The 106709-nt window shown below is 39.4% G+C and overlaps 2 protein-coding genes across 6 annotated transcripts; one reads left to right on the top strand and one right to left on the bottom strand.

The window, feature by feature from the left end:
- Nucleotides 1-3672: 3672 nt before the first annotated feature.
- gtf3c4 (general transcription factor IIIC, polypeptide 4) lies at nucleotides 3673-22040 on the bottom strand. 4 transcript variants are annotated; one of them, XM_041193520.1, is made up of 6 exons: nucleotides 21728-22040; nucleotides 17747-19561; nucleotides 8539-8669; nucleotides 5853-5941; nucleotides 4879-4939; nucleotides 3673-3758 (listed from the first exon to the last, which is right to left on the bottom strand). In XM_041193520.1, the coding sequence occupies exons 1-5, from the start codon at nucleotides 22004-22006 to the stop codon at nucleotides 4914-4916; spliced, it is 2340 nt and encodes a 779-aa protein (XP_041049454.1). In that variant the 5' UTR covers nucleotides 22007-22040; the 3' UTR covers nucleotides 3673-3758; nucleotides 4879-4913. The 4 variants fall into 4 exon arrangements, 2 of the variants coding, with proteins under 2 accessions (XP_041049454.1, XP_041049453.1); XM_041193519.1 differs by lacking the exon at nucleotides 4879-4939; XR_005943784.1 differs by lacking the exons at nucleotides 3673-3758; nucleotides 4879-4939; nucleotides 5853-5941 and adding an exon at nucleotides 16148-16227 and having other exon boundaries at nucleotides 8538-8669.
- An 80-nt stretch (nucleotides 22041-22120) lies between these two features.
- On the top strand, nucleotides 22121-104910 carry ddx31 (DEAD (Asp-Glu-Ala-Asp) box polypeptide 31). Of its 2 annotated transcripts, XR_005943835.1 has the most exons (21): nucleotides 22121-22591; nucleotides 26425-26696; nucleotides 27698-27773; nucleotides 28292-28335; nucleotides 28835-28905; nucleotides 29884-29948; nucleotides 32071-32115; nucleotides 32657-32698; nucleotides 38523-38587; nucleotides 40736-40855; nucleotides 41987-42093; nucleotides 42799-43031; nucleotides 43396-43572; nucleotides 45338-45397; nucleotides 50779-50829; nucleotides 56706-56845; nucleotides 65119-65197; nucleotides 77282-77390; nucleotides 86320-86503; nucleotides 101128-101278; nucleotides 103313-103443. XR_005943835.1 is itself a non-coding variant. In XM_041193984.1 (20 exons), the coding sequence occupies exons 1-20, from the start codon at nucleotides 22472-22474 to the stop codon at nucleotides 103461-103463; spliced, it is 2211 nt and encodes a 736-aa protein (XP_041049918.1). In that variant the 5' UTR covers nucleotides 22121-22471; the 3' UTR covers nucleotides 103464-104910. The 2 variants fall into 2 exon arrangements, 1 of the variants encoding a protein (XP_041049918.1); XM_041193984.1 differs by lacking the exon at nucleotides 101128-101278 and having other exon boundaries at nucleotides 103313-104910.
- The last annotated feature ends 1799 nt before the right edge of the window (nucleotides 104911-106709 follow it).

Below are 106709 nucleotides of genomic sequence, written 5' to 3'. Positions count from 1 at the left end.
TTTATCACAGCCTATGACAAGGCAGAGTAATATTAGAGTATTTGATTTAAAAAATGTGAATCTTCTCAAAAAAAGTGATTAACTGCAATGCTATTTTATCATTGTGCTCAGCCATATGTGCATGGGGAGAACTTTTGCAGATAAATTGCTCTTTGTAGAAAGTTGAGGACGTGCTCAAGATAAGCAGAAGCATCTGTCCAGGTCAGAGTTAACCCCCAAAGCAAAACACCCACAAAAATAGCTTGGCCAACCTCAGCTTTTTGGAGGAATCACAAGGGGTCAAAGATTTATCACTCAGATCCAAGGCTCCAGAACACCCAGATGGAACTGGTGATCAGGAGACCTCCTGTTGCTAAAATTGCCAATGGTTTGATCAGATTGATAGGCTATCATCCCAATCAACTTCTTCCAGGTCCTGAAACCAGACCAATTCAGCCCAGAGGAAAGAAGGTTTTTGTACAAGACTGCAATTCTCAATGGATAATTAAAGGGGCTCTTCCACCATTTCAGGACCTAGTGCCACTGATTGTCAGACTCTCCTTATGTCAGTCATCAAATACATGTGGGTCTATATAATCTTAGGCTAAAGTGAGGACACCAAGAATGTATCTCCTCTTTCTACTATTTTGACTGAAAACAGAGTTAAATTCAATCATATTTTTTTCATATATTACCCTATATATTGCAAGTTCAAAAGCTAACTTTTGTTTTAAAACTTTATTTAGTTTTGCATGATGGAGACAGATGTTTCCCGACAACTAGGATCCAGTCCAAAAATATTTTTTCTTCTCAAACAAAACTTGCAGTTTTTGGATGACCTGATACCACTGCTTATTACAGATAAGCAACATTTAGCTGTTGTCTGACATCAGAGCAAGCAGGACTAACGTGGGATATGTCAAGTTATCCAATTCCTGACATTGGCTTTGGAAACCCACAGTTCTTATAGGCATATGAAGAGGGTTAAGAAATAGGAGCAGGAGTAGGCCATTCAGTCCCTCAAGCCTGCCCTGCCATTCAATAAGATCATAGCTGATCTGCCCCAGGCCTCAACTCCACTTTTGTGCCAGCTCATCATAGCACTCAACTCCCTGATATTTCAAAAATCTATCCACCTCTTCTTTAAACACTGTAATATAGCCTCCACAACTCACCGGGGTAGAGAATTCCAGGCATTTACTACCCTCAGAAGAAATTCCTTCACATCTCAGTTTTAAATGAGTGTCCCCGTATTCTGTAACTGTGTTGCCTAGTTCGAGATTCCTCCACTAACAGAAACATCTTCTCAACATCTATCCTGTCAAACTCCCTCAGAATCTTAAGTTTCAGTAAGATCACTCCTCATTCTTCTGAACTCAAATGAATAAAGGCCTAAGCTGTTTAGCCGTTCTTGATAAGACAACCCCTTCATCCCAGAAATCAGCCTAATGAATCTCTCTTGAACTGCCACAAATGCCAGTATATGTTTTCTTAAATACGGGTACCAAAACTATACACAGTACTCCAGGTGTGGCCTCACCAACATCCTATACAGTTGTAACAAGACTTCCCTATTTTTAAACTCCAACTCCTAGCAATACAGGCCAAAATTCCAGTTGCTTTCTTAAATACTTGTTGTACATACATGCTAACTTTTGGTGATTCATGCACAAGAACATCCAGATCCCCCAATTTTTTGGAGTCTCTCTCCATTTAAATAATAGTCTGCCTTTTGATTCTTCCTATCAAAGTGCATGACATCACATTTTCCTACATTGAACTCCATCTGCCAAGTTTTTTGCCCACTCACTCAACCTATCTATATCCCCTTGCAGATTCCTTATGTCCTTATCACAACATGCCCTCCCACCTACTTTTGTATTGTCAGCAAATTTGCATACATTACACTCTCCAAGTCATTAATATAGATAGGTAAATAATTGAGGTCCTAGGACTGATCCTTATGGCACTCCACTAGTTACGTCTTTCCAACTTGAAAACACCCATTAATCCCGACACACTGTCTTCTGTCCGTTAACCAATCCTCAATCCATGCCAATACCGTGAGCTCCTATCTTGAGCAATAACCTTTTATGTGGCATCTTATCAAATGCCTTCTGGAACTCCAAATTCACCACATCTACCAGTTCCCCTCTGTCAACTCTGCTTATTATATTCTCAAAGAGCTCTAGCAAATTTGCCAAACATGATTTCCCTTTCACAAAACCATGGTAACTCTGTTTGATTGTGTTAAGTTTTTCTAAATGTCCCTATTTCTTCAGAAATAGAAAAAAATGAACTATCAATCCTTTGTCTTTCTAAAAAGGAAGGCTATGTGAACAGCATTTTACTATTTGAAATGAATGGCATGAGGTTTTGCTTCATGGAAGTAATCCAAAAACTGGTGTACAATAATGAAACTGCAATTTAACAGCTTCAGCCATACTTAAAAAAAAATCAGAATGCCCAAAACACTTCAATTTATATTTCACAAGATGGTACATTTTATCCAAACTGTAACAGATTTATTGAGAAAACAATTCTTATTGTACAAAAAAAGTAGTTTATCACGTCTTAAGTTGCGTTCACAAATGTACGCAATAGTTGCAGTCGTTAAACAAAATTTAAACAGAAAACTTTAAAAATGTGAAAACATACATTAAATGATGACAGACGATAGAGAAAGTCTAATGGACTGTCCCAACCTAGTGACCAACCAGCCTCTTAATGACTGGTACTGATCCTCTGAAGGCCAATAGTGTGTTACTGAATTTCACTTTGATCAGCCTAGCTTTTAAATACAGGGTGACTTTACGGCTGAATCTTGTCCAACTCTAATAGAATCCTCCTTCGCCCCCCCCACCCCCCACCACCCCGCCCCCACCACCCCCGGCCCCCCACCAATCCTGCCGCACTCCCATCTTTGATTATTCCATAATAGGCCAGATATTTGTGGCATTCATCCGTGGTCAGGAGAAACATATATTGCAAAAGGTATTCTAAATACCTTAGCCGGCTTGGATACACCACAACTTCCAACATATATCATACGTTACTCAAATCCTCTAATGGTGAAGTAATATAAAATCTTCCTTTTTGATTTGTTCCCACAGACAACCTTAGAGTCTAGTATAATTGCCTACTTTTGCATCTGCAAAGCCAGGCAAGTGTTTTTCAGAAAATTGTGACATAGGTTAACTTTTAGATTGTTATTTCCATTCATTAAGCGAAAACTTGACCCGGACAGACATAAACTTCACCTGTTCAAATCTGACTCTATTTTGAACAGTTCCTTCGTTATTCCTGCACTTTCTACACTCAACTGTGCTAGAAATATTCCCAATATCTACTGCACTCTTTTATTCTGAGACTGATGCAATAATTTACATTCATTTCCTACTCCTGAAGAATTAGGAAAGTGGATTAGAAAGATTAACATACTGTCCTCTCCAATGCCCTCAAAATTCATGAACATGTTGTTGGGGGGGGGGGGGAAGAGAAGGTGCTAAGAGCCCTCCAATTTTTCTTTTAGTGTCCCATAGAACACAAAGCTGCATCTTTGAATGTCTCTGGATAGAAGACAATGCCACTATCGAATAAACACAAAACTCCCCTAACCACGGAGTAAATATCTTAAGCATCATCTTTCCAATGCTAAACTTAAGATACAGATGTGCGCTCTGATCCTCTTTCATCCAATGGCTTGAATGCTTATCAGAAGAGAGGAGAGTCACAGTATGTACAAGGACTCTGCAGCAAGCGCTTTATCCAGTCAGGGTCTGGAATGTGAGAAAAACATTTCAACAATAGATCAATTAAAGCAAAGCATCATACCACAAAATAAATATGTTAAAGTAAATTGAAATCAAAAAGCTTTCAGTTTTGAAAAATTGCTTTTGCAAGATTGGTGGTTGTTCAATCTGGGTTATAACATATTTAGTTACCCGAATCTACACAGTCAGACCATCTTCCACTGAAGTAGCACAACTGATAAAATTCAATAGATAATCAATTCGAGTCTTAAGAAAAAATTGATGTGAAACTGCCATCATGATGTGGGGATGCACAAATGCTACAAACCATTGGTTTATTTATAAAATGCATTGCACCAACATTACTTTTTAAAAATAATGCAAAAATTTGTAGAATCTCATCTGTCAGACAAATTCAAGATGGCCTTTCATAGTTTAATTGCAACTGGGGCTTGTAATTCAACAATTGTCTGACTTATTGGAGTCAGCATTAAAGATAACTGTTCTGTAGGCCCTCCCTATCCAGAATACAAACAAGTGTGACCTAACCTTGGTAGCACTGCCAACAAACAATGTTGTCGAGATCCAATTATACTGTTGGAGCTGCGTGCAGCTGCACTAACAACTTCATACATTGAAAAGAATACAATCACATCAAAAGTTGACTTGGTTGTGTGGAGTTAACCAGGTCAATTTTCAGATTTCTGGGCCTCCGCGGACTAGCGTTTTGGCTATAGGCCAGTTTTTAATAAAATGGTTTTCACCTCCAATGTTAATGGCCAGCAAGTAAAAGTCTCATCAATTTACTTTTAAAACTGGGCAGTAAGCAACCCAATTGACCAACCCACTGTAATTACAGTGCTCAGCATGAAACAGTAGTTTTATAAAACCCAGATTGTCAATATGGCCATCTTAAACTCCAATTTTTCTACTGGAAGCATTAAGTGCAAAATTTGTCCTCATTTTGTTTATAAACATTTCTTGTAAATGAACTAAAAAAAAAAGCAGTTGAGGTGTTTTTTTTTCTCAAAAACTCCAGACTTTCAAAAGTTCAGTGAAATTGAAGTTAAAAATTTACAAGATTTTTCTGTCCCTGTTCTCTGTCAAGAATCACATAACATGTGGTTTGCAACTTTGTGAATGGTACCTTTGAACTTGTAGTATCAAGGAACTACATTGTTGCTATGCATTGTTTTTCCTCTGTAATCCTGGAGTAGAAAGAACATCTTACAGATTGCCAGGTGAGGAACAACAGGGGTAAAGTTACATCCTATTTACCAGCCGAGGTCTCAGCTTGGTTGTATTTGTATTTCTCAAAAAAAAGAGTATTCAATAATTATTACATTTTTGAGGGAATTTGCTGTGCATGAATTGGCTGCCATGTTCCTACTTTATAACAGCGACTATGCTTCAAACATGTTTACTTCGCTGTAAAGTGCTTTGGGATGTGAAGGGGGGTGCCGGCTGGGTTGTCAGCAAGGGGGTCAGATGGTCAGTTGTGGGGAGGGGGGTGTTAATGGTGGTGGGGCAAGTGTTGGTGAGAGTAGTTGGAGGGGTGAGGGCATAGTCAGTGTGGTCAGTACTATAGCTACCCCGGAGTTGGAAGTGGTTTTGATTCTTCTAACTTTTCCTGGGTCACTAGCCTGCTAAGACAATCGGAACCATCTGAAGTCTCTGATTTAAATTGGAGTATCAGATGGTTCCCAGAGCAGGGCATTTGTCCAACGGAAGCTTGAACTTCCTGGGAAATAGCCCGTGCAGTCCTTGCTTGGGGACAGGGGGACCCCCAGAAATAATTTGATGATGGTTAATATTGACAGCCATTTTATAAACTTTATTACTGCCAAAGATGTGAAGAATGACACTGCTGTTAATGAACAGTGTCCTATGTTAGAAACATCAACAATGCGGAACACATATGCACTTGCACTTTAAAAAGAAAGGTGCACCACCACCCCTCTGTCTTTCAGCTCATTTAGTATATGGACTCTCTGGTCAAATGGGGAATGACACCCAGCAACAAAATATTCAAACTTGCATACCTACATTTAGGAAATTTCAAAAATGCAGGGCTTTAAAATCAGTTTCTTTGAAGGTTTTGAAACCTTATTAATAGCTTACCTGAGGGTAAGTGCTGTCGAGCGATGCTGTCTTGTAACAGACATCTACGATAGGTCAGACTCTGGCAAGCATGGTATGTCAGAACACACCTGTAAAGTGAGTTAGATTATCAATACCGTACTTTACTAGTATAACATTTACACCTTTAGATCCATTCTTTAACTCTATTCCACCTACTCAAGAAACAGATAAGGTCCCAGTTTAATGTCTTATCTGAAAAAACAGCGCCTCCAACAGCACAGTGTTGCCTCAGCATTGTGCTAAAGCATCAGCCTAGGATACACGTTGAAGTCTCTGGAATAGGACCTCTTATACAGATGGCTGCAGCAGCAACACCACTGAAGATGTTCAACACTATCCAGGACTGATGGGAGCCCCAACACTCCTTTGTGAATAAATGTAATAAATGTAAACCTGAGTAGATTGGCTTCTGGTCTCCACCTTCTTCAACTGGCTCTCAGAAGTTGAAGAATAGCATTTCTAAGACCACTAGTCTGAGCCTGTAAGCTGGTTGGGCTACACTTGTAAACTATAAAGATTGCTTGATTTTTGTTCCCCGGTAATGTTTAATTGTCCCTTTTACCACAATGAATAAACTATTAAAGCGTAGAAAATAATTTTTCCATGTGTAGCTCAGAAATTCTAGGTTGGGTTAGTTGTAACATTCAAATGAACCTAGACCAAGCATAAAATGTTCCTGATTATTTATACATCCATTACTAACCTACAGAATATTTAATCTTTGAGCCCATCAACATTTTTTGGAAGATTATTTATCAGTTTTAAAGTTAATCAATTTGACAATATGATGGAATGGATTACAATCATTTTGATAAGCATTTTACAGAAATCTAGCTCCACACCTACAATTTCTTAGCAATCTAGCTGAACGTTCAAGATTTGACAATAGCTCCACAGTAAACCCAATAGTATTCCAGGCGGGTATTTTTTTAAAACTTCTGTGCTTTTGCTCTGTATATTGGAATTTTTAAAAAAATTCTTTGTCAAGGCTCTGTAGACTGCCATTCAATAGTTGGCTTGAGAAAGTGGTGGTGGAGGACCATCTTTCTGAGCTGCAACACTTGAGCATACGGTACTCCCTTGTTAGATCAGGTGGGAAATTCTAGGATTTTGACCCGGTGACAATGAAGGAATGGTGAAATATACAAGTCGGGTGGCATTACTTGAAGAATTTGATGAGGGTCTAGCTTTGAGAAATATTTTTTTGAAGTAACCTTGATGAGTTGCTACAGCTCAACCTGTGGATGATATATAATGCAGCCACAGTGTTGGAGGAAAATGGATATTGAATCCAGTGGTTGGGGCTCCCAGCAAGTGGGCTGTTCAGTCCTGGATGGTGTTGAACATCTTGAGTGGTGTTGATGCTGCAGCCATCCATGTAAGAGATCCTATTCGAGACACTTCAACATGTAACTTATGCTGGCACTTTGGTACAACGCTGTGCTGTTGGAGGTGCAGTTTTTCAGATGAGACATTAAACTGAGGCCCTGTCTGCTTTCTGAGTAGGTGGAATAGAGTTAAGGAATGGATCTATAGGTATAATTGATGTTACATAATTTACAGCTCCTCACTCCCCAACCCACCACCTGTGACTCTAAGTGGCTCTTTATATGTGCTTAAGTAATTATCCAATGACCCCTACTTGTATACATTTTTTTTTAAGGCTAAGCTATTATCACTTATCTCATTGATGGATATATCCTAAATCCGAATACCAAGACAGTTCCGTATCAGTAACTTCAAAACTAATGAGAATGTAGATTTTGACATTGTGCCCCCCAGCGGGCGAGGTTCCATGACCTGTGTGGCCCATGAAGGCAAAAGTTTGCAAAGCCCTGCTATGAAGTATCCATGTTGAGAAATGGTGAACTTAGAATGGTAGGTGGCTATGCTGCGAGACGAGTAATCCAGAGGACTGAACTAATGACCTGGAGACACGAGTTCAAATCCCAAATGGCAGCTAGGGAATTTATTTCAGTTCATTAAATCAATCTGGAATACAAAGCTAGTCTCAGTAATGGTGACCATCAAATGACTGGATTATTGTACAAACCCATCTGGTTCGTTTAAGTCCTTTAGAGAAGGAAACCTGCTCTCCTTATCCAGTCTGGCCGAGGGGTGACCCCTAGACCCACAGCAACATGGATGACTAAATTAAACCACCCCCCCATCCCCTCCCAATCAAGCCACCCAGTAGTCAAGAAGCTCTCAAGGGCAGTTAGGTATGGGCTTCACACACATCCCATGAATGAATAAAAGGGATGAATCAGAGAACATAAACTAAGCGGTGACCAGCCACATTGACAACATTGGTATGTGAATTCTGTGCTATATTTCTGTTTTCAATATGTATTTAATTTATACCAGTCTGTGCCAATATTCATGCAAGAAAGAAAAGTTCAACTGCCAATTGCTCCAGTCAAAAGCTGCATTTTTTTTTAAAAAATCCCAATGGGAAAACAAAATAGAGTAAAGATTTTAACATCTTTAACAAAGGATGTAGATTGAAGTTCTTACTATAAAACAAAGCTTGAAATCCGGCAGAAAATTTTGCAATGTGGATTTTAACTGTACAAAATGCATGAGTAACATGCATAAAATACAAAAGTTATCAGGTTACCCTTATAGGATACATCCTGTGCCTCTGGCAGCTGACTGTGCTTACCTGTGCCAAATGTGCCCATTGGAGCAGACAGCCTTGCGTCGATCCGTAAATGGTAAAACCTCTTTACAGAGGGAACAGTGCTCAGGAAATGTCTGTTTGGTCAATTTCTTCAAATTATGAGAAATCAGAACCTATAGCAAGAAGGAAGGAAGAAAGGAAGGGAAGGAGAGAGGGAGAGAGAGAAGGTGGGGTGGAGGGGGGGGGGGGGGGGGGGGGGGGGGGGGAAGAAAGAGAGAGATTAACCACTTGTCATACCAAATTTAGAAACCTTTACCAAGCAAGATAATTGATATTTCAGATTTCTTCACATGACTTCAACCAGCTCCAGTAAAGCAATTCCTTTTGCAACATCAGTGAGAACAAATGTCATGATTTTTGTTTTGCTGACCAGGAGTTTCCACTTTGGGAACCATTAGTGATATGGGTGCAAATTATGCTCAAGATTGCACTAGTTTTAAAAAGTGGTTTTCATGCTCAGGTTTCTGCTCGGATTCATTCATTTAATCGCCAAATGTAAAATCTGCCAAGAGCCAGCATAATTGGATAGCATTTTAGAACACATTCCAATATATATTTAAGAGTGGAAACTGGTGCGGTTTTATTTATACATCTGAAAATGGGTTGATCATATAAAAACATTTTAGTGGGGGTTGGGGGGGGGGGGGGGGGGGGGGGGGGGGGGGCTAGTCCACCACCAGTGAATAATCCAAATTTAAGTAAATGAAAACTAGTTAAAATTTTACAGAACCATTCACTGGTTGTATTGGTGTACAGTAGTCAGTTTTATTTTTAGTAAATTAAAACTTTAAAAGCTTTTAAAACGTGCTTAGTAATGTTCTGTGCCAAAAACCTTAATTCTAAGAGCCTCCTCAAAGGCTTGCAAACAGGCACAATTACTGGAAATGCAACTTCAGGATTAATTCGACATGGGTCCATGGCTGACTTCTCGTGCAATTTTTTTTTTTTACATCTAGCATGAAATGATGACTGGAACAATCAATGCTTGAAATCCCTTGGTATTTTGTGCTGGTTTGACCGATTTTAGACAGAAGAAATTGTGCCGAGAAAGCCAAAGCAACCTAGTGGGTATTCCAGGCTGCTGTGTTAGAATAGCAATACTGTACCATAAATTACAAAAAGCTTGTTTTATAGCATTTTATAATGGTATTGGCTTTTGAGAAACAAAGACTGCCTTTCTTTTATTTAAAGGGTCCTAATACACTGATCATGAGAAAATAGATATGTTATACATGGAAGCAACCATAATGATCAACTTGTTATATTAGTTGTGCCACATAAGCAACATAACAAATATATCTTTCTAGTATTGGTAAAACCATGTATCATGTCATCTTTGGCCACAAAAAATAAAATGTTCACCAGTGGCTTACATTAATAGATCAACTAATGGAGATTGCAGTACATAAATTTATGTTATTAATATGGAATTGTACAGGAGCATCAGGAAGGCAAACACCTACAGCAGCCCCACAGACATTCATGAAGAAAATGAGGACTTAAACCAAAACCTTAAGAAATTCAGTAAGTAAACAGGAATATGTCCAAGCAGATTTCAAACCTGAGTTAATCTCTCAGCTGTAAACTCAGAAGTCTGAGATTCAAACTGGAATCATCACAAGCAGTACAGTAGGAGGATCTGTCTAAGTCAAGGCACGTTGGTGGGGATGGTGCATCTAACCCACAATATACCCAGCTGGGAATCCCTGACTCTATTACCAGAAGCAAAAACAAAAGTGCCAGATTTTGTAATTTATATATGTCTCCCTCTAAAAAAACGAGTTTTAAGTAATGTATTTTAAAGTAAGATGAATTCACAGAGGTTTAAAAAGCCAAAGGCTGTAGCTAATAAGTTTGTGGAATGTAGTGACTCACAGTCTACTTACAAAAGACAATGAAAGTCATGCCAGAATGATCCTTGTTCACTGGGAATAACAGGAAATGGCTCAAGACTCACTGACTCAAGAAAAACTGACCAGACTTAAATACCACAAGCTGACAATCATGAAAATATATAAATTTATGCCCTGGCTAACTTGACATTTCTCGTGCTGTTTGTAATCATAACTTTGAGTACACAATATATCATGTTAGACTAGTTGTGGATTTTCAATGGCGTTCACAAGTGAAACAGCTATGCTGTTTTGCAAAGAAAAGGAGCATTATAGGATGTAATGGCCAACTCTAAGGTGAGGCAGTATCACTGAGCCTAAATTTAATTGCTCTTAAGTAAACATTTGGATATTGCATACACTGATAAATTACCTAGCATCAGATATAGTGGCAACAATATCTTTATGGTGGAGAATGTGTTTGTATATCCTAAGTGACTGCCATTGTTTCTTTCCTGCTTCACTACTAAGATGATGCAGAAATCTGTATTAGACAGTGTATGACCTCTGAAGTGTGATGGACAGCAAGCATGCACATGTACAAAGTTCTTACATTTGCACATAAGGGATTTTTATAAACACTCAATATCCAAGAGTTTTAGTGGCTAACACTGACACTAAACTGTCCAATGCAGAGCAACAAAGTCATTAGAATATTGAACTACACACTTCAAACTATAAACCAGGAGAGATAGTGACCAAACTTTATAGCACTCAGGCTAGATTACACCTTGAATGCTGCCTGCCATTCTGGCTTCTTGGAAACAAACTCTAAAACAGTGCAGATAACAGCTAAGAGACTGGTCTCTAGTGTAAGAGGTCTAAGTTGAGGGAAGGTGGAAAATGTTGGCTTTTTCAGGCTAGAAAAGAGGCATTTGAGAGATTATCAGAGTTAAGGGCATGGAAAAAGTAATTATGAAATTTCACTTTAAATCGCGAGTGACACAAAAGGTCACAGGTTCAAACTTATAAAAGATAAATTTAGGACCCTCGCAGAGGGATAAAGGTATGGAACAGACTTCCAGATAGAAGCTAAAATTCTGGAATCATTCAAGAAATAATTAAAAGCTGCAACAGAAACAGTACTGCTAGATTCTTTCACAACTAGATGAATTAAAATGTGCTAAATGCTGCTCGTCTGTAATTACCTTATATATAGATGGAAAAGGTCAGCACATTAATAATAGGGGGCATGATATACCCTTCAATGTATTGGCCCAGATTTTGTAGTCAGCAGCAAATGTGTCATTCATTGTACTCAACATCGGCCCAGACTTTTTGTGGGCTTTTGCATGGAAACTCATCGGGAGTCCGACAGAGTGAGGTGCCACAGGGTATCTGGGACCTTTAGAAAAAGGACAAGCAAAAGCGTCTCTCAAACCAATCAGACTCAACTATCCTGAGAGACACACAGAGTACGAACTAGGAAGTGCAAACAAAAATAATTAATTCAATGTAAAATGTATGGAAAGTGAAATAAAGAGGGGGAAAGAAAGATGGGAATAAGAGATATAGTTAAGACGGGGAAACAGTAAAAACATTTAATTTTAAAATCTTAAACGATGATTAAAATTTTTGAAATTCATTTATGGGATGTGGGCATTGCTGGCTAGGCCCACATTTATTGCACATCCCTAATTGCCCTTGAGAAGGTGCTGGTGAGCTGCCTTCTTGAACTGCTGCAGTCCCTGTGGTATAGGTACACCCATAGCGCTGTTAGGGCGGGAGTTCCAGGATCTTAACCCAAAATTTGAAGGAACAAGACCCCACATTCTTTTAAAAATAAATTTTCAGTAATAGGTTGTTTGATGTTAATTAAAATTTATCATACTGTTAAAAATTCGCTTACAATCGTATGTAAAAATCCTAACTTTTTCCAGTGTATTTAGCACTGCAACTTCACATCCTTCATATATTTTAATGCTGGGTCTCTCGGCGAGATAACAATATAGTGAAGCTTGTGGAGGAACAGGGGGGGTCAAACAGCAATTTCATGATTTGGACATTTAGCCGCACGTGTGAGGACGTCAGAAGTTGCTGTCGGATTCACCCCATAATAACTGTGAGTGCTGACAACCTCACCACTATTCTCACTGCAAAATCCGGATCATTCTCTATAATTCTGGGGGCAAAGTTTTGACAGGTTTATTTAGGGTTAATTATATTCAAATGTGTACTCATTGATTTCCAGATCTCCGGAATTTCATCGTGCGAACAAGAAGTGATCCTCTTTGAAGCTAGTCATTCCTGTAATATCTAAAACAATTTTTAATCTCTCTTTCTGATTTACACAACCAAAGACCATTTTACATCCCACTTTACAATTAAAAGAATGATTTTATCTTGCGGCGCATAATAAATGGCCCATTTTCTAAAACTGGGAAGCATTTGCATACACATTGCTTTCGAAAGTCAGAAGGGTTAGGGCTGATGCTTCCGTTTTAAATGTCACATCTACAGAAACTCTGGGCATGAGTTTTACATGCAAAAAAGTGTTCAACTTAGAAATCCAGGGTTGGTCAAAAAAGGTGAATGAGGACCTTTGCTGCTCCCACCATGACAGAATCACAAAAGTCTTAACAGTGCAGGAGGAGGCCATTCAGCCCATCAAGTCTGCACTGGCTCTCTGAAAGAGCGTTCTACCTAGTCCCATTCCCCTTATCCCTATAACCCAGCACATTCTCTTTTCCGATAGCAATTCCCTCTTGATTACCTCGATCGACACTGCCTCCACCACCCTCTCAGGAAGTTTGTTCCAGACTCCAACCACCCAATGGGTGAAAAACTTTTTCCTCACATCACATTTACTCCTTTTGCCAATTATTTTGAATTTGTGCCCTCTAGTTCCTGATACTCTCTTGAGTGGGAACAGTTTCTCACCATTTACCCTGTCCATACCCCTCAGGATCATGAATACCTCTAACAAGTCTCCTCTCAGCTTTCTTTTTCCAACCTCTCCAGTCTGTCGTCAATCTCTCTCCAATGCCTTCACATCCTTCCTCAAATATGGTGCCCAGAACTGGACACCAGTACTCTAGATGAGGCCTTTTTAAAAATTCATTCATGTGAACTTCACTCAGATGTTCAGAGAGCATTTTTAGAGTCAAATGTGGGAGTCACATGTAGGCCAGACCAGGTAAGGACATAAAGGACATTAGTGAAGTAAACCAGATGGGTTTTTACAACAATCATGGTAATCATCAGGCTTTTAATTCCAGATTTTTATTGATTTCAAATTTCACTATCTGTCGTGGTGGGATTCGAACCTGGGTCCCCAGAGGATTACCTTGGGTCTCTGGAATACCAGTCCAGCGACAATACCACAATGCCACTGCCTCCCCCTGTGCCTTTGTAAAGAGATGCAAGGTGCTCATTTAATACCTCCATTATTTCTCCTGCCTCCACATGCAAGTCCCCTTTTTTATCCCTAATTAGCCCCACTCTTTCTTTTACCTCCCCTTTATTATTTATATGCTTATGGAAGACCTTGGGATTCCCTTTCATGTTAGTTGCCAGTCTCTTTTCATGCTCTCCCCATTGTTTTTTTAATTTTTTTTTTAACTCCCCACTCCTCCATCCTTCTGTATTCAGCCTGATTTGCCATTGTATTTTCTACATGGCATCTGTTGTCTGTGCACTTCTTACTTTTCATCTCTACCTCTATCTTCCTCCAGGGCACTCTGGGTTTATTTGTCCTACCTTTCCCCTTCAAGGGAATATACCTTGACATTACCTGCAATACAGTTTCTTTGAAGGTTCAGCCACCGTCTTTTCTGCCAACATATGATTCCAACTCGCTTGACTCAGATGTATTCTCAACCTACTGAAGTTGGCTTTCCCCCAATTAATTACCCCATGCTCTGGATTGTTCCTTGTCCTTTTCCATGGCCAACCTAAACCTTATGATACAATGGGCACTGTCCCCATAAATGCACTCCCACAGAAACTTGGTCCATTTGGGCCAACTCATTCCCCTGAACCAGGTCCAACAGTGCCTTCCCTCTCAGTGGACCAGAAACATACTGCTGCAAAAAATTATCTTGAACGCATCCCAAGAACTTTTGCCCTCTCATCTCTTTGTCCTATTCCTATCCTAGTCTATGTTTGGATAATTAAAGTCCCCCATTATAATTACTCTATAATTCCTGCACCTCTCTGTAATTTCTCTGCAAATTTGTTCTCTACATCCTTTCCACTAGCTGGTGGTCTATACACTACACCAATCGATGTTATTGCACCTTTCCCATTCTTTACCTTCCTTACCTCCAGCCAGAGATTTTTTGTCCTTGACCCTTCTGGAACATCCTCTCTCTCCAGTACTGTAATTCCATCTTTAATCAATACTGCCACTCCCCCCGCCACCTTTCTGTCTCTCCTAAATATCTTGAACCCAGGAATATTTAACGCCCAGTCCTGCTCTTCTTTGAGCCAGTTCTCTGTAACCGCATTAATATCATAATTCTACTTGTCAACCTATGCCTGTAGTTCACCAAACTTATTAACCATACACCGTGCATTCACATACATGCACATTAACCCTAATTTAGGCTTTTTTGCTTTCTCCCTTACTCTAACCCCATCTAATGACTTACTATTGCCTGCTCTAATTCTATCAAACTCTCCAAGTATTCTATTTACCTTGCTATTACTCTCTGATATATCCTCATCATCAGTTAACGCTTCTCTACTTCCTCCTGCCAGTTTTTCTCCTCTCCACTCTGAATTTCCCCTCAGGTTCCCATTCCTCTCCAATCTAGTTTAAGCCCTTCCCAACAGCACTAGCAAACCTCCCCAAGAGGACATTAGTCCTGTCTTGTTAAAGTGTAACCCGTCCATCTGCCCCAGAACCAGTCTCAATGCCTCAAAAATCTAAAGCCCTCCTTCCTATCCATTTCTCCAGCCACATGTTGAACAGCTCAATCTTCCTATCCTTATGCTCACTAGCATGGCACTGGGGGTACTCCTGAGATTACTGCTCGAGGTCCTGCTTTTTAAGTCCCTAAAATCTGCTTTCAGACCTAACCCCTTTTCCTACTTTGTCATTGGTCCTATTATGGACCACTTCCTCTGGCGGTTCACCCTCCCCCAAAAGAATGTCCTGCAGCTGCGCTGTGACATCCTTGACCCTGGCACCAGGGAGGCAACATACCATCCTGGAGTCATGTCCACAGCTACAGAAACACCTGTCTGCTATGGAATCCCCCACCACTATAGTTCTTCCATTCTTCCTCCTCCTCTTCTGTGCAGCTGAGCCACCCGTGGTGCCACGAACTTGGCCTTTGCTACGGTCTTTTGAGGAACCATCTCGCTCACCAGTGTCCAAAATGGAAAAGCGGTTAGAGAGCGAGATAACCTCAGGATTCTTGCACTACCTACCTGTTTCTCTTAGATACTCCAGCAGTCAACCATTCGCTGTCTTTGTACTACTTAGCTCCTGTGTGACCACCGCTCTAAAATGTGCTATCCATGTAATCCTTAACTCTGCAGATGCACCACAGTGACTGCAGCCTGGCTCGAGTTCCACAACCCAGGGCTCAAGTTTCTGCAGCTGGTGACATTTCCTGTAGATGTCGTCATCGAGGACACTTTGTGCCTGCACGACTTCCCACATCCCATTCCATTTGGCCAAACTGCACTGACATACCTTAAACTTTATATAAAAAGTGTTTACTACAATATGGTATAATATAATAACTCACCTGTCACCCACCAATCGTCTCCTCTGACACTGCTGGGAGTTGAAGCAAGCTCATTAGAAGCAGCGCACACATTCTAAAACCTGCAAGACATTTGTAATAGCGGAGGAGGCATCTTTCTTATTTAAATGAGCGATTTGCAGTTTGGTTTTAATAAAATGTTTTTGCTCAAATGCCTGCCACCCAATAATACCTCTGGTCTCTACATGTCCTTTCTCAGCTGCAAGGCTGGCGATAGCTCATCTTTGCCACAGATGATCCTGCTTCCTAATTCTCTACCTTCCCAATGAGGCTTTGGGTTTTTAGAAGGCACTGTGTCTAGGGACCAAACATATTCATATTATGGAAGAAGGCTTCAAATAAATCCTGGACTGTAAGTTACAAGTATTCTTCACTGCTGACATTACACACAGTTGACATTAGTAATTATGAAGGGACGAAACTGGTTAAGGAGTAACAAAAATATGATCCGAGATTTTAATTGTTTTTCCTTTACTGCCATTACTTGCAGCACTTCCAACACCAGTTTTCTGCATCGCACTTACATTCATCCACTGTGCAGTACTTTTCATTTGTCACTCTTAAATTTCATTTGTCATCTGCCTGCCCTCTTAGCTAAAGAGCTTAGTTTGTGCAAGAGATTGCATACAAGTGACTGGATTAAGACCTGGAAAAATTTAATTCAATACAGTAGCTGTATCCAGCACTAGGATCATGCATATGTTTTAAGGCCTGCATTTTATTAGGAGCCATTTTCAATTGGATAGTTAGGTCAATTATACGTGCTGGTGAGTTGGGATACTTCAAGGGGGACTTCAACAGACTAAATGAGCTTTTCCCATCGCCTAACTCTTGCTAATTTTTTTCTCGGGATGTCAGCAATGCTGGTGAGGCGACATGTATTATCCGTAGATCGTTGCACTAACAAGGTGGTGGTCTTGGTTGTCATTATGTTTCTACTGAACTCGAAGTCACAACTCACCATGGTGAGATTTGAGCTCTCAATTTAGGGGTTGCTGGTTCCATATCATGCTACCGCTCTATTACAAGAAATTTCATTCAAGTTTAAGATTTTTGGGACAAGCGGGCAGCAGTGAAAAAAAACATAAATTTTCTTTTCTTTTTTTCAAAGAAGCCTCATTTCCATTAGTTAATTCAAAAGGCTGGAGAAAGAAAATAACAGAGAGGAAAAAAAAAATGAGCAGAGTTTTGAGTGACCACCAGCACAGGGGGATCCACTCTGAAACTGGTCAAAATTATTTTTAATGTTACCTCAAATGGTTCCAAAACAAAAACTTTAAATGTACAGTCCCAGGAGCTTTCCAATGCAAAGGATACTGGTGGAGGATTAAAAACAGAAAGATTAATGCCTAATTGCAGATATATTCTGGTGATGTTCAGCAACCCTGGTGATCCCTCCCTGTTAGAGGATTAATCTAGCAGCTCTGTTCTTCCCAGTTGGTGAAATACATTGGGAATCATAGGCAGCAGAGCTTTAATGGGCTGAATGATCACCACAAACCATTTAACCACATAACTTTTCATAAACAAGGGACTGGGGTGGTGGAGTGGAGGAAAAATTAAACCAAAACAAAGACCTACCTTGGCTGTCCTATCATCGTAGCTGGGGTCAGAGGTCAAGAAGTCACAAATGCCTCTAGTTGGGACACTGGTGTTCTCAGTAATCCAGGTGTGAAGGTACACTTCACCCAGAACTCGTTTCATATGTTCGCGTGTCAGGTGGAGCTCTACAACTTCAATGTTAGCCTGAATCGCATTCAATTTCCTTGCAATCTTCTCTCGAACCTGGTCTTCAGCGTTGCCGTCTTTTGGGTCAACTGTCAAGTCCTCTGCTTGACTCCCAACCCCTTTGCTTGGTTGACTACCTTTTGCACTTGTCTCTGCCTCATCTGGCTGCCGACTATCCTCACTTAACAATGCAGAGTTGTCACGAAGTAGAATCTTTGACTCATGATGATTTGGTCTCCAAAGTGCTTCAGAGGGTGCCTTCTGTAGGGTCTGAAATAAAATCTTTAAGAGAAAAAGTCTTAACCGCCATAAGTAGTTAGACGGATTTGTCTGGAGTTTATGATCTAGAGCTTCATCGAGCTCTGGAGGAATACGTTTTTCTGTCAACACCCGCCAGCGTACAAGGTCAAGTAAGTCCACCTGTTTGAATAAATTGTGGATGGAAGATTCTAAAATTTTAGAAGCTGCTTCTTCTGGAGTTTTTAACGTGATAAACTGCACCTGGTATGTGCGGCTGGCTGGGTGGAGGCCATTATTTATACCTTCTGCTGTCACAAGAGCGAGGTATGCATTATTTGGGCTGAGACATATCCCATGAAGTCTCACTGTGCCAATTGACTCTGGCAGTTTGATTAATGTATGATCAAACTTTACCGCTACATCTGTGAAGAGAGGAGTCAGCTTTCGGATGGTCCCATCAACAGAGCAGGTGTAGAAACTCGCAGTTTGTTTGTTGGCTGTCAGAGACACAATGGGAAGAGTGTGGAGGCCTGTCACATGAGAATTGTGAACATTCAGTCCAGCTTTGGATATTAATAGCAGGCACCAGAAAACATAGGTTCCTCTGGCTGCCACAACCAAGCTGCAGCTGCACTTCTGATAGGGGTGGTAGAGGGAGATACATCTAATATTGTGCACAGGTAACTGATCCATCTCTTGCCAAAGAACCACTGGTTGTCTGAGTGTGAAGTATCCTTTCACTGCTTTCAAGTTGACTGGCAGAATCTTGACAGGTCCTTTGGAACTGCCAACAATTAACCCACTCATTTTGCGACTACCATGCTCATATTCCCACCATGCCAGAACACTTGGGTCATTAATACCTGATTCAATGGTACTGCACGCAATGATAGAACCTTTACCATGAAATGGGATTTGAAATTGCCAAATAACAACATCACCATTTTCAAGTAGGACGGCCAACAGTACAGTGCCCACGTCTTCACACTCATTGTTGGCTTTCACACGTTGGGTGTTGCAGATACTGGACCATTCCATTCTAACAGGAGTCTGCATATAATGTCTCCTTTGGAATTCAGAGAAATTCTTCAACTCCCCACCCAGATCCGCATCCAAATGCCCGTATTTGTTCTCGTACAGCATCTCACCGTACACCTCTGTAATATCTAAAGCTGGCGTCCACTGCAACCTGTTCACATTCACTTGGATGGACAGTCTATTGTCCAGCGTCAAAGATGCCAATAGACACCTTCCATTGAAGTCACAACCCAAGGGAGACCAGCTGGTAAATTTAAACCCTCGCAATGGTGATAAAGCGCCCCCTTCAGGATTAAAGACCCTGTCCATCATTAGGGAATGACTTAGAGTTGGATCTTTTTTACTCAGGAACTTTTCCTTGCAGCCACTTACTTCTGCCTGAGAGCCAACCTTAAAATACATAAAATATAAAAATTAGCATTTCCTTTCAACATGAAAATTATTCTTGTTAAAACAGAGTTCATGTGAAAATAAACAAAGCTTATGGGAATAAGGTTAAAGGCAAACCTTTACATGGAATAATTAGAAAACTGTAGATTCATTTCAAGATTCAAGTTCCTTTTGGGACTTGTTCACCGAAGTGTTGAAATAGGGATTATTTTTTCCCCTTATAAAAGAAAACCTAGGCAAATTGCAGTTAGAAAATAATAATATTGCTACTACAACAACTTGCAAACCTCAAAAGAGTATTTCGGATGGCTTACAAAGGGAAGAAGCTAATGCCAAACAGGACTCGGGGAAAATAAAAGATGTGTGGAAAAGGGTTAGAAAACAATTAAGGAGTTAGGTTCTTAGAAAGCTTTTGAAAGAAGGTAAAACTGTTATCAACAGCTTTGGAAGAAGTTCCAAACAGCAAGGACGTAGAGTCTGAAAGATGATAACGTTAGATAGTGGGGCAGACAACAAACAGTAATCCACTGTTGGAGACTGAGGGCTGGAGGAGTGAACCCTAAATGCTAGGAGGCAGAAATCTAGATAAGCTTGGCTACTAGGATGGAAATGCTAGAGGAGCTAGTTTCCATTAGGAAATCCAGTCTGGAGTCCTTTCCTTAACTTTCACCACACCTGCACCCAAATCCAGATGGCAAAATTAACCTGGCCACGCTCAACAAGTCAAAGTGAAAGGAATCATGGGTAAAATCTTACATTCTGCATGACTGCATATTGCATCCCAATGTATAGCATCATCATATTATTATAGGAAAAGGAGTAGGCTGTTTAGCCCTTCGAACATATTCCACATTTCAATGAGATCATTGTTGATCTGCATTTTAACTCTATCCACCATCTTAGCTCCACATCCCTTGGCTGGCAAAAATCTATTAGATTTGGATTTAAGATGATTAATTGAAATTGCATCTGGTACTTAGATAAAAGCAAAATACTGTGGATGCTGTAAATCTGAAACAAAAACAGAAAACGTTGGAAAAACTCAGCAGCTCTGGCAGCAGCTGTGAAGAGAGAAACAGAGTTAACGTTTCGAGTCCATATGACCCTTAAGATACTGCTAGATCTGCTGAGTTTTTCCAGCATTTTCTGTTTTTGTTGTGGGAGAGTTCCATGCTTCTACCATCCATTCCCTGAAGAAGTGTTCCACAGGTTGCTGTCTGAATGGCCTGATTCTGATTTTAAGGTTATGTCCCTTTCTCTTAAGATTCCTCTATCAGCAGGAAATGTTTGTCTCCACCTACCTTATCAATCCCTTTCAAAATCCTAAAACTTCAATCAATCACCCCTTTACCTTTTTATATTTCAGGAAATGAGCCCAGCTTGTGTAACTTCATCTCATAATTCAACCCTTGGAGCACTAGTAACATTCTGGAAAACCTGCACTTCACTCCTTCCTAGGCCAATACCTCCTTTCAAAGGTGTGGTGCCCACTTTAGTGCCATGTGAAATCCTAAGGTAAACAACTGTTTGAATTCTTTCAAAATCAGGATTCCTTTCCCCAAACTAATCAACAAATCCATCATAATGAAAAACAATGGTGCTAGGATTCATTCACATTGCTTTTGAAATCTGATTATGTTCAGATAGCCAGAGGGCTCACTATAAAAAGAATAGAATGTCTTTCTTGTCTGCTCAGCAAATCATATACAATAACTTGAAAGTATTCCTGGATTAGTCAAGAACCCCTGCAAAACAACGACATCAAGTTTTGCCAGTGTACTGGGACTGTACCATTAAGTACTCAAACTTGTGAGAGCATTCCGTAAGCCCATGGTTCTTCAAATCTCGACAAAGCTAAATTCAAACCAAAAGCAAGCTCCTGAGGCAAATTGTGAGAATCCACAGCCAGTGCACCACCCTATCTTCTGAATCGCTTTCTTATTCTCCAATGGGAGCTCATCATGTCATTTTAAAATCCAGTCGCTATCAAATTCCGAATTAAATTACAAGTTCATTGAGCTGGAAAATTGCGTTTTTTTTTTAAACAAATGTTTCTCAAGAGCCGAAAGGATAATCAGGTGGTGCATCCGACTAGGGAGATAGTCTAAGAATGCAGAGAGTTTGTGAGGGGCTGCTGGCTGGTTTGCGTGCCAGGGAGGGATTTACCTTGAGAGAGCAGCTCTGGCTGGGTGCAGGGACCGAGGTCCTATGGATCACCATGTCCAGCCCGTTGTTATGGATGTCGCAAATCTGCTCCAGGACATAGATGTTTTTCCCGGTGGTGATGGAGAGCCGGTTGTCCTCGGACCAACTGAGCGGCTCGGGGCCGCTCACCGGGTACTGAAGCTTGACACTGGGCTCCCTCTTGCTCGTCAACACCGCCCGACCACCGGCCGGGCTGCCGCCGCTCTTCCTCTTCGCAGAAGCCGCAGATACTGCCGCCATCTTACACAAGCCCACCTCTGCTCCCGGAAGTGATGCTCAAACATCGCGACCGCCTAACTATAAAAGGACCCCCCCCCCCCCCCCCACCCCGCTCGACCTTTGCTTGGTAACCGGGCTGCCCGACGATATTGCCTGATATCACTAACCAGATCGAATCTTAAACAATTCAGCTCGAACGACCGGCAAACAACATTTGTGAGGCAACAAAGTTATAAATTACTGAAAATAACTGGAAGGAGAGAGCCCCCTTGTCTACTTTTTTTGTTAGAACGAGGTTTATTGCTTTATGGTTAACAAATCTTCTTTATAGTTGTTAGAAACTCTCGGTTTCCAGTCATTTCTAACCTGTCCCTTGATGGCCCATATGGTGGTTTGAATGAGGCCCGGCTTCCTCACGTGTGGCTAAAAGCTCCTGGAGTTGGTGAACAGTCGGCATCAGTTTTAAATTTGATTTAAATTGGAGACATGGCTGCTGATGGTGACGGTTTAATGTTAAATATTACCAGCAACCCCCAGGCGCCCGTTTTCGGTAAAGGAAAGGGGAAGATGTATCAGCGCAAGGCTTTGAGCGATGCGGAAAGTTGGGTAAGGTGCATTTCACGTGGACAGTGCAGAGTATTTCTTGCGTGTTTCGCCAGTGTTAGGAATTAACGTTGCTCGAAGTAAGTGGTGGTAAAGTTAGCTGATGTGACCTGCAGAGCAAAGTTGGAGTGAAGAGGCTTTTAGTTAAATTTTTTTTTTTAAAGTGAGTTCGTTCTACGCAAGGGCCGGCGGTGTTTTGGATGTTCGGCTTTAGAGGGCAGTTTGTTGGCATTTTATCTTTTTCAACACACTCAGGGACGAAGATTGGCCCTTCCACCACGTCCAATACCCAAAATTCCAGCGTTGCTGCAGCGAGTATGAAACCAAAAATCTGCGGATGCTGGAAATCCAAAACAAAAACAAAAATACCTGGAAAAAACTCAGCAGGTCTGGCAGCCTCTGTGGAGGGGAGCACAGTTAACGTTTCGAGTCCGTATGACTCTTCAACAGAACGAAGGAAAAATAGAAAAGGGGTGAAATACAAGCTGGTTTAAGGGGTGGGTGGGATTGGCCCTCTATCCAGCTCTTCTTGTCTCACCCCTCCTTAAATCAGTTTATATTTCACCCCCTTTTCTATTTTTTCTTCGTTCTGTTGAAGAGTCATGCGGACTCGAAACATTAACTGAGCTCCTCTCCACAGACGCTGCCAGACCTGCTGAGTTTTTCCAGGTATTTTTGTTTTTGTTTTGCTACATCTAGTTATTTTCTTAACTGATTTTACAGTTTTTGCTTTGCCTACTCTCTTTGGATTGGCAGTCCCTTCCAATGATTGATCACTTGCTTCATGAAGAATGTTTTGGTATTATTCCTAAAGTTTGCCTTTTATTAGTTTGAACCAAAGGCCCATTGTTCTACTTCCACAATTTAAACTAGTAATAACATTTTTCCATAGCATTATATGATCATGCCTCCTTCCCCAGCTGAATAGCCCAAATTTCTCCAGTTTTTCCTCACATCTCTGCATCTCAGATCCCTGACATGAGAACCAGTCCAGTGATTCTTCACTGCACTGCCTCCAGTGTTTAAATGCCTCCTTTAGAATTTCAACTGCCACATTGGAGCACATTATTCAAGGTGTGGTGTGTCCTAAGCACTTGTATTCTACGGTTTTGGCTCAGTAGTTAAATGTTATGTTGGCATTGCCAATTGCAGTTCTGCATTGTGTGGACTTGTGTTGACTAAGACCCCTCAGTTTCTTTCAATTTCACCACCATTCATGGAGTATACGTGTGGTCTTTTCTCCTTACATTAAATTTCATCTGCTATTGTCTGGCACAATTGCACATTCCAACCCCCCACCTTCCTCTATAGTGTCTGGGCTGTGCTTGCTTCTTGCTGTCCCTCAAAGTGTAGATGTGGAATCATCTGCAAATGCAGCCAGTTTTTTAGGGTTTCAGTATCCAAGTCACTGGTGTAAATTAGAACCTGTTGTGAAAGAACTTGCATTTAAAGAATCACTTTTCATGACCTCAGGATGTCATAAAATTGTTCACAACCAATTAAATATTTTGGAAGTGCAGTAGCTGTTGTAATGTAGGATAACATGGCAACCAATTTGCACACAGTAATGGATAAATCACCAAATAATCTGTTTTACTGATGTTGTTCAGGGGATAAATACTTTGCTGTTTAATCTGTGATCTTATTTGCTTAGCATGGACTACTTAGATGCCCACAAAAGCATATAATGCAGCCTTTTTGTAGATTCCTACATTTAAATATTGGAAGACAGGGGGTAAAGGTTGAGAGAGAAAGATTCTGTTTTATTTTTGGCCATGAGTAATGCCACCTACAAGCTATCAGCTAGATATTTATTTTACTTCAGCCTTTTTTTTTTAATCATCGTTGTTATAATTTACTCTTCATTTTGCACCACTATATTGGCACAAGTTATTGTTAAATAATCAGAAAAAAACTTCCTAACTTATATGAAGGAAAATGGAATAATGAAGGACAAGCTTAACATTTTACATGATTGGGGATCTGACCTAATAATGCAATATTGAAATGCATACCCAAGAGTGACAACCAGCCATGTAGAGCATATTTTGTACCAGCTAAGAAAGTATCAATCACTAATTTGGTAGATATAGTGTCTTTGGAGAGAGAGTGGTAAGCAATCCCTTAATTAGCCTTTGTGAAGTTTGGTTTGGTTGTGTAGTGGTTATGGTACTGAACCCAGGAGCTTAAGAGTTAAAATCCCAACATGGCAAATTGTGAAATTAAATTCAATAAATCTAGTAATTTGTGGGCCACCACCAGAAACCACAACATGAAAGTTGCCAGGTTAACATAAAAACTCTATGTTCCATCAACATCCTTCAATGAAGGGAATCTTCCACCCCTATCCAGTCTGTATATGACTAATCCCCAAAAGCAATTGGCTTTTAATGCCCTCTTAAGTGCACTAACCAACCACCTTTTTCTTGGTCTGAGCAACAGGAAATGAGAATAAATGTGCCCATCACCTTCTTAGGTCAGCTAGGATGAGCATTAAATGCATCTTTGACAGTGTCACTTGTATCACCAGAACAATTATTTTCTTTTGATTAGGAATGGTATTAAAATGGTTGACCTTTCAGGTAAAGATAGTTTTTTTTTTAAAGAATGGCCTTGATAACTGCATTGAGTTCTCCAGGCCAAGTATCACTAATCATACGCAATATAAAGCTGCCTCTGCATTATCATGACATTTGTTATGTCCTTTGTAGAGACTGATAACTTTTAAAAAGATAATTACATTTCCAGTGACTGACTGGAAGGATCACACAAGAAGATTTCAAGTTTTAAGACTTTACTGTGATAAATTAGCAAACTAAAACCAACATTGCATAAACACTATTCAGTGGGCAACTTATACTCTAAGCTACAGAGTAGACCCCCATTTAACTTTTAAAATGACTGAAAATTCTCCTGCATGGTTATGCTTTATTCTGTCACTTAAGTGGATACTTCATTCTCCAGGAACCAATCCAAAGCTATTCTCAGCTCCTGATGGCTTGCTTCATTGTTCGTTTTCCAACTGGATAACTTCTAATCTCCAAACTGACTTTTGCAGTGAGTTTTACCTTGGAGATTCCACCCTCTAGCCCAAGATAGGCAAATCTTCCAGTCTCATTTAAATCCACACAAACTTGGTCTCTTCAATCCGGATGTGAGCTCCCACCTGATTTCTGCATAGTGAACAATAGAGACTTTTCTATTGACTCTTCCTTCCTAAACCCATCCCTTGGCAATGTGAATCACATCGGCCTTGTATCCAGGTAGAAATGCTAATTATCCTGTAAAGCTCCCCAAATCCACTTAATTTTGCAATTAAATGGATAGTTTAAAGCTGAACCATTTAAAAAAAAAACCTGACATTCTTAACACCTCCCTGTGAGACCTGGAGATTAACAGTCTACCCACAGCCATCACAGGTGCTTTTGCCATTTTCTACAGGTGCAAATATCTTGCATCTTCTTCCCAGTAAACCAATGGCAGAATTCAGAAGAGGTCAGATAAATCCCCTTTATTCCTCCGTTTTACCCTAAATTAAAAAGACAGGCCCAGTCCCAAAACATGACAATCTTATAAACTTTGTATTTGTAGCACATCCTTCAATGATTCAGTTGATACAGTTCTTGCTGTCAGAAATATTGATTTTTTTTAAATTTCTAGTCATGTCCTTTTGATATAATGTAATAAAGCAACCCTGTCAATCCAAAAAGGTTCATGATGTCCACAGAGTTGCAGGAGAGGAGTGAGGTGTGCTGAGCATGTGAAAATACAAAACTTTTTCTTTGCTCTCATTGTGTTTTATCTCAAAGCTTTTATGTTTTCGCTACTGCTTTCAGCAACAGGCACAGCCCAATGGAGGGAGTCGTCGATTACAGGGCAGCTCTAGAGGTGACCCTCCCTCTTTAAAGCAACCAAATCAAAAAATTCCTACTACAAAAAGAAAATACAAGAATGCCCAGAAACTGTCTTCAGGTGAACGGTTACCCAGCCTGGCTCCAAAGAGAAGGAAAATCAAGGAAGATCCAGTGGAAAAAGAAGAGAAGGAAGTGGCTCCTGTGAAAACCTCCTCTTTGTTTAGACACAACCCTGAGATCCCAAAAATACCTAGGTAGGAGCTGAACATTAAATAGGGATTTCTTTTTGAAACAGCTCTTCATCTTTGCTTTTTTAAGCTGGAAAGTAGAATAGAACATACCAAAGCATCCATGGCAGAAAATGGCCCGTTGAATACTGAAGCTGGTGGGGTGGAAGGTGAGGACAAGGGGACCCTATTGTGATTCTGGGAGGGAGGGAAAGGGGTGAGAGCAGAAGTGTAGGGAATGTGGCTGACACAGTCGAGGGATCTGTCAACCACAGTGCAGGGTGGTTGGGGGCGTGTTCCTCAATTGTGGGGAAAAAAAGGACATCTCAGAGGCGCTGTTGTGGAAGGTTGCTTCATCAGAACAGATGCAAAGAAGATAAAGGAACTGGGAGAGTAGAACGGAGTCCTTACAGGGTGCAGGGTGTGAAGAAATGTAGTCAAGATAGCTGTGAGAGCCAGTGGGCTTGTAATGAATATTAGTTGATAGACTATCGCCAGAAATGGAGACAGAGAAATCAAGGAAGGAAAGGAAAGAGTCAGAGATGGACCATGTGAAACTGAGAAGGGTGGAAATTGGATTTGTGAGAACAAAGTTGTGCTTGCTTGTGATTTCTGATATTGAATTGTCTACCCCCTATTACCGGAACAGGAGATGTTTATATAGTCCACATGATGAAAGATCATTGGACAGGCACTAGAGGGCTACTGGTACTCATGGAAACACACTCCAATATGAGTAAACACCTTCACAAGAGAAGGGAAGAGTTTATTTTTGCTATTTTCTTTTGGTTTTCTTCTAACCCTGTTAATTCTCCCTGGCAGAGAAGATAATACAGTGAATAAAATGGGAATGTACAATAGTTCCAGTATATAGTTAATCTGAAGGTATATTTGTAATAAAGTAAATTGGATTCATCATTTAAAGCCAGCTACTAGGGAATCATTTACCTTTCACGATTATTGTGTGAAAATTTTTATCTTTACAAGTTTTTTTCTAATTTTCTCATTGTTCTGATTTTTATTCTCAGACAGACTATAAAAACATTGAAGGAAAAGGTTTTTACAACTAACTCTTTTAATGAGCTCAATCTCCATCCACACCTGGTAGGTGGACGGTTTATTTGCCTTTCGTTATTTCACCACGAAACTCAGAAATAATGGGCTAAAGTTGGACTGTTTGTTATCTGTGAGGGTACTTAATGATTTGGTACTGGACATATGCTGACAACTGTAATTCTAATTTTGAGATTTGATTTCTATTTTTTTAGCAGAAAATAGTGGGGGGAAATATATGAATTGAAATGAAATGGACAGGTTACCTGAATATCAGTCTCATCCTAGATCAGATTTGATAAATATTGAGGTAGAAAGTAAGTAACTGGTCTGTTAATATAACTAGCCTGTGGACTGATTTTAAACTGTTGTGTGTATTTCTTCAGGCTTATTGACAAGCAGCTCAGGTACAACTAATTTACGAAAGCTACTGTGTAAGGAGGCTTGCATTTAGTGATGAGTCATAATCGGTTTGTGGACTGCAGGATAGAGGATCATTTTAATTTAGATTCCTTGCAAAATGCATCATCCTGTTTGATCAAAGATTCTTTTTCTGCCTTATTATTCAGGTCTCTACACTCCACAATGTCCTCAAGCTCTCTAGTATGACCAGGTAGGACCCAGAACCCTTAGTTTCTTTGATAACCATGGTTTAAAAAAATGTACCATTTAAAGGTTTTATAGTAATGGGGATTCTTGTCAATGCTCAATTGATGTAACCCATGGACTTCATGTCCTTTTTCAGTTCAACTGAATCAACCTTTGTGTTTGTTTCTGGAGGCTCACCTTAAATAAATAATCCAGTTGTATTCCTTTAGCGAAATCTAATGCTAGCCTAAGAATAACATATGAACAAGGAGAAGGAGTAGGCTGTTTGGCCCCACGAGCCTGTTCCGCCATTTAATAAGATCATGGCTGATCTGATAACAGATTGGTATTGGATAAACTTGCATAGAAGGAGACATAGATTTATACTTGCAGTGCAAAAGATTTTGGTTTCATACAAAAGCATTATAACTATAACTTAAATCTGAAGGAAGAATATTTATTCCATTAGGTTGATTTTAAAAACAATAATCCTTCATAATCAGCTTGTTTTCTTTTCCCTGAAGCATTCAGAAGCAAGCAATTCCAATACTGCTTGATGGGAAGGATGCTCTGGTACAATCACAGACTGGCTCAGGTACTTGATGTAAATTTTTTGTTTAATTATCTTATGTATACAAAAGATAGCTACAAACAGCTGAAGTAAGAAAATAAGTCAATAAGACTAAGATAAAAAGAAGGTTGTCTCTGTGAAGAATTATAAGACTTTAGAAATCCTCTGAAAGAGCTGAGCATTATCCCTTCATTGGCTGTTGCTGTTAGCTATGTTACTGAGATTTTATTAGCATGTAGTAATGTTACTAATGTTTCATTTGTTGTCAAAACTAACATTGAATTCACAAGCTTATTTAAAATTTATTATAAAATTATACCCTTTGTTGTATGCATGTCTTTCATTGAATATCAGGATATTTTGTTACTAGAATAAAAATAAAGACAGCGTTGTAAATAGTAAGCACGCTGAATGTCATCTGGAGTACATTTGTTTAAATATAATGCAGGATTATTGAAAGTCAAAAGTAGAAAGAACCAACATAACATTGCAGACTATTCATATGTTCATTGTGTATCTACTCTTGGTTGATCTTAGGGACTTTAAAATGTGGATGAACAATTTTATATAAATAACAATTTGAGAATCTTGAACAATTTACACTGTGCTACATGATTAAGAAAATCCTGCATTATTAGTGGGATGAAGGCCCCCAGACATGTCATCTGACATTGCCATAGTCTTTTCAGTGACCTATTGCCTAGTTCAACAGGTCACTACAATTTGTTCTTGCTGCTGAGAGGTACTAGCAAATCATAGAAGATTAACAAAAAATGTCAATTAAGCAACTCTAGTATGATTACCCACATATGTATCTCTTTTTAATTTAAAAAAACTCAATAAATCTTGCCTTTAAAAAGATGATTGAACTGCATCGGTTCAACTAAAAAATCTAAATCAATAATTATAGGTTTTGGTTAATTAGTGTGTAACAGCAATTAATTATTACAAAGGGGAAACAGATTGTCACTTGTCCAATCTCACTTTGTTGTTTATATGCAGGCAAAACATTAGCATATGGTGTCCCTCTGGTCCAGTCCTTGCAGTCTGTTCAACCGAAAATCCAGGTAGGTTGTACCTGTCTGGTGATCAGTAAATTTTTGAGTGCTAACTGTTACACGACATCTTCATTTTTATGTGAGGTGTGATAGGGCTCTAATTGGTTACAGAATGTATCTTCTAAAATCCAGGGAAAATTCTGGAAGTTAAACCTGTGACAAACAGGCAAAATACCATGCCGAAAATACTCAGCAGATCAAGCCGTACCTATGGAGAATGAAACGGGCAACATTTCAGCTCTGAGACCATCAGAACTGTAAAGTGTTACAGGTGTGGCAGGTTTCAAGCAAATAAAGGTGCTGGGAAAGGGGGTGGGGAGGAAAGAACAAAAGGGAAGGCAGGAGTGCTTAAATTACAAAACGGATGAAGAGACAAGGCAAAAGGGGATGTTAATGGGATGTTTTTTAAAAAAGATGGATCAAGAAGAGCTGTCAAAGTAGAACCATTACTCGCAACAGTGTCTGAAAAATTAGAAGCAATGGATTATGATCTGAAATTGTTGAGCTCTGAGTCCTGAGGCTCTGGAGTGACTAACTGAAAGATCAGGCATCATCAGAACAGTACAAGAGGTCAAGGCCAGAGTGGAAAGAGGGCGGAGAATTAAAATGGCAAGCAACCAAAATCTTGGTCGTGCTTGCGGACTAAACTGAGGTGTTCAGCAAAGTGATTGCGCAATCTGCATTTGGTATTCCTAATGTTGAAGAATACCAACCATATCGTGAGCAGCGAACTGAAAAAGTACAATAAAGTTGTTGATCAACGAAGGAATGTTTGAGGCCCTCCAGCTAATACTCGGCTCACTGAAGGCATGTTAGTGAGGCCAGGGTCTCAAATGGCATAAGCCTCGTGCCTGTTCAAATCTGGGGGCAAAGCAGCTACTCTTCAACTTTGTGCCCATTTAGGGCTTTAATTGAAAATTGTCACCTCTTGTTCTGTAAAGACAATGAAACGATCTATCCCAAAAGTATGTCTGTGTGATCCTGTCACTGATATGAATCTGCCCTGTGATTGATCCATATGACAGCACTGACCATTCGGATTCAGCTAAATCCCCAGAACACTTCTTGCAGCAGTTTTTTAAATATCCACAGTTTACTTTTATTCTCTTTTGAAATTAATTTTAATGTCTTTCCCTCTTTTTTTCTTCCCAGCGACTATGTCCTGACATGCTCTACGTCTCTATTATTGTCAACAAAATCTCCCCTTTCCTTCCCCTCGAATTATAAACTGAGATCCAAGACAGTTCCGCTTCCGTGTCCATCCTGACCTCTGTGCTCTGGCCACTCTTGCCCTGATCTCCTCCTAATGTGACATCAATCCAATCTTGTGCCTACCTATGTGTTTGACCCAAAGTGACATGTTTTGGATCAGCCAGACTACAATTATCACTTCCCAATCACTAGCCCTGCAGGATGAGCTGAAATCTTGCCTTGTTCATCCTTTGAGGCAAAGGTTATCATGTTCATCTTCTAGAGTATTTAGTAGGATTCCAGTGGGTACGTAGGCGACAGCTAAGGCCAGTCTGCACCTGGAAGGTCCTGCTATAGATAGGACAGGATACCACAGATGATTGACAAGTTTGTGGCTTGGGATTTCCTCTCCTTGCATTTTCTCTGCCTCTGATATGTGCTTACCTTCAAAGGAGGCCACACTGTTTTTGATTTGGTTGCGTTAAGTGCTGTGATCCTGGGCAAGTTTCTGTCCTTGTAGCACTTGCTCTGACTGCTATAAGAGCACACCCCAGACTCAAACTCTCAGATCTGCTTTGGTGAGCATGTAGCCAGAATGCCTGACACATGACCAGCCCAACTCAGTTGTGACTATCACAATATGGTATGGATGCTTGGCCTGCCAGCTCAGGTGAGCATCTCAGTGTCTGTTATTTGGTCCTGCCATTTGATCTTCAGAAGCTTCTGAAGGCAGCTCATGTGAAAAGAGCTGAAATAGCACATGATGATGAATCATGTATTGTATCTTGTAACACTTGATGAGTATAATGGAGCTGGTTGTATGGAAGGAAGTTAACTTGTGTAATTCACCGCCAAAAGATACTACTTGTGGGGAAATTATAATGGGAAAATTATAATACTTTATCCATGAAATATTTTCTCCTTTGATTTTGTTTCATAGCGCAGTGATGGACCATATGCTATAGTCATCATTCCAACAAGAGAGGTACGCTATTTGCAACAAAAAGTGTAACAGTTACAAATAGTTTGTATTTAAATTTACTTGAGAATGCAATACTTTTACATATTTGTTATTTTCGCTCTACATCAAGCACTACCAGATGAGGTAGAACGTGCATCGACTGTATGGCAAAGTTGGCTTTACACTAGCCAGCGGTAAACTCAAATACTAACCTCTGAACAGCACCCTAATGAACGAGTGTGAACTGTTCCACTTCTTGTATCTGCCTGAGGGAAGTTGCCAATTAATGTCAAATACTGGGCAGTTTTGAGCTGTGAGTTCTCACCCACAGGAGTTGACTTCACAGCCAGCAGGAAGAGGAGTTGTTCATGTTCTGCCATGTGTTCTCCCAGAAGGATGGTGTGCTAACTCAGAACAACTTATACTGTAACTGGGTAACACATGGAAAATCATTTGATATCCAATACTCATTAAGAGCAAATATGCATACATTAAAGAAAAATAGGATGTAATTTGCAAATTTGGAGAAATAAAACATTAATATTTTATCTACTCTCCTTGTCAGCTGGCCCTGCAAAGCTTTGATACCATTCAGAAATTGATCAAGGTAAGCGAATTTTATCAGGAATGAGAGCTAATATATGCATAATATGCCTTTCAAGGTTGACTTTGTTGGAAATTTTCTTCAAAACATGACATACCGCGAACTAGTTATGTGGCAGTTAAGATTTTAAAAAGTACCAGGGTGAGGATGGACTGAGAAAAGGGACTCATTTGTCATTCAGATGCATGTTGTAGGTTATTTCTCTCCATCTATCTCCATACTAAGCCCATCTCCACAGATTTATTTTTAAAGTTTTATTAAAGACTGTAAGCTGACTGCTTTTGAATTCAGCCCCATCTGTGAAGTATCATTGGTTGGTGGTACAGGCGAATCACCCCCAAAGGTACTTAATAGACAGAAAATCTGCCCATGTGTATCTTTGCATTTTCTTTCTATAATCATCACGTTGTAATTTATCTTCATTTATCTTCTTAATCGGCAATGCATTTGTTGATGGAATAAGGTTGTTCTTAGTACCCATGAAAAGCATTATGGAAACAATAATTCGTAGAAACAGCCACAGAGGATGGCGCCATCATAATTGTATTAAACACTAATATTCAAAGAGAGATATAATTTAATACTGACTCTCTTGTATTATTGCTTTGACCCTTGACCCCTACTGGTCATTGTCCGATATCAGTGTGACATTCAGAACAATTGCATATCCCCCAATGGTTTAATAGATAAATATACTAACCAATGTGGTACTTAGCCAGACAGGCCAGAAAAGTTTCAAGTTTGATCCATGGGCTATTTAGCTTGGCTGTTTTCAACCAAGGCAGTAATTGGGGCATTATTAGCATCATAGAAGTTTACAGCATAAAAGGAGACCATTCGGCCCATTGTGCCTGTGCTGGCACTTTAAAAGACCAACCATGCTTAGTCCCACATCCCTGCTTTTTGTCCATAATCCTCATCCTCAAGTACCTGCCCAGCACCCCCTTCTATTTATGGATTTAGCTTCCCCACTACCTTTACAGGTAGAGCATTCCGGATCCCAACTCTCTTGAGTGAAAAGAATTCTTCTCATTTTCCTCTAGATCTTTTGTCAATGATTTTGAATATATGACCTCTCGTTGTTGACCCATTTGCTAGAGGGAATATTTTTTCTCTTTCTGCTCCTCAAAACTTTCCATCATTTTGAAGACCTCTATTAGGTCACCTCTTAACTTGCTCTGTAACGAGGAGAACAATTCGAATGTTTCACCACAACTGAAGCTTCTCATCCTTAATAACATACTGTAAACATCCTCTCTACCTTTTACTACATTTTTTTCCTGAAGTGTGGTGCCCAGAATTGTCTACAATACTCCAGCAGAGGCCTAACCAGTGATTTATGAAGTCCTAGAATGATCTCAGTTTTTATAGTTTATTCCTATTATTTATAAATCCAAGTTAAGCCATATGCTTTTTCAAACACCTGGTCAACTTGCTGTGCCATCTTTTAAGGATTCGTGTATATGGCCACCAAGAACTTTCTGCTCATCTACACTTTCCAAATTGTGCTGTTTATAGCGCACTGCCTTTCCATTATAGCCCTTGAAATGTATCACTTCACACTTTCCTGCATTGAACTCCATCTGCCATGCTTCTGCCGATTGTCACCATCCTGTCTATGTCATCTTAAATCCATAACTGCCCTCATCATTATATGCTACTTTACTAAGTTTCACATCATCTGCAAACTTTATAACACTGCTCCCTATGCCTGAGTCTAGGTCATTTATGAGGAACACCATTGCAGACCGCCTCCCAACTGAAAAATATCCATCCACCTTCACCCCTTATTTCAGTCATTGGACCAATTTTGATGCACACTCTTACGTTTTACTTAATTCCATTGGTTTCCATCTTAATAAACCCATGTGGCACTTTGTCAAATGCCTTCTGAAAGTCTATATATACAGCATCTGCTGCACTACTTGATCAGTCTTCTCTCCTGCCTCATCATCAAAATCAATAAAGTTAGTCGGATATGATTTGCCTTTTCCAAATGACAGTTACTGTTGTCCCCAATAATGGTTCCCAATCACTTCCCCACCATCGATATTAAAGCTGACTGGCCTATAGTTTCCTGGTTTACCCCTCTCCCCCTTTTTTTTTGAATAGTGGTATAACAATAGTAACCCTTCAGCAGCACTCCTGTATTCAATGAGGATCGAAAGATTGTGACCAATGCCTTTTCTATTTCTACCTCTGCTACTTTCAGCAACCTGGGATGCATTCCATCTTGGCCAGGGACTTAATAACTTGGCTGTGATGCTAATATTTTTAGCATATCTTCTCTATTACTATCCAGTCCATAACTTCCCTTTTCTCTTAGTGTAATCTTCACATCTTCCACTTGCTTTGTGAAGACAGATGCAAAGTACTCATTTAATACTTTAGCCATGTCTAGTATCTCTATGTGAAGATTTCACTTTGGGCCCTTAATAAGCCCCAACTTTTCCCTTAGCTAACACCAAATGTTATAAAATATTTTGGGGTTCAGTTTAATGTTGCCTGATCTTTTCTCCTGAACCCCTTTGACTCCTGTATTAACTTTTTCAATTCTTTCTGAGGTTTCTCATAATCTTCCTGGTTATTAACTGAATCTTGCTCCTGACATTTGTTTAAAAGCCTCCTTTTTCTGTTTTATTTTAACTTTTATTGCTTTTGTCATCCAGGGCATATCAGCTTTGAATGTTCAACTTTTTCCTTTCAACGGAATATGTCTTGTTTGTAGTTGAACCTTGTCTTCCCTGAATGCACTCCATTGCTCCATTACTACTTTATTGTGCAAAATGCCTTTTCCAATTTACGTGTGCTTGATCCCTTCTTAGCTGTTCTTCAGTTGAGCATTTTTACCTTTGATATTTTCTGGCCTCTTTCCATAATCACTTTAAACCTTGTGGCCACTAAGATAAAAGCAAAATACTGAGGATGCTGGAAATCTGAGATAAAAAGGGAAAATGCTGGAAAAACTCAGTAGGCCTGACAGCATCTGTGGAGAGAGAAACAGAGTTAACGTTTCGAGTCCGTATGACCGACCCTTCTTCAGAGCTCAGACTTGAAACGTTAACTCTGTTTCTCTCTCCACAGTTGCTGTTAGACCTGCTGAGTTTTTCCAGCATTTTCTGTTTTTATTTCGTTGTGGCCATTGTTAACTGGATTACATCCTACTATAACAGACTTAATTTGCCCTATTTCATTTCCAAGAAACAGATCCAACATTTGCTTTCTTCCTTGTTGGATTGACAATGTATTGATCGAAGAAGTTCTCATGTGCACATATCAAAAATTTCTTCCCTTCCCTATCCTAAAGCACATGGGATTGGGCGTAGAATATTGAGATGGATAGAAAACTGGTTGGCAAGCAGGAAACAAAGAGTAGGAATCAACAGGTCTTTTTCCAAATGGTAGGCACTGACTAGTGGGGTATCGCAGGGATCGGTGCTGGGACCCCAGTTATTCACAATATATATTAATGATTTAGATGAGGGAATTAAATGTAATATCTCCAAATTTGCAGATGACACAAAGCTGGGTGGGAGGGTGAGCTGTGAGGAGGATGCAGAGATGCTTCAGGGTGATTTGGACAAGCTGAGAGAGTGAGCAAATGCATGGCAGATGCAGTATAATGTGGATAAATGTGAGGTTATCCATTTTGGTAGCAAAAACAGGAAGGCAGATTATTATCTGAATGGCTATAAATTGAGAGAAGGGAATGTGCAATGAGACCTGAGTGTCCTTGTACACCAGTCGCTGAAGGTAAGCATGCAGGTGCAGCAGGTGGTAAAGAAGGCAAATGGTATGTTGGCCTTCATAGCCAGAGGATTCAAGTACAGGAACAGGGATGTGTTGCTGCAATTGTACAGGACCTTGGTGAGATTACACCTGGAATATTGTGTGCAGTTTTGGTCTCCTTATCTGAGGAAGGACGTACTTGCTTTAAAGGGAGTGCAGCAAAGGTTTACCGACTGATTCCTGGGATGGTGGGACTGGCATATGAGGAGAGATTGAGTCGATTAGGATTATATTCACGGGTTCAGAAGAATGAGGGGGGAATCTCATATAAACCTATAAAATTCTAACAGGACTAGACAGGGTAGATGCAGGTAGGATGTTCCCGATGGTGGGTGAGTCCAGAAGCAGGGGTCACAGTCTGAGGATATGGGGTATACCATTTAGGACTGAGATGAGGATAAATTTCTTCACCCAGAGAGTGATGAGCCTGTGGAATTCGTTACCACAAAGCAATTGAGACCAAAACATTGTATGCTTTCAAGAAGGAGTTAGATATAGCTCTTGAGACGAAAGGGATCAAAGGGTATGGGGAGAAAGCGGGAGCAGGCTATTGAGTTGGATGATCAGCCATGATCGTAATGAAAGATGGAGCAGGCTCGAAGGGCCGAGTGGCCTACTCCTGCTCCTAGTTTCTATGTTTCGAAGCTATGTTTCTTCCTGTCCATATTTGAGTAATTAAGTCTTCTGCTATTATTGCTTTTTTTTTAAACACACCATGACAGATTTGCTTATCTACTTCTTTTCTCTGTTTGGAACTTTATTTTAAAAAAGAAACATTTTACCCATTCCTTAACTCAAGCCAATTACATACAATCCTAGAACCTTCTGGTATATCCTTTCCATTTAGAACTTTAACATCATCCTTAATCAGTACTGCCACCTTCCGTCCTCTTTTCTTTCTCTTTCCTTCCTGAATACTTGGTAACTATTAAGAATGCATTTCTGGCCTTGCTTGAACCATGTCTGTTAATGCAAACACTTCAAAATCCCAGGTAGCGATTATTGTCTGCAACTAATCAATCTTATCCCCTGGTCCCTGATCTAATTTCTTCCTTCCGCCACTTACTGGTTCCTCTCCCCCTGCTAATTTGCTTTAGTGCCCTCCACCTTGAGTTAAGCTGGAAAATAAAGGCCAGGCATCATCATTTCCCAACATCCTGAAAGGAAAATTTCTGTGTTGAAATCGGCTGTAGCACCTGGTGACACCTGTACCACTCACTGTCTAGGTTCTCGTGTGAGGAACAGACACTGGTGAGTAGCCTCTGCAGTGTTTGGAACCCTATACTAGCAAGAATCAATGCCCTCAAAAGCGGAGATAAGTGTTGGGGTGTGGAGAGGTAACAGAATTTAGAAACCTAGAACCATAGAAGTTTAGAGCACAAGAGGCCATTCAGCCAGTCATGCCTCTGCTAGCTCTTTTCTAAAGCAATTCAAAACTAATCTCACTGCCCTCCATTTTCCCATTAACTTTGTATATTCCTCTACTGCAACTATTGATCAAGCTTTCCCTTAAATGATGCAATAGTCAGTCATTCCTTGTAGCAAAGATTCTGTGCTCAACAACCTTCACACTAAATAAATTTCTTCTAACTTCTCTCCAGATGCTCAGTGACAATTTTAATTTGTTGCTCCTTCATTGCCGCCTCCCCAATAGAGGACATGGTCTTTCCCTATTCACTCTATCAAAACCTTTCATAATTTGAAAAACTTCTATTAAATCTCCACCTTAGCCTTTGCTCCTCCAGTGGAAATACTCCTAGTAGCTTGTCTTTTTTCATAACTTGCCTATCCCTAGCATATTCATAGTGAATCTACACAGTATGCCCTGTGAGGTTAATGATTTTTCCTTAATTCGGCACACATTAACTATGGATTAACCAATGTCTGTACAAATTTATCATTATTCCTTTATTATTGTACTCTATGCCACTATTGATAAAACCAGTGCCAGTGAAGTGGACAAAAACATATTGTACATTTCATGCTCTTATCTGGCTTCTTAATTGAGCAGTTACATTGTTTTCTTTTTACTTGATAGCCATTTACATGGATTGTGCCAGGAATGCTGATGGGAGGAGAGAAACGAAAATCCGAGAAAGCCAGGTACTCCCAGCTTGATCAGTGAAGTGAATAGAGAAAACCAAATGAACATGAGCATGCTGAATAAAGCCCAGTTTTCTGATTCTGTTTCATAGATATTGTGACTAATTGGATAGCTCTTTCAAAGAACCAGCACAGGCACAACAGGCCAAATGGCCACCTCCTTTACTGTATGATTCTAACACTAACTAGTGCGTTTCAACTCATTAGTTAACAATTTTCACATCTTACTCATGTCCTTGATTGGCAGTTATTAAAAAATATATCAGAAGTAGAGATGTTTAGAATTAAAGACACAACAACAGAGTAGTTATAAGAAATGCATGAGATCTCACCTCTGTTAATAATGCTTTGTGTATTTCAGCCCTGCCATGGGACAGCTGGTATGGGGTCGCAATCTTCTGTTGAGACTCATTTCTTACTCTTATTGGGCATTCACAATAGTACACCATTCAATGAGCAAAATTGTTGACCTTGTGAGGTGTGTTGGAATGAGACTAGAGCATCAAGATTTGCAACCTAATGTAATTAGAGAAAACTACCACGGACTTAAAAAGAACAAATCGAGGGTTTATTGGCATTTTGGAGATAAGTTTTCCATGTAGAGAAGTGCTCACTTATGGAAGTAAATGGCTTCTTTATGAATGAGTTAAACGTGGGAGAATAAGTTTTATATATGTTGTTAGAAGGCTATGCCCCTTTAGTTTTGAAAATATGATTTTTCAACATTCAACTGACTGGAAATTTTGCCATTTAAGCTACGACAGAGCAAACTGCTTAAAAATGCAAGGCCACATTCCAAGGTGAAGGTGAGAAACCAACAAATCCCCCTGAGAGGAGTGTAAATAGAGAAACTTTCCCTATGATCCAGATACCCATCCACACTCGAAAGAGACATTAAAAGGCAAAGTACTGGATAATGAAATAACGGCTGCCACAGACAGACCCACCCAAAACATCTTGGAAATATGCAATAGTGAAGTATTGTAAGGCAAGGCTACCAGCCATGAGAGAGAGATTGCAAGTGACGCAAGTGATGTCCAGAAAGTCTCCACAAGGGGAAACAAGCTGAGGTCTTGCTCGCTCGCTCTCTCCCTCCCTCCCTCTTTTGGAATAAACATTTCGCCCTGTTTGAGAAGCTAACTCTACCAGAAACCTACCAGCGAGACCTCGTAATAATTGCAACATCTTCCACCTCTGTGTCTGCATCCAAGCAACCAGCTAACCTAATTCGGCTGCAACGTTTAAAACCTACACCTCAAGGACACTTAACTGTATATTCCTTTAAGTTTTTTTAATTGGACTCTAGCCCCCTTTTTTCTGATGTGTGTGTGTGTGTGCCTGCGTGTGTATGTGTGTCTGGGCCCTAATGACTGCATGAAGGCCGAATGCTTGGCAACATGTTTTTATTATTTTTCTGTGATTTAGTGTTTAATAAATTTGCTCTTTCTTTGACTCAAGAAAATTTGTTTTGATTGGCTTCTTATCGCTTACAGCTTAAATAGTTAAATACATTCTGATTTGGAAAAGGCATATCCTTGTAAAAAAGAAACTTAAACCTTTGTTGTAACCAACTAAAGAAGTTGGATAGAGGGGAGCCAGTTCACCCTTTCTCACCTGGTCGTAACAATGTTGAAGTGTAGGTGTACACATGTAACATGAAATTGTTGCACGTTCCTGTGTCAAGAGTATTGTTGCATTTTTATTTATAGGAGGTGTAATGCCAACTGGACCCACTTCTTGAAGTTAAAGATTGAGTTCAAGGCAAATTCCTAGACTTGAGCCTAAAAATTCTATGCAGTACTTAGAGACTACAGTATTAAAGGTGCCACCCTTCGGATGCAATGTTAAACCCCAACTCTGCCAGTTCCAGAGATCCAGATGGATATTAAAGATCCTATAGTGCTATTTGAAGAAAATCAAATAATTCTCCCCACATCCTCCTCAATATTCCTCCCTCAATAGCACTCAAAAAAGATGAACTTGTTATTTTCATTGTATTTTGTAGGATTTTTGCCATACAAAATAGTTGCTGCTTTTGCCTATGTAACTGTCAATGCGGTTTAAAGTAATTCACTGTATGTGCTGTGCTGCAAGAGGTTTGAGGCTATATAAATTCAAAATTGTAAGATTCATATTTTCATATTCCAGATTACGTAAAGGTATAAATATTCTTATATCAACTCCAGGGCGATTAGTGGATCATATAAAGAACACAAAGAATATTTGTTTTGCCCGTGTACAATGGTTTGTTGTTGACGAAGCTGACAGGTAAGTGTGTATGTACCTATAGTTACTGCATTAGCAATGGCTCAGTGAGTAGCATTCTCACCTCTGAGTAAAAAGGTTATGAGCTCAAATCCCACTCCAGAGACTTGAGCACAAAAATCCAGACTGACGTTCCAGTACAGTACTGTTGATGGTGCCTTCTTTCAGATGGGACATTAACAACATCTCGTGCTCTCTCAAGTGAACAGAAATGACTCCTGGCACTGTTGCAAAGAAATGTAGGGGAGTTATACTGGTGCCTTCGGTAATATTTATCACTCAATCTGTTTTTAGTGATGCTGATTACAACAGTGACCGCACTTCAAAAGTATTTCAGCATGGACTGCAGCGGTTCAGGAAGGTGGCTCACCACGACCACCTCAAGGGCAATTAGGAGTAGGCAATATAAAGCTGGCCTAGCAAGCGATACCCACGTTCCATGAAAGAATGAAAAGAATTATGTGAAATACTTGGGTGCATCCTGAGGTCGAGAAAGACACTACGTAAATGCATGTGTTTTTTTTTCATTTAAGATGGGCAAGAATTTTCTAACTTATGGCTGAGTGAGGTTTGGGTTCCTATGTTAAACCAAAATTGGGTTTCAAATTCTCTCTCATCACCATTATTCTCGATTCCTTATCTGAAATGGCGGTTAAAAAACCTGATGTTATCCTTGTGGAGATTTATCAAGTTGTTCTTAGATTTGGAAGCAGCACCTGAATATCTTTAACTATGAAGTTAAGAGATGGCAGGAATAATCTACCTGCTAATGTTTGCTACAGTAGAACATTGCAGCGAAAATTAAGGTTTCCATTACACTTTTGCAGTAATGTTTTACGACCACTAGATGTCTCTATATTATACTTTTCTCAAGTTTGTTGTGATGGACTGTAAAGTATTTTTGTGGTGGGGGTGTGGAGTAACTTAATTATGTTAAGTGAACTGAGTCAGTTGCAAACTAACTTTCACTCGTGATGCTTTGAATTTCTAGATCTTACTTGCAGTCTTAACTAATGACTGGTGTTCAAGAGTACAATTATGGTCAATCTAACATTAAATCATTTAATATCTTAGTGAGACCTCAATAATAATTCTTATCAATAACAGTATTTGTGACTTTTTTTCTGTGAACAGATTGCTGGACCTGGGTTTTGAGAAAGATATCACTGTGATACTGAATGCTCTAAATGCAGCACATGAGAAAAGGCAAAACGTTCTCCTCTCTGCCACCCTAACAGATGGTGAGGCTTTGGTTCCTGGTGAATAAATATTTTTTTTTTTTAAAGGGTGTTTCTGTTATGTTGTTATACAGCTATTAAAATATCAGCCTCCGATGCTATCTTTAGTCCCAGGACTACTTTAAATTTGAATCTGGCAAGTTATGAATTTCATGGTTGATGGATCAAAATCGTGGAAATATCTATCTAACAGCATTACAGGATACCGTCACCACATAGTTTGCAACAGTTCAAGAAGAAGGTTCATTTCCTCCACATTCTCAGCGGCAAATGCTGGCATTGTTAGCAACATCCATGTCCCCTAAATAAATAAAAATAGATTTCAGTCTATGGGACAGATCAGATGGGCTGCAGAGTCTTTTCCACTGTTGTATGTTCCACTTATTGCCATTGTGGAACACACCGATAGTAGAGTACAGTGAAATCTGTTTAAAATGTCATACGACTCTGGTTTTAAAAGTTTAATGTTAAAATTAATGAATTTTTTTTTAAATGAAGGCTGATTAGAATGAAGCTTATTGGTTGCTTGGGTTTTTAGGATCTTTTTTCAGGCACCCCAAGTCACTCTTTGGCCTTCTAGCACTCCATTCAAGAATAATATTTAGCAGCATTAATGAAATTGCATATCACAGGTAACCTAAAACAAGGATAACATAACTGTACATTTTCTTTTGAAATATCTCTAAATGTGCTATGTTTCTACCTCAGGAGTGAATCGTTTAGCTGGGATCAGTTTAAAAGAGCCAGCCAATATATATGTCACAGAAACAAACGAGTCGAAACCTGCATTTGTGACAAAAGGAATGAAGACGAAGCAAGAAGACATCAAAGAAGATTCGGAATGCTATTCTATTCCAGAGCAACTTCAACAGTTTATGGTGATGGTTCCCAGCAAACTGCGACTGGTTACGCTTTCAGCATTCATACTCCAAAAATGCAAAGTAAGAAATTACTCTGAATACAGTAGTATTACTGTAGTAGTTATGTTACTGGAGTAGTGAGTCAGAGGCTTGGACTAATGGTTTAGAGTTCAGATTCCACCACGACAGTTTGGGAATTTGAAATCAGCTGGGGGGTGGGCATTAAAAAGGGAAATATTGTCTTGCATTTCATTCATTTTGTCCTGTTTGACCCAGACTAAACGAAGACTCAATTCCAAGGTTGTCCTCCTAAGAACAAAAGACCATTCGTTATGGCATGTCCTTGTGCAGCTTCTCCTCTCATATCAATTGTGAATGATTTAATAGGAGCTACTTTTACTTCGGACTCTGCCACACATCTGATAATTCTTTCTATTCTTTACAGTTTGAAAAGAAACAGAAAATGATCATATTTTTCTCCAGTTGTGAGTCTGTGGAATTTCACTACACCCTTTTCACAAATGTCCTTACTCCATTTTCCGGCAGTATGGAGTTCAAACAGTTACCTTTCTCAGCTTGTAAGATGCTGTTTCTGCGATTGCATGGGAACATGGAACAGGAGGTGAGTGTGCTTTTATTTGTGTTGAGGCATGAAGGAACTGACACTTGACATTAAGAAAGGATTTTCCTTTTGCTGCCTTTGATTCCTCACTAACAGCACCACTCCATAACCCTGCCAATTTCCACACCCTTGATTTGTGCTACTTTTGAAACAGCTGCTAAGAGGTGTGCAGAGGTGCCATGGTTGATTCTACTATTTATCACCCAGACTGCATGGGTGTGATCAGAAATTCTTTGTGTGGGGAACTGCAGGCGATGTGCATCAGCAGGTCGCCAGACAGTCATTGGATCTCACTTAAGTAGTTGCAGACACTCCCCCGTTAATGAAATGCGCTGATCCTTGGCTAGGCTTTTAGTAGAAATATCTTGTCATATTGCAGAGCACTATCTCTAGCAGGTGAAGAAAATCATTGTGGGAGAAAAGGGTGGAACCCATCCTATCCCACAAGACAAAGGAGTTTTATTTTTAAGTAGCCTTTATTGCTGCAGTTTGAGTGAGAAGCTTATAATGTGGCTTTAAACTGTGTGGCATTCAACACATTCTAGATTAATATCCACTGTGCTCTAAGGAGCAAAGGTTTTGGCAGTATTTAAACATTATCATAAAAGCAAAATACTGCAGATGTGGGAATTCTGAAAGAAAAACAGAAAATGCTGGAAAAACTCAGTGGGTCTGGCAGCATCTGTGAAGAGAGAAACAGTTAACGTTTTGAGCCCGTATGACTCTTCATTTTCTGTTTTTGTTTTAAACATTATCGTTTGGGGAAATTCAAATGGTTGATTATGAATGTGTGTGACCGTGGACAATTAAATTTGAAAAAACACTTCCAGGGTAACCTGCATTTAAAATCCTGAGATTTCCTGCCAAGAAACCCAAGTTAAACTCCTAGTCATTGACTGATTATTTGGCCAAGTAACAATGTAAGTACGAGAGGAAGGGAAAACTGGCTGGGGAATGTTCCATACCTCCATTAATGGAACAAAATTACCCTACTTCTGTAATTGTGGAAGATAGTGTGGATATAGAGAAAATAGAATTTTTCTTTAAAGGAAAACACACAAGTGCTGACAGTTTTGATGCCCATTGTAGCTAATGCACTTCATGAGTCAGAGCAGGCCGGGTATGTAGGCCGCGCACACCCTGACCAGCTGTTATCTAGCAAAACAAAGATTAAGTGGATGGGTGTCAGGGGAGGAATTTTAATGTTTATTACCCTGAGTATAATTAGTGCATTATGTCTTCAAATTAGAGCTTCAATGGAGCTAAATAGCATACCCCATATGGTACTGCTGAGCGGATGCGCTGCTGCATTTCAGATACAGTGAGATTCCTCTTACTGTCATTATCTGTTGTCACTTGCTGCTTACTGATACTTATTTCTAAGTTGCCCAATCTTTTTGGACTGTCCCCACAACCATAAAAAATTATTCCCATGTGTTCGCCTTTTTCTTTTTCTCGGCCATTTTCATGCATGTTAAAAGTGCACATTTTATCATATTTTCTTAACCCAGTAATTAGATAGAAGTGTTCACGACCTTATTGAAATGGGAATGTAATTCATACTGTTATAGCTTGCCAGGTGATTTGATTTGTAATAGTGATCTTATTTCCAGAGTGGTTCATTTGTATTATTTTATTCAGAAAACCACACTGAGTCTTCAGTTTCTGTCCCTGTTAGAACTGAATGATGGTGAGAAGTATAGGAATGCCACTGTACACTATTGCACACTCTGATAGTGGTACTAGCATCTGCTTTATCTTGCAGACACGGAAGCAAGTTTTTCTGGAATTTTCACAATCAAAAATGGGTGTTCTTCTCTGCACAGTAAGTACACATCTTAAATGAAAGCGTAGAACAAGGGAATATGGCCAGACCATTCAGCAGGGAAGCTGGGAAACATTTGATCAAGGAAAGTTTGGAATTCTCTCCCAGAAAAAGAAATGGATTATAGATTATTAATGATATTAAATCCCAGATTGATAGATTTTTGCTAGCCAAGGTTATTAAAGCAAAGATGGGTAAATGAAGTTCGGATATAGGTCAGCCATATTCTTATTGAATGCTGGAACTGGCTCGGGGGAGGGAAGTGGGGAGTGCAGGGGCAGTGGCTGAATGGTCTTTTTTTCTTCCAACATTCCTAAAAGAATGGAAAAAAAACTAATTCTTATTATTTTTGACTAGGAAAGTGAAAACAATTCTTATACTGTCCTGTACCAAAACAACTTTTTTTTTATCATTCAGTGAACCTGCATGGTTTGCTCTGAATATTTGTCCAGTTGTCATTCTTTTCTGTCTTTCAATTGTTCTCATCTCTACTTTTCCCTACCTTGTACTTTTTTTTATTTTGTTAATTTTTTTTTGTTCCCTCTGCATTTCTGCCTTCCCAGACCTATTCTGTTCTGCTCACATATTTTCTGAATAACATCATTAACCCTTAGAGCTCCAGAAGATTAATTACAGCTTTCAAAATAACAAGTGCTAACCTTTGGTTGTGTCATAAGAAAAAAGCTCTGAACAGATTGGATGATGCAGTGGGTATGGATGTACAAAACGAAAGCTGTCTATAATCTAGCATTGAAGTTGGCAATCCAAGACCATGTGGATGTTCAAGTGAGGGAAGTTTGCATGCAGATGGATAAATTGGTTGGGACAGCTTAACAAAGATAGAAAAAGAAGGAACTTGCAAATGTGAAATTAAAAAATACTGTCCATCAGCATCTAAAAAGAGAAAAGGCAGGTTCATGCTTGCAGGTGTAGACCCGTCATCATTACTTTTTTTGTTATTTGTGAAATTGACCATTGAAAAACTGTACTGCTTCAGAAGCCAGATTTATTTTCAGGAACAATGATGAAGATTAGAAAGTTTGTTTCTATAAACAGTTAGCGGAAGTTATGTTTCATGCAAATTCAGCTAGTGTTTTGGGCTGTATAATTGTTGGTTGCAGTCTGGAATTGTTAATGGTAAATGGTCACTTAAAGGTTTAAGGAATGCTTTAATATACATTTATAATCATGCATTCAGTCATTTCTGTAGTTAAGGGGTAATTAGTGCAAAACTTGAGAGCTGCCATCAATATTTACTATATCTGAGACTTAAATATAAAAATATAAGTGATTAAGACTGAGAAATGACTGAAGGTAGTGCAGTTCCTAAATAGCACAACAGTGATGGGTATATGGTTGAATATACTAGAAAGTTACAGTGCCATTATTTTCATAATCTGGTCATTTACCCTAGTGTAGTAGTAAGCCATGCTAAAACCCGTTTTCCTGTGATTTGACCATGCCAGCAGCAACATGGAAAGCCAGGAGGGAAGTGTCACCTTCACAGCTTGGACAGTGAACAGGCAGAGTGGATCACCTACCCATTGTAGAACTCTCCCAGTTTACAACCCATGTGGTTAAAGTAGTAATTACCACCATGGCATTGATGCTTCTCTGTCACTTTTCATTGTTACACATTGATGCTAGTTGTTGGAAATCATGAAGCCTGTTTACTCATGGGTGATAATTTTACTGAATATAAAATAATAAAAGCAGATGCCTGATTGCTAGTTTTTATAGAATTAAAATCTGCCAAAACACTCTGCAAAATCACATTTTTATTAGTCCAGTTCTTTCCAAAGTTTGTGAGAATATAGTAAATAAAGGAGTAATAAGGCTTAAAGTAATCTTCAAATTCAGTTGCCAAAAATGTATAGAATAGACTAATCTTGTAGATTTAAAAATGGTTCTTGACTTTTTTTAACGTAAAGATATAAAATCTCTCTTCCTCACCATTCTTCATCTCAACACCCCCTCACCACCAAACGCTGTTATCACCAAGCCATGTGCCACCTGCAGCCAAGTGTTCCCAGACTTGTTCCGAAACCTACACGAACTGTGCTCTTCATCTGCTTGCTAGAAGACACATGATGGCAACCTGGTGATTTCCCCTTATGGGAAGGTTGCAGGTCTTTGCTTGGCATCTCCCAACACAGCTTGAGTGTGTCAAAAACTCCCTGGAATAACAGGGTTTTATTTGTAGGTCTCAGCACTGCACTGTAAAGCTTTGTAAATTTAAGACTATCTGTGCACTACCTTCATTCGCTTCTGTTTTTCCTTTGTGCTTGTTTTGAGCTAACTGTAATCGTATAATAAAGAGACAGGTGTGTCTTGTCCACTTAGAGCTAAAAATGACCAAGCTGATGCTGTCAGGTATTAATCTGAGCCTTGTGTTGGATTGTTTTGGCTCTCCTTGCTGCTGCTCAGACTGCAGAAGGTGGCATTCTGCACTCCAAAGGTGGCAGATGCTGATCTCTAAACGTGTGAATCTTGACTATTTCCACCCACCGAAAAAGTGTAAATTACAGCTATCGGGAGTAATTAGCGCTGATAAACCCTTCCGAGCTCATTCTGTTTATAATGACGCACTCCTGAACTGCTCTTTCAAGGCAAGCTGTCACCAAAGAAACAGGACTGAGCAAAGAACACCGGGTTTTCCTATGTAGGCATTGACTTTCTTTATCATGCTTAATCTGATTAGTGTATTTCAAGTTTCAGTACAAGGTTTTTTTTTAATGGTGTTTAATTTTTCAGGTTACTAGTAAAAAATATTTTTAAGTCTATAAATAAATGAAAATGTACAGCTTAAAAGGAAAAGATATGCAGAGCTGTTCTCTCTGCATAACATTCTATGATACCATATCAGTCCTGCACTGTTAAAATTCCATGTAAAACACCTGAACATGAAGGTATTTTTTAAGAGATTCTAAAACTTGCGTAAATGTGCACAACTTTAAATTAATTTCCTTTTTATGTAGCTATCAACCTGTGGGTTTTCATATATAGTTAGTTTTTTTAATTGGCATCAGAAAAATTACACAGGATGCTATCTTGCAAATTTTAATGGTATATGGCTACAAATATATTGCCTTAACCAGATTAAATAGAAAAGCTAAAAAAACCCCTGGTAAAATAGGTGTATGTGTACACATGTACACTGTAGAGTGCTACAAAAGTGTTGACTTTTGCTCTTGAGCTACAATAGTACTGAAGAGTGTTGAAATGCTTGAAGCCCGAAGTCTGACAACTAATGTTTGGTCAGTTTTACAACCTGAAGCTTAACAAAGGTTATCTTTTTTACAAAAATTAGTATTGTTTTATACTCTTGAAATTAGATTTTTATTTAAACTTGGAACCCATATATTGTACTTGTGTGCCATGGCATGTCAGAATGTAGGTGCATGCCTACAGTTCACCATGTGGTGAGTTCTGAGCTGGGCCATAGCAGCAAGGACCAATAAATTATAACCAGTGAATAACATTGTGACCAGAACAGATGACCCAAGTAAACTTTCAGCATGAGCTTAATCCAGCTTGGTGCATGTCACGTCGATTAACCCCTGACAGCACTCAGTGTTAGTTCCTGCCAGACTGTCCCTTTCTATCCAACACAGCAATCAGTAAATAATAAAACATTTTAAAATGCTGAAAATCTTCTTGTGAATAGCCATACGGCCTGCTGCCTCAGCCAATCTCTTCAATCCTCACTCTTTTGACAATACCACAGGTCCACACTGAGAAACTCCTCAACACGCTGATCTCCTATAACAGTTCAACTCACACCCAATTCAGTTTTTGATCTCTTGAGCTTTTCCTCTTCAAGCACAGATCCTGCCCCCTTCCTCCCTGCCCCACACCCACCAACCCCTTGCCCGTACTTTTGTTTGGCAGCCTATAGATGGACCATTGCTAATGCTGCTGGTGCAGTGTAAACTTGTTGGATGTTGAGCCATCCATCAGTTTTCCTTTTTTTCTTTCTCTAGGGCAAATCAGTATAGTTCTTAAAAGTGCATAATTTATTTACTAAACCGAATACTTATATACCTAATTGATTGATAACCATGTCAGAAATTAGTAGCAGCGGAAACCCCTTCTAATCTTTTGTCATATATGCCTTCTCTTAGTAACATAGGAACAAGAGTAGGCCATCCGGCCTGTTGAGCCTGCTCTGCCATCCAAACAGATATTGACTCTTGCACAACTTTTCCCCACTATTTCCATATCCCCTGATGTCTCTTAGTGATGGTGTTACGGTAAGAACAAGATAAAGGTGGAAATTTCCCGTCCATCCAATTTGTGTCTCTCCCCACCCATTACCAACAGGCTTGTCAGTGACCTTGACCCATGGGCACCATTACCTCTTGAACTGTATACATTTCATTCACTCTTTACACCCTGTGCTAGTCACCAGACAAAATTGTTGGGATAATGTCACAAAAGTTGGTTTTTTTAGACTGTGCAATGGTCAGAGCCCACAAAGAACAGGAATAAAATTAATTAAATTGTTTGCTGTAGAGAAAAGGACCTTTCTCTTTTATTCTGCAAATCCTGGTCCCACATGTCATTTTGATGTTTAAACAGCCCTGTTTTGTAAAACCCAAATGTAATGGAGACTGCAGCAGTTAAATTTCAATCAGCTATTGCACATTTACAAATAACATTTAATGATACCCTAATTGTTTGTTTAAACCTCTACGCAGATTCCCCATTTTTGTAATTTTTGATGGAAATTTTCCCAGCTTGAGGTTAAAAAGCTTCAGTTCATTTTGGATTTATTCCTAGAAATGCAGTGTTGATTTGCTTCAGTCAAGCCTGCTCACATTAAAATGTTACACACATTTTTAATTACATATAATATTGTCTCTGTAATTGTTCATTTGGACCCTGTTCTTTTTGGTAATGGTACAGTTTTAGAAAAGGTCATTCATACGAATAGTGTGCACCTTGGACTGAAGAGCTAACTTAAGATGCCAATTTCCTCTGGTTTCAAGCAGTTGTTGGCGCTTCTGACAGCTTTAACTCCCTCTTAGTCCTTCACTGATAGCATGGTACAATCTGTCGCCCAGACGACGGGGGCCACTACCCTGCTGCTGACTTTCTGCAAAAGGCAATAATGACTTTTGGCAGGATGGTGAGATGACAGTGGCAAAATGGTGGCCCCTCCTAGTGAATCGTTAGGTTCCCTATCTCCATTAGCTTGCTCGCTTTGCAAGCTTCTGCACCAAATAAATGAGTCATTTGAATCCAACTGACAAGCTGGCACCGATTGCCCCGCGGTCCATCTGTACTTTCAGGCATCATGTAGCCCACCAAGTGGCATGCTGGGGTCTTGTCTCAGCACCATGTAATCTTCTATTCTGTCTGTCTTTTTCCTCTGAAAGGACGTAGCAGCACGTGGGCTAGACCTGCCAGAAGTCACGTGGATTGTTCAGGTAAGAGTCAGTTCTTAAGCAGCAAGCAGCTTTCCTTCATAAAGTACGTGAAATGATTCATAAGTATGAATTTTTCAAATGATCCTTGATTTACTCTTTTTATCAATTACTGTATTAGTCATTTATTTGCTTGTTTTTATCTTTCTAAAATAAAGTAACATCACTAACCACTATTTTGGGGCATTTTTTTTGGTTAAAAAGAGGTGGTTCTTAAACAAAATCTGCCAAGTTTTTCTCTATTTCAGCCAACTGATTTCAAAATTTGAAGAAATGATTTGGGGTAAGGTGAAGTGCAGGGTGATCTCTGGTCTTCATGCTTTTCCATCTTATTCTATTCCAAGACCTTTGCCAGTGGTACTTTGCAAACGGCATCAGCTGGTGTCAGTTTGGCTCAATTAATAGCATTCTAATGTGAGTACAAACTCCTAGTCAGAAACTTCAGCTTTTAATCTGTGCTGACAACCTGGAGCAATATTGAAGGAGTGCTGCATGGCATTGGTGGCGCAATTTGGATGTTATACTGAGTCCCCATCTCTTTGTTCCAAGTGGGTATTCCAGTGGCCTTTGTTGAGGGCAGGTGGAGAAAGACAGATAAAGCCTGACCACTGCTTCAGAACATCCTATAATGGCGCAGCTGAAATTGAGAATATTTTCAAATGCTAAGTATGTAGCCACATCATATTAGGCAACTGGAAGATGAAAAGATATTATTGCTGATCATGAAAGGAGACGAGTTGGCTGGATAACTATAGTTCAGGTATTCTAATGGCAGTTCTGAGCAAGGACACAGATACACAATGTTGGAAAAACTCAGCAGGTCTAATGGCATCTGTGGAGAGAAAAACAGAGTTAATGTTTCGAGTCTCTATGACTCTTCAGAGCATACAGGCATTTCGTATACAGACTCGAACTGTTAACTTTTTTTTTTCTCGCCACAGCTGCTGTTAGACCTGCTGAGTTTTTCCCAGCATTTTCTATTTTTGTTTCAGATTAACAGCATCTGCAGTATTTTGCTTTTATCTCAGATGAACAATACTCTGCCGATGCCTAGTAGACAAAACCATAAAGTTATAGAATTCAAGAATAAAAGAGAACATGATAAGTTTGCAAAAGTGTTCTTTTAGGCCAAAGTTTGAGTGTTGTGTGTAGTTTTTGGATGCCATGTCCTAGAACAGAAAATAATGCTATAGACAGAGTAGAGTGTAGATTCACCAAGATGAGGAGAATCAAAAGGTTGTGAGGAAAGGCTTGAGACACTGGGACAATTTCTACCCAAGCAGGAAAAGTTAAGAGGATATTTAAAAACTGCGAGTAAAGATTGATGTTAGGAGAAATGTCTTTGCGCGTAGGGCTGTTGGAATATAGAATGATTTGCTGCCAATAGCATTTGAGGTAGAGACTATTGCATCCTGTAAGAGCTAAGTGGATAACTATTTGAAGCAGAGGAGACTGTAGGACCATGGGATTAGTTTTGGATTGCTCCAGCAAAAAGCTGTCACTGATGGACAGGATTGAATGGCCTGTGCTGTAAGCTTCTGAGCTTTGGTTCTTCACCATTGCATGTTCCTTTGTGCTGCCTTATAGAGTCTAGTTTTGCATGGGTTAATTAAAGTTAAACACAACAAAAGTTTTGAATTTTGGAGTGAATCTAATTTGTTTACAAAAACAAAAATTGCTGGAAAAACTCAGCAGGTCTGACAGCACCTGTGGAGAGGAAGACAGAGTTAACGTTTCGAGTCCAAATGACTCTTCATCAGAACTAAAGAGAAATAGAAATGTGGTGAAATATAAGCTGTTTAAGGGGGCTAGAGGGGACAGGCAGAGCTGGATTGAGGGCCAGTGATAGGTGGAGGCAAAGGAGAGATTGCCAAAGATGTCATAAACAAAAGGTCAAAGGGGTGTTGATGGTGGTGATATTAGCTAAAGGATGTGCTAATGGTGACATTAAGGGTAGAAAGCAGGATGAGCAAGTGACAGATGGCCCTTCTGGGGTTGGGTGAGGGGAAGGGATCGAAATAGGCTAAAAGGTGGAGATAAAACAATGGGTGGAAATAAATTTTAAAAATGATAATAGAAATAGGTGGGAAAAGAAAAATAGATATATAAAAATATATTATAATAATTAGAAAAAAAGGGGATCAAAAAGGGGGTGGGGATGGAGGAGAGAGTTCATGATCTGAATTTGTTGAACTCAGTGTTAAGTCCAGAAGGCTGTAAAGTGCCTAATCGGAAGATGAGGTGCTGTTCCTCCAGTTTACATTGAGCTTCACTGGAACAATGCAGCAGGCCAACGGCGGACATGTGGGCATGAGAGCAGGGTGGTGTGTTGAAATGGCAAGCAACAGGGAGGTCTGGGTCATGCTTGTGGACAGACCGAAGGTGTTCCGCAAAGCAGTCACCCAGTCTGCGTTTGGTCTCTCCAATGTAGAGGAGACCTCGTTGGGAGCAGTGAATGCAGTAGACTAAATTGAGGAAGTGCAAGTGAAGTGCTGCTTCACTTGAAAGGAGTGTTTGGGCCCTTGGACGGTGAGGAGGGGGTAAGTAAAAGGGCAGGTGTGGCACCTTCTGCGGTTGCATGGGAAGGTGCCGTGGGAGGGGGTTGAGGTTTAGGGAGTGATGGAGGAGTGGACCAGGGTGTCTCGGAGGGAACGATCCCTGTGGAATGCCACCGGGGGGGGGGGGGGGGGGGGGTGGTGAAGGGAAGATGTGTTTGGTGGTGGCATCATGCTGGAGTTGGCGGAAATGGCGGAGGATGATTCTTTGAATGCGGAGGCTGGTGGGGTGATAAGTGAGGACAAGGAGGACCCTATCATGGTTCTGGGAGGGAGAGGAAGGTGTGAGGGCGGATGTGTGGGCGATGGGCTGGACATGGTTGAGGGCCCTGTCAACCACTGGATGGAAAACCTCGGTTAAGGAAGAAGGAAGACATGTCAGAAGAATGTGTTTACTGTCTCTTTAAACAAAGTAATAGTGATATTTGATTGCATCCCTGAGGTACTACCTATTCAAATTAGCTGTTAAACTGAAGGCTGTGCCTTCCCAATGAGGTCTATGGTGGGGATTCTACAACACTAAATGTCATAGTGGGAGTGGTAATGAACTCCAGAACTGTATTTCCCAAGAAACCCAGTACCTTCCCTGCCATCTAAGTGAGATTGTATTATATTGTACATGCTGGTTAAATATTTCTCAGGAACTGAACAGTGAAATTGGGCTGTAATTGCAATCCAGGGGACTGACTAGAATACTCCTTGCAGGGTACCCTGTGGGTGGAGGAATAGGAACTTTGCACACACAGGATCTCTGTCCGCTGAAGGTGACCTTTAGGGAGTAATTATTTGCTTTCACAAATAAGCACTTATAACTACAACAGCTTGACAACTTGGCCAAGATGTCAAAACCTGTCCGAGGTGTAAGATGCGTGGGCTATTTTGGTCTGTTTCACTGGCTTCAGCCACAGTTTAACTGTGACATTGCTGTCTCCTGTTTCCATGGAGATGAATGGCAATCCCACAACCTTGGCATATGTGTGCATATTTTTTTACCTTCAATGATAAACATGTTTTTATTTAATGATCATATTAGCAACCTTGCAAATCTTGAGGGAAACATTTTTAACTTCATGTTGAAATCCTTTTGTGTCTTTCTTAGTCATGGACCACTCAAAACTATTGTATCTGCAGTTCAAAAGTGGAATTTAATTAGTTTTAACCTGGGACCAATGTTCCCTCTAACTATTTTCTTTGTTGTGCGCAGCCTATTCATTGGGTTGCAAGGTACGTTCCAGATTGTTGCGTGGCTGCACACCTACAGTATCCCTACTATTTACTTGTTTTCTCATCTCAACATATTTGTATTATGTATTGGTCGTTGTGTTTGATTCACAGATATCCTATCTGAGTCAAAATGACCAAACCAATTATTTTGTTTTTTAAAAAGCAAAAAATTATATTGTGGAATTCCAACAATTTTTACACTGCAGGACTGATGAGGCATCCAGGATATATGTTTGTTCTTCTATGCATCTTAGTCATCTTAGCATCGTGTAGATAGTTTTATCTGCACAGAAGTTTTAATGGTAGTGAGAAGCTGCTCAGTTGGTTTTGTGTATCCTCCGAGCTTTATAATTAAAACCATTGATATGGATCATGAATAAAATTTGCTTTTCATTGTTTAAAAGCAAACTAATTTCATCAGTTTTAATACAGATCATTCTGACATTCTTTTGATTTTTTTTTTGGAGTTGCTGAGATCCTTGATATAATCAGTTGCAACACTTGTCAATGTCAAATTACCGTGGAGAGAGCCATTGCTTGAATTATTGTTACTTGAAAGATGATGAGAACAAGGGTATTGGACATCCCTCTGCTATGCATACTATTTTCAAGCACTGTGTGTAGGTATAAATAACCCTGAAATACAACACATGTTCTAGCAACCTTGGTTGAAAAACCAGGCCCACCAGGGCTTAGTGTCAAAAACTACAAGAGGAAAATTTGGCATGTTACACCTTTAACCAGCTGATCCCTCATTAACCTTACCACTGTTACCCTTTCATCAACAGTGCTTAATGCCTTACTACCTCATAACTCCTCAACTTCATAGTGATTTCCTATAGTCCTCTATCTGCTTCCTCTTGGGATGATAGTTGCTGCTCATCTGGGCACTGATTTTCAGCTTATCTGGTTAACCACTAGATTCCTCTTTGACTAAAGGATTCAGATGTGGACATTGAGTGCCTAAGCCTAGTTACCTATTTGATTGTAATATTGTAATTACTTGCACCATTAGTGGCATGGATATGCTGTGTATGTGTGTTAGGAATTGGACATGAAAAGGAAAAATGCAGGTTTATGGAGTAAGAACATGGGAATGGGATTAATTGGATAGTTTTTTCAAAGAACTAGCAGAGACATACTGCACTGAATGGCCTTCCCCCAATGCTGTTTCAATGTGAAGATCATAGAACAGATGAAAAATAAGTAAATTGATAGATCTCCAAATCGCAACACCTTCCAGATTCTCTCTCCACTGGTTTGCCATATGCTGTCAGTTTCTTCATGTAATAGGGTTCATCTTTTCCTTTCAATGGGGTAACTGACCTTTGTGTCTCCTTTTCTTATTTGGGAACTCGTTGCACTAGTTGAAATTTTCAAGACTGAGCAGAAAGAATTTTTGTTAGGTAAGCTTTTTGAGGGATGTGCAGCAAAGATAGATAAATGGTCTTGAAGAGCAGATCAGACATGATCTAATTGAATGAAGGAACAGACTTGAGGTACTGAATGGCCTACCCTTGATCTTATGGCCTTTTCACCAATTATCTGCTCACTTCGCTCCAGAATAATGCTTTCAGAATATATAGAGCATGGAAATTAAAACAAGTTCTTCTCTGTTCTGGAGTCATTATACACATATACACACACACACACACACACACACACACACACACACACACACACACACACACACACACACACACACCATTACAGATACAGTAATTAACCGTCTAACTGTTCCAGCGGATATGTGGATTCATTAGATGCTTGAGGAGCATTGTTGCAATTGGCTCTTAGTGTTTCCATTTCTGTAGAGTCCACATTTCAGAACCATTGGGGGATTGTAACTACCTGCAGGAGCCTGCTGGTTTCAGTTAGATTCCTATCCACGGCGGAATGAGGCCACACCAGTTTTAATCAACTGGCCTCATTAACATGGCGGCAGCCAATTTGCTGCATGGAATGGGTGGGAAGCAGCTGCAAGCCCTTGGAGATTCCTCCCATTATTCAGAACAAGAGAAAACTTTAACCTCACTTAGCCTGGTTTGAGGGAATGGAATAAATATTAAAAATCATTTTCTCTTTTTTTCCATTTTGCAGTATAACGCACCGACCTCACCTGCAGAATATGTTCATAGAGTGGGACGAACAGCCCGGATTGGGTCCTGTGGAAATAGTCTCCTTTTCCTCACTCCTTCTGAAGCAGAATATGCAAATGTCCTTGTGTCTCACCATATCAGGTCTGTCAAATCAAACAGGAAGGAACAAAGGCACTATTTTCTGAAGTTGTTGCGCAGTTTTATTCAACTGTTTAATTGTTTGAAGTTATGTTATTTGGGGGAGAGTCCCTTTTCTCCTATAGTTGCTTGTTGACCTGTCAGCGTAGGGCTGCCAATCCTCCAGAATTGGGCCTGGAGACTCTAGGAATTGAAGATCAGTCTCCAGGGCACTGCTGTGTGCAAGCCTGGAGGAAAATCATAGGGACATTAAAAAAAATTGTTTTAATTTTATTGAACAGTTCTCTGCCATATATAAAAATATTGAAAATGGGGGAAAATAAAAGCTGTTGGGCTGACAGTCACGCATCATCCAACTGGGTTTTTTTATACGTTCATGGGATGTGGGCATCGCTGCCTAGGCCAGCATTTATTACCCATCCCTAATTGCCCTTGAGAAGGCAGTGGTGAGCTACCTTCTTGAACCATTGCAGTCAGAGTGGTGTAAGTACAGCCACAGTGCTGTTAGAGAGGGAGTTCCTGGATTTTGACCCTGTGACAGTGAAGGAATGGTGATATAGTTGCAAGTCAGGATGATGATTGGCTTGGAGGGAAACTTCCAGGTAGAGGTCGGTGTCGGTGGTAGGGGGAGTGAATGTTTTGTGGATGCAGTCCCAATCAAGTGGGCTGTTTTTTCCTGGATGGTGTCGAGCTTTTTTTAGTGTTGTTGGAGCTGCACTCATCCAAGCAAGTGGAGGGTATTCCATCACACTCCTGATGCCTTGTAAATGGTGGACAGGCTTTGGAGAGTCAGGAGGTGAGTTACTCACCACAGGATTCCTAGTCTCTGGCCTGCTCTTGTAGCCACAATATTTATATGGTTGGCCCAGTTCAATTTCTGGTCAATGGTAACCCCCCCAGGATGTTGATAGTGGGGGTTTCAGTGATGGTAATGCTGTTGCATCTCAAGGGGCAATGGTTAGATTCTCTCTTGTTGGAGATGGTCACTACCAGGCACTTGTGCGGCGTGAATGTTACTTGCTATTTGTCAGCCCAAGCCAGGTCTTGCTGTGCTTGGACATGGACTGCTTCAGTATCTGAGGAGTTGCGAATGGTGCTGAACATTGTGCAGTTGTCAGCGAACATCCCCACTTTTGACCTTATAATGGAAGGAAGGTCATTAATGAAGCAGCTGAAAATGGTTGGGCCTAGGACGCTACCCTGAAGAACTCCCGCAGTGATATCCTAGAACTGAGATGATTGACCTCCAATGAGTCAATAAGTCTTTTTGCTTTCCAATGACATAGGAAGGCAGTGTGTCACAAGGAATGACATATTGGCTGATGAATGGCTGGGGCATGGGGACAAGTCATGTGATGAAATCTCCAGAAATACATTTAATCACAATTGGCAAACCTAGTCAGCAGTCTTGTGGTTAGGTCCCTGGAATACCCAGATTCTAATTACTTAAAGGAGTGTAAGATTTTGTTTGAAAATCATTATTCAAATCAACTCCCCATGTTTATTGAAGCACAGCACTCTGTGTAAACTAAAATAATAGTTGAAGTTGTATCCTTGCATGTAATAAATAAAGTCAAATCTTAGACATTGCCCTACAGCTATGGAAGAATCCTTGGAGACAGCCCATTTTTTTTTTTTGCTGAATTTGTGTTTTGGTTAATTTTCAAAGTAGGATATGGCTGTGTTGGAAAATAGTGTGAAAGTGAAACTTCTGTCCATGCCAAGTGCTGCCTTTAGGCACAACAAAACTCTGGGTGAGGTTTCTTTAACCTTGTTCCTTGCCAACATCAAATGCTGTGGACTATTTTGTGGATAGTTAGTTGCTCAAAAAAGATAAATAATGGAACAGGAATTGAAACTTCTCCAGTTTGATAATAACAGCAATGAGCTCAAGTCATGTAGCATTTTAGAATTGAGATGTACCAAAGGCTGCATTTATTCTACAGTTGTGATGACAGTTGTATAAATGCAGCCTGAATCCAGTGCCTGGGCTTGGCTTGATACTAAAGCAAAGTAGCATGAGAGAGCCTTGTTCCATTTTGCACTGAGAATCCATTTGGATTTTCACACTCTACTTGCTTTTGTTGCTGTTGTATAAATATATTACATTGAAAATATAACAAGGTCTCAAAGACATAATTGGTCAGTAATGGAAGGAGATATTAAGAGGGACGAACAGTTGGGTTTTAAAACAGCTTTTAAAAAGGAGAAGGAGGTGGAGTGTTTAAGGAGGGAATTCCAGAACCTGGACTACAGGCATGGACACCAGTCATGGGGTAAACAATTGATGGAGCTGGGTAGTTGCATAAATGGCTAGTGTTAGAGGAACAGGAAAATAAGGAAATAATTGAAATTACTTTATAGGGATGAAGGAGGTTAGAGATCAGGAAAAGTGATACCATGAAGGGATGTAAACACAAACGAGAACTTAAATTGGAGGCGATTGGACACTAGGAACCAATGTAGGTCTTCAAGAGCAGGGATCTAGGTGAGCCAGATAGGATACGGGCAGCAGAGTTTTGGATGGGCTGAAGATCCGAAGTCAACTAGGAGATCGTTAAATAGTCAAACCTGGAAGTGACAGTGCATGGATGAGAGTTGTTTCAGAAGTAGATAGGCTGAGGCAAGAGGCATTTTGGATGTGGAGAGTATATGGGGTTGGAAGCTCACCTCGGGGTAAAAATAAGATGTCACGATTACAAGCCACCTGGTACCGCCTGTGACAATGTTTGGGGAGGAGGGGTGGAAACAATGGCAAAGATACGGAGTTTATGGAAAAGTCCAAAGACAATAACTTCTGTCTTCGCAAAGTTTAGCTGCAGGAAGTTGAAGCTCATTGTCCAATCAGTCTGACAATGCAAAGGCTATGGAACAGTCAAGCTGGATGTCATCAGTATACATGTGGAAGCTGACTTCATTATCGATAACATGCATTTATAGTAAGGATAAGGGAGTGGAGGGGACCAAAGATAGATTCTTGGGAGACTCTAGAAATAATGTTCTGGGGCAAGAAGAAAAATCATTGCCAGAGATGTTCTGACTACAAGCTAGCATGAGAGCAACCAGGTGAATGCATACCTAAAAATCCAGATAACAAGAGAAAGACAGCAGAAGTGTTTGGTGTTGTTCACTGTGTCAAAGGCTGCATGAGGTTTAGAAGGAGAGGGAGAGATAATGCATCACAGTCACAATGTTTTATGACTTTGGATAAGGCCGGTTCAGTGCTGTGGCAAAGTCGAAAATTCGATTTGAAGAGATTAAAACATGAAGTTGGATAAAAGATAGTCGTGGATTTGGGAAGCAACAAAACGTTCAAGGACTTTCGAAGCGAAGGAAGTTGGAAGTAGGGCCATAGTTTGGAAGGAGAGGAGTCGAGGATAGGTTTAGCTCTATTATTACAAATGGCTGATCCTATTTATTTGTCCATTATTCCTTAAATAGTATGTTTTTATGCTTTTGTTTTTTGCCCCTGAATTCCATTGAGCACGGTCTGGCAAGTTGTGTTTTTTTTTCATTTTGAAAGACATACTTAGAGCCAGAGAGATTTGATCTGCTGGAATGGGATCAATATAATAATCAATGCTACTAGTTTCACCATACTCAGACCAGCAATAGCACCAGTCCAGTATTGCACAGTTTCAGTAAATTTGTGTCAGAAATGTACTTTGGAGATTAACAAAATCATGCTAAGCCAAGGACATTGAGTAAGTGCTTTTATTGAAAGGTGATTGTACCAGTACTCATAAGTTATTTAGTTATGTGATTTGGTAAACCCTTGCTTATTGAGGAGTCCCATGTTAGTATTGGTCAGTGTCTTGCCTTAAGCACTTATATTGCAAAGATCATGAAAACTGCAAATCCCTTAAAAGCATTCTGTTACAGTCTTCTGTCCTAGGCAAAAATAACCTACAGGGTTTTTGGCCCAAATCTTAAATTAAATTGTCAGAACTGTCTCCATAGTGCTCTGTGTATGATACTGGACAGCAATTTATTTTGACGGCGTGTGTTGCACCATGCTGCAAACTGCCTTTATGGATCATTGGTGCAATTCATCAGCTTTCACTGTCCGCTCATTTATTCACTGAGTCTAGCGTGTACGGTTCCCAGCACTGATCGTAAGCTCAGCTGTCATCGGCTTGCTGCCTAGCTTGTCCATGTGTACAATGTAGTCTACAGTGCTTAAGTTCCCTTTATAACTTTTATTAAAACAAAGATAAATCAGAGGATAATCTATCTTCTTTCAATGGGAAAAGTCAAAAAGAAATTCCTTACGTAATCTGTTTTAACTTTGGAAAGAGGGATTTTTTTTAAGTTCTTCCATGTTTTGAAAATTATTATTTCATCTTGCACCAATTGTTATTAATGTTGTGGACTTGTACAGTATCTTCATCTAGTTGGTCTTTCATTTTTTTTAAATCCAAAGCCTCCTTGATTTTAAAGTATTTATCTCCATTAGTCCTCTTGGACTTAGCAATTAAATCCAGGTATCCTGCTCCCATATTACTGTGGGATATTTTGAAGTGGGTGGCTAGGACGTATGTTAACACCCAGGATACCTCTGCCTCCATCCTTATGGGAAAGTTCCTTCTTTCTTTTCGGTGTCTCCTTGTACTCCCAGGACAGGTAACTTATTGTTGGGACAGACATGGCCTATTTCTTTAGTCGCATGATGCTGTAATCCACTATGCTTTCTATTCTATGTCCTAGCAGGTAACTGATGACTTGTGAGGATTGATATCAATGTTTAAATCAAGAGTCACAACATGAAACTTTACGTTATTACTTATGACATAGAGATCAATGCATTTGTTCAGTTTGTTTTAATCACAAAGAACAATGTAAAAATATATAAATAAAAACAAAAAACTGCGGATGCTGGAAATCCAAAACAAAAATAAAAATACCTGGAAAAACTCAGCAGGTCTGACAGCATCTGCGGAGAGGAACAAAGTTAACGTTTCGAGTCCATATGACTCTTCAACAGAAGTTCTGCTGAGTTTTCCAGGTATTTTTATTTTTGTTTTGTAAAAATATATATATTAAACCCACAAATAAATATGGAATAAATGTCTTATCAACAAATGGTACTTATCATTGCAAAGTTTTACATGTGTTACAAAGACTGCTGTGGTTCAGTTGATAGCAATCTTGGCTTTGAGTCAGAAGGTTGTGGGTTCAAGTCTCACTCCAGGACTTGAACACAAAAAAATCAAGGCTGACACTCCAGTGCAGTACTGAGTGAGTTCTGCACTGTCAGAGACGCTGCCTTTTGGATGAGAAACTAAACTGCACACCCTGCACCCATCAGCACTCTCAGATGGATGTAAAAGATCCCATGGCACTATTTCAAAGAACAGGGAAGTTGTCCCTGATGTCAGAGCCAATGTTTATCCCTCAATCAACATTACAAAAATAGATTATCTGGTCATTATCATATTGCTGTTTGTGGGAGCTTGCTGTGTATATTTCCTTCATTACAATATTGACTACATTTCATAAGTACTTCATTTGCTGCAAAGCACTTTAAGATGCCCTGTTGTCATGAAAAGCACTATATAGATGCAAGTCTTTCTTTATGTGTAGGAACTGATTTTGTCCCCGATGTTCAGTGTTGGATAGTACCTGCTGCATGTTGATTGGGAGGAAAAAAAACCCAAGTCACCCATTCTCTAGCGTATTTCTAAAGTTTACCATTAATTACCTCAGCAGTCAGCTACTGTCAGACCTAAAATTACATGCCAGACTGCTTAGAAATGTTGTTGTTGTTTCCCAATCCATTGTTGGGTAGCTGCAGTTTAAGTGCAGAATTCCATTCAATTCTTTCAACTATTTAATGAAAATAAATTGAAAGTGGCTCCACAGTAAAATAGAATTTCTGTGATTCAAGTACATGGTTTAAAACTGACTAGTGGGCACAATAACTTGGTATTTACAGGGAGGGAGTAAGTGTTTCATTTGCTTGGAGTTAACTTTCTCTCAATTCGCTTACATAGAACTGTTTAAATTGATTTACTGTGTGAAGGGGAAAAAAGAGAAAGCTACAAAAATATTGCAGTGTTTTCAGTAATTTGGGGAAAACAGGGGAAAGCTGCTTCTGGTTGATGGCAACAATAATATGGGCACCTTGGTATGTCACCAGAAATTATTATGATTATTATAACAGCATAAAAATACAGAAGGAAGTTTGTAAACGTAATGTTATAAAAACCTAAAATGTCACTTACAATCTTTATATATCAGTGAGAATTTTGTAAGCAAGATTTTTTTATCTTTTTTACTCTTGCAGAAGGGTTGTCTCTTCCAGTTTCTCTCCATGAGCAAAAATGAGTGTAAAGATCATTGAAACTGCAGCTTGGAGCAGCAGATGTGCGTGGGCAGTTGTTTGTGGATTTGTGTAAAAGTGAGCCAGTATGTGCTTAAATAAGTAAAAGATGTGGATGAGTGTAGGATAGCTGCTAAAAGTGTTTCCCTTTAACTTGAAAAACCTAGGTGAAGAGTAAAGCCTGTTATGCAGTCCATCACTCGCAGAGCATAGAACAGAAGAGAAATGAAAAAATAGTGGTTAGCAGATGTGTACTTTAAATGTCCATTGTAGGAGGATCGGAGAGAAATCTTGGGGTGGTATGGACCTGCAGGGTTTGCAGGCCCTTGGAAAGGATGTGTTAAATGAAGCAGTGACCTGGAGTTGATGGTTGTACTGGAAATTTGCTAATATTCTTTTATGCAGAAGATTTAAAGGTGCACATACATTTCCTGTTCAGCTGAGAGTTTTATTGCAGTAAAACGCATAAATAAGCAGAGCCTGTAACTGAATAATCTGGACTCCTGCCTTGCTTTCATATTTCCTCCAATCAGGAAGAAGGATGAGCAGGTCAATAGAATAGACCACCTGCTATCCTGCTGCTGTCAGTGCCATTGGCTTTTTGCCTCAGGCTGCACTTATTGCTGGTCAGGATGGCCTATGACCATTTTTAATTAGCAATTCTAATCAAAAATTACAAATAAAATATTTTTGCACAGCAATTGAGAAACTGCACTTTATTCTGTGTTATTTTCCCCCTGTTGTTGGGAAGAATTTTAATTTTATGATTATGCTTGATTTGAATTCACAATGCTTTATATTGAATATCAATTTGAAGAATGTTGTAGTACTGTCTTGTGTTGCACTGTTTCTTTCCCACCCCCTCCACCACCACCCTTTTTGCTGTCTCACGTACATCATGCTCTGTTTGTGAACTGCCCACAGAAGCTCCACAGCCAGCCTTGCAATTTCTCAGCTCTATGATTGCTCATTCACTGATTCATTAAGACAAGTGTGGCTTCAGCCTGGCACGGGCGCTTGGATGATGGCTTCCTGCTGTGATTCAGTTCAAATATCTTGGAGATTGGTGCCTGGCAAGTTGCCAGGAGAGAATGGCATGGAATCATCAGTGCTATCACTATTACCCCCTCCTCCCCACCATTTTAATCCATGATGTTTTCATTAACCTTTCACAATAATTGTCGTACAGTACATTTCACTTAAATGTACCCCTGACACATACATAGATAACGAGGAAATGTGAACTTAGAACAGCCTGGTACAGGATGTTGAATAACTTAATGTTGAAGGAGGGAAAGGGGGCACTCTACAAACTGACGAGGAATACAATAACAGAAAATAAAGAAATAAAAATTTCGACCAAGTGGGAAATAAAGACATGAGGGTGCAAAAATTGATGAAGGGATGAAGAATAGCAAGAGAGGCTACATTTATTCACACAAAAGTGCAGCTGGAGTCTGAGTGCATTGAGACTGAGTGCTTAAATCCAGGAATTTGATGAGTGTGGGAAGTTGGTGCAATGAGGCAGGAGGTGTTGTTCTGGCCTTTTACAAAAAAATGGGGTGGCCCAGAGAGGGAGCCAGAGACAGCAAGCCCCGAGAATTGAAGCCCAGAGGCATTAAGTAAATGTTTGGGACAGTTTCTTGGACCAATACATTCTGGAACCAATCAGGGAACATGCTATTTTAGACCTGGTAATATGTAATGAGACATGATTAATAAATAGCCTCATAGTAAAGGATTTTGTAGGTAAAAGTGATCATAACATTATAGAATTTTACAAATAATGGGATTGATGCAGAACCAACTTTTGCCTGATGATCAAGTGAACCCCTTCCTCTTTTCCCAACCCCAATGTACACACACTTCTAGGTAAATTAAGTCTCTCTTAACATTACTGCTTTATCACTAACTGTTGGCAGAAAAGATATATGACAATTTTCTGTTTCTTCAGTGTCTCTGAAATGAAAATGGAGGGTATACTTTCAACACTTTTGATGGAGCACTTACCAAGAAAAAAATCTGGACTCAAGGTTTGTGATTTTTTTCTTTTGTTTCCTTTAATGTTACAGCATTGTATTCAGATATAAGTATATAAAGAGTCTTGTGTTTATAGTGCTGAAATTTATTGTTGGGTAAAGGAAGAAAGTATTAGACCTTCACCCTCGTCACAAACATTGTCTTGGACAACAATGATGGCAGGTCATTTCCCAAAGTTTATAATCAGTGGGTTTTCAATCACCACCTCAACCACGACTAAATCGCCTTTTTTTGTTGTTACCATAGGCAGGTACAGAATTATGAAGTGCAGCTTAGACCCTTACCTTTCATGTTTCTTTTATAGCTGTGTTATGTCCAGTAAAGGTATGTCATATTATGAAATTTCAGTCAATACTTTTTAAAATTGGACACAAACAAGCTGTTAAATTGGCAGCTGCAAATCATGTGATTTTTGTGGCTCAAATCATGAGATGTGACCAAGTCTCCAGCAAATACCTAATTAACTATGGACACGGATAGGGTGGGTACTTCACATCCAATTGTGGGATTCACACACCTCATTGTTTAAGGATGGGTCAACACCTAAATACTATGGAGTTTACATATTGCCTGTTTCCATATTTCATACTGGACAAAAGGAAAGATCAAAGCTCAGTGGCCACTATCAACTTCCCATTGCATCACAATGGCCTCCCCCATCCAAACCAGACTGGGTGGGGGTGGGCCTCAGAAGTGTTAACCCAGGGATCATGTGATCAAAACTAGTTTTAGGAACTTCACCCTTACGCCAGAACCCATCAGAACCATCAGTCATCAGCCATTTTGAGAACCAGACTGTGAAACTTGCTGCAAGTCATCAAGCAGCCAAAGTACTTAACCTAATCCGGTTTCAAAGCTCACCTGAGAGCCAACCTCCTGATATTCAACTCAAGACACCTCGTAACCTGCTGTGAACCTTCACTTTACAAGACCCTCACTTCGACTTTAAATCATCAAATCCATTCAAGAAACCACAGGTTCCCAAATAGGGGACCGAAAGTCGTATATCAGAGATGGAATTAACTATAATCAGTAAAAGTGCACTATCTTTATCTTTATATGTTTTGTGTGTGAGACAAAGTATGTGACGTTGAGTTAATTCAGGGTAAGCATGAGAGAATAAATAACCTTTTAAACTCTCAAACGCTTGCTGCTTGAATTATATAATTGGAATACACACTCCCAAGGAAAAGCAAAGGCACACTTCTTTTTCCATACAAAACATACTGATTATGCGAGTAAGAGAGCTGTCAATACAGCTGTCAACCATGGCTCAGGTGGTAGCACTCTTTCCTCTGAGTCAAAAGGTTGTGATCAAGTCCACCTCTTGAGAGTTGAGCACAAAGTCTAGGCTGACATTTCAGTGCTGAGGGAATGCTGTACTTTTAGATGTGCCATCTTTGGGGTGAGACATTAAAAGTCTGCCATCCCAGGTGGATGTAGAAGATCCCATGTCACCATTTCAAAGAAGGGCAGGGGAGTTATTCCTGTTGTGCTGTCCAATATGTATCCCTTAACCAGCATCAGTAATACAAACAAAATATTCTGGTCATTATCACACTGCTATTTGAGAGGCCTTGCTGCCATGCTCCTGCACTACAACAGTGATGACACTTCAGAAGTGCTCCATTGGCTGTAAAGTGCTTTGGGATGTCCTGAGGTTATGAAGGACAGTATGTAAATACGAGACTTTCTCTATAGGCTGGAAGGCTTGATTTAATGATTGCTAATTCTTGTGGTGAAGTCAAGACCTGAAGTGATCTCATGGCCCTGTGGGACCAAAGACAAAATACAAATGGAGTAGCTTGGCCTCAACCAGTCCATGTGTCGGCATAAAGGGTTTATTGCACCTAAGCTACAGAGAATGTGCCATGTGACCTGGAGATGAATGAGTTTCGAACTCATTATTTTGTAGTCTATAAAAGGGCTCATCCTGAATGGCAGAACTCTGAAGAAGTTCCTTTTAAAAGGAAAAATGATTGGCCCATTTTCACTTACTTATTGATGACTGTCTTAAAAAGTCTGTACATGTACTTCTAGAAATCTATGCCAGCTCAGTAGCGCACAAGATATTTGGAGTTTCAACAGTTACCCCAGTGAAGTTGTGACTTAGCTGTTTGGGGAAATCAGCTAACTTCTTAAAAGCTAACTTCTTTTGTTTCCCACGTCCTTGCAACTCTGGTGGTCTCTGTCAATGATTTGTTGTGTAGTACCAAGGTCAGGGAATAGGTGTGACACTGTCTTAAATAATAAATATATTCTCAATAGAGAATGTGCACTAAGTATTATAAGTAATACCCATTGCTTGTCTCCCCTTTTCTGTTATTGTGGTTTCTTGGTTTAGAAAATCCAGATAACTAGTTCTCTTGGTTCTAGTTCAGCCCTTCATCTCAGCAAAGAGTTAGCTTGCATTGTATTTGAATAGAGTCACATTGTTGTTGGATTGTGGTGTTTCTTAACCTGCCCCAACCCCCACCTGAAAGTTGTTACCTGATAAGTTTATTCTATATCAAAATTAAAGAGCTGAGACTGTATCAAGCTATCACATATGGAAACTTAAATATCCAAAAAGAGTGACTCAGTGATTGGTGGACTTGCACCCTGGCAATGTGCCAAAACCAGAATCACCTCTGTGGAGAAACTGGGAGTACACTGGAGTTACATTGGACTACATAGAATTTACAACACACAAAAAGGCATTTGACCTGATGGGATCTGAATGTCACTCACAATGCCATCATTTATTGTCCATCTCTAAATTGCCCTGCAACTGCTGGAGTCTGTTAGAAAGGGAGTTCCAGGATTTTGACCCAACAACGATGAAGAAACGGTGATGTGATCTCCAAGTGAGGATATTGTATGATTTGTTCATTCCCATATGCTGCTTGTCCTTGTCCTTCTAGGTAGGAGAAGTCATGGGTTTGGGAGGTGCTGTTGAAGAAGCTTCGGGGAATTGCCACAATGGATCACCTAGACGGTGCACATTGTAACCATGTTCACTCTCCACCACTGGTGGAATGTTTGTTTTTGAAGAGGTGGATAGGGTGCCATCAGGCAGGCTGTTATGTTCTGGATGGTGTCAAGCTTCTTGAGTTTCGTTGGAGCTGCACTCATCCAGGTAAATGGAAAGTATTCCATCACACTTCTGAATTGTGCCTTGGAGTTGGTAAAAAGGTTTTGGGAAGTCAGGTGAGCCACTTAATGCAGAATACCTAGCTTCCACCCTACTGTTGTCACAGTATTCATATGGTTGGTCCAATTAAGTTCCTGGTCAAAGGTGATGCCCAGGATATTGATGGCAGATTTCACAATGGTAATGCCATTGAGTTTCAAGGGGAGGTGGTTATACTCTCTCTTGTTGGTGATGCTCATCGACTAACAAATGTTACTTGCTACATAATAGCCCAGGTGTAGATGTTGTCTAGGTCTCGCTGCATGCAGGCACAGACTGCTTTGTTATCAAAGGAATTATAAATGGAACTGAACAATCATTAGCAAACATTCCCATTTCTGATCTTATGCGCTTATCTAGTCTCCCTTTTAAATGCATCAATGCAGTTCACCTCAACTCCTCCTGGTAGCAAGTTCCACCGTCTTAACACTCTTCAGGTAAAGGAGATTTCCCCGAATTCTCTATTGGATTCATTGGTGACATTTATATTTATGGTCCCTAGTTTTGGTTCCTCCACAAGTGGAAACATCTTCCCCATGTCCTGTTGCCCAGTAGTTAATAAATGGATAAGCTTCAGACAGGTGGCATTTTGAAAACAGAATGGTTTGGACTGTTCTCTGTCTAATCTAATTGCTAAAATAAGACCTGCAGGTATAGATAGCTATGGTAAGCCCTGTCATGCATCCCAGGCAGATAAGTACTCCCTCTGTGAGACACTATTGTGCAAGAGTTAGCCATGGTGTGTCAAGGACAAACAAATGAAGAAAAGTGATCGATTGCTTGGCTGTAAGTAACCTAAGAATCTTTAGTACTTAACTTTAGTCATCATTCTTTGAATGAAGGTTGTACTGCACATTTTGGTGTACTGTCATGCTATTAGGATAGGAGTTTGTGTTACTACACCAAACAGAAACTTGTATGTTTAAGGATGTAGGTATTTTTGAATGTTAAGTGCATTTATTTTTTTCAAGTACACACCATATTCCATTGGCCTGCAAAATGGTGGGTGGGCAGGCAGGCTGGTACTTCTGGCAGAGTTGCTCTGTGATGCACTACATGAGCACTGCCTGATTACTGCTCTGTTTCCAATCCTGTATTTATGGATTCCTGTCCTCAGTCCTGTACTCTCACATAAGGAATAGCAGTGACTAGAAACTCAAGTTTACAAGGAATTGTGAGCACAAATCCACTTTTTCCTATTTTTTTTTTTTGGGCATTTTTATCTTCTTTCAAAAATGTTTCTCTGTCGCCAGAATGGAGAAAGAAACAGACTGAACACACAGGCGTGCTCGGCGGGAATCTCTTTGGCTGACATCACTCGATTACGTCCGCTTCATTGTTTACCACAGCAAATGGCTTACCTTCAGGACTCTACAGAGGGGCAATTAAAAGGCGATTATTTTAAAATCCAATTTGTAGGGAAATCATAGTAATACCAGGAACCCACCTAGGGATAAGTACTTCAAGTGCTTGCCCTTGGAGTTGCATTTTCCTATAAGAAATTCCTACTCCATTCATATACAGTGATTGTGCTTGTGCTTACTTGTTACTGCTGCCATTCTTTCCTTATCACCTGGGATGTGTTTTCCATGGAGATGGTTTTATTTATGCAATCTTGCAAATACTTGGAACAAGAAAAGCACATTTAAGAAACTTTTTAACAGGTGCTTCACTGTTTATTTATGATTAACTTTAGTGAAATCAGGTGCCACAGACTATTTGAACTACATTTCCTAGATTTGTTTGGCGTTGTGAATCGACAATGGTACAGAATTAAAACGTCATTGTTTAGTGAAACCATATCCATTATCCTCTGAAGAGTCATATGGACTCAATGTTAACTTTGTCTTTCTCTCCACAGATGCTGTTAGACCTGCTGAGTTTTTCCAGCATTTTCTGTTTTTGTTTCAGATTTCCAGCATCCACAGTATTGCTTTTATCCACTATCCTACCCATTGTCACTAAATAGGATTCCCAAGTATTACAGTCAGTACAAAAATACTGTAATCGGATTCTTCCATTTGAGAACAATGCTGATGAGTACAAGCTTGTTTCCTCAACTGTTGCTTATTTATCTTAATGTTGCTAAATTCCTTGTGAGTTCTGATATACATCCCATTTTGGATACCCTGTCGTATTAAGGGTATTGATGCCTTGGAAAAGAGTAGTAGGAATGATTCTAAAACTAGGGACTCTTGTCTTGTCTTGAAGTCTTGAAGAAAAGCTCTTAGCACTCAATTTATTTTCATTGGAGAAAAGAGGATTGATGAGACAAACATAAATCATGTCTTCAAAATGATGAGAAATATTGATAATATAAACCTAACCAGGCCCATTAATTTGGATGGTGAGGAAGGAGCTGGCGGGGTTGCATTCAAAATTTAAGAAGCTTCATTTGGAGGTTAGAGGAATCTTCTCTCCTTCAGCCCTGTGGAATAGTGGACATATGGAGTGTAGTTGTTGATATGTGGAATGCCCTCCCAACAAAAGTAGTTTTATTATGATTAACTTGCATTTTGGAGAGAAAAATAATAGAAAAGGCTGAATGAGTGTGTAGCTGAATTTGGGATTGAAAGTTATTGGGATAAGAAAAAAAGATGATCAAATATTTCATGCACAACGATATTCCTGCATTGCTGGACTGGTTCTGGAAAGCAGCCGACCACAGTTAAATAATAAGGTTGTGAACTCAGCATCGTATTCTAGTGATTTCAAACAAATAAGCATATTTTTGAGGTCAGGCAAAAAAATAGCAAAACTTCTACATAAGAGATTTAAGTTCAACTTAGTTCAATCTTGCACTATCAGCAGGGAACTTAACTTGGAACATGTGCAGGTCAGATATAGGGTCACAAGACTATAGTGGCAATTCTCCAAACTTATGTGGACACCCAGTCTTACTTAATAGATGAATTTATCCTAAGTCTATTAAAGTACATGATGGGACAATTTGTCTGTGGGCTATAAAGGGAGCATCTATTGGGCCTAATGGCCTTTACTTCCTTCATGCTTTCTTGGGTCCTTCACAATGTATTTACTCTATCGGTGACAAAGGCAATTTGATCCATAAGTGAATTTTACAGGCAGAATAAATATTCAACAATATATATGGTTGGATCACCTGAGTCAAATGGCTAATTACTGCCTAGCTCTAAAAACTTTGGGGTATTATTGGGTTGCACTTTGTAGGTTTCTTCTGCTAACAGCATGCTATGTTGTTCTTGGGATCAAATATCAGATTAATTGAAAAGGAAAATTCTTGGTTTTTCAAAAAGCAACCCATAGAGGCAATTTTTGTGCCTTGGAATCTCAGATTAATTAACACTGACTAGCCTAATTCGTTCCACTATAATGTCCTGATATACCTTTGAGTAATACAATGCAAAGTTCTTCCATTCAATAGGAAAAATTCATTTAAATTGCCAAAACTTGATCTTTACTGAAAAAGTAAAAAAAAAAGTTGTGGTTTATAATATGTTCCTAAAACATATTGAATTCTAGCTCACACCCTCTATACTGCAAAGTTCAGACCTGTATTACTTTAATTACTCAAGTTTTTCTGAGAAATTAAGCTTCAGACTTTAATTCGTGGGCTGCTGTCACTTGCCTCCCCAGCATTTAATGTGCACTGCTGGAGTTCAGTATCTAGAGCAGCTGGGCTGGGCCTGCTACATTAAGCAGGTATCAACTGATTCTTTTTGTAATTGAATGTTATATTGATTGATGAAATGACAAATTGAGTATTTGGATACATTAAACCATCAAATGGTATTGCTGCACTTTCTGGTTAAGCATGTACCCAGCATCTCACATTGCAATGAGGTGACGTCCTACTACTGAAATAAAGCATTTTAATAGCTGATGTGTTATTGAAACTGTATCTGCATTTCCTGAGAGCACTCATGAATGTTCAAATCATCTTTTAATGATTAATTAGTTTTTAATAGATTATAATTAATTATAATGCCATATGTCATTGTATTGCCAGAAACTCTTTAGAAAGAATAGTAGAAAAATAATTAAACTGCACAAGACAAAGGGTTCAGATAACAGAATAAATCAAACAGTTGTCTGATAAGAATAGGAACAAGAGTAGACCATTCGGCCCTCGAGCCTGCTCAGCCATTCAGTAAGGTCATGGCTGATCATTTCCACACTCCCATCTAACCCTGATAACCTTAAATTCTTGTTAGGCAAGGGAATCAATCTACCTCTGCCTTAAAAATATTCAACGACCCCGCTTTCATCACCTTCTGAGGTAGAGAGTTCCAAAGTCGCACAACCCTCAGAGAAAAATTTCTCCTCATCTCTGTCATAAAAGGGTGACCCCCTAATTTTAAAACAGTGCCCCCTAATTCTGGACTCACCCACAAGAGGAAACATCCTTTTGATGTCCACCTTGTCAAGGCCGTTCAGGATCTTGTATACTTAAATCAAATCACCCCTCACTCTTCTAAACTCCAGTGGAAATAAGCCCAATCTGTCCAACCTTTCCTCAAGACAACCCACTCATTCCAGATATCAATCTAGTAAACCTCCTTTGAACCGCCTCCAATGCATTTACATCCTTCCTTCCTTAAATAAGGAGACCAAAACTGCACATAGTATTCGAGGTGCGGTCTCGCCAATATCCTGTATAACTGAAGCATAATATCCTTACTTTTATGTTCAATCCCTCTCATAATAAAAGATAGCATTCCATTAGCCTTCTTAATTACTTGCTGTACCTGCATACTAACTTTTTGTGACCCATATACTAGAACTATATCCCTCTGAACCTCAGAATTATGCAGCTGTTCTCCATTTAAGTAATACTCAGCTTTTTTGTTCTTCCTGCCAAAGTGAGCAACTTCACATTTTCCCACATTAAATTCCATTTGCCAGATATTTGCCCACTCACTCAACCTTACCTATATCCATCTGCAATCTCCTCTTCACAACATACTTTCCTGCCTATCTTTGTGTCATCTGCAAAGTTAGCTATCATGTCTTCACTCCCCTCATCTAAATCATTGATGTGAATCGTTAAAAAATTGAGGCCCCAGCATAGACCCCTGTGGGACTCCATTCATCATATACTGCCAATCCAAAAAACCCATTTATTCATACGCTCTGCTTTCTGCCAGATAGCCAATCTTCTACCCATGCTAATATACATGTATATTACACCATGCACTTTTATTTTCCGTAATAACCTTTGATGTAGCACCTTATCAAATGCCTTCTGGAAATCCAAGTACAATACATCTACAGGCTCCCCTTTATCCACGGCGCATGTTACCCCTTCTAAAATCTCCAATAAGTTGGTTAAACATGATTTTCCTTTCACAAAACCATGCTGTCTCTTTTCAATTGCCTTCTAAGTGCCCAGCTATAACCTCCTTAATGATCGACTCTAACAACTTCCCCAAGACAGACTGACCTATGGTTTCCTGTTTTCTGCCTCCCTCCATTGAATAGAGGGGTTACATTTGCTACTTTCCAGTCTGATGGAACCTTTCCAGATCTCAAAAGCAACCAACAACTTTTTAGAAAATAATCTGAAATATCTTTTTATTTGTTTTCAAAACTTGCTGGAGACATGGTGGTGTCTGCAGTTCCATAGGATGATTGTGCGTGGAAATAAATAGATGAGATGGGCTATTCCTGTGCATTAAAGGAACACTGGGACAGATTTTCAACCTTTCTCATCTGTCTAGTTTTATTGTTATTAGATCTTTTGCAACATGGTCTGACATGATTACTACAGTAGTCACAATGTTTTTTAAAATGCTTATAATAATCTGCATTAATTGAGTAACCTTCAGCAAGCAGGATGATACCTGGTTTGACAGAAGTATCAAACTAGTATGGTGGGTGGCCTTTTCCAGAGTCTGAATTAGGAGAATTTCTAACCGCCATACTGCATATAGGATGCCTTATGATATCACTGAGTATAAAAAGGGAAAAATTCATCTCTCAATTCTTCAATTTTTACCAAGAACAGTTGTGACAAATCCTGTAAGAGCAACTATTTTCAAACACATTTAAGTTATTCTCACTGGACCTTAAATTGGACCCGAGGCCTGTGAGATCTGGTGGTGCAATTATATTGAAAGTTTTGTTTGACAGCAGTATTGTTTTTTGAATTTTGCAAATGAGCAGTCTGAACAAATAAAACAGTTTTTATGGTTAGCAAATGCCATTCAATCCACCAAAGCTCATCCCTTTTGTACAACAAATTTTTTACTTTCATATCTGGCTTCATATTCTGTCTCTGCTATCCTACCAAAAGGTTGTTCCAATAACGCATTTCTCTCATAAACACATTTTACTCTTTTAATACATTTTTCCCAATGTAGTTTTTAAATGATTTTTCACAAATTAAATGCAAGTCCTCTGTTTCCACTGTTGAATAGCAAACAGGGACAACACGCTAAAGTGTGCTGATCTGCTAAATTGCTGTACTGGTGATATGTACGGTGCTGGCTTTTAGTTGTGCTCTTTCCTACATTGTTCATTCAACTCTTAGCTGGTATGCCTGGGAATGACAAGTCCCTACCCCTCCAGGAGGGTGAGCCATTATGCTGTCTCCTTGCACCACTTTCTGTGCACACATATTTAAACATACACACAGTGCTCACTGGCCTCCTGATATAAGTTGTCCATTTAATTGAAAGTTTAACCTTAAACTATAGGGCATCTCTTCCTTATTTGGAAAAATACAAGTTAAAATTGCAGTATAACAGTACAATAAGCTGAGGTTGAACCTGTACATAAAATACAAATTGGCACATTAGCATTGTGCAATTAAAATGATGGTGTGTTAATGTGTAAGCTGCATCACATATAAGAGCACACTATGTACAATATAACAGCCCTACGAATGCTGTATTAAATTTTCTACTAAGTGTTATAATGACTAGAGTAGGACATTACTACATCAAATGTACTATGCTGTGTGTTTGAACTAAATAATGAAATTTCAAAATTTTTAAAAAACATGCTTCCATTTGAGGGCCGAAGTTGTTGAAATAGTGCGCATGAACAATACAGTTGTGTGTTGTGATGAGTTGCTAATGTTGTGTCATTGACTGCTAAGCAACTGGATTGTGGCTGTGAGCTTCCTATAACATTCAGTTCCAATCACTATTGCACTATTGGGGAAAGGTGAGGCTGTCCCCCTTGAGGTTGCTGTTTTTGTTGCAGGGTTTAGGGTTTCACAGATGCTGGGTAACCCTGATACTTTTTTAATGTTATGTCCAGAATTTAGAAAACTTAGCAACCAAAGAGGGTATCACAGCCAGGTGTTTTTCTAAACTTACCCAACTTCCACACACATTCACGATCCAACAGGTCTCATTTGATCAGGGTCAGGCCAATGTTTCTTTTCCTTCTTACCATTATAAGGAGGATTGAAGAATTGTAACAAGTCTTGCTATTGCCTTGGGTGAAATCAGCTAACAGCACAGTCATTGGATGAGACCTGGGACCTTCTGATCTGAGGGACTTAATACTGTTTGCTTAGTACTACACTAGGCGGCGCTTATATCCACAGAGCAACAGGAGCTGGTGCCCATCTTGCACCTTTAATTTTACTGCAACATGGACAAATGTGATCACTCGACCTGTCATTATGATTATTTTAAGATTTTATGTCCAAAATGAGAACAGATTAATTTTACATGAGCGTTCCTTAAGTAAAGAATAATAGAGGGAGAAGAAAGCACATGCATCTTAAACTTATTCTTTCTAATTACAGCATTGATAGGATTGTGTGAAATGTAATTGTCTGATTTTTATAAAATGAAAAACTATTATAACTAGGCAATAATAGATGTGTTTTGTAAGGCATGATGTATATGTGATTGATCAAAGTACTGTGTAGCAACTCATGTTAAAGGTGATTGTGTTTTCTTCACTCATTAAAATCGGAACAGTTATTGTTACTATCAAATCTTATACTGTGTGTGAAAGGCTTAAATACCACTCTATATCCCAGACAAATATCACTTGCAAGTCTCTGATTAGACCCAATTTCTGCTGGAATCCACAGTAAGCTCTTAGCTCTTGATGGAGGCCATCTTCAATATAAAAGTGGTTATTAGAAATCTAAGACCTTTCCACCAGTCAGCCCCCCTGATCTATTCTAAGGCGTGTAACACATTGTATACAATATCCAGCTCAGGGATCAGCAGCTGAATCTGTGTTTGCTCAGTGCTCAGAAGGATTTCCACTCTTATTTGGTACTGGCTGCTGAGTTCAATCTCATGCCGGCAACTGTTACACTTTCTCATTAATTTTAAACAGTAAAAAGGAAAGAAAACACACAACTTCCATTATTAAAATTTTTTATTCCTTTAATAACATGACGCTAGGTCCTCAGGGAAAGGTCAATCATCCTTTAAAAAGTAATTTGACATTCATATTAAAAGCTGAGAAATTGCAAGAGACACTGGGTGGGAGCTGTTGCAGTCCACAAATAACACCAAGCTGTCTTATTCAATGTGATCTTTAGCTACATTATATTATTTCTTTTCAGTAATATTGAAGGGATTAACCTCCGTGGCCCTTTGTGATTATTCTGTCATTTTCTTGTTATTGAATCTGTTATAAACCCATCCATTATTTCTCACTGAAACACTCCTTGTTTGGTTAACCCTTCAAGAACTGCAGTGCTGTTTGTCAATTAGAATGAAAGTCTTGCACCAATTACAATTTTTAATTTCTTTCTTAAAATGCTCAGCAAATACTGACTAAAGAAATATTTTTTTGATTTGGTGTACCCCTCTCTGCATTTATTGTAGCAATGAGAGTTTATAATTGCTGCAGATGTTGCGTGTTGGATAACCCAGGTATATTTTGCAAGTTTCAAAAATAAATGAACTTGAATAGCTAAATGTGTGTTTTGTTTTCACATATACAGTCAGATGGTGTTATTCTGCAAGAAATAAGGGAATCAGCAACAACCTTGCAAAAAGAGTATGAGAACTATGTCCATTCAACCAGAGAAACCCTCCTGCAAGCCAAGAAAGGTTAGTTGTCATCAGCTGCTCTTTAGCTGTGACCCATTGGTGGTTTTTCATTAGCAAATGTGAATTAGATCTGGTTATAAGTGGAGATCTTTGATTAGTCCTTCATTGATGAAGAAGCTAGTACTTAACTATTCTCATACACAACAAAGACAAGGAATAGAATAATTTGATATTCACGGTTTTTTTTCTAAACTAGAAACTGAAGAAGGGATAATGGATACAGCAATAAATCCACATCAGTAACTAATTGATAATTTAGACTGAACCAGTCAAGCTTCTGGAGCTAAACTGAATGATCCTATACCAGTCATTGTTTGCATATGTCTTGTGGAATTTTTTGCAATGCCTGTTTTACTAGTACTGAACAAAATATTTGATTTGTTGCTATTGCAAAGAGTACAGAATATATTACTGAACTGTCAGTATTCATTGCCACAATGAAAGTACCTCATAACCCAACAAGATGATTGTAGATATTATAAGTCTGATATTAATCTTTACTCACATACCGATCAAAATTAGGCAACCATGTTATTAATCAATGTATGATTTTGTCAAATCCACATTTACAGGTAAAGCAAACGAGTTTACCACAATTTCTAATGTGTAATGGCTACAGAAAAAGATCATTTTGAATTTTTTTAACTTGCTGTCCCTGCCAGAGGAAGGGATACATGGCTTCCTCCAGCATGGAGGATTTCAATGCAGTATCTCCTAAATTGAAACAGGCAAATTTTGAAATAAAACACATTTATTCTTAATTTTGAATGCATGCATTGTATGACTTCCTGCAGTTATCTCATAACTCTGGAGAAATTCTTGATAGTGGGTTATGAGGATGTGAAAATGGAGAAGAAAAAAATAAAGCATAGAAAGTTTATTGATACTTAGATTATCCTACAATCTCATTAACAGAATTTTGTACCACTTGTCACTTTAGTCACTTTAGAATATGTACAGCTTCATTTAAAAAATATGTAAACATGAATGTTGCAATTATATATTTTGATAAGTTATGCAGTGTGTGTAATGTTTCATGAGTAGTTTAATATTTATTTAATTAGCACTTATTACTAAGCAATACTTTAAATGCTCTGGGAAGAAACTATTCTGCTTTTTAAATGTTTTACACATACCAATTAGCATAGTTCTTATCCACAGAAAGAAGCTAGCTTGCAAACCCTTGCAGGTTACCTTGCTGGTAATCTTCTTGAAACATATAAGATCCTGAGGGGACTTGATAGGATAGATATCAGGAGTGTTTCCATTTGTATGGGGATACTAGAATTAAGGAACACAGCTTAAGAATAAGAGGTCTCCCTTTTAAAGGAGGTGAGGAGAATTTTTTTTCTTTGAGGATCATTAGTATGTGGAATTCTCTTCCTCAGAAAGAGGTGGAGGCTGGGTCATTGAATTTATTCAAAGCAGAGTTAGACAGAATTTTGATAGACAAGGGAGTCAATGGTTATTGGGGTTTGGGGGCGGCGGGGGAGGGGGCGGTGGTGACAGACGGGAAAGTGGAGCTGAAACCACAACCAGATCAGCCTTAATCTTTTGAATGGCAGATCGGGCTCGAAGGGCTGAACCGTCTACTCCTGCTTCTAAGTCCTATGTTCCTACCTTTTCCCCCCTTCCCTTTTATTCCCTGCACACCCCCAGTCGTCTCAGACACTGAGGTTAAGTCCAAAATTCCTTCTGCCCTGGCTATGCTCAGCTGCACAAATCAGGAATGAGATCGAAGATCTTCCTGCTCTGAATGATTCAGTTCTGCAAAAAGCAATGTATTTACTGACTTGGCTATTGGAGGGACTTATCTTTAAGCTGAAATAATGGCAGCCTAAACCAGGTCCATGTAAATCATTTGCTGCAAAGGGAGGAAATGTTGAATTCAGAGTAAATTTGATGTGTCCTCTGCCGGTGTGTAAAATCTGACTGGGGAAAATGCTTCATTTCTCATTCTGGCCATCCCTCATCTTAAAGAGTGCATGTGTGCGATAAAAAGGTGAATGAATTATTTAAGTGCTTAGAAGGCATTGCAGCTTTAACTCAGATGGTATTGATCTGAAATAAGCGCACTTTTCCTTGTAAACAGAGCTTTAAAATATTCCCTAGGTCCTGTCAGCCACAAATCCATAAGATGACACATTTTATTACTGTTCATAAACACTGACTGGCTGTTCCCACTCAATTATATTTAAACTTTGTGCAAACAGGTTTTCAGTTGAAGTTCGCCACAGCAGAAAATGTTTTGACAGCAGTTCATTGTCTCTTTTTTCAATTGCATTTTTCTAACTCTACTGTTTAGATTCGATTTTAAACAAGGTATTTCAGTATTAATTTATATTCGATTTTAAACAAGGTATTTCAGTATTAATTTATATTCTATCTCATATTTCAGTTTAAGTAATTATCACATTTCCTTTTAGAGGGATACTAGACTGTCTTGTTTGCTGTGCTTTGATTCTGGATGTCTGTTACTATCGAATATATTGGAATTGATTTTCCATTTTATGTGCATTGGGTGTTTCTATTCTGAATATTCACAGTTTAACTGTAATATGGACTTGCTAGAATTTCTTACATTCAGAAGGAGCTCACAGTCAGCCACTTTACAGCCCCTCCCCAACACTAGTTTTTCCACTCAACTCCCAACTGTGTTTTGTAGAAGAGATATTTGTGTTCATCAAGTGAGGGATGCCCTTTTCTGTGCAATGGATCATTCTATCACCTAGTTCCAAGTAATAAGTATTTTTATATCCAGTATAGCACAGGTTAGAGGCAGAAAAAGGATGTTTTTCTATTCTGGCCCAACATTGGTATAAACTCCAATGTCAGGACATCATTTTTGCTGTACTAGTATAGATTTTCCACTTCACACACCAACCATCCAGGTGGCCTGTCTGAATAAAAATATTGAATTGTGGACAGATTTGTGCCCCTTTCTCCATCCCCTTCAGATATTGACCTACTCATATAAAACTTTTACAGAATCCAGGAAAGAAGACTTTGATCCCATTAGCTTAGTAGCAGTTCAAACTCAGGTGCCAGAGGTGAAAAGAATTTGGGTTAAATTGGATAGTCCCCGAAAATGGGCATGAGGATAGTGATGCGCGATTAACCTGTGCCTGTTCGATGTAATGCAGGTGCACACCATCTTCATGCAGCCTGATAATTTGCCTGATATCTGTGTGCAACTAGAACTAAAGATGCTTTTTGGTTGCAAGCATCAACAGAGGCCCAAAATTAAAGATTGCTACCATTACTTAAAGTTAGCCTGCACTGCTTTAAACTAACCTACACTTCTCAGTGGGGAAGTGCATTGTGGCTGGAGCTGGCAAAGGGAGATGTGCATGAGCTGAATCTGACCTGAGAATGATAGAAGAATAGCTGAACATGAGAGAGTGCAGGCATCCAGGTTTTCTAACGAAGAACTGGAGGTCTTGGAGGAGGTAGTGAAACCTAAAAGAGCCGTCCTGTATCTGCAGGGGGCAGGAGGCCCTCCAGGAACAATGTAAAGACAGTGGAAGCAGATAGCCACAGAGGTCAGTGCCAGGAGTCTAACTCTGAGGACCTGAATGCAGTACTGCAACAAGTTTAATGTCCCCAAGTGAGTAGTCAAGGTGAGTAAATGCATTTTGAAATGCCATATCCACCCAACCACAGAACCACTTTAAGTCACTGCTCACCGCACTGCGGTGGCATAGTGGTATTTATCATTGGGCTGGTAATCCAGAGACCCAGAGTAATGCTCTGGGGACTTGGGTTCGAATCCCACCACGGTAGATGATGAAAACTTGAATTCAAATTAAAAAAAAAAAGGACCACAAAACCATTGCCATTTGTCATAAAAACCCATCTGGTTCACTAATGTCCTTTAGGGAAAGAAATCTGCCACCCTTACCTGGTCTACCTACATGTGACTCCAGACCCACAGCAATGTGGTTGACTTTTAAATGCTCTCTGAGCGAGGCCAATTTGAGACGGGCAATAAATGTTGGCTTAACCAGCGATGCCCACATCTCATGACAGTGTAAAAATTGCCACACACCACCACTCACTTACCATTGAAGATAATAACATCCTCATACTAATTCTCCTTCTTCCTCATTGCACAATTTCTTCTGATTTACTAGCTACACATAGCATAAACGTGCACCTCTTACTTTCACCCTTCTCCTCCCCTCTCTTTGCCTTGTATCTTTTTCTTTTCAAATACTCAGCAAGTGTAATCCGGCAGGCAGTGGAGGAAGATCAAGGAGAGAGTGAGGATGAAAACGCACCATCACTCGATTTCACATTTGCAGCCACCATCTCAAATACTAACACTGCTTATAACTTGCAGGATAGATTAGAGCTGGGGTCTGCCTTGGTAAGACATTGAGCACAAGGGCATGATGTGCCAGCTGGAGGGCAAGTTTGCACATGAGTACTGTTCAGAGGATTCTGATGACAACTTTGGGTAGGCAACAGAAGAAAACTGATGGATGTACACAGCAAAATGCTTGGTGCACTGGAAGCCTACCAGAAATCCTGCATTCAATGCCATGCAGCATAGAGGAGTCCAGCACCAGCTTTCCACAGGGCTTTGCACAAAATTTAAAGCCTATCCTTTCCAGTGTGGAAGTGATGATCAACTCCAACATCCAACCATGACATAGTGTCTAACAGTTGATGTCTTGACTTCCATTGCAGCTTCCTCCACAAGTTTTTGAGTGCCCAAGCTCAGACTGTTCTCGTTCAGGTTTGGACTGCTGCAGTCATTGCTGTGGTTGCCAGTGTTCAAGGGGCTTGCAGGGTATCAGAGCAACCCAGCGGTCCGTCCTCCCAACAGATCACTGGGATTGCTGAGGCGTTTCCCTGAGGGAGTAGCAGGCTCCATGGAGCATGAGCTTGCTGTCCCCCCTCAGATTGACAGCATTCATCCTTCCCACCCCTGCCATTGTGCCTGTGTCCTTGCTACTGCTGTCACTGAGATGTGCAGTCTGGGCCTTCCAGGTGGAGGACTGTTTGAGGTCATCCTCCAAGGCCATCCACAGTCTCCTCCACTGAAAGTCAGCAGCCTCACCAGCCATGGTGCAATCCCTGGGTTAATGCTATGTGGACATTAGGACAGGCAAAGGCACACGGAAGACTTAAACTAATCACCCTTGTGTATTCCTTATGGCATAATTTTGTTGATAAACATGGCTTAAAGTATTTATTTTGTGGTGGCTTTTATTTTTGCCTTGTCGCTAAGAGGTTGATGTGATAATCAGTGACAGAGAAAAGGGAAGGATTGGGGTACTTATGGAGAATTTGGTTTGTGGTTACTGCTATCTCACTCAAATTAGTTCTTCACATATAGCCCAGGCAGAAAGAGGCTATCTAGGTTGCCACCTCCCTTCCTTTTCCACCTCTTTTTTTTTTTCCTCCTCCTGCATTTTTGCCTGGTTTTTCGTGGCAAGGGTTGTTCCCTCTTGATGGCAAGGCTGGGCAGCATGCAGCATACCATCAGAAATTTTGAGATCCACTTAGCAATGACTTCCAAAGTGCTCAGAGCCACGGAATTGTTTCAGCTAATGGACTGCTCCCTCATTCTTCGTGGCAGCACGGTTTTCATTATTTTCATGGTTGCGTACCAGAGCCATGAGTCATGTTGTCACCACTACCTACCCTTTTTGGTTTGCCATAGAGACTGTTGCAGAATGAAGGTATCATGATTACTGCCAGGATATCGTGCATTGACCTGCATGATGGGCTGCCTATGGCCATACACCAGCTGGACATTGAGTGAGTGGAATCCTGTTTGATTCTGATACATGGCAGAGTTGGCATGCAACACCTGCAATGCAATGTCTGTGCAATCAATTGCTCCCTGCACAATGGGGACACCCACAATCCAAGCAAACCCTCGTCCTCATTCCACCTGTTTGTCTCTGGCAAGAGAGATTTAAATGAAGTTGGCTGTCTTTTATTAGAAAGCCTTAGTGACCTCTTTTATGCAGCAGTTCATGGCAAACTGCAAGATATTGCTTATATCTTCGGTACCAGCTGGGAAGGACTGAAACACATAAAAGCCCATCAAAACATTTACCTTTAACGCAGTGCAGTCCTTGCCCTGGTCTGAGGTTAGAGTTGTGATTGCAGCAGTTGGCAAATTTCAGTGAGGACCTCAATGAAGCGCAGACATCTCACGTTGTTTCTCCCTGAGATACATGTAGAAGAATTACTCTTTGAATACCCTGGGCAGGTACGGTTTCCTGCTAAGAGTCCTTCTCTCCATGTCTGTGAGCAACTAGTTTGTGCAGAAGCTTTGAAGTCATCAAAAAAGTACTTCCAGCATCTGCCACCCAACTCCCTATGTAGACCCTTGAGACAACGATGGGAATCAACAAAAACAAGTGGAATTGTAGCCTCTGCCATCAGCTAATCAGTACATGGTTGATCCTTTTATATAGCACTAATGGGGGAATTCTTACTGTTGCTCAACACATATTCAGCTCTGCGATCTTATGAGAGAGCGTTGCATGCTGATTGAAGTCATGCTCTGCCTGCTCTCCATACCGTGGTGGGCATTCACTGCACGAGTGCTAATGGCTGCACCAAGATAACATTGAGTGCAATTCACATGACAGCTGTGTGCATGTGAGCAACAATTGCCATTTTAGAACTCTTAAGGCACTTTTAGTGCCTAAAAAAAATGAGCACTACCAAGTCCGATATCTTGCACTTTATTCTTATCCATTGGTAGTACTCAGTTTCATGTATGTTTTTTGTTTATTTTGAGTAAACCATTTTTTAAAAAAAGACTAGCAATGTTTGATGTTCCCTTGCTTATAGTTTCTAATATTTATTAATCTACAATTTATGAAGTTTCTGTCTTGTAAAAGCCATGCATCAAATACTCTGGGAGGAGTTGAGCACTGCAAAGAGTTAAAGTACTTGCATCGTTGGATTCAGAGTGAGTAGACTGTGAATCCTTCTCATTGATCCTTAACTGCAGGCAATGCCAAAAGGAGACAGTTGAAGATGGAAGTAACTTGCTCTTTATTTTTTTGGTGCAAAGAAATGTCCTGCCCACTTTTTATTTTCTTTGTGTTTTTCTGGCTTTTAAATCAGTTTCCTTGTTCAGTAAGTTCTCTTGTGGAATGACACACCAACCTAATTAGTAAATAATATAGCTCCTTTGGTGTTGCAAACTGGTCAAGACCAAATAAAAATTTCAGGTAAAGCAGGTTTAAGACCAGAGGATATTTGGACCAGGGCATGCAGATAGAATTCAGTTCCTATTTTAAAGTCATAGAATTTAAAATAGCAATATAAAGAAATAATTTATGTCCAGATTTTAAATTCAGACTGTGTAATTGCACCTTCCTGCTGGTGGTGATGCTGCAGATTTTAAATATATTGGCCCAGATTTTGCAGTCAGCGGTGAATTAATGGCACCAGCCGTTCATTACACTTTATATTTGTCCAGACTTTCTATGGGGTTTTGCACTGGAACTTGCTGTGCTTTGAGAGGTATTTTGACATAGCGCCTCTTTGGGGGTCTGGGAGCTATGTGAACCGGGCAAGCAACTGTGCACTTCCTTAACCCATCAGATTGAAATATTCTTAGAGGTGTACAGAGTCTGGACCAGGAAGTGTCATTTAGAATAGTTATTGAAGGAATGAGACTCCACACGCAGACTTTAATTTTCAGTGCTAGGGTGGTTATTCGCTGTAATTAAAACAGTGTGTGTCGGTTAGCTCATTTGACTAGATGGCTAGTATGCAGTGCAGAATAACAGCAACAGAGTAGGTTCAATTCCCATACCAACTCTGGTGGTTCTTGGGGCCTGCCTTCTCGTCTTGCCCCAAACTGACATCGTGGCATGAGCCTTAAGCAGCCCTCTGGCAGTAAGGATACTACATGGAGAGAGAGAGAGAATTAAGACTTAACACAATGTTACAAATATATCTATAGTTGAATGGACGAGCCAAACTTTTTCTGACAAGTTTAGCCTGTATCCATCACGCGAGTACAGCAGTTTCCTACTATTTCACGTGTTTCAATGGCACATCATTCTGAGATACCAGTATAACGCAGCTTCTGCAGGAGCAAGGCAACATAGTCAACGGCTGCTTAATTTCTACATTTACTGGGACTATGTTCGGTCACCAGCAGTTACTGTCCAATTTACATTTTAATAATGATAGCTGATAGCCTCACTGTTATTTTTACTGCAGAATGAGGGCAATGATAAATGTACCTTCTAACTGAGAGTGGAGGGGCTGTCCTTCTAATTGCCATTCCACCCCAGTGACATGACCATTGGCTTTCGAATAATTTAGATGTACATTGCAATCCTTAAAACAGCATCAGATTTGAATGTTCTCCAACAAAAAAGTGCGAGTTTATGTCCTACTCCTTGACTAATCCAATACGTTGATAATTTTGGTGTTAGTAATGTGACTGTACCAAACTTCATTACTAAAGATTAACCTGGTCTGATGTCACAAATACCAATTCAGCACACCAGATTTGTATTTGTAATCAAGCATTAGGATTACTATTCATGATACATCAGTAGCAGAGCATGTTATCACAGACTCACTAAACTTAGTGTCTGCAATACTGTAGCAGACCACAACTTAGTTCATTTTTCCACTTTATGTGAAGGAGGTGCTTCAAAAATTCGTTAGTAACAACTTGCTTCATAATTTTCACACATTGCAATTTTTAGAAGATAATTTTAGATCCCTTGGAACTACTCTGTGCAATACTTTAAAATCATTATTAAGTTGGCACAACTTTTTTTTTCTATCACAAACAGAAGTGTAGAATAGTAACATAAAAACTTCCGACTCCCTTAAAACGCATGTCAATGGTGTATTTTATTTTCATTTTCCATGTATAATTGCTACCAGAATGTGGTTAATTCCTATTCGTATTTTTAAAATTTTTCAGCATTGCAGTCATTCATTCGCGCATATGCCACATATCCAACAAACCTAAAGCATTTCTTCCATGTGAAGGCACTTCATCTTGGACACATTGCCAAGAGCTTTGGGCTCCGAGATGCCCCACAGAACCTAAGTACCACAATAATGACCTATCAACAGAAGAAGAATTTCAAACCAAGGGTAAAAAGGTGAGGGCCATGACTCTGAATTTTTTTTTAATTGTTAAGTAACTAATTAAAATATCAAAGCTTGTGTATTTATGTCTATATGTAATATATATGTCTGTATCTATATGTGTGTACATGTTATGCATTTTGTGGTTTTCTAGTTACCTGTAAGGGCCAGAGCTTACAATAAGACTGTGATTACAGCAGCTGATTTGTTATTTCTGACCTCAATTTCAATGCTAGAAACAAAAATGAAGTAGAGCTCCCAACAAAATTATGAATGTTGCATTGTTATCTTTCTTGCATTATCTGTACTATTCAAATAAGATTGTGTTACCTTTATGTGACGATTAACAAATATACACTGAAACCTTAGGTTAGTTGTTCTGGAACTTTACAATGTTTACACAACAGTGCATTTGTAAATGTTGCTTGTCTGGTGCTTTCAGAAGTCTAAATTGATGGCAAGGAGTCTATTTTTGTTCCATGTACTATATTGTAATGTTACATGCTTCAGGATCAAAGGAGTGTTGTCTCTTGGGGCTTCTGTTCCTCTGCTGCCATAATTTTGGCAGAAACCTCAGTTGTACAAATGGAGTTTCTTCCAAACTACTGCCAAACTTACAATGGCAGAACAGGAGAAATTGCTGGCAAGTTGTTTTGTTACTGAATGAAGTACATACAGGCTACTTCCCTTTCCCTAGGTGTTGCTAACCTGATGCTAGGTGAAGTGCTTAATACCATCTTCCATGTTATGTCCAGCCACCTCCACACTGTAAGAATGTGTTATGGCACTTGTTAGCATGGTCTTGTTGTACAGGGACTCTGAATGCTTGGTATTTTTCCAGTTTTCGTCAGAATGAGTGTGTGCTCCAGCTAACATATATACTTTATGCACAAGATTATGCCAGACATAGTGATGGATCTACTAGTTAGCTGTTGCTGTGACACTGTTGTTTTTCTGCATGCAATTTGGATTTTCATTCCATTGAGGATATACTCTACAGATCCATTCTAAATTTGCTTTATAAGTTGTTTCTACTTTTCAGCGGTCGTTGTTAAGTGTATATCAATTGGGTATTAATTGTATTCAGGTGGTAACTATTAACTGGGGACTCACCTTATGCTCATATAAATTGGAGCAGGCTGAAAGAAGGTTGATGATTGGAGATGCACAGTATTCAGCATGTGTCATGTGTAAATAGAAGCTTCTGAGTGTACAAAGAGTAGGCTGCAGTGTTCTTTCCTTCACTGCCTGGCTATCTGATTCTAACAGTAAACACTGAACAAATATATGTATTATTGCCTTAATCTTCCAAAAGGAAGAACTCATAATTCATAAGTGTCAAGAACTGGGTAGCACAGTGGGTTGGCGTGGTGTTCTTTCACCTCCTGGATTACTTCGGTTCAAGTTCAGTCTAGACCTACATGATCAAAATCTTCTTTCTCTGTTCTGACTGGGCATGACTCCACAGCAGAAAAACTGTCCACATTTTGACTCAAGCCAGCACTACATTGGCATATGCTCAGAGAAACCACAGGGAATCATACTGGAGCAGTGGGGGACATTTCAAGATGGCTCGGGTTAAAGCATGGAGTGTATGGAGTTTTAGTTTACATCTGTCCAGATTATTGGTGATGCCCTGTGCCCAAAATAAAAGTATTTAATTTCCTCAGAACAAGCATCCCTCATCTTGAATGATAAAAATCACCAAAACCATAACAAACTCACAAGTCAGAACTGCAATGATATCTTGTGATGAGTAAGTTATTCTATTCACTATATTAATTGTAATCTATTTATGCAGGAACAGGATGGAAACAAATATGTTGTACATTTTTTTCAACTGAGTTTTTTGCAATTGATAATGCAAACACTGGTGATTCTCCTGATGATACTATTACAATTTGCGTCCTTTCCTGGCTCTCTCTCCATGCTCAAAGCCACAAAGCTGTTAATTGCCAAAGATAGACCAATGTCTGCTACAAGCCAAAACTGTTAAACCTCATACTTGGAGTGTACCACAGTATCAACAATGACTCTCTTACCAAGTGATTTTGCATTGGAAGATGTGAGAGCCACCTGTCATTCACTGTTAATTGACAAAAAAATAGTACTGATAGACCCTACCATGCAATTTAAAACTACAAACCAAATTCACTAGAGGACTTTAATTTATGTAATAACAAGATACAGCAGATAAACTGCAACACGGTTTTTAACATACGGCGATACTTGACACCGTTTCCTTGAAATCAAAATAAAGTATAGCCCACTTCACATTCTCAGAATGTGCCAAAGTTATTCATAGCCAATGGATTACATTTGAATGTAGTACTGTTATGATGGCAATCTGTGCACAACAATATCCTGCAAACAGTAAGTGGCATAGATAGCCAGCCAAACTATTTTGATCATCTTGACTGAAGGATAAACAGGAACTAGGAGAATTACCTACTTCAGATAGCACCATGGGATCTTTTGCCTTCACCTGAACATTTAATGTCCCATATAAAGGATGGCACTTTCACCAATGCAGCTTTCCCTCAGTGTAGTATTGCAGTGAAATATCATCCGAGACCATATACTGAAGTCTTGGCCAGGGCTTTAAACTCTCAACCTTTTAACTGAGCGGTGAGTACTATTATTGAGTTAAGCTCACACAAAAGAACAGACTTTCAAAAATCCCTAAAAACCTTTTTTATTTTTTGCTGAGTATTTTATCCAAATTTTGAGTGAAAGTAGAGTTTTGCATCACCACCATACTGTAGAATTACAATTGAGCTAAGTGAATTCAAGAACTTAGGAGAGCTAGCAACAAAAATACATCTCCAAGGAGCATATCACACCTCAGATCAAAGAAGATCTTTCATACTGGGCGAGGACTTCTGAAGAAAGCCCAAGCTGTTTCTGAACAGGCTGGTGATGAATACTAATTATTTCTATCACCTGAGGAGGAGTGAGAAGAGAAAAGCATCTTCCTCTCTATCTGATCTGTTTACTGGCTCAAGCCTAAAACAAAGCCTACTGGAAACTTTGACTACGATTACTGCCTCTTCAGTGGCTACGAAAATCACATGCAATTGGCCCCTGTCTGTTGTTAGACAATATTATGCATTGGATTTCCAGCAAGACCACCAACTATATCTCCATTTTAAAATCCAGTGCATTAGCCTCCCTAAAATTCATATTGAGAAGGTATAAATATAAAAATATTTTATAACACTAATTGGTCTTGTTGCACATGAATCAAAATCAAGTTTTACCCTTCAGATAAAGCAGAGTTGAGAAGTGTACATAATTAGACCAAAGCACACAGTCCATATTTTACAAGTCATACATTCTATCCTTATTTTTCTTAATATTTACATTTTATATTAGTTGATTACACATGGGTCATCAAGACATAATTCATTTTCCTGTATTTAAGTCATACTTTCTATCCTTATTTAGGAAGCTGAGAGGTAAAGTTGACCAGAGCATAGAAATGACTTTGCAGTGCAGGCTGTGAAGCTCAGAGGCACAATATTTAGTTGCTACAGCCCCACGATTGGTGGGAGAATGTATTACAGCACACCATCTTTACATGGACAGTTTTAACTGTGCACATGGGAATTTATGATGGAAATAAATTAACAAACTGTGACAAAACATGACAACTGGAACTAAGAATTTGCGGACAAGAAATGCATGCAATGTGGTTTTTAATATATTTTGGATAGATTTCCTGAAACTGTGATGTATTGACATTTGTAAAGTATTAGTAATCTTAAAGCCAGATAAATAGCACATTGATGAATAATTTTCCTTGAGGTTTGCTTCTTTTATTTCTGCCTCACTTTCATGCTGTTTGGGCTTTAGACTACAGATTGAGGCGTGGCAGGACAGGGAAGGACAGGGCTATACATTCAATTCTCCACAGCTTACATCTGCACCAGTGTGAATGCTGATTTCTTTGTTTTCGTTGTTACTAGAATGCCTTACGATGATTTTAAAAAGTCAATCAATCCAAGCATTTAGCATATTTTATTGCAGAGCAAATGTATGAGAAAGGGAAATTTTAATCTTGTCTCTATACATGAGCAACAGACAGTTTTGAAACGCATGGGCAGGGAATGAAAACACCCAGGTCTTGGGAACGGGATAAACACTCATTATAAAAAAAGCTCTTGGCACAAAAGCAAAGGCTAAAAAGATTATAAGCTGTGTTAGCACCCAAAAATGAGGCCCCAGCTAAATCTACAAAATCGATATTCAGACTTGCATATTACATAAGCACAGATGGTTTCCATTAACTTCAGAATTTTGACTGATGTCAGAAAACAACACAAATGCAGGATGACCAGCTCCCATCTTGCAGATCCTCCGTTTATCTGCATTGCTCCTGATTCTCAAGAATGGAAATCTGTCATCTGTTAACTCCTGCCACATCCAAACCGTTAACACACAGCCACTCAGGAAATGCCAACGTTAGCGAATTTTTTAGTGGTTACTGTTTCAACAAAAGGTTTTTGGAATAAAGCTTGTAGCAATGAAGCAAAACTGAAAGATATAAGCTGGGTGAAAGCCTTCAGAAAAACATGCATTCTATGTATTACATATCATGTATTATGTAAGCACAGACCAAGGTTGTATTATAGTATAAGAATAGAACCAGGTCCCCTTTAAGGAGGAGTGTTGTCAGGAGGAATGTAACCATGCAGACGGCCTGGGCGACAGAAGCTGCTCATTCCAGGACCTCAGTGTTGTTTTCTGAAATAAGAGACTGTTCTTAGAGCCTGTGGCCTGTGAACCAGGCTGTATTTTTTTGGGGGGGGGTGGTGTGGTCCTTGGGGAAGTGAAAAATTTTCCCCACTGTCTTGGGAGAGAAATAGCAAAACATTTGGTGGGGGGGGGGGGCAGTTGAATTTGATTTTGTCAGTCTGTCAATAGAAAAAGAATAGTTCTATTTCCTTGCTGTGCCACTGTACCTTTACACAGCATGAACTTTGGAAGTGCTTCAGTACTGCAACAAATAACTTTATCTTTTTTTAATTGAATTGTGAGTATCATCCATAATGGCAGGAAATTTTGATATATCAAACTTTCTGCCTGCTTTGGACATCTTATACAATAAGAGAGAATTAAGATCTTTATCTTTCCAAATGTTTTCCCATCTTTGGATAAAACCCTTCATTTTTGTTTATCTGCACCTTATAACTGGACAGAGCAGTACAGAAATAAGTGCCCTTATAAAACTGAGCAGGGGAAGCGCTTTTAGCAAAAAATCAAAACCATTATGTACAAAGAGTAGTCCCAATTGCTCTTCAATGATGCTCATCAAAAGGATTAATGTTAATTAAAAGGTCTATTTTTGAAAGGTATTTTTATGAAAGGTCTGTTTACTGACAATAACTTCCTTTTATGTAATGCCTGTAATAATGTGTCAGATCACAGCTTGTGATGCAGCTAATAGAATAGACAACGATTTAAATTTGACCCGATTCAAAACACTCACTTGTCTCCCTCTGTGTGTCAGGGGATTGCTTGGGGGAAACTGGTGCAGTAAACAGCTGTTACCTAGTACAATAAGCAAAAAGAGGTTTGTGTAAACTGAGCACCTGTTAGCTAAGGATGCTCCTGTCAGCTGGCAAGTTGGGCCACTTTCTTTTGAGTGAAACCTAACATTGTCATTTGGTTCTGTTGGGTTCCCTGGCAAAGAAGACACACTAGGGTCATTCTACTTTTGTTAAACAGTCTAAGTTTGAGTTATAATTAGTTATTTTCCTGTATTGCTTAGCTGTTGATAACTGTTGCTTGAAAACAGACTCTTAACCCACTGTCCACTAATTGGAAAATTCACTTTTCTTCTACCCTTTTATACTTAACATTTCACAGGGCTCCATTATGAGCACAGTGTGTAGACGAGAATGTCTGATGATGGTGAGCAGTCTGTGCGGATTGACCTGTTGATTTATGCTTGTCTTCGAGTTAGAAGTTTAAATAAAAGTGATCTTCATCTTATAAGTATCAAAAACAGTATGGGAACTGATAATTTATTCTTGCAACATTTTTTCCACCTGTTTTGAAGGTGTTGACATGCTGGGATTATAGATTTCATAGGTGACAGGAACCCACCAGTATCAGACTCGCCTGATCTACTTTTATGTGGACAGAATTATTTATTCCTCTGATTGCGGCATCTTGTGCATCTCACCTCTCTCACCACCTCATCTCACCACTGGTGGCCATGCTTTCAATCGTCTGGGAGTAACACTCTGGAATTCCTTCCCTAAGCCCAACTGTGTCCCCACTTCCCAATCCTGCTTTGACATTCCTTAAAGCCCACCTCTTTGACCAAGCTTTTTCTCTCACCTCCTAATACCTCTCCTGCAAAGCACCTTGTGACTTCTCTCTACATTAAAATCCGTATATAACTATCTATCGATTGTTGATTTATTGTTGTCAACAAGCTAATGTAAAGAGAACATCAGAGAAAAATAAAAATACCTGGAAAAACTCAGCAGGTCTGACAGCATCTGCGGAGACGGATACAGTTAACATTTTGAGTCCGAATGACAGTTCATCAGAACTAAGGAAAAATAGAAAAGAGGTGAAATATAAGCTGGTTTAAGGGGGGTGGGACAGGTAGGGCTGGATAGAGGGCCAGTGATAGGTGGAGATTGCCAAAAGATGTCATAGACAAAAGGACAAAAAGGTGTTGCCGGTGGTGATATTAGCTAAGAAATGTGCTAATGGGGACATTGAGGGTAGAAAGCAGGGCGAGCAAGGGACAGATAGCCCTAGTGGGGGTGGGAGGGGGATAGAAATAGGCTAAAAGGTAAAGATAAAACAATGATGGAAATACATTTAAAAATAATGGAAATTGGTGGGAAAAGAAAAATATTTATAAATTATTGGCAAAAGGGGAATCGGAAAGGGGGTGGAAATGGAGGAGAGAGTTCATGGTCTAAAGTTGTTGAACTCAATATTCAACCTGGAAGGCTGTAAAGTACCTAGTCGGGCTATCTATCCTTTACAAAAACAGAATTGCCTGGAAAAACTCAGCAGGTCTGGCAGCATCGGTGGAGAAGAAAAGAGTTGACGTTTCGAGTCCTCATGACCCTTCAGCAGAAGTTTTTTTTATCTATCTTTTGCTTGTTCTGCTTTCTACCCTTAATGTCCCCATTAACACATTCCTTAGCTAATATCACCATCGTCAACCCCTCTTTGTCCTTTTGTCTATGACATCTTTTGGCAATCCCACCTATCACTGGCCCTCTATCCAACTCTACCTGTCCCAACCACCACCCCCCCCCACACACACACACACACACACACACACACACCCCTCCCCCCCGACCCTTAAACCAGCTTATATTTCACCTCTTCAATTTTCCTTGCTTCTGATGAAGAGTCATTCAGAATCAAAATGTTAACTGTATCCCTCTCTGCAGATGCTGTCAGACCTGCTGAGTTTTTCCAGCTATTTTTGTTTTTGTTCTAGATTTCCAGCATCTGCAGTATTTTGCTTTTATCAGAGAAAATTATCTGAAGATTGAATTTACTTTAAACCCAGGGGAATTGCCTTTGGAGCTGAACAGAACTGTCAGAGGCACTAAAAACCTGAAGGCTGGGCAAGTAGATATTTTGTGGATGTGATATAAAAGGAACCAACTGGACAGTGGAATGCTATATAAACATTCTTGTTTAATTCTTTTGAATTTCTTTGTCTATTTCTGTCACCTTGTAAAAACAGTGAAGAAATAACAGAGGATAGATAAAAGAAATGCAGTAGAAGTGCTTTGCATCGATTTCCAAAAGGCATTTGGCAAAAGAATCGCATAAGAGACTTGCAGTAATGATGGAATTATGCGGAGTGTGGCCATATCAAAGAGTTGGCACAAACACGAGCTGAATGGCCTCTTTCTGTGTCATGTTATATTCTATGCAGAGATGGATTTTGGAGGGTGGAAGATGAAGAATAAAGACAAAGGGAAGTTTCTTGGATGGGAGACATGAATAATGTTCCACGTGGGTCTGTGTTGGACAGAATATTGTTTGCTATAAACATAAATTAACTAGACTTGGGAATTGAGGGAACAGTATGATTATGTACATTCTGGGGATATGGCAGATCATGATGAGAGCTACAGCAGAAGACCATATCTTAGCAAGATGGGCAGTAAGGTAGCAGGTACAATTCAATGTAGATAAATGTGAAATAATAGATTTTGGGAGTAAGAATATGGGAATACGGTAATCTTAAATGATAAGGATTTAAATGACATAATGGAGTAGAGGGACTTGGCTGCGCAGGTTATCAAAGATAGCAGTAAAGTATTTGAGACCATGGAATAGGCTTGGAGAATCCTTTTTTAAAAAACCAGAGGCATAGAATATAAAAAGACCTGTTCTAGATACCCTACTATGTAATATAAAAAATAATTGAGAAGAGGCAGAGTGTATCTATTCAGATATTACCAAGGATAGGAGGAAGTTATAAAGAGAGGCTTAAGAACTTAGGGGCTTTTAATTGGCGTTGAGAAAGCTGTCAAGACTAGAAGGTTCTGATCAAATAAATAGTGATAGTTTCCATTGTTCACTGACACAGTAAAAGGGAGTTATTAATTCTTTGTTGAAACCTTAAATTAAGGCGAGATAAGAGAAAATTTGTTTTCACAAAGGATGGTAAGAATGCAGAATTCTCAGTCACAAATTGTTGCTGAAGCAATGTCCATTAGTACTTCAAAAGATAATTATCTTTTTGCTAAATAAGAATATTAAAAGGAATGTGAACCAAGCAGGAGACTCTGATTAAATGAGAAACTCAACAGTGCGAACTTGATGGGCTGAATCACATCTTTCTGTTCTATAGCTTGTATGAGAGGATATGTGACTTTCCCAATGCATTTGTGAACCAGCTGCTCGACATCTTTTTTCTTAAGCTTATTTGCTTATCGATAAGTTTCTGTCCTTCACTTTGCCACAATACCACATAACGTTATAAATATCAGACACTAAGGAGTGGATTCTTTAGAATCAAGCAACTGGTCTTGAGCTGCACTCCCATGTTATAACATTTTCAGTTTAATATCTACCTAATGGTCTTTGTTACGTTTAATGTTCAACTATCTGGTAACATGAGCAGTGAAGTGACTGCCACCCAGCATTGAGGTAACAAACAGTTTATAATTTCAGCATTGTATAGCCCTTAAGTCTCTTAACCTCCACTTGGGGCATTTCATAATTCTTGATTTGCCTGCTACAGTACAAATTGCCTCAGTTGAATTGCACCTCCTGCTGGCTGATATAGAGCAGTGTTTAAATGATTATGCAGATTGCATAAGTCAGAGAAGAGCTCATGGTGAATGACCTGCAAGACAGAGAAATCAGCAATCAAAAATAGATGGCGAGAACAAACCAAATGTGGCTTAGGGTAGTTGCTCGCAGTCTAAGCGACTAACTGGCTCCCATTCAGCTGATCAGATTGTATTTAGCGCCTCATGCTGCTGTCTGTTTGTGAATGGTGCACCCTCTGTTGCAGGGATCCCTGAGGGGTTATTCTATAATCCTTACAACAGAAACAGTGGGGAATCTTTCTCTCATGTAGCTGCCATTCTTTGAGTTTTGTGTCTGTTTGTGCTTTGACTGTTGGCAGCAGTTTAGGGGCCTAGATTTATTGACAGCATATCAAGACAACTTACTTTGCTTTCTGTAAATACAAAGAAAACTTCTAGTATCTGCTGTATAAAATCTCTTTTGCTAGGAAATTTGTACAAAGAAAGCATTCTGTCTGTGGCCAGCTTAATACAGGCCCTCAGCATTTGTGTTGCACACAATAAAAAGAGTTCCTTTCCATTCAGCAAAAAATTAAACCAACTTCAACTACAAGCAGCTACTAAATAATTCACAATTATTAGGATTCTACCTTACATTGTATAATGCATCATTCCTTTATATCTCATGTATTTTGGGCAAAGTGTTCTTTTTTGTTTTAAAATTGCAATTCACACCGAACTCACCATAACTGCACCTCCAGAGTTCAAATCTGAATCGGAGATGGATTTTGTTTTGACTGCATTGGATAAGTTGTAGCAGTTTTTTTGCCTCGACCTTTTGACGAAAGAGTGCCCAGCGCCACTGGGGAAACATGCCTCTCATCTGTCCATCATAAAAGCAGTATTGATGACAGCCATGGCAGACACGGCAGCTCATACTATCCAGTTATCCCATAATCCCATTTGAACATTAAAGCGTGGAAGAGTGAGGCAGCAGTTGTATTTTGCTTTGGTAATGGTCTGCTACTTTTTGTTTTACAAGAATGAGGGATCCATAGATTCTGAGAAAGTTCTGCAATCCCAATTGGCTTTTCATTTTTCTCATATTAAGGCACTGTATGTGTTGTTCACAAATAAGACAATATTTTCCTAAGTTACAAACAAGTCCTGTTGTTAACCATAGGAAGGAATTAGAATTTTCAGCAATTTAGCAGATTTTAGCATTGTGCCCTTAGAAATTTGATATGGCAACTTTTTTTTTTAAACGAAGTGTGCAGTATTCATACTCAGTCTTTCACTGTCACTTGTACATATATTTATAGAATGATTATGTTACTGACACTTGGTGATGGTGGTTTAAAAAAAAGATACAATACCCTAGAAAGTTGTTTGGCTGTTGCGATTCCTGGTGCATTCAGGGTAACTCCTGATTCTCATTCTCAGTTAAGGAAGCAACCTTTAGATAATTCTGATTATGGGCATTGATGTTTCTTTTGTATTCTGATCACAAGGATTTGGCATCCATTAAGTACTTCTTAAAGGTAAGAATTGGCAAAATTGAGAGAATTTTATTTTAATCCAGAGACTTGGGCAAAGGTCCAAGACCCATGGGCAGGACACCATCAGAGCAAGAGGAATAGGAGAAGAAATGAGATTAATCAATAAATGGTGAAGCAACATGATAAGGTTTGGTTTTAAAAGCTTTTAGACTGTGGGAGGAAAGTGAGACTGAGGAAGATGAGGACTTCCAGTTTTGCAACAATGTGGTAACACTGTGAATGAAATTCTGCTGTGCTGCATTTGTAACATGTCGGTTAAAGGATCTGTAAACAGCAAATAGAAGAATTTCATACAAACATGTAACCAAACTATTAAAGTCCACTGTAAGAAGTAGTCTGACAGTATCTTTCTATCCACTTGAACCATTAAATTGCTTGTAGGTACATGTTACATCACTGATACTGTGTTTACTTAAATAACTTACCATGAAAGTAAATAAGCAATTAACAAACAAACTAATACTATTGGGTTGATTGCAATGATGGCAACAAATTATCTAAATGCAGATTCACCAATCTTAGAAGGTGACATCACCTTGATTCACTAATTGTCTTTTAACTCATTTGCAGCCATCCACTAATGTGTCTGTAATGCTGAGGAGAAAGCGCTGACGGGGACCAGACTTCCCTAGAGAAACCACTGGGGACAAGAGGCTCGACTCTGCTGCTTGACCCTTACCGGCAGATGGCCATCAGGAATCAAATACCCATGTGCTGGGAGATAGGGAGAGGATTTAGCAGAGTGATTATTCAGAGATGAATAGAGTGATTAGCTGATAAAGAGCATGTGAGACAGGGTTGGGGGCTTTGATCCTCAGTAATAATGCACTGACTGTCGTTAGTGCAGTAGGATGCTCCGTGACGAGGGACAGCAGTGTATCACAGGATTACACAGTTTGCTGTTGGCTTTAACCCTTTGAGGACTGGTAACTATTTCTGTTCTGAGCAAAATTTCTAACCAGATTAATGCGGAATATTCCGTTGTGCTTGGTGTCTTGTCGTTGCTCTCTCAAGTATGGCTTTGGAAAAAGGATTTTGCAGACAAAGAATCCACTGGGGAGAGAGCTCATCAACCATACACTGAAACATTTTGCTTCTATGAAATGTCAATGAATCCCCTCCCATGAGTGAACTGTGTAGACCTTTCTTGTGAGTGAAAGAACAATTCGAATGTGCTATTATATGGTATGAATCTGCTCTGGGCATTGTCAGCTTGGTATTAATGTGTTTGGATAGCACTTTGCTTAGATCGTGTTTGAATTATAAAGATATGAGGTAGCGTTATTTGCTTTCCAGTTGTGTTTGTCCATCTACTGTGAGTAGGTGTGAGGTGTAAAATGGTGTGGTCCTCTGCAGAATGGAAAAACACAGGCCATTCACTTGTCAAATTACTGATCATCGTGCCTGTATTTCCTGTGCTTTTGGGAAGATAGCTGATGCATTTTGAGATGAGGAGAGGAGGAGTGGAATCTGGGAACAAGCCCTCTTGGTGGACTTGAGCACTTCCTAGTGCCTAGTTGCAGTATAGCATTGTTAGGATTTAAGTACATCACCTATGTGCCTGCTCAGCAAGAGATGACCAATCAAAAAGTGTGAGGAAAATACATCATATCTTGAAATGGGAGTGTCTGGACACACATTGATGTAAAATTGTGAAGTGCTAAAGTGTTGACCTGGTTGTCCAAATACCTCTAGACCTTGATTAGCTGATAAATTAGAGGCTATTTTCAGAGAGTCAGTGGGGAATTGTTTTTCAGTATGGTTCCCACTTTCAGATTGGGATCTTGAACCACAATGTAAAAATTAGGGTTTGGGATCAGGTTGCGGGGAAGGAAAGTATGTACAATAATTATTGTTATCCTGTTTTTTAAAAAATGTTCAGTGTACCTCAGTAGATTGCCTGCATTTACTGACCTATGTCAGAGGTCTAAAGTCCACACAGGGGGATTTCCAGCATCTCGATAGTGGCACAAAGTAATATGTGATTTTATTATTTCTGCTTGGTTCCCCGTACTGCTCCCTGTAACATTTTTATAAGAGTTATCAGATTATAATTCAGGTTGTGTTCTATTTACTTACTCCATTCCTCTTGCCTCTCCCTGTCACATCATGATAAATGTGGACAGTCTAAGTCCATATTAATTCATATTACATGCTAAGACCTCCATTTTGTAGTGTATTTTCGAAATGAAACTGGAACTCAATTTTCATGAGAGTTGTGTACGTTTTAACCCTTCCATTGACCAACTGCAGTGAAAAATGTTCTTGTGCCATTTACCCTGTCAAAATGAAACAGTATCTGAGTTGACCTTTATTTTACCAACTACTAATGCATCGGACCCTATGCCATTACCATGAACTGTCATCTACCGTTGTAAAGTTTGGCCAGCATAAGAGTTTTGATAGAGCGGGAGCCAACTGAATGAAGAGGTACAGCAGGTCTAGAGAGAGTTGTGTTAGGGTTTTATAATCATTACGATTTTATAACTCTGCAAAAATTCTTGCTGAGTTGATTTTGTTCCTATGCATTTCACTCACAGAAGGTCAGCTGTAAATGCAATTTTGATTGAAAAACAAACAATTAAGTGCAAACTGAAAGTTAGGTTAATGCTGCTCCTGAGCTTGTTGTTCAAACCTAGATTTATGCTGTTAGAGGGCATAAAAAAAATCTCAGAACAGGAGAAGCTGTTGGGCCTTTCCTTTTTTAGTAGATTGTCCTCATGTAATACCTTCTTGTAGATCCTGAAAACTTTTGCTCCCTTCCCTGACTCAGCTTCACAAATTGCAGCAGCCTTAATGGCAGAAAATAAAATCCTTAAAGCTTCTAATTAATATTAAGGCAGTGGGCAGGTTAATGTTGAAGACTAGCGGTTTCCTCTGGAGTATCTATGCCACAATTCTTAAATGAATCATCAGTGAAGAGGGCAGAATTGCCCAAGGTTGCCCTTAAGACACTATTCAAAGGCATCCCCTGGGAGGTCCAGAAATCGTTGGAGTTGATTGCCCTTGGTGAATAGTTTAACTACATGAAGCTGTATTGGGGAAGGGGGAAAACATGAGTTACATAGTATGTTAATCATTGTCTTCATGCACTGAGAGTTTTTTCCTCTAGAGGCTGCGTTTTGTTTTGCTTTAGATTAGGGAGTATGTTATCATTACAAGCTGTCTGGAATGTTTTTACAGTTAATGGGGACTCTTTACAGAGTTTCATCTCCTAATATCCTTTTATTATCATGCAACCAGTTGAGTAATGAGACTGATGGAGTGTTGGGGAGAGTCGTCTTCCTTCCACCAATTAATGACAATTAATAGCCAACTGTCCTCCTGTGTATCTGATGCAACAAAAAATACTGGTCAACTTGTTCATCTATGACTGTCTAATTGAACAAATGGGTCCTCAGTCAGTCCCTCTATGGCTTGCCTAGCAACGAGTAGCATTGAAGTGGAGAGTGGCTACACCCACTACCACATTCCCTATTTAATTTTATTTCTGCTACTCTACCTGGAGACTCATAATTCCCATTGGCTAAAACCTTTTCAGGTTTTACTGGAAACCTGATGGCAATCCACAAGACCCTCAAAATCGTGGAAGTGAGACAAATTCAGAATTGCCTATCGTAGACTGCCAGTGATTGTATTAAAAATCTCTCTAATATAGAACTTGAATAAGGTGTATAATTTGTTACCCACTTAAAGATTTTCTCCTCTCCCCTGCTTGGCTGTAGTGCAGTGCTTATGGCCAGGTTATCACAGAAGTCCATAGCCTAATTATAGGTATGTGTGCATGAATTTGATGAGGCCTGTTTGTGCTCTTCACTGTTGCAGCCTGCAATTACTGACCTGAACCTTTCTAATAAGGTGATTAAACAACCAATCATTAACCCGCCTGTCATCTGGACTGTTTCTCAATATACAAGATGAACAACACAGGCCTGTAAGAGAACTCTCACTTAAACCACATCAAGATACATATTAGGTATATTTTCATGTTTTGTTTAAAATGAAAAAGTACACAAGATGCATTCAAGTGCTGTTGTCTTGTATATTTCTATCACCCCTGCATGAGATGCTGTATGAAAGTGACTTTGTCAGGTTTTCTGTGTAAATTATTTGCATACTAGTTAAAAAGAAACAGAAGGTGGTAGTATGCGTGACCACCTAAGCCCAATCAAATGGGCAGTGGTACACCGTACCAGGGATTCCCTTAGCTGTTAGAATTGACTGGGGCAGAGAGTCCATGGTTCCTACACAGGCTGCTGCTGAAATGCTGTGTTTTGTGCAACACTTTATCTCATTGCATGCAGAGTGAACTTGTCTGTAGGAGTATACATCCTGTGCAGTGATAATAAGGGTCTGTTGACAGTGGTGTTACATTCAGGGGAAAAGAAAATTTCTGGAGTGTGACTGAGGTGTACAGGTGTCAATTAGTGCACGGACTCGACAAGAGTAGGAATGTGAGAAAGTCCTGATTAAGAGCTGTACATTTTTTAGAGTATTGTGTAAATTTTTAAGATGTAATAAAGCTGGTTAACAATTTTACTTCCGTTTCAAGATACAACACAGCATCCTATAGGAGACAATCACTGTGGATAGAGGATGTTTTAGTTATGGGTTGTGTTCTCCAGCTGCTTAAACTGGATGTTTGTCCCTGTAGGGTCCTTTTCCATATCTGACAAATGTTTCAATATTTCAGTAATACCCAATGTTGGATGTCCCCTAATGTTGTTCTCTGGAACACAGTATGGAGGGGTCAGCACTAAAGGAATCCCATCTCTTTGAATGTGTAAAAAAAGGATTTTTCCTCTGATGATTCGCTGAGATGGGTCAGAGAGCTAAGCCCTTCCGACATCATTCTTTCCCTCTGGCTGATCAGGGTAACTATTGATCAAGTACTCGCCTTTTATTTGTCAGCTCAGTAGCCAGAATGTTTAAGGGAATGTGGAATCCTTGCTGTGTAACAAAGTGTTCCTGCACAATTGCAGCTGATTTGCTTTAGTGGGCATTTCTCTTTGGGCATAGAAAACGCAAGTTGATATTGTGAATCTTATCAGTTTAAAAAGTATAAAAATATGGCAGCTAGAAATATACAAGAGCAACAAATCTGTTCTGAAACGGTGATTTCCAGTTATACTCTTTATAACATATTAAACTAGATTGGGTGTTGCTTGGATCACAAACAGTCCCTTTGAAATACATAGTATGTAACATTTCACACACAACTACTTTCCTATAATAAAATTAAAAAAACAGTAGGTACTGTACAAGACAAATGATTCACAGGAGACAATTCATATCCCCTACAATGCATATAACCCATGGTGCATCTGCATTTCAAGGAATCATCACCAAATAGAAAATAAACTTTTTTCTTTAAAAGTTCCAGACTGGAGTGCCTATTACATTGCGTTCTCTCTCATTCAGTCTCTATTATGCCCCTTGTTTCCAAAGCTTGTACTGCTTTCTCGTTTTTTTTTTGAAAAAAAGATCTCCCAAATGTATTTAAGATAGATAAATAATGGATGCAAGTGAGTTCTTGTGTTCCACACTAAACTTTTTTAATTTGAAAATTCTGCCCAGAAATTTGTTCCACCAATATTCACGTCTCCTTTTATGAGCTAAATATAGAATTGCAGAATTTTCTTTTTCTAATCTTTTAAGGTGGTTATTGATAAATATTTAATGCAGGAACAGGACTGGAGCTCTGGGTACATTTATGGTATGTTGATATACATGTCTGCATTACAACAATTTTATAGCATAAATATTTGCTGCTGTATTTTTGCACCAGATGTAGAATTTATGCATATCAACATTGTATAATATTGGGATAGTTTGAATTGATGCTACTGTAGAGAGCTCTGGGCATGGAGAGAATCTCCATATAATCCAGATTTGTTTATATAATGCTGCACAGAAATAGCCTTATGTCTTTAGTATTTTAGTGTCTAAGCTCACTCATGACACTTGTACTAAACAATTGCTCCTTTCAATTTTTGTCTTCCTTTCTCAGGTCTGGCTTGGGTGGACATCTGTTTACTAGGAGCCAGGTGGCTTCAATGCTACGGTCTGAATATTCACATGGATTTAGAGCAAATTTTTTTAAGGTAAAGAAACAGCGAAAACCCTTAAGAAGTCGCAGACCACAGTCAGAAAACATCTGAAGCGAGCAACAAACATCCAGGGACACATCATCAAACGTGGTGCTATTAACCCAGGTCAAGTGACGTCAAAATGAAGTGAACAGCACTGAATTGGGTCAAGCAAATTCCAGAATCATCACTGTCCTGAATCTCAGTCCAGAACCAAAGGGCAGAGAAAACTGCCTGGCAGTGTCTGTTGGAATTATTTGTTTTAGGAGATTTTTAAAAGTTGCTTTAACTTATTTGCATGGAGGTGAAGAAAATGGACTTGAATTAAATGGATTTCAATTAAATTCACGTATGATGCTTTATAGCTCTTGGAGCAAGGACATTTCCAGTCCCCTCCCAAATCGGATATAAACCCAGATCCTGAAGACATAACATTAGTATTCCATCATTTTGAAGTATTCTGCTTCCTGCACCTGAGAAAAAAAGATCTAACTGCTAGGGGTACAAACCCAGACACCAAAACTAAGAGGAGCAATGTTCTACATCCCCACAAACAGTTCTAAATCAGACAAGGAAGATTGATGTTCAGAAAAGTGGAACATAATCACAGGTGCAATTTTCTGAGTACTGCAGCTGTAGTAAAGAATAACAAAATTCACCATGTCCACTTGCTAATGAATAGGTGACTAATCCAGGAAGCTAACAAGCTGAATAATCAGATCACAAGGTCTTGGGTGTATCAAATCTGATGTATGCTTTGCATAGTTTTGATTTCCTGCACGTTCCAGAACACTCATGTTGTAGGTCACTGCCTTGTAGTACGAGGGCTTGCATTGAACATCAGATGATGACTTACACCCAAGGTTTGGACTGTATTAGTTCCCTACTTGCAAGCCCAGCCGTACAATATGTTTCACCTACATCTGAATACACCTCAGGAAGTCTGACGACACCTTTGACAATACTTATAAACCAGCCTAAAGACCTACCGTAACCTAGAATACTATCAATTATGTTAACTAATTGTGGTCTGAATTCAAAATGAGCAGAAAGACTATATGAAAGGATGGGATTGAAATTTATTTAAAATTAAAGGAATAAACATTAATTTTAAAATAGGAATTTCATGGAATTTTGATATCAAAAGACTTTCATGTTTAATGCAATGCCATAACTTGATAGTTTTATTAAAACCAAAATGTCTTTAATTGAAGCAAATATTATCAGCAACTAAGACAGTTTAATAAGAAATAAATTGGAAATATTTTCAGCTGTTTCAGTTGTTGACCAGTTTTGAACCTTAGTTTTTCAAAGTTCTGTCCTTTTATGACCTTTTAATAGTGATTTTAGTTTTTCTTGGAAGATTTTCAAACTCATCTGGACTGTCTGGCTGGGCTGGTGTTCAGTCATTTCTAAGTTGTATACATTATATATTTTTGAAAGCTGTTAGTATAGTTTTGTAACTCAAAACAAAAAAAAAAATCTTCAGATTTTAATTATAGGTTAGTTATAAACCTCATCTACTGGAGAGTTTTGTTTTTATTCTTTGAGATGGGGTTTGATAGGTTATAAATTTATTTTTAAAAACTTTGTTGTGCCCTTATTTGATTTCATTATTAAGCAATGAGATTAGATGAAACCTCTCATCATCCCCTGGGTTTAAGTCAATCCTTGCAGAATCCTCTCGTTTTGTTGTGCTGCTTTTTTGTTCTATGAGTCTCAGAGAGACTCTGTCCGTCACTTCATTAACCCTGAGTCGGTTAGAATCCTGTCCAAGGCCAGAGGGATTTGCCAAACCCTTTCACATGCTAACAAGCACAGATAAACAGCGGATTTTCTCCAAATAAATATTTTTTTAAAAAAAAAACTTCTTGATTTAATCAGCTGCTGTGCACTTAGCCATATCTCTCTCCTACGCACTCTGGCAACTTTTTTTTCTCATAGCCCTTGGAGAGCTGCAAGAATCTTTCTGCACCAATGTAAACACACCAATATATTTTATTTTATTTCTGTTCAGAGAATACATTAAGCGCTGCATGCAGCTCAGATCTTTCACATTAGAAAGGGAGCATTTTTATTTTGAATTGTAGATGATTGAATGTGGATTCTGAAGGTTTCAAAAGATATGAAAGGGCCAAACTAAACTGCCCTCGTTTCTCAAATCTTTTTATTGTATTTTCTTTCAAGTTATCCTGTGTTTTCTTTTTCCTAATCATTCCATTTGAGACCAGTTTTATTCATCAGCGCATCAAAGTCAGCATCAGTGCACTCAAATCAGCACTGAGATGTGACTTTGTTGGGAAGAACTGTTACAGAAATTTAAAAAGGGAACAGGTACATTTTGTTCCATCTAACTCGCCCAAGGGTTGGGGTCTGGAAAGTACCAAATAACAGAAATAAGTCCCAACTAAGAATTAGTTGGTGCTTTTCCACAAGTTTGAAACGACTGGATCCCTCTTCTACACAATGAAAGGTGGTGTATGGTGAAGCCTCTAGCATTGAGAATGGACTGGGATTCATTACAAGGCACTGAAGGAGTTGAGATATTGTCCAAAGCTGGATCATGTTCTCAGTGCCATCTTAATACATAGACAGGCTCTGTCCTTGAATCATATTGTAGCCTGTGTTATTTCCAATTAATGGGTGGTGGGGGATATTCCCATCTCTTGTATTTTTCTGGATACTAATGGTGAGTATTATTGGTTGGCTGCGAGTTGCGTGACTTGAATCAAGCATACTAGATGCGAACTGCTATGATGCTAGGTTACATTTATATGCTTGTTTCCGAGGAGTAGCATGCCTGTTATACATTGTGCACAGAGCACTGGCAACAAAAGAACCTGAGCCAGGTTGTGGCAGGGGGGAGTCAAACCACCAGAACAACTTAACCATGCACCAGAGCCTGAATAACTGCCATCTTCCAGAACACAGGCGGATATTTATCTTTACGCTTCTACGTTTGTGTTTTTACTATTAATGAACTTTCCGATTTGAGGTACCCCGCTACCCCCACTATTAGCTCCTCTCTGTTAATTACTGACACTCAGACTAGATATGGTGTGACTTTGTATTGTATGGTTCAAAGTGGGGGTGGTAGTTTACAACATTGCTCCAATTTAGTGAATGGAAAAATGTGTGATTGGATATTTACTAGGAGAATATTGATCTTTTGCGGGGCTCAATACCGTACAGTCGGACAGCATTAATCCAAACACCGCGAGTGATGGCATTTCCTATTGCAAGATGAATCCTCCTTATTGGTGTAGCCTGTTATCAGATTGAGTAACTTATTTTGTAGACTTTGAGGGTTGACCTGTG

This window comes from Carcharodon carcharias, chromosome 8 (genome assembly GCF_017639515.1).
Source record: "Carcharodon carcharias isolate sCarCar2 chromosome 8, sCarCar2.pri, whole genome shotgun sequence".
Lineage (NCBI taxonomy): Eukaryota > Metazoa > Chordata > Chondrichthyes > Lamniformes > Lamnidae > Carcharodon > Carcharodon carcharias.
Note: the sequence above shows the minus strand (reverse complement) of the source record. Positions and strands in the feature narration are given on the sequence as shown.

Excerpts from the sequence above, each read along its gene's own strand:
- gtf3c4 (XM_041193519.1), bottom strand. The coding sequence starts at position 22,006 with ATGGCGGCAGTATCTGCGGCTTCTGCGAAGAGGAAGAGCGGCGGCAGC. Across the intron at positions 5,942-8,538 it reads AATGGGCACATTTGGCACAG|GTGTGTTCTGACATACCATG; the intron begins GTAAGCACAGTC and ends CTCACTTTACAG. Across the intron at positions 3,759-5,852 it reads TCGACAGCACTTACCCTCAG|ACCCTGACTGGATAAAGCGC; the intron begins GTAAGCTATTAA and ends CTCACATTCCAG.
- ddx31 (XM_041193984.1), top strand. The coding sequence starts at position 22,472 with ATGGCTGCTGATGGTGACGGTTTAATGTTAAATATTACCAGCAACCCC. Across the intron at positions 56,846-65,118 it reads CTTGTGTCTCACCATATCAG|TGTCTCTGAAATGAAAATGG; the intron begins GTCTGTCAAATC and ends CTGTTTCTTCAG. Across the intron at positions 77,391-86,319 it reads CCTCCTGCAAGCCAAGAAAG|CATTGCAGTCATTCATTCGC; the intron begins GTTAGTTGTCAT and ends AAAATTTTTCAG.